Source organism: Mauremys reevesii, linkage group 1, assembly GCF_016161935.1.
Source record: "Mauremys reevesii isolate NIE-2019 linkage group 1, ASM1616193v1, whole genome shotgun sequence".
Classification (NCBI taxonomy): domain Eukaryota; kingdom Metazoa; phylum Chordata; order Testudines; family Geoemydidae; genus Mauremys; species Mauremys reevesii.
Window position 1 is genome coordinate 195,190,301 of NC_052623.1, and position 144,179 is coordinate 195,334,479.

Below are 144,179 nucleotides of genomic sequence, written 5' to 3' on the forward strand. Positions count from 1 at the left end.
CGCTTTTGTCTTTTGCTGTCTTTTGTTTTGTTATGGTATTTACAATAAATGTGGCATCTTTGCCTTATCCCTCTTAATAAGATCCTGCTGTTTTTTATTATATTGGTATAACACACTCTCATCTAGATTTTTTCCCACCAAACTGTGGAGCAGTGAGCGACGAGCACGGCGAGCGATTTCACCAGGACATTGCAACAATGGAGAAACGCTATCAGGGCAAATGGAGCCCATCAATGCTTGCAGACTATTGCTGGACAGTGACAAGAGATGCTCCATTTAATGAATACAAGAGACAAGCCAAGAAGCACCGAGTAGACACTGAATAGGACTAAACTATGTACATAATAGTTTTTTGCCTTTTGTTTCATAATAAATTTTATTTAGATAACCCTTTTGCTGATTTTTAAAGTGTTACATAAACAGGACAAGTGAAATATTATCATGTAAAGCAACCATAAACACATGAAAAGACCTAGGTTTACAATTTATGATTAAAACTCTACTATCTACACAATATACATAGACATAAAATGTAAAAACTTAAATACCTTAGAAACAGTAGCCAATCAGTTGTTTTAATTGTCATATTTGAATTCAGCACGTCAAAATACATAATAAATAACACATTTTATCTCTGAAGCAGACGACTTCTCAAAAATTGTAGACCAGTGTAACCCTCCCTCTTAGCACAGGGAAAATTCACAAGCTACAGCAAAAGATAATGAAACGTATTTCCTGCCTATTACTTACAATTTGTAATTTTAGAGGCCTTTAGTTCAGGTATGGCTTTGGGAAATGTATTTTCCCTGCCCTGATTCCTCACTGACCGGGAAAGAACACAAAGGAACACAAAACAAAAACCTTCCCCCACAGATTTGAAAGTATCTTCTCCCTTCATTGGTCCTTTTGGTCAGGTGCCAACCAAGTTATTTGAGCTTCTTAACCCTTTAAAGGTAAAGGAGGGATTTTATGCTACCCTTAGCTGTATGTTTATGACAGGAACCTAAATACTTTTGAGGATATGGGCCTTAGCCTCAGTTTTCTCATCTCGAAATGTGGATACTATTACTTGCTGTGCAGGACTTGCTTACTAGTGGGATAGTATTAGTTAATGCACACAGAGTACCTTGAAAATGCTAAGTCTTGTTGTTAGAACTCTCGTAATTTATACAGCATTTTGTCCACAAAGACAGCCCTATGGATATGTTTATTCTGATCCAGACCTGGGATTTTTTGTCATTGTATTTTACTAAATCTTTGTATGTTCAGTCACCATTCATTAAGGGCCAGATCCTCAGCTGATGTAAATGGGTGTAGCTCCACTGACGTCAATGGAGCTAGTCTATTTCACATTAGCCAATGACATGACTCTAGCTGTTTAAATTCTATTGACAAATATTGTTTTAATATCATTTCCCACAGATTGGTACAGATGAGTCTCATCTTACATGCATTTAACATGCGCTAATTCAGCTTTGTGTGGTCGGCAAAAAACAAACAAAAAACAAAAAAAAGAGAAAAATAACAATTTAAATACTGTACCTGTAGTGCGGGCAATTCCGCCCACCATTCCACTCAATGTAATTTTGACTATATGCGATTTTCACTTTACACATTGACAGTGGAATGTAATCCCAGCATAAGATGAGACTTGCCTGTATTTGTGGTCTCATAGTTCAAGTGGGCTCATTTTCTCCTTTTCTTGCAGGTCCCTTCTGGTGCTCTGGAACATTGTCTCTCTTGGTCTGATAAATCAAGTCTTCACTGCAGAGTTAGCTGGGGTGTTGCCCTAATCTGTCCTTTCCATCCACACAGAAAAACCTCTAATGCGGGTTTAGAAGTGCTTTGAGCCTGTGCTAGCAGTCATGGCTGAGCTCAGGCTTTGCTTCATCCCAGGCTGGCGACCCACCTACTTTGCCTTGAGAATGCAGGCTAATCAAGTCCAGGTGCTGTTAGCCCTACAAGACTATCCCACAATTCCATCTGAGTTGTACTTTCTTGTCTAGCTCCTCCCTTATCACGTACAGTGGCTCTCTATTTCTGCTGCACTTCCACAGCATTTCATCCAAGAAATCCTCCTCCCACGCTGCCAGTTGGCCAGACATTGACACCAGCCTTCTTGTAAAGCTGTGACGTGATATCAGTAAGACCCATAATTTGAGGAAATGGATCCACAATGTCATTTTTATGTTAAGTGGGCATAAAAAACAGAGTCCCAGCAGTCAGTCAGATGCACTACAAATCACGCTGTGGTTTGCAGATTGAATTCCTTAACAACATTCTAATTTAAAGTTCCTGCTGCCAAATGTTGTGCTTTTGCCTTTGGAACTGTCTGTGTTAATAAGGAGTAGCTCCACTTGGAAATTTATAGGATATCAGGGTTGGAAGGGACCTCAGGAGATCATCTAGTCCAACCCCCTGCTCAAAGCAGGACCAATCCCCAGACAGATTTTTACCCCCGTTCCCTAAATGCCCACCTCAAGGAGTGAACTCACTACCCTGGGTTTAGCAGGCCAATGCTCAAACCACTGAGCTATGCCTCCCCCACTTAGTCACATAAAGCATGGTTCTCCTGTCACTCTCACAGACAGCAGCTCTGTGCTAGGCGAGAGACAGTGAGAGTACCCTGCTACTGAATTCCTAGAGGAACCCAGCTTAATGCACCACTACAGACCATGGACATCCCACCAGAAATCCATGCCAGCACAGGTTAGGACAGAACCATTGTGGATGCAGTTACACAGGGCTGGCATGGCAAGGGCTTTTTAGTGGAGGTGTGCTGCCCAGGTTAACTCTGTAGTGAAGACATTAGAGATGGGATTTGTTGACCCTCAGAGTATGCTACAAGCCTTATCTATTTTCTAGGATTTTTAAAGGCTGGTTAAAGTAGCGTCATTTTTACTGTACTATTGCAATTTGCTTTTTTTCCAATCTGTTCATGAATAAGCCAAGTCATTTGTATTGGGATTTACCCTTAGTCTGCTCTAGACCCTAAAGTCATTTGCGATGTACTTTCAATATAGGCAAATGTATTTTTAGTGCCTGCCTTGGTCCAGGTGCTGGTCATTGCTGTCAGTGGTTGTTATCTGGAAGAAGTGGCTGACTACAGCAGAGCCATGAGTTTTCTTGAGGAAGCCAGACTTTTTAGGTTAACTGTAGTGACAACCTCGGTCATAAAAGGAAAGTAAAATGTGAAGTTGCCTTATGTAACTGTGGTTATGGTGATGATATCTAGCCTCAGCCCACGGCCTCATAAAGGGCATGCAATTGTTTGTTATCTAATGCATGTGGCTGTAAAATCCTTGGTGTCACCTAGCAATTTCCTCTTCTCCACAGCCAAGAAGGGTCAGACTTTTACTAATGAAGTGATGATAGTGGTTCTTTATGCCTCCCCATCGCCTCTAACCCCAGCTCATCACACTTCTCTACAAGGTTGGCTATGCCCACAGCTTCCCATTTTAACCATTAGCCTTTTATCAACATTAGAGATCATGACAAGAGAGAGAGCTGTGAGGCTGCAAATGGGGGAAGGAAGCAGTTGAGATGGGAGGTTTAATTTTAGAAAGCTACTGGCACCTGGTAGAATGAAGGCTGAGCAGAATGGTTTCCACCTCTCCCCTAGTCCCCCAGTCTCTCACCCACCAGCATGGTTTCCACTCTCTCCACACAGCTCTATCTTTTAAATCTGAGCATAAAGAAAAGCTGAGTCACAAATGTTAAAATACTGCAGCTCCCCCATTTATATGAGAGCGAGAGAGAGAGCCACACTCCACACCCTCAACCCCACAAACCCAGTGACACCAGGAGCCTGGTTGGCAAGACACTGACAACCACCTGCTGCTCTTTTTAATACCACATTGTGAGGAGCAGCAGCTATTGAGAGAAGCCTCTGCCAGAATGCAGAATACTACAAAACTGGATGACCTGATGAAGAGAGAGAGAGAGAAAATTTAAATTAATAAAATCATAGGATGGGACGGGACCTCAAGAGGTCATCTAGCCCCTGCTCCTTGTCCCCTGTCCACCCCCATCCAACCCCCACATCCCTGTCCCCTGACTGCCCTGACCACTATCCATGCCCCTGCCTCCCCCCCCAGGACTCACACCCCCTATCCAATCGCCCTCTGCTCCTCGTCCCCTGACCACCCCCTCCCAGGACCCCCTGCTCCTAACTGCCCCCTGGGATCCCACCCCCTTATCCAACCCCCCCTGCTCCCTGTCCCCTGACTGCCCTCCCAACCCCTATCCACATCCCCACCCCCTGACAAGCCCCCCAGAACTCCCACTCCCAGCCCTCCCTGTTCCCCCTCCCCAGAACCCCCCCCCAGAACCTCCACCCCACACCCTCCTCCCTGACCACCCCGCCAGAACCTCCACCCCATGCAACAACCCCTGCCTCTCTGACTGCCCCCCAGGACTCCTCGCTCCCTTACCCAACCCCCCTGGTCCCTGCCCCCTTACCAGCAGGAGGAGCTCACAGCGGCGACACCCAGCCAGATCCAGCTGCACATCCCATGCTGCCCAGTGGGAGTGGCGGGCTAGAGCTCAGCCTGCACAATGGCATGGCTGCAGGGAAGGGGGGATAGAGGGGGAGGGGCCGGGGACTAGGCTCCCCAGCTGGGAGCTCAGGGGCCAGGCAGGATGGTCCTGCGGGCACTGTAGTTTGCCCACATCTGATCTAGACCATCCCTGACAGGTGTTTGTCCAACTTGCTCTTAAAAATCTCCAATGATGGAGATTCCACAACCTCCCTAGGCAATTTATCCCAGTGCTTAACCACCCTGACAGTTAGGAAGTTTTTCCCAATGTCCAACCTAAACCTCCCTTGCTGCAATTTAAGCCCAGTGCTTCTTGTCCTATCCTCAGAGGTTAAGAACAATTCTTCTCCCTCCTCCTTGTATAACAACCTTCTATGTACTTTTAAACTGTTATCATGTCCCCTCTCAGTCGTCTCTTTTCCAGACTAAACAAACCCAATTTTTTCAATCTTTCCTCATAGGTCACGTTTTCTAAGCCTTTAATCATTTTTGTTGCTCTTCTTTGGACTTTCTCTAATTTGTCCACATCCTTCCTGAAATGTGGTGCCCTGGACTGGACACAATACTCCAGCTGAGGCCTAATCAGTGCAGAGTAGAGTGGAAGAATTACTCCTCAAGTCTTGCTTACAACACTCCTGCTAATACATCCCAGAATGATGTTCTTGCATCAGTGTTACACTGTTGACTCATGTTTAGCTTATGGTCCACAATGACCCCCAGATCCCTTTTCGCAGTACTCCTTCCTAGGCTGTCATTTCCCATTTTGTATGTGTGCAATGGATTGCTCCTTCCTAAATGGAGCACTTTGCATTTGTCCTTGTTGAATTTCATCCTATTTACTTCAGACCATTTCTCAAGTTTGTCCAGATCATTTTGAATTTTAATCCTATTCTCTAAAGCACTTGCAACCCCTCCCCGATTGGTATCATCCGCAAACTTTATAAGCAGCAAAGAGTCCTGTTGCACTTTATAGACTAACAGACATATTGGAGTTTGCCTCTAAACTAAAATTGAAGTCTAGGGTTCAAGTAGTGGGGACCAGGAAGTCCAGAATGTCCCAAAAGACACAGGTTTAGATCCCAATCAGGAACCAGGAAAGAACCGCAAATCCATGGAGTTCTTACCCTCCCTCAAGAACCCCCCCCCTCCCCTCCTTACACCCAGGAGAGGATCTAACTCTCCTTCTAGGACCTCCCTTCTCTCCCCCTTCTCTACACCCAAGGAAGGACCCAGAAAAAAGACTAATAGAAAAGAATTTAAGAAAAGAAAAAAAAGACAAGAATAAAATAAAAAAAGAAACAAAAATATCAATATAACACACTCCATCTCCCAAGAAAATCCCTCCCCCTTTCTCCAGTAAAAGCAATATCAGCAAACAGAAATAAAGCATTTCCTTTAGCAAACACACAAAGCAAACAAAGAATTGCAAATAAGCAAATAAATTAATAAATCTAACTAAATATAATTAAACTCTAAGACTAAAGAACTACTCCAGGAGAACTTGGAAACTTGGAGTCACTTCTTAGATTTCTAAAGAGTTCTAGAGTAAAGAGTTCCTTAGAGAAGAACAGACTTCTTATTCTCGTCTTGGACATTTGGTGTCTTCTATGGTGGTCTGGTCCAAAAACAGGTTTAGTACTTAATGTTAACCCTTAACAAGTAACCACATACTTAATGTTCCCCCCACCAGGCCAACAGTTGGAACTACTGTTCTAGAATTTAACAGTTAAGACCACTACAAAACAAATAAATTTACAAAACACAAACAATACACAAAACATATTGTACTACTAAAACAATGTGAACAACAACAACAAAACATTACATGACACACTTTTATGCATTTATGCATTTGACCGGGCAACGTCCTCCTCCCCTCCCCCCCCACCTCCCAGTTTTTGGTGTTTCCCACCTGTGCCACATCCCAGAATGACCCTTGGGAGAGCTTGTGCGGTACTTAGTAAGCTTTACCAACTGTTTTTGAAGTTTGCCTTTTTTGTGGTGTCCACCAGAAAGAATGTATATAACCACCCTTTAGAACAAACAACTGAAAGGAATTGGGTAGAGCAAAGAAACTGGAATTGGGTAGAAGAGCTGAGAGGCAAGCTGTCTTAAGGCTGTCATCAGCTTCCTGCTCGGCTCTGGAACTGTTTCCTTGAAGCTGGCTCTGGAGACACCAAGCTGAGACTGGACTGTGGTCCTGGGTCCAGACTGTGGATGTGGGTGATGTGATGAGGTTCGTTGATGAGTGGGTTTCGTGGCTGCTGAGGGTGGACCGGTGAGAGTCTGGCTGAGCCTCTTGGCTGAGTTGTCTGCTGCTTGCTTGGGTTGCTTGTGCTGGTTTAGGCCCGTTGGGGCCTGGGAGTAGTGTGTGCTGGGCGCCAGTTGCTGCTGCTGTTTTGCTGGGCGCTGTTCCAGTTCGGTCCTGGAACTGGATGGCTGCTGGCTCTGCTGCTGTAGTGGCTGGGATTGGGTTCATTGCCTCTGTCTGTCACCTGGGTGCTCTGGCCGGTTTGGGTGGGACCAGGGATGGGAGGCCTGGGATGGGAGTGCCTGGGCTTGTGGCCTGGCTGCGGCCGCTGACCGGGCCTCTTGGCCTTGGTTGGCGGCCAGCTGCTGGCTGGGGAGCATGGGGATGTCATAGCATGGGGATGGAGCTCAGCTGACCAGTAGCAACCAGTCTCTTTCTGGATGCTTCAGATATGGGTCCTACACCCATGACAGGTCCTTTCAAGCCTTTCTCAAAGGCCTCAGTGTTTTCTCAGTGTTCTCACCTGCCAATCTTGGGATTTAAAATGGGGCCTCTGAGGTGCCAGTGACAGTGCAGTGTGTGTGGCTTCATGGTGTTTTGTTTGTGTTGTTGGTGTGTTGCTTGCTATTTCTGGTCACACCCCTGCTGCTTCAGGCTCCTGTGCTTTGGCATTGATTGAATAGAAAGAAACAAAAGCTTTGATTTTTTGAAAAAAACTTTTTTTTGCTGGCTTACACACAACTAGAATTGGCTCTGGCTTAACAAAAACTAGAAAATTTGGTCTAATGCTCTCCCAGTATTTCTAATGCTAACAAAAAAAGAAAAGAAAAAAAAACAAAAAAAAAAAAAAAAAAAAGACAGAAAAAGAAAAAAAAAAAAGAAGAAAAAGAAAGAAAAAAAAACTAAGAAAACTGTCAAAAAACTTTACTTCTGAAAATCTAAAAAAAAAAAAAAAAAAATAAAAAAAAAAAAAAAAAAGAACCCTCTCCAAAAAAAAAACTTTTTTTTACTTTTTTTTGACCTCACTATATGGGGTCTGCTGTATGGGGTCTTTACAAAAAAAACTAAGAAAAAAAACTCAAACCAAAAACTAAACTCTGAAAACCAAACTGCTGAAACTGCTTGCTTCCCTGAAAACTGCCCAAAACCTGCAGCCACCCTGAACAAAAAAGAAAACTGCCTCAAAACAAAGCTGGCTGAAAAACAGCCAACTCCAGAAACTGCTGAAACTGCTTCCAGAAAGAAAAGTTAGAAAATGCTTCTTCTAAACTGCCTCTCTCTCTGCTTCTGCTCTCTGCTCTAGAAGAAGAGAATAGCTAGAAGAAGTAGCTAGCAACTGAAAAAACCTTCTAACAATGGGTTGAAACTCCGCTGCCACCATCCTCCTGGTCTGCACCCTCACTTGAAGGGGGGAACAGGGGGTTTCAAAGTGAGAGAATTGAGACCACCATGTGATGTGGGTGTCACCTCACTTTGAGCTTGTGGGAAGATGGGGACCCGAAGTTTAACTTTTCTCTTAAAAAACTAGTTTAGATCTTACATACCAAGATGCCACACCAATCAACAGAGAATGACAGGATCCTTCCAGTCCCCACCAATTCCCCCAAAATGTGGTTCCCCCAACCCCTCTTCATGGGAGAAGGAAAACCCAATAATTCCCCCTCCTCCCCCCTCCCCCCCCTCCCCCCTGAGAGGAGAACTGATCTAACTACAGAGATAGGGATCCTCTCCCTTTCCTTTCCTGAGAATACACCAAGGAAAGACCAAAACAGTCCTTAATAGAAATTAAAAATTAAAAGAAAAAACAGAATCTCTATAAGCCCCCAAGACACAGCTGGTATACATACCTTATAGGGTATAATCAATCCCCCCTCCCCCTTTCCCCTTAAAAAAAAATCAGCAAAAGCAAAATAAGCAATTTTAAATAACACACACACAACACACAAATGCAAAAAAAATCATAAGAATAATTATTTACGCCTAATTAATACTCACTATTAATTAATTAAAACTACTCAGGAGAAGGGAGAGGAAGAGAGACATCTCTGTTAGAAAAAAAGAGTTTTCTCTAAGAAACACAGACAAAGGCTTCCCTCCACAGAGATTTGAAATTATCTCGTCTCTGATTGGTCCTTTGGTCAGGTGGTCACCAGGTACTGCATGTTAACCCTTTACAGGTAAAACACACGTTAACCCTTAACTATCTGTTTATGACATGGAGCATGAGCTTTCGTGGGTGAATACCCACTTCGTCAGATGCATGTCATGAAACCCACGAAAGCTCATGCTCCAATACGCCTGTTAGTCTAGAAAGTGCCACAAGACTCTTTGCTGCTTTTACAGATCCAGACTAACACGGCTAACCCTCTGATACTTGAAACTTTATAAGTACTCTCTATGCCATTATATAAATCATTGATGAAGATATTGAACAGAACCAGACCCAGAACTGATCCCTGTGGGACCCCACTCATTATGCCCTTCCAGCATGACTGTGAACCACTGATAACTACTCTCTGGTTTTCCAACCAGTTTTGCACCCACCTTATAGTAGTTCCATCTAGGTTGCATTTCCCTAGTTTGTTTATGAGAAGGTCATGCAAGACATTATCAAAAGCTTTATTAAAGTCAAGATATACCACGTCTACCGCTTTCCCCATCCACAAAGTTTGTTACCCAGTCATAGAATCATAAAGCTATTAGGTTGGTTTGACATGATTTGTTCTTGACAAATCCATGCTGACTGTTACTTATCACCTTATTATCTTCTAGATGGAGCAAATAATTAAGCAATCAATTTGCAAACATTATCTTTCTGGGTACAGAAGTTAAGCTGACTCGTCTGTAATTCCCCGGGTTGTCCTTATTTCCCTTTATATAGATAGGCACTGTATTTGCACTTTTCCAGTCCTCTGGAATCTCTCCTATCTTCTATGACTTTTCAAAGATAATCGCTAACGACTCAGATATCTTCTCAATCAGCAACTTGAGTATTCTAGGATGCATTTCATCAGGCCCTGGTGACTTGAAGACATCTAACTTGTCTAAGTAATTTTTAACTTATTCTTTTCCTATTTTAGCCTCTGATCCTACCTCATTTTCATTGACATTCACTACATTAGATGTCCAATCACCACCAGCCTTTTTGGTGAAAACCAAAACATTAAGCACCTCTGCCATTTCCACATTTTCTGTTATTATTTCCCTCCCCTCATTGAGTAACAGGCCTACCCTGTCCTTGGTCTTCCTCTTGCTTCTAATGTATTTGTAGAATGTTTTCTTGTTACCCTTTATGTCTCTAGTTAGTTTGATCTCGTTTTGTGCCTCGGTCTTTCTAATTCCCACCCCCCCACACACCATACTTGTGTTATTTGTTTATGGGGGATGAGGGGCTTGATTTAGTACTCTCTCTCAGATGGGTATTTCTGCTGGGTCTGCATTCTGGAGGAGTATTCCTGTCACCAGGGCTATCAGTCCTCCACCTTTCAACAGCACAAAATTCCCTGAAAATTTTCCCCCAACACATTAACATTTTTTTATTAATAATAATATAAATATAGACATTATGAAATGTATCATTACTCCAGTGTTACAGATGAGGAACCTGAAGCACAAATTTGTTAAGACCTTCTTTGAGAGCAAGTTCATGGCAGGCCTACAACTCTCGTCTTCTGGCTCCCATTTCTGTTTGCTAATCACTAGACTGCATTGCCTTCTTAAAAGCTGTACATGTCAACTGTAAAGCCAAATGTATGTAGTTTGCAAGTGTTTTAGTTTGGCCCATCTGTGCAATAAAAAAACCCCATTTACTGTGGCATTACAAGGTGTTAAGGGCATTATATCAAGAGAGCAGTTATTCTATAAAACAGATGTTCACAGCTTGAAAATCTGTTCCTGAACTGAATACATTTATGCAAGCACCATATGCATCAGCCTTGGACCTGACTCAGCTGGTAATACCTGCTGTAAAGACTGTGGAAAGAAAAGAGGAATTGCTACCACCCCGCAAAATCCCCTATTGCCATGCAGTGAGATGTGAAAACACTCCGTCAGTTCAGGAACAAGCTGTAAGTATATCAGTCCGTTGCCTTACCACAGGGGATGTACTGACACAAATTACTGGTGTAACTTAATTCCTTGGTGTGTGATGGAGTGATGCAGAACTGTGCATTTCAGTTTTCAGGAATTCCTGCAAACCCCAAACCTGAGTTCAGATCATGCAGCAGCTCTTGTTTCTGAGTTGCGCTAATACTGTGTTTGAACAAACTCAGAAACTCCATGGACATCTCCAAGTGGAAACAAATAATCCCAGCACTACTGGAAACCTGCCTACGTTCACTGAAGCCTCTGAACCTTCTTGCAAACCTGACCCTATGTAACATGAGTTGCCCAACTCAAATGCATAGCTACTGTCAGGTTATTGCATCAACAAGTGGGCCTCTGAGCTACATGGACAGACAAGCCGCCATGCAGCTTGGGTTTCAGCTTTGTTTCCTTGATATACCAGAGAGCACATCTACTCTATACAACACACAGACATCTAGTGGCCGAATAATATACCTCAAGCACACTTATCATTGCAGACAAGTGCTCACTTACCCTTTCTCCCCACAACTGCTAAAGCTACCCACTGAACTGGTTGAAGGCATGATCAGAGGGAGATAGGCCCTGTTTTCTGCTGAGACCGCTAGAGAAAGAGGAACTCATCATCTTCACAAGAGGACTCATATGGGATGTTATCCTGCTTGAGCATCCCTGCAGAGAATGCGAGACAACAGGGAGGACAGCATCTAACCTATCAGAACAACTTGCTGCCAGCCAGCAAACCCCATTTCCAGTCACTACATACTACTTCCCATCTATGTATTGGATAGTAATAGACTTTCCTGTTATTTTAGTTAGAGGTAGTTAGGTTAGTAGTTAGTAGTAGTTAGATTCTTTGCTGCTTAGTTAGAGGTAGTTAGGTTGACAGCTGGTGGATATTACAGCAACATCTCCACTCTAAACAGAAAGACCCAGTGCAAGTCAGATTACTCATCATGTGCCGCATCAGCACAATGTAGAGACTAAGGCTCCCAAATGATGAATTATTACTATTTAAAAACTGCCCAAGTATCAAGGCTTTTGGACAGATAGAACAGAGGGCTAAGCGAATAAAAACCCAGTGTCTAACGGCTAGATTTCTTCAACAGTCTGAGAAAAACTCAGAGTTACTACAGACTTTTACAAGAGTGTGCTTCTTGTACAGCTAAAGAGACTTCTGCTTTTTCCCTTTCTGTGAATGACTTAAATTTTTAAAAAATATTTTAAATTGATATCAAGCATGGATATTATGTGATGTACCCCGTAAAACAGGAAAATTGATTGAATCTAATATTATAAATAAAATGTGTATAAAGGGAAGTCAACTATAAAGGATATAGCTTTGCGCAAAATATTGTAAACTTTAACGACAAGATTTATCTCATGGACAGTCCTGTTAGAAAAGAAAGAGGGTGCATTCATATTGATTTATTTCAGGTTAAATAAAGAAGTAAGGATAATGCGCTGTGTTGAAAGAGGCAGTAAACAGAAGGAACTGAAACCAAATAGTGTTTTTATAAGGACACTTGACCACTGAGTGGAATAAAAAGAAATGTAACTGTTTGGTTAATAAGGCAGAGACCCAGCTCAGCCATACATACTAAGGTCCCACCGTTATTGTTAAAGCAAGGGGAACAGAAATGGAAGATTTATACAGCTGCCTGGGTCTGCTAGAGAACAACAGTGCTTGAAGTGACTTTGCATTCTATAATGGACCGTTAAAAAGAAGTTTAAAGAGAATCAAAGAATATGGAGGGGCTTGGTGTAAATTATATGAACTTTAAATTGGACATTTCAGCAGCAAGCAGAGTTGATGGAGAAACTGCAACTTGAGCAAGCATAGCTGCAAGGATGGCCAAGAGATGCACTGCAAAGGGGCCCATGCAAAGTGACTTGAAGAGGTAATTTGCTAACCACAGCAAAGCAGCCTGTGTTAAAGGTATGTCTCAAGATGGTTGGGCCTAACTTGCCTAACACAAACTGGTGTGACAAGATGTGTTACACAAAGAGACTGGAAAATTCCAGTTCCAGCAACAAGAACTCCAAATCTGATGTCTCATTCCCCGATTGAATGGTGAGAGATCACAACTCGCATTTTGGTTGGACATTTAGCAACGCTGGAATAGATAACTAATTGGCACAAGTGAGGCCCTGTTCTGAGGGACTCAGTCAAAACTCTTAACAAAATCACCTTCCCAAGATAGAAACTGAGCACAAGTGTTATTTTCGATTGTGGTTATGTGATTTGATTCTGAAAACCTGAATGGCTAAATCATCCAGTTTTCTAATTTATGTTAGTCAAATCATACTCCAATGCTTTTCTGGGGTCTTTTAGATTAGTTGCTGCTGTTAAGGATATTTAATAAAACTAAATTCAGCTCCTCAGTCCATTTCTTTATTAAGTCATCAAAGTTAAAAGAACCCTAAGAAATGTGGTACAGGTAATCATTTAAGTAGTTGCTTAACTAAGGTGTGTTTTATACTCCATGTCTCTCACGGCAGTGTTAGATATCACTTGTCATTTTGCTCCAGGCATTGGTACCTTTTGACAGGCAGTTTGGGGAGTTCCCATTGCCGCGCATGTACTGTCACCTCTAATTACCTGCTGCTATTGCTGGTTACTTTGGTTCACATTAAACTTATTCAGAAAAGTCACATTCTCAGGTTTGATTACAAAGCACAGCTAATTCAGTGTCCGTCATGGCTAAGGTGAAAAGTGCCAGAATTGTAGACCAGGCTCTTTTTCATTTTCCTCAAGCTCAGAACTTTTGGGTAAGTGTCTAGCAGTGGGCTCTTAAGCCATTTTATTCATTTAGGAATGGTCCCCACAGTGTAAGGGGTAAACAATGATGTGTAACATTTCCAAGTGTTTCTCCAGTATAGACAAAGCCAAAATGAGTTGCCTGGAGGCTGACCGAGCTGAAGATGCCACAAGTGGAGCCATGAATCACTGTCTGATAAACCTAGGAGCTTGGTGACAGGAGGGAGGCAAGCAGACATTCAGGTGTAGGAGTTCTAACCTTACTCAGTTAAGAAACAGTAAGTTGCAGCATTTATCCTAACCAGTTTTTTTCATAGCATATTTCATTCTTGTTGAATTCTGTTTCCTGTGTCACATAATTCTTGCTTTATTTAAGTCCGGTGGTACTGGTGGTAGTTACTAGAGGACAATCACTTGGGGCATTCCTGAGAGAAAAACTAAAGCAACATTAGAAGGGGTTAAGTGGGGAGAAAAGTACCAGCTTGAGTACTCCAAGACACGAGCCAGTAAGGGGGAAGGGGTGTGTGTGTGTCACACATAGTAGACCTCAGGTAACAATAAGTGCAGGAATATTATTTTCTCACCTGACCCCAGCCTTTAAATATGACTGAGGCATGCAACAGAAGTTACATGTTTTGTGTGGTGGGTTTTGCCCAACTCTAGAATAAGTGAAAGGTTGGCTTTTCTGCTGCACCCACCAGGTGGCAGGAGAGAGCATACATTCAGAGCTCAGGGACAAGCTCTAGTTTCTTTCTACACTAAGGGCCCTGCTCCAGCAGAGGAATTCACGGTCAGACCCTTACACCTGAACAGAGGTTTGGTGAATTCAGTGGGACTGTGCAAAGGCACAGTGGGGCACCTGCCTGGACCTGTTTGAAGCAGTAGGGTCTAAAATTAAATCCAAGTCATAATAACCCCCAAAGCTTATTTACTGGAAACAAGTTCCCCTTTCTGTGATGACATTTTTTACTATTGTTATTTTAAAAAACATTGCACCTATTAATGTGTTACTGCACTGTAGGGCAATGCCTTTGAGTGCACAGATGCAAAATGCAACTGACAAATGGTTTCCTTTCTGAGAAAGATAGGTGTTTTTCAGCAGTTCTTTAGAAAAAGAAAAGGATGTGCTGCATTTGGCCATGTGATCAGCTGGAAGCCCCTTTAGTATGTGTTCCAGTTACAGGGAGTTGACTGTTTCTGAGTTGCGTCGGGAGGGAGGGGAACAAATAAGAGCTCAGATACTAGGAGCCTTTTTTTTTTTTAGGGCTGTCAAGCAATTAAAAAAAGTAATTGCAATTAATTGCATGATTAATCACACTGTTAAACAATAATAGAATACCAGATACATTTTTGTGGATGTTTTGTACATTTTCAAATATATTGATTTCAATGACAACACAGAATACAAAGTGAACAGTGCTCACTTTATATTTTTTTTATTACAAATATTTGCACTGTAAAAACAAAAGAAATAGTATTTTTAATTCCCCCATTAAAAGTACTGTAGTGCAATCTCTTTATCATGAATGTTGAACTTACAAATGTATAATTATGTACAAAAATAGCTGCATTCAAAAACAAAACAATGTAAAACTTTAGAACCTACATGTCCACTCAGTCCTACTTCTTGTTCAGCCAATCACTCAGACAAACAAGCATATTCACATTTGCAGGAGATAATGTTGCCCGCTTCTTGTTTACAATGTCACCTGAAAGTCAGAACAGGTGTTTGCATGGCATTGTTGTAGCCAGCATCGCAAGATATTTACGTGCCAGATGCGCTAAAGATTCATAGTCCCTTCATGCTTCAACTATCATTCCAGAGGCTATGCACACTGATGACAGGTTCTGCTCAATAACAATCCAAAGCAGTGCAGACCCGTCACATGTTCATTTTCATCATCTGAGTCAGATGACACCAGCAGATGGTTGATTTTCTTTTTTGGTGGTTTGGGTTCTGCAGTTTCCGCATCAGAGAGTTGGTCTTTTTAGACTTCTGAAAGCATGCTCCACACCTCGTCCCTCTCAGATTTTGGACGGCACTTCAGATTCTTAAACCTTGGGTCAAATGCTGTATCTTTAGAAATTTCACATTGGTAACTTCTTTGTGTTTTGTGAAATCTGCAGTGAAAAAGTGTTCTTAAAATGAACAACATGTGCTAGGTCATCATCCAACACTGTTATAACATAAAATAGATGTCAGAATGCAGGTAGAACAGAGCTGGGGACATACAATTCTCCCCCAAGGAGTTCAGTCACAAATTTAATTAACACATTTTTTTAACGAGTATCATCAGCATGGAAGCATGTCCTCTGGAATGGTGGCTGAAGCAGGAAGGGGCATATTAATGTTCAGCATATCTGGTATATAAATACCTTGCAATGCCAGCTACAACAGTGCCATGTGAACACCTGCTCTCATTTTCAGATGACATTGTAAATAAGAAGCAGGCAGCGTTATCTCCTGCAAATGTAAACAAACTTATTTGTCTTAGCAATTGGCTAAATGAGAAGTAGGACTGAGTGGACTCGTAGGCTCTAAAGATTTACATTTGTTTTGTTTTAGAGTGCAGTTATATAAGAAAAAAAAATCTACATTTGTAAGTTGCACTTTCATGATAAAGAGAATCACTACCGTACTTGTATGAGGTGAATTGAAAAATACTATTTCTTTTATCATTTTTATAGTGCAAACATTTGCAATTAAAAATATAAAATGAGCACTGTACACTTTGTATTCTGTGTTGTAATTGAAATCAATATATTTGAAAATGTAAAAAAAAATCCAAGAATATTTAATACATTTCAATTGGTATTCTATTGTTTAACAGTGCGATTAAATTTGTGATTAATTTTTTAATCATGATTAATTTTTTAGTTAACCGCACGAGTTAACTGCAATTAATCAACAGCCCTGTTTTTTAAAAAATGGTGCTTAAAGAACTGCTTTCCTTGAGTTATATGAAAAGTCACACTTGCTCACCTCCCTCACTGCTTTGTCCTTCAGGGCTGTGTTTCCATAGAGAAGCAAAAGTTATATAGATCCTTTTAACAAGCAGTTTTCAAACATTGCAAAGATAGCACCCTTTTTTTTTGAAGCCTGCAATTTTCACTTGGGGTTTTATTGGTTTACACAGGAATCCCCACACATAGCACACTTGGTTAATTCTGCCAAGTGCGTTCGGTTTAGAAATCTCTCATCTTCTGAATTTTGAAGTGATTTTAGGGTTGGTGGAAGGTGCCAGCCTAGCAGACTGAATAGCCTTCATTTTAGCCAAGGAAGAGATACAGCAAAGGCAGAAGCACTGCGAATCCCCTTACTCTGCTCCCCTCCCCACATGCCTCGTTCTTCACTTAGGGATTCCCCCTTCCAAAGCTCCATTCTACAGCCTGTTCTATCCTTTGCCCTTGCTGCTGAGAGCAAGTTATGCTGTGGACCCTGCATCTCTAAGAACCAATTACCAACCTGAGGTAATGGATATATTTTGGTTAGGTCATTCAATAGCTCTCAGACGATGACAGCTTTCAGTCACTACTGCCTACTGATATGGCCATATTCAAAACACATTATTTCTATACTCAGGATTTTACTTTCAGTTAACTGATTGCCAGTTAACTTGAGGTAGTTAATGTATTTGTAAAGGCTAGTCTGGACACTCCTGAAATGTTTGTGGTTTATCAGCTAGGGTAAACTGCAGATAGCTGTAGCCCTGCAAAAGCATTTAGGCTATTCCCTGACAAAAATCATGTCCCCCTCCCCCCCTTCACACACATAACTAATTCAGGTTAGTTATCTTACTGTAAAACCCTAGTGGAGACAAGGCATGGGTAATTTTAACTGCTGTAGCTAGGTGAAGTTGACGCTATAACCTCTATCCATGGTTGAGCTTGCCTAGCTGCACCATGAAGATGACTACAGTGACTTACATTCAGTAAGATTTTACAGCGAGATTGCCCATATGCATGAGTTATGTTGCTATAAACATCCCCTTTTTTTGGGCAGTGAAGGCGCAGCCTTAAGACTAGTCTACACTTGGAAAGTTTATTAGGATTAAGGTTTGGTATTGTAGCAACCTGCATGGAACCTGGAGAGAGGAGCACAGTTTGCAAGAGGGAAGAGTAAGGAGAAGGAATCAGGAAGCCAGACGGTGTGCACAGGGCTTGATAAAGTTGCAGAATCTCTGTAAATAGTTCTGTTAATAAAGAGCCAATTGAATTTTACAACCATGCAGTGGGCGCTCGAGTTCTCGTGCTTTCTGGCTGCAGAGCATCCACCAAGCTGGTGGGTAGGGCTGGGGAGTGGCACTTCAAGGTGGTTCAGCCTGGGAATGCTGAAGCTAGGACCAGGCAGGTGCCAGAGCCACCAGAAGCCCGAGCTGGGGAGAGGGGCAGTCCTGACAGCGGACCCCCCAGCAGGGAGGAGATGGAACAGCGCACACACAGTGGGCCAAACGGAAGACCCTCATGGGCCTGATCTGGCTTTCAGGGGACTCTTTTGCTGCCTCAGGGCCCCCTGCAATTGTTTGGGTTATAGGTGCCTAATGCTGCCACTGCAAGCATGGAGTCCTTGCATGTTATTACCCAGCATGCAGTACATGAAACAGATGGAATTATTCAAGCATAACTATTATGCTTTAAATGTATACAAGTTTGAACCCCTTTATGCTGGAATAGGAGTGCCTCATCCTGTTCAACTTGAACCAATGAACTAAACAGGAACCAGGCACTCACATTCCAGAATAAGAGTGTTCAGATTTGGAATTATTCAGGAATATCTGTTCCTCAACAGCTATTCCTAAATAGCTCCATATGTTAACAAGTCCTTAGAGAGTGTCCAGACTAGCCTATACAAATGTGTCAGCTACTTCAAATTAATTTGTCATTAATTATCTTGAGATTAAAAAAGAACTGTGAAGATGAAAGACCATTCACAATTCCTAGCTACTCCATCCCAACATGGTCAAGTTTCCAATGAAAAATACATGAAGACTTTTTAAAAGCAAATGTTTGTGATTTAAAAGAAAATGCAAATTCTGTCCCAAAGATCCTCTCAATAAGTCACCTGTTAGGGAAAGTCTATTGACTACTTTGTCTCTTTGCTGTCTGTGCCTCTCCTCCTCATCCTCTGTGGACACTTTATTTCTGATTCCTTTGTAAACTTGGACAGTTTTAACTGTAGATTTTCTCATGAGATAAGTAGAGCTGTGTGTCTTTCTCCTTCGGGATTCAGACTTTTCTGATCCAGAATAACTTGTCAGAAACAAAGCCAAGTATTTCAGCACTGAAGTCTCTTTCCTCCAAGTTTCTGTTTTGTTTAATTTATTTGTAACCTAAGGACAGAAGCGAGAAAATATCAAATTCTTAAAAAAAAAAAAAAAAAAAAAAAGTCAACCAGCCAGAACTCAATCCCTTGCATATGGGCATAACTAAAGAAGGTAAAGACATACAACATGGATACAGCAATAACATTCTTAATACCAGAAAAAGTCCAGATTGTTTAACCCTCATATTTATTGCATTTTACAAACTACCACTAAAGTGAACGTATAATAATGGGTGCCCTGATGATACCTGAGACCAACTCTAAGAGTCTTTCCCTGAGAGTAAGCTATGCTCTAGCTGCTGGGTTTCTCAGCCCCTTTTCCCAATGTGTCCCTCCTTGAGCATCTGTCTTAGTTCAATCTGGTCAACTTTTTAATAAAAGTGTAAAACACTTCTCTACATGTTTTTGAGCCTTGATGTTCTTTTTATGGTGTTCCATTCTCCTTCTAGTTCCAGGATTGTATTCTACCTGTTTGTGTAGTGCTCTAAAAATCTTAGAGATGGTGAGAAAGTGGTGGGGTTCTCTTGATCCCAAACCATCTTCTGAGCCCTTGGCTATAGCTGATATCTCACAGGCACATCCAACTCTTCTACTATCTCATTCCTGAAAGATCTACACCTCCATCTCTATTCTCCCTGGGAATCAATATTTTTCTCCCCGAAGGCCTGGGGAACAATACCCTAACAGCTGCAATCTGGAAGCCTCAAGCTTATTGTCCCCACATGACATTCCAGAAACTCCTTTTTCTAGGATCTCTCTTGCCCCTTCAAACACTCAGTTATGACCCATTCTCCCATTTTCCATATTACTACTGCAATTTCCACAGCTCTGACTGCCTTCCATGGCCTCAGTGCCCCTTTTGATTTAATAAGTGAAAGCCTTTCCTTTACAAATCTCTAGGAAAAGGTTTCCTCAAATAGCTTGAGTCCTGGTGCAGACCTGCCTCTGCCCTAGGAAGTGGCAGAGGCTGCAGCACCTTTCCTGTTCCTGAGGCTGCAGTATTCTTGCCACCCTGTCTTACTCCATAGTGGGAGCAGGAACAGAAAAGTTCTCTTCAGCAGAGCATAGAATAGCCTCCCATGGGAAAGCATGGAAAGTAAGAGTAAGCAGAAGAAAGGGAAGAGGAAAAAGGAGGCAGGAAAGAGTGAGTCTTTTTTTTTTTTAAGTGGGAGGAGAAAATGAAATGGTCGGGCCATTATAACTAACTTAAGTGGAGCCTTGCCAGTAAGAAATCCTGCCCTATTCCTATTACATCCAGACCTCCAGTGCTCAGATAGTTCATAGCAAGGTTACTAGTGGTTTAACCAAGAAGAAGCATGCTTTTGCCTCAGCTAGTATGCCTGCTTTTTAGGGACCACCAAAGTCCCAGTCCAGCTATAATAATATGTCAGGCGCACATACACCTGGCTAAATTCAGGCAGGCATCAGAGAGTGATGCAATGCTGACGTTTGTTGACCTGCACCTGCTTTACACAGGTCTGAATTTGGTCCAGCGAGTCCAGACTCAGACTGGAAGACCTCTCTAACTGGTTAAGCCATTCTAGTTTGTGGCCATCAGTTGGCAGATGCTCTGCAGTTAATTGGTTTACAGTAACACTACCCACGGTAGTCTAACAAGGGAATGGAAAAACTTGTATTATAAATCCCTCTTAAGAAGTCAGAGACATTCCCTATTGTGATTGACAAAAGAAGGGTTTTTTTGTAGGGGTGAAGGGACAGGCAATTATAATGTATGAGTAACATGGTCTTTATTTTCAAAGAGGCAGCAAAACTGGAGGAAGGGGGAGGATCAGGGCAAAATTTAAGATGCCTCATGCAAAACAATATTTCTTGATTCCAGCCCTTAGCCCCCACCCCCAGAACATTTTTAGGAAAGATTGTGCAACCTGGCTAGACGTGGGAAATTCCTTGGTAACACAACATTGGTAATTGTCTGATACAATAGCTTGCACAGCAGGTCAGAGCTTGCAAGGAAGCACAGTTGCAGAAAGATGTTAAATTGCAGCCTTATTTCTGACATTCAGAAAGATTAAAACAAAATATAAGTAATTAAATAAAACCATAACAGTACATCCTTTAAAAAGGGACTTTCCAAACATTTCTCTTTCTACTTCCCCAATATTTGAGATAACAACCTGCTGTAAAAACTGCCAGAATTACGGGGGCCAAGGAATTGGAGCTGGGGAGTCAAAAAGCCAAAATGAAATCATATTTTTTGTCAGTTTTAAAAAAGTTCCCCCCCCTCCCAAATCACAGAACACTCCAGGGAATTGCTGGCACTTGCTCTGTGCCTGAGAGCAGCAGCTGATGTTTGGAGCCTGCTAGGGCTCCAGTTAACTTAATTCTGATTGTAAGAAAGAAAAAGTTATCTTCTATTTGACTGGGTCACGAGGGAGTTTACACCCTAAGGGCCAAACTCTGCCACGATTTACAGTCAGTACAAGCCTATCACAGTCATTGGGGTTGCACATGAGAATCTCTGGCAGAATTTGGCCCAATTAGTGTAAGGAATAAAAGTGAGTGTAAGGAGTATGGTAACTAAGAGTCTTCTTCCCAGCTCTACATGCCTCTCCTAATTAAAGAAAGAGTCAGTGGAAGAACCCCTGCGAGGGAATAATACCAGTCAGCTCTTATATAGCACTTTTCATCAAGAGACTTTAAAGTGCTTTACAAAGGCAGTCAGTATCATTCTCCCCATTTTACATATGGGAAAACTGAGGTCTAGAGAACAGTCATACTGGGTCAGACCAAAGGTCATCTTGCCCAATATCCTGTGGCCAATACCAGGTGCTTCAGAGGGAATGAACAGTACAGGTAATCATCAAGTGATCCACCCTCCCCAGCTTCTGGCAAACAGAGGCTAGGGACACTTCAGAGCATGGTTTTGCATCCCTGCCCATCCTGGCTAATAGCTATTGATGACCCTGTCCTCCATGAATTTATCTAGTTCTTTATTGAACCCTGTTATAGTCTTGAAGTTTACAACATCCTCTGGCTAAGAATTCCACAGGTTGACTGTGCATTTTGTGAAGAAATACTGCCTTTTTTGTTTTAAAATGGCTGCCTATTAATTTCATTTGGTGACCCCTAATTATGTGAAGAAGTAAATAACACTTCCTTATTTACTTTCTCTACATCTGTCATGATTTTATAGACCTCTGTCAGATTCCCCCTCAAGTCATCTTTTTTCCAAGCTGAAAAGTCACAGTTCTATTAATCTGACACTGTTCCATTCCCCTAATCATTTTTGTTGATCTTTTCTGAACCTTTTCCAATTCCAACATTTTTTTTTGATGGGGTGACCAGATCTGCACACAGTATTCAAGATGTGGGCATACCATGATTTATATTGATAGCATATGATATTTTCTGTCTTATTATCTATCCCTATCTGAACAGCCTGGGGTTCATTAGGTGCATTAGATTAGGCCTGCTTATTTGAAAATGTTTTTCTAAGCCCACCTAGCCTTCTTTCTCCATGGATCCTCAGCAGCATGATCCATTTAAGCCAAGAGAGCCAGATCGCCTGAGCTGGCATAAATTCGTGCAGCTCCACTGAAGACAAAAGGAGCGATGCTAATTTACACCAGCTAGGGATCTTGGTTAAGAGTCTATGGTCTGTTAACCCAGAAACCCTGAAGGAAAGAAGAAACCAGATGGGATGGGGAAAGCTTGAATCAGAACCCATCAAAATGACAACTATTGCAATGAAAGCCTTTTCTTAGCCTAGTCTTTGAGGTGCCTCATTCTCAAGTTGTTTGGGTCTCTGATTTCTTCCTTCCTGTGGTGTTTTTTGTGTGTGCCAGTTTTCCAGCTGGCATGCCTTTATGAGTCAACACTACCATTTCTAGCATCAGATTTCTCATGTTTAGTAATCAGTCTTGGCCAGATGGAAGACATTCACCTACAAAACTAAAGGATGCTAGAAATAGTGGTGTTGACTCACAAAGGCAGGCTTTTGCCTCTCATTCAGTGTGAAACAATGGACTCTCATGGTATCAAGGCAGTGATTTTCATACTTGCTCATACCATGCAGCACATTTTAATGCCCTTAGGATTGAGGATGCCTTGACTGACTCAGAGTCCTTCCGTCTCATTCATGATCATGTAACATCCTCGTGGTAATTATAGCAACTGCTTACTTGGAAAGCATTTAATCTTTTAATACAGTTTAGCAGCTGTAGTCCCAGCTAGCACCATGTGAGTAAGCCTGCTCCCCGTGGACCAAGGATTAGAGTTTGGGAACACAGCTGGTCCAAAAATTTCTATTCCGCAAGAAATTCCGATTTTAACATTTCTATTTCATCTCAAATCATGATGAAAAGCTGAACTATTGACATTTTTTGCAGGATGGAGAATTAAAAAAAATGTTGATTTGGAAATGTTGAACAGTTTGGGTCAGTTCAACATTTATCTATGTTTGCTTGCAATGCTATGGGTGCCCGCCCCCATCTCCCATTTTCCTCTATTGGCACAAGGAAGCCAAATTAAGATTTCACAGGCATGTTTAATTCTGTCATTTCCTAACTTCAGAGTGCTTGACTTTGCAATCTTAATAATGTTCTTCTAATGTAGTTTTTGTATGTGTGATACATGCTAAACATAAATCACTGATTTATTTTTTAATACCTCCTTCTGTTTTCCCTCTCTGCAGCCATCACATGTTCTTGATGCTCTTGATCTTATGGCAAGAGCACAGAGAAAAGCACCACAGTCAAAATGAGGCATAGACTCCATACAGGATCAGGTGATTCAGAGGAACACTACAGTAGGCAGACATGGGATAATCCGACACCATGAAGGTCTCATCCTAAACTACAGTAGAGATTGGTTTCAATCCTGAAGCATGCTCTGGCTATTGTCATTATCTATATAAATGTCATATTCCTCTTTCAATCTTACTGCATTCTTGGTCTCAATATTATCATGTTGCAATGTGTTCCACAGTCTAATTATGTGTTGTCTGAAAAAGTCTCTCTCAATCAGTTTTGAATTTATCACACTTTATTTTCATGTAACATCCCTTGGCTAATAACACACAGAGAATAGAATCTATTATTTACCTTCATTAGACCATTTATTATTTTATATATTTTTATCATGTCCCCTCTTCGGTGAACAATCCCAATCTTTTCAATCTCTCTTCATACATACCTCTAATCATTTTCAACTCCCTTTAATTCTGCAATGTCCTTTTTGAGATGGGGTGACAAGTGCTGCACATGAGGTAACATCATTGACTCCCATTCCTTGCATCTCCTAACACCTTGGGTTTTTTTTGTTTGTTTGTCTGTTTTTTACTTCAGTTGCACATTGACCAGAGGCCTTATTGAGTTGAGTTGATTCAGTTAATTTAGTACACTGCAATATGTATGAGTAGTTTAAATTTTTTCGTCCAATCTGCATTATTTGACATTTATCAACATTGAACTTCATCTATCATATTGTCCATTCATGTGAGTCCCTCTGAAGTTCTTCAAAATTTTCTCTGCACTGAATCTAAATAATTTTGTGACTACATTATCTATTACAAACACTACCTTCAGATAGTATCAGAGGGGTAGCCGTGTTAGTCTGGATCTGTAAAAGCAGCAAAGAGTCCTGTGGCACCTTATAGACTAACAGATGTATTGGAGCATGAGCTTTCATGGGTGAATACCCACTTCGTCGGATGCATGTAGTGGAAATTTCCAGGGGCAGGTATATATATGCAAGCAAGAAGCTAGCCTAAGGTGCCATAGGACTCTTTGCTACCTTCAGATACAAGGTCTCCGACTTCCTGTTATATGGTTTGTTAAATATGCCAGCCCAGAAGTCTCAAAACCTGGATGTCTAAATTTAGGGTCCTGAATCTGTATTTAGACACCTACATGAAGGTGGCCTGATTGTCAAAGGTACTTAGCATCCGCAAATTCCACTGAAGTCAATGGGAACTCAAAATACTCTGTAACTCTGAAAACCTAAATTTAGATGCCTAAATACAGATTTGGATGCCTAAATTTAGGCACTCCAGTTTAGATATTTTGTGTAAAAATTTCAAAAGCATCTCAGTGACATGGGATCCTAAGTCCTATTTTCAAAAGCACCTCAGTTGCTTTTGAAAGTATTACCTTTTATCCTTAAGCTATAAGAAAGTTGGATCCTGGAATGCATAGAGAAGAAATAGTACAAAGGCTAGGGGGCTGTTAAAAACTGTGTACCAAAGTGCTGTGAAATGCATTTGTGTTACTACAATATTTAAGAAAGTCATAATATAAAGAAAACTATAATACCTCCTTTCTCCCACCTTTTGTTGGTTTGGTCTACTGAGGATGTAAGCTCTTCAGGGCAAGGATTTTCTCTTCCTATGTGATTGTACAGCACCTAGGTGCTACATGTTAGACAAATAAAATAGTAATCTGCATGGTACCAAACTGAATCTAAGATCTTGGCTATCAACATGACCATATGAGAACTGGAATTTTACTCTTTTCATAAAGACCTTATGCTAACATCACATGCAAGGTATTTCAATACAGTAAGTGTCCTTTTTATGGAGAGATTTATAGCGAACAAGTAGGAACATTATTATTCTTTGTTAAAGCAGCAAAGACTCCTGTGGTACCTTATAGACTAACAGACGTTTTGCAGCATGAGCTTTCGTGGGTGAATACCCACTTCGTCGGATGCAAGTAGTGGAAATTTCCAGGGGCAGGTATATATATGCAAGCAAGAAGCAAGCTAGAGATAACGAGGTTAGTTCAATCAGCGAGGATGAGGCCCTCTTCTAGCAGTTGAGGTGTGAAAACCAAGGGAGGAGAAACTGGTTTTGTAGTTGGCAAGCCATTCACAGTCTTTGTTTAATCCTGAGCTGATGGTGTCAAATTTGCAGATGAACTGAAGCTCAGCAGTTTCTTTTTGAAGTCTGGTCCTGAAGTTTTTTTGCTGCAGGATGGCCACCTTAAGATCTGCTATTGTGTGGCCAGGGAGGTTGAAGTGTTCTCCTACAGGTTTTTGTATATTGCCATTCCTAATATCTGAATTGTGTCCATTTATACTTTTCCGTAGAGACTGTCCAGTTTGGCTGATGTACATAGCAGAGGGGCATTGCTGGCATATGATGGCGTATATTACATTGGTGGACGTGCAGGTGAATGAACTAGTGATGGTGTGGCTGATCTGGTTAGGTCCTGTGATGGTGTCGCTGGTGTAGATATGTGGGCAGAGTTGGCATCGAGGTTTTTTGCATGGATTGGTTCCTGAGCTAGAGTTACTATGGTGAGGTGTGCAGTTACTGATGAGAATACGCTTCAGGTTGGCAGGTTGTCTGTGGGCGAGGACTGGCCTGCCACCCAAGGCCTGTGAAAGTGTGGGATCGTTGTCCAGGATGGGTTGTAGATCCCTGATGATGTGTTGGAGGGGTTTTAGCTGGGGACTGTATGTGATGGCCAGTGGAGTCCTGTTGGTTTCTTTCTTGGGTTTGTCTTGCAGTAGGAGGCTTCTGGGTACACGTCTGGCTCTGTTGATCTGTTTCCTTATTTCCTCGTGCGGGTACTGTAGTTTTGAGAATGCTTGGTGGAGATTTTGTAGGTGTTGGTCTCTGTCTGAGGGGTTAGAGCAGATGCGGTTGTATCTCTAGCTTGCTTCTTGCTTGCATATATATATACCTGCCCCTGGAAATTTCCACTACTTGCATCCGACGAAGTGGGTATTCACCCACGAAAGCTCATGCTGCAAAACGTCTGTTAGTCTATAAGGTGCCACAGGATTCTTTGCTGCTTTTACAGATCCAGACTAACATGGCTACCCCTCTGATACTTATTCTTTGTTATCACTTTAATTGAGCAAGACACACAATAGATACATCTTTTTTGCTTATGATTTTGCATTCATGCATACTCATCTGAATGTGGAAACATGCTTCATTTAACCTCTGTACCCTGATAAACAAATTTTTCCCTTGTAATTTGTAATATGTTTTTATTCTAAAATAATCTTTGCAGATTCCCATGACTGCTAGCCAAATCTTGCCTAACCCATTGGATGAGAAGCCTGTTTTATGGGAAAAAGTAACTTAGTTCAAATCTTTGAAGGGTTACTTTTTAAAATAAATTCTTTGTAACAGGCCCCATGTCTTCTATTCTTAGTGTCAAAATTAATCACTATTTTTGGTACTTAGTTACAGTTAGAGAGATAGTCCACATTTAGAAAAAAAACATTTAAATAACTCGCAGTTTGAGCAGCAAAACATAACATACAGTAAAGAAAAATTCAGTGCAATAATTTTTGCCTGGGTACTAAATGGAAAGGAGCCAAATAAGGACCACAGAGTCAAACCCTTTTGAACTTTGTGGGATGTTTAACCTTCAGTATCTGTATGCAAGCCTTCCCCCTACAGTTTTGATTGTGACTGTATCGATTTTTTGGTGACAACTCATCTGACAGAGATCTCAAACAGCTGTTCCACCAGGATTTCACATAAAACAATGAAAACCTATTCACCTGAATGTATCTCGGGGTTTTTTGCCATTCAGGATCAAAATTAAATTACAGCGCCTTCCAATCCAGATCAAACCTGAACCATAACCCACCCCACTACAGCCAAATTAAAATATTCCCCTGAGCAAAGCATTCCTCTGTCAACCGCTGAACCTGCTAGCGTGTGACACAAGCACTTTAAATGTGTGAAAATGAGATGTGGAACATCTGTGAGGGTTCTGCATGCCACTCTATTTACAGATTATATTTACCTATAAAACATGTTTTCGATTATATTTTCTTACTGTGTGAATTAAATAAACTAGTTCTATCATGTGCAACCATAAGCCCCACCCCAACATGAGTCGTCAACAAGGTCATAGACCTTAAACACAGGCCTGTACACTTGAGCTAAGGATTAATTTATCTTCTCTGTACACTGGGCATGAGAGGGGAATGTGACACATACTTTGCTTGTGGGTTACACAGCTATTTGTTAGGCAGCAATAGAACATTAGGGGTTAGGAGCCCACAAGCCTGAGTCAGCTAATGTGTGTAATGTCCTGCAAAATTTGAAAGCTCTGGATTCTGGCTATGAGAACAGGCTGATGAGCTCCTGCTGACAAAGTTCAATGAAGTATAGCGAGAAAAATTACTGTACCTTGAGTAAACCACAAGGACTTCTGTATGGGTCTGTGAAAACCAAGCAGCAACAGGAAGTCACAGGGGCTCCTCTGGAAATAAAATACAATAGCATAAGCAAAGTTAAGATTAAATATGCTAACAGCTATCCTACCGGGGGAGGAGGAGGGGAGCAAGGTGGCAGCTCTTGGGAGTGAGAAGACACACTCTAGTGAAGACATTTACCTCTCTCTACAATATAGTTCATTAGAAGCAGCCAGCACCCTGAATAGCCCCATGCCACTTGCTTCCCTTCTGGACTTGTGGCACCATAGCACCATGCTGTTTAGAGTACTCCTCACTCAGAAGATGCTCTGGCTCCCAGAGCTAGCTCCACAGAGAAGTGGTGTGTGTGTGTAGCAGGGAAGGAGTAGGACTTAAGGGATATGAGAAAACATCTGCCTTAAGAAGGGCTAGATTTCCAGTTAGGCACAGTAGGTGCTTAGGGGCACCAGCATTCTAAGGATGCCTAAAAGTTAAAAGTGGGTTATAAGTTTCATTTTTTACAGAACACATGAAGGTCAGCTGTAGGCGGGGTGGGGGGGCAGTAGGGTGTGTGGGATTTCTCAGACTCTAAGGACAGTTCGTGGCATCACAGCCGATGGTGCCCCAAGTGCCACAGGCATAAACAGCACAACTGTGGAAGTTATAATAAAGCAAACAGAGTAAGAACAGAAAGCTAGTTCCTGTCCAGTGTGGAGATAGGCTATGGATTTACTAAGACCCTCTGTTTCTCATAAAGCAGATCAGTTCTTATATTATGGAAGATTTATATGAATATATCTTCCCCAAAATGGCAGAAAGGAAGCTGAGGAAGAGGAGACATTCACCCCAAAGGAAAAGCTCAGGCTTTTCAGTCTCTCTTTTGAAGTAGATTTTTATGACAGCAAATGCCTCTTCGTTGCTACTGCTCTGAAGACTCCAGCCAGAGGGACTCTCAGAACAGTACTCAGAGCCTCTGCCCCAAAAGCAGGGAGTGGAGGCTGAAGATGGGATTTGTTTCATTTTTTTTTCTTAAAAAAAAAATGAAAATCTGCATTACTTTATTAAACAAGGATTTCACATGTAGGATTCCACAAATTCACCATTGCTTGTTTATTCTAGGTGAGTAGTGCAACAGCTAATTTATTTCTAGTGAGGCTCTTTGCTTAAGCAATCTCTTAGGTTTTCACAGCTCCTTTCCATCCAGGCACATCCTGAAATATCTTACAAACTATCACAGGACATGCTCGCTTTCTTTCTCTCTCTCCCTCCAATGGTACAATGAATCCAATCCTAAATAAGGCACCTAGTTGTCCTCCTTGCAAGATATAGAAGTCCAAACCAAAGTTTTCCCTTTTATGGGCAAATAGATCCCACAATAAAAACCAGCATGCTTTATGGTCCAAGCACAATGTGGTGACAAAGACCCGTCTTCCTTTGATTCTAATCTTTCCCAAGAACTAGCCACTTCCTTCCTCTCTCTCCTTTTATGCATATCACCTAGGCCTCAGAGGATAATGAGTCCCAGCTGCATTTGCCCCAAGCTACTTAACCTCACCTGGTTCCAGGCCTGATAGAATTAAAGGTGTTTTGGTCTTGCCTCCAGCTATGGGACCACTGTTCAAGACCAAGAGCAGTGGGTGCTGTCCAGGATTCTCTGCTCAGTGTCCCCTTCAGGCTCCCTTGTTTTGACCCTTTGACCTTCACACCTGCCTTTGTTATATTTCTGTTGTCCCCCATAATCATAGACTGGGGGAGGGTCCTTTAGCTATGGGCCAGCTTGTGCCTATCCACCTTCCCGGAACCCAGTAGGACCAAGAAGGGTGGTAAAACCTATCACACAAACTACAGGACAAATTCTCTGTCAATCCCATTGACTTCAATAGAGTTGTACTGTTGTAACTGAGAGGAGAATTTGGTAGCTGATATTCTGTCCTCAGGAAACATTTCACTATTACCGCATCTTTATGAGAATTAACGGATCTTTTTCTAACATGTTTTTTTTTAGAGAGAGAAAACACATGAAATGTTTTTGATTAGATCATGCTGAAAGTGAATTTTCTCACAGAACTTTCCTCTACTAATCTCACATCAGTTGGATCTCTCTCTCTACTAGGAAAAGATATATGTGTCTACATATATCATATCATGTCAAAAACACACTGGAAAAATGGAGCTGTCTCAGCAGGAAAAAAACAGCTATTAAGCTGAAAACTCATTTGTATATTTTATAACAAAAAAGAATTTCCCCGGTTCTTTTAATTACTCTTTCCACAGTTGTTATCTAGTAAGAGTTGCCCTGTTTTTCTTGGTGACAGAATATGAGTCACTCAGATAAGACTTACTAGTGAAATGTCACTGATGGCGCATTCTTCAACAATTTCCTTTGTAGCCATCTTTTGATCATGTTTAGGGCACGGCTCCCTGAAAAATGCTTTCACTGCTTTCTGTACATGTCCCTTCTGGTTTCACAAAAATCAGTATTTTTACCTAATTTATGTAAACCTCACCTGAAGGATCTGTTGGCCACCTAAACACATATGCACTTCAAGGTCCATCCCTTTGCACCAGGTTTGTCCTCTGCTGACCATGACCTGTATGATGACTCCCTGTGGGCATTCTCCCCACCCCTAGCAAGTGTTCCCATAGATAAATACACCCACATGGAGGTCAGATCCCAGACATTTCTGTGAATGGTGACGAGTCCCATGGTAGCTCTGTTGCAATGCCATTATATATGCAGTAAGCTGGTATAATCAACCTGGGCTAGCATCTGTGAGCACTGAATTGTGGTGGGATACAGGGGCTGAGGGAAGTGGAGAGACAAAGGACAGGCAGAATATGAGAGAAAAGAGTGACTAGCATGGGGAGAGTGAGCAGGGAGATAAGAATGGGAAGCCAAGGCGATAAGAAGATAGGCAGAGAAGACTAAAGTCTGGGGGAATTAAAGAAATGAACAAAAAAATAAAGTGAGATAAAGAGCTGTCTTCAGGAAATTAAATCACACCATAAAGGAAACCAGCTCACAGTGGTGCTCTAACACATACAGCATGGAGTATTTCCACCATTGTCTTCAACCTAGTTGGCTGGATCACATGATCAAAAAAAAATTGCTCACCGGGAGCAGCCGAGACTGTAGTTTAGTGTCTGACCCCTTCCTGTGTGATAATTTGGGAAGGAATGAGATAGAGCGTGGAGAGAGAATAGCATAGACTTTCTCATAGGCTTTATTGGGGTATGACTAAAAGGGCAGTGGTTGCTTGGAGTACTTCCTTCAGGGTTAAGGAACAGAAGGAAAACAGGATTCCTGACTTGAACACAATTGGAAATGTTTCACTAAGTTGTGTGTGTTGGCAATGGTTACGGAGGCTATTCTTTGCTTGTCCACCACACTAAACATAACATTCCATATATGCATGCCAAAGAGGGAGGCAAAGCAAGGTCTCCATGTTATCCACCCTTTCAGGATATCTGGCCAAGTTGAGGGAGTTTGCCCGCCATCTCATTGTTCTGTACAAGTACATCCTCCCCAACTTGTCTCCCTCTTCCTGGTCGGAGCCCCCTCTCCCTCTGTAATTAAGAGAGTGGCAGTACCTTTGGATTTTTACCATCTACAGGCTGAAATTCATACCACATCTGGGATGTGCTGCTGAGATATGGGGTAGTGGTGGGGAGTAGGGAGACTTTTTATGGCAGTGGCGCCAGTTCCTTTGTTCCTGGAAGACACTCCTGTGCCAGTGTTGTACACGTAGATCTTGAAGTGGCCTGTCAGTTAGACATCAGCATGTTTTTATATATATAATAAATGGGACATGTGCAGATGAGAAATAGTTTGCGTGTTCATTAAAAAAATGGTGATATGATGGAGTTCATCAAGATAATATTCAGATAATCAACAAATGTGCAAAACCACACTGGTTGTAGTACAGAACATTAGTGTACCTATTGATAACCTTTTGCCAGGCTGAAAACTTACCACTCATTCCTATTCTTAATTTTCCTATTTCTTAGCTAGTTTTTGATCCATTCCTGCACTCTCTTATCCTATTGCTACCAAATTTCTTTAATAGTCCCTTGTAGGGGACTTTGTCAATAGCTTTTTGAAAAGCCATATTGGTTGTCAGCCATGTTCTCTTTTTTCTCTGGTCTACTGAGATGTTTAAAGAATTCTAATAGGTTAGAGAAGTATGATTTTTCTTTATCCCTATCGGTTCCTGTTCATCTAAGTGTTTTGCAGTTCTATTTAATTATCATTTCTATCACATTACCTGGTATGAAATTAAAATTTACTTGTCAGTAATACTGAGGAAGATCACCACGAACTCATTTAGTAAAGATAGGAACAACTTCTGCCATTCTCTCGTGCAGTAATTGATTTTACTGATAAAAATGCATATTTTTGTCAGCAACTCACCTATTTCTGTCTTGAATTCTTTCAGAATTTTTGGATGTACATCATCTGGCTGAAGTAATATATTGCTCTTTAATGTGTCACTTTCTTCCAGCATCTTTTGACATAGAAGCATAGAGGTGTAGGACTGGAAGGGACCTCAAAAGGTTTTCTAAGCCAGTCCCTTGCACTCAAGGCGGGACTAAAAATTATCTAGACCATCCCTGACAGATGTTTGTCTAATGTGCTCTCAGTCTCTAACAGTATCTTAATCTGTATCACCCAAAAAGGAGTAGGTAATCAAAGAGCGATACAAAAATATCATTTAGCATCTCTGCAATAACCTTATTTTCCTTTATTGCTCCTTTATTTGCTTTAGGAGTCTCACCAACAAACTGATTCTCTCACAGGTTTTCTTCTTTTCATATACTGAAATAATTTCTTATTTGTGTTTATATTGCAACCAGCCAACATGCTATGGGTTGCATGTTAATTCCATCACTGTATAATAGAGAAAAAGAGACATTTTACATATTAGATGCAACTACATTAACCATGTGAGAATTATATGGAAACAATCCCCATAACATGATAACCAGTGGTGGGTGATCCTCAAGAGGTTGAGTTTGGGTATTCAGCAGCCAGAAACTTTTTTGGAAGTTAAGCACCCAGATGCTGATTTGAACCTGCCAGAGTCTGCAAAATTAGGCTAGAAATTTCACAACATGCAATATTACTGCTTCTAGTCAGGCTGGAACAACAAACAAACAAACTGAGCACCTCTGTCACGGTATTTCAGCATTTCCATTTCTGGAGAGAACCAAGAGACAGCAGGCATCCTTATGAGAGCAACAAAATCAATGATAGAAGCTTGAAAAACCAGCAAGAAAGTACTGTACTATTCTCAGGTTTGCAAAATAGCCACACCACAAAGTGGACAAACATTATATTTCTTCTTTATATGCACCACTGGCATAGTCCCTGGGTCACCTGGAAGAGCAGCATGGAGTTCTTATCCATATGCCAAGAAGAGAACCTAGAACACTTCAGTTAGGTCAGTATTAGCTCCCATAAACATTGCATACATTTCCCCCCTCAACCCCCCACCATACTTGGATACAGTGCTTGCTTCTCACTGGCTTATTTTATATCCACACACACATCTGCCTAAGCCACAGAATCTGGGTCTTGATGTAAACTTCTTCAAAGTTCAGGGGTGTTCAGACCAGGGGGCTAGCTCAGGCTCAGTTCTAGACAAAGTGATGCTATATCTTTTGTGAGCTAGAGATTTTAATTTACATTTTCATATAAAACCCCCTTCAGAATACCGGTAAGAAAGGGCCCATAGAACCTATGAGAAATACTAGCTGTTCTCTCAGGGTACAAGAGCTAGCCTGGCTCAGGGTCATGAAAAGAAACAGTATCTTTCATAGACCTGTAATAATACATGTTATTGAAGAAGAGCTCCACGTGAGCTCCAAAGTTTGTCTCTCTCACCAACAGAACTTGGTCCAATAAAAATTATTACTCTACCCACCTTGTCTCTTTAAAACTGACTGGCATTTATATGACCCCTTTAGTCCACAGATTCCAAAGTGCTCTGTAACCTGTTTGACCAGTTATACATAGAGGTGGGATTTGTTCCATCTTTATTAAAAATGCTAGTGTTCTACAGTAGAAGTGTTACTACGGGATTTTAGACTATCTTCAATCTGCATTGCGTGTTGTCCATAGAACAGATACCCTGTTCTTTCTGACAGGTTTCAGAGTGGTAGCCATGTTAGTCTGTATCAGCAAAACCAACAAGGAGTCCTTGTGGCACCTCAGACTAATACATTTATTTGGGCATTAAATAAATTTGTTAGTCTCTAAGGTGCCACAAGGACTCCTTGTTGTTTTCCCTCTTCTTTCTGCTGTTGAAAAGGAGAAAGAGTTCCTTGATCTCAGTACAGCCTTCAATACAATGGATGACTCAGTCCCGTAGGCCCATCTCCATAGACATGTAGGCATGTCTAGTTCCCTTCTATTTTCTGCTCCTATTTATGAAGCTGTATTTTCTTTCACTCTGGCCCTTGGATTCTGCCTCTCCTTCTCTGCATTTCTAACTCCCATAACTTCCCCGTCCTTGCTATTTCTCTCCTCTTTTCTTGAGGAAAACAAATACAAAAAGAGTGTGTGGGAGGGGAGAGGTAGGGACAGAGAGGGGGAGAAACCTTCTAATGAATAAGAATACAGTGTGCACACTGAACACGTCTGTGTCAGTTTAGCTTCTGACCTTTTTTGTTCTATTGTCAGAACACAGGACAGTCTTCTGCTTAGCTAGACAATTTTTTTTTTTAACAATCACTTATTTTCAGAGAAAATCATCAATGATTTCAGTGACAGGTTAAAAATTTGTGAACTCAAACCACCATGTAGTTTCAGGCTGGGTTGTTCCCATGCTTAATTTAATCTCTTCACTTCAGTTAACTGACAGAGTTGCCAAGTTGGAACCAAAATATGTCAAGATGTGTGTGTGTGTGTGTGTGTGTGTGTGTGTGTGTGTGTGTGTGTGTGTGTGTGTGTGTGTGTGTGTTTAAAGACACCCACTTTTTAACTGGTAACCCTTTGACCACAAAATAAAAGGTAAAATAAAACATTACAGAACAGTTTTAGGTGGTTTTATATCATAACCGGGTCTGATATTAGTGATTTAATGACAAATGATACAACAGGCAGCTCACAAAACAATCCAAACAATCTAGTTTTTCTTTTTCCAATTCAGTAAATGGGAGAAAGCTAGGTGGTTTAGCTATATGCCCAGTTTCAGCTATCCTGAAGCTACAGACAGCCAATAGATGGTGCCTCCTATGACATGAATGTTTAACATCTTTTGTGACCTACAGTGACTGCCTCTGTGACAAGATGGATAACCTGGTTTTCCTCATTTTTTAAAATAAAGAACTTTGTATCTATTTATGGACAATTAGCAACCCTGCTTACTGGCAGTGCATCAGAGAGACTTTCCACCATATGTTATCTAATCGCTGAATATCAGCCTTCTGGAAACTGGCAAGATCAACAATCCTGTTTTTGTCTAATGGCTGGCCTCCTCCCTATGAGATCGTCCAAAGCTAGATAACCTTCACAAAGCCTTTGAAAGCGGTGCTACAGCTGCAGCAGCACTTTGCTGAAAGCCAGGAACCATGCCTCCCAGTAAGGCTAACCTTTCCTGCTTACCTGATTCTCTACCTGTCATTCCATTTATCTGATGAGCTGTTTTAAACGTTAACATTTGCAAAGGTACCGAGGGGATTTGACACATCTTGCACTAATTTCAATGGAAGATATACAGCTAAATCTCCTAGACAGCTTTGCAAATCTCAACCAAATATTCTGGCAATGGAGGAACAGATGAAAATTTCAGACCTCATGCAGTTTAGCACATATAAACAATGGCTCGAGGGGAGTGGTCATACAGCAAAAAACCTGCTATGCCCTAAGTGAACTTTTATGTCCAAAATGGTTGTAACAATTGTGCATTTTATGACTATTATGCAAGCAAACAAAGGAAACCAAGACAGTAAAATCTGCCTCTCTCTACCATCACCTCAAGTAGAATAGGAAAATCTGAGGAGTCAGGGTTAGGTCAGCTTTAAGAAATCTACATCGCTTGTCAGTATCCATTGCCTCACTTTAAAACGATCAAAAGAGAACTAACAATATCCAGACCCAGAATTTGTGCAAATGTATCAGTTAGGCATGACCCCCCAAAAAAATCTCCATTTACATTTCCTAAACTAATCTACTGAGCTTTCAGCCAACAGACACAAGAAATTCCAGCCCACAAGAAGACAATAGCTAGTCCACATTAAACATAGTGACATATATATTTAGGGCCAAATCTTTGTATGGTATAAGTGGAGCACTGTTGAAGTCAATGAAGCTAAGGTGATTTGCGTGAGCTGAGACAGCCCATGCAGGACAGCAATCATGCAGTTTTATATTTATTAAGATACAAAACATTATTCAGGACAGTTAGGCCATCTCCTAAGCTAGTGTAAATATTGCCCTGCAGCTATAATTGAAGGCAGCATCACTGAACAATAATAGTTTCAATTCATTTCACTGTGACATGGGATTAAACATTTCTTAAATTCAAACATTTGTGTTTCAGTGGACCAGATATTGTAGCGTAGTCTAGCTGCTGGTAGGGCCAGAGTAACCCAGAGGCTTTAGAGGCTGCAGTCCAGGGCTCAGGCAGGGTGCCTGCATGCCGTGGCCCCACACTGCTCCTGGAAGCAGTCGGCTTCTGGTACATATCTACGGCCCTTGTTGGGGAGGAGGCGGTGGCTCTGCATGCTGGCCCCGCCCCCAGCACTGTCCCCACAGCTCCCATTGGCCAGGAACCGGGCGTGGGCAGCACATGGGGACATGCTGTCCCCTTCCCCCCAGGGGCGTGCAGAGATGTGCCAGCAGCCAGCTGTTTCCGGGCACAGTGGCCACGGCATGCAGCCTGCCCGAGCCCTGCTGCACCACCAACCAGGAGCCACCTGTGATAAGTGCCTCACAGCTGGAGTCTGCACCTCGCAGCCCCTCCTGCACCCCACCCCCTGCCCCAGGTCAAAATCCCATCCTGCACCAAACTCCCTCCCAGAGCACACATCCTCACCCACTCCTGCACCCCCAACACTCTGCTTCAGCCTGGCGCCCCCTCCTGCACCCAAACTTCCTCCCCGAGACAAACAAATATAAGAGCTGTTCTAAGGTAAGAAGGAGGCTATTTTGAATTAACTTAACTATAGTCTACATGTTTTAAGACTGAAATGTAACCACAGAATAGCTTTATGTTAATTAAAAGGCAAGTTTAGTATAGTGTTAACAGCTTCGATGCCATAATTGTGATCACTGTGTTTTAAATTACAGGGGCCCCACAAAATCTAATAACCCCGGGGCGCACAGGAGAGTTAATCTGGCCCTGGCTGCTGGGAGCAGCAGTCCTCATGCTCTTGCCATCTATAATCATTTTACCTCTAGATTCTTTACAGTTAATAGCATGGCAGAAGCAAAAGCTATAGTATTTGCACTAGAAAAAAAGCAATGGATGTACAGCCTGGTGCTAAACGACAAACATTTAAAATAATCCACATTGCAAACTCTTTTTGTTATTTTGACTGCATCAATTGCATTTTTAGTCAGTTTGTCACTAAGAGCCCCTTGGAGTTTTTCTTTAGTTTAAATTATTTTGCTGCAGGATAGCCAGCCATCTACAATTGTAATGAGACACACTATAGAATAAAATAATGTCTAATCCCCTGACAGTACACTGCACTTCACTGTCAGTGAGAAAAAAAATATCCCTTTTTTAGTTAGCAAAGACATGTTCATTCTTTTGCAACTGCGGAGAGAATTTTTCCAATGATATGACTAACATTCTAAAAATAGAGATTGTAATAAAAAAACAAAGAATCCCTTATATTGATTTTTAGGAGCCATTTTCTCCATTACAGACAGTTTAGCCCTTTTTTAGGTTTTAAAACCAGTTTAACATTTCTTACCTTAATTTCTTTTGCCAACATTAACAGAGATGTGTCTGAAGGAGATACCCTAGGAGGGTGCAACTCTCCAATAAGCTTTCACAGCTGAGGTCAGTTGAAACATTCAGACTTTGTGGCAAATAATATTGGGAGAGTGCTCCTGAAGCATGCATCCCAGCTTTTATACAAGACTGACTGCTTGCTGAAAATGTGTGGCCTGATTCTTTGTCCACCTTGTGTGATCATTACTACCTGTGCACAGTGAGTACAATGGCGATACAAACCCTCACCATGGCTGAATGGTATCATTTTACAGCTGCTTTGTGCAGGTGTAAACAGCAATACAAAATGCTACACCTCTAAGAGGCACAGCACATGATACACTACAGTGGCTTTGCACTCTCCTAATCCTAGTTTGCTGTGTCTGGGGCCTGTCTAAATTACAGTATCCTCCTCAGGCTGATTTATCACACCCTACTGAGCTGCATGCTGTCACCCTGCCTCCAATATGATCCTCACACCCCCAGAACACCCCCTGCACACTCCTACGCCAGCACTTGCAAAGAGGTCCTCAGAAGGCAACTTCCTGGCTGTCTTCCCTAATTCTGGTGCTAGGGGACTTCTCCCTCAGGTAGAACCAAGGCTTTTAGAGTCACTTTCTGCTGCTTTGGACCTCTTACATGGTGTACAGGGGCCAGAGTGGCGGGGGTGAAAAGCTCACCTTCAGAGTCTGTCATCCAGATAGCTAGATACTTAGTGCTATCTACTCTAAAAATTGGAACTATGCTAGTATGACTGCCTGCCCCCCTGTCTTCACATCCGGCGCTCTAATAATCTTTGTACAACATATATCTTGTGAAGTATCATTTGAAAAGTAATAACTTGCTGGTCAATAATATCATAGTGTACATCGCAACATAAAGTTATGAATTTCCCCTGTGTGAAGTTGGTAGCACATGTTCAAACCCACAGATCACCGATTAGGCAGGAGTGGTTAAGCAGGCCTGTCTTAAACAAAGGAATGTGTGTTCACATCAGTTTACATATAAGAAGTAAACAAGGTGTGACACTGGCAGACTAAATGCCAGCTCTTGCCAAGGCTTCATTTCTGGAAACCAGTGGTTTTCACCTGTGTGTTAGTAAGGTTAAGATGGGTATTGGCCTTATAAAAATGCATTTAGTTTTAGAAGCAGCAAAGAATCCTGTGGCACCTTATAGACTAACAGATGTTTTGCAGCATGAGCTTTCGTGGGTGAATACCCACTTCTTCGGATGCAAGCAGTGGAAATTTCCAGGGGCAGGTGTGTATATATAAGCAAGCAAGAAGCAAGCTAGAGATAACGAGGTTAGATCAATCAGGGAGGATGGGGCCCTGTTCCAGCAGCTGAGGTGTGAAAACCAAGGGAGGAGAAACTGGTTCTGTAATTGGCAAGCCATTCACAGTCTTTGTTTAGTCCTAAACTGATGGTGTTAAATTTGCAGATGAATTGGAGCTCAAATCAGACATTAGGAATGGCAATATACAAAAACCTGTAGGAGAACACTTCAACCTCCCTGGCCACACAATAGCAGATTTTAAGGTGGCCATCCTCCAGCAAAAAAACTTTAGGACCAGACTCCAGAGAGAAACTGCTGAGCTCCAATTCATCTGCAAATTTAACACCATCAGTTTAGGACTAAACAAAGACTGTGAATGGCTTGCCAATTACAGAACCAGTTTCTCCTCCCTTGGTTTTCACACCTCAGCTGCTGGATCAGGGCCCCATCCTCCCTGATTGATCTAACCTCGTTATCTCTAGCTTGCTTCTTGCTTGCTTATATATACACACCTGCCCCTGGAAATTTCCACTGCTTGCATCCGAAGAAGTGGGTATTCACCCACGAAAGCTCATGCTGCAAAACATCTGTTAGTCTATAAGGTGCCACAGGATTCTTTGCTGCTTCTACAGAACCAGACTAACATGGCTACCCCTCTGATACTTTAGTTTTAGACTTTATGAAATATTTGTAAGCTGCTGCATGTATTAATCTCACCTATAATACTTTATCACATGCGATAAGGTAATATTTAAGTTTTTGCTTTGTAACAGTAAAAAATGTTTGCTCTGAAACTGGGAACCCACTCAGGAGGGACTATCTCCTGCCCACTAAGCAGGCTTAACCGAACTAAATTGGTCTTTGTGGGACATTAAAATACAATGACTTTGTTAACAGCCCCCTCGCACCCACGAAGAGGCTATGTGCAAAAGGGCTTCTCCCATCAGCTTGAATTCTGGAAGAAGAAAATAAAAATAGCTGACAGGAAAATTGTTCATCTTTTGCTGTTTGGACTCACAGGGCTGGAGCTTTGAAATGGAAGCAGAGATCCCCGCAGTCTCCTGGGTTAGCCCTAAGAGACATTCAGAACTGACAGATTACTCCAACCACAGATGGTAACTTATTTGTGTGTGTATGTTTGCCTGCCTTTTCCTTGTAATAACTCTCTCATTTCTTTTCTTAGATAGTTTACTATAGGATTGACTACAAGTGTTGTCTTTGGGGTGAGATGGGTGGTACAAATTGACCTTGACTGGTCTCTTGGGACTGGGAGCGACATGAATATTTTGTGGCCTTTGGTGTATAGCAACCATCTATCACTAAGTCCAGCTTGTGTGGGTGGCAAGATAGACTGGAATGCCCAAAAGTACTGTCTGTGACTCCATGGTAAGACTGTTACAGTGCTTTAGGAGTTCACGCTTGTTACTGGGCTGGTGAAATCTAACTGGGGTCTCTGCTCTGTTTCTTGGCAGTCTGCCTGAGGTTGGCACTCACAGTCATGAGTCACCCCATGGACAGAGAATATATTATACACTCACCTAGTGCATATATAGCCACAATAAACATGCTTGTGTTGCTGAAATCAGCATTATGATGTTGAATTACTGTGTAAATTAAAATAATTTGCGGTCAGGGTTTTCCTGTATCCACCAGAGGTGGAAGGAAGTACTATGTGCAGATGCAGTCTGGCAGTGAGTGTTTTAATGTGAACTTTGGGTACTAAATGATAGGAAAGGCATTTCCCTCACCAGTCATTTCCATTATTAAAGCTTTTTGTGGATGGGTTTTACCCTTTAGCCACCTTAACTGGATTTTAACTAAGTTTTTCTTGGCGTGACTACAAACTGGAGTCACTTCATCTCCCACTAAAGGTAAGTGCAACTACCTACGGGCATGCACTGAAGACAAGCATATCATGGTGCACAGTAACACTTCAGGGCAAGCAGTAAAGGGGAATTCTTTTCCCATTGAAACGGCATGAAGAATGTAAGGAGGCAGAATGCAATTGCCCATTAAGAACCCTGAGCCCTTGAATGCTAAAGAAGAGAATGAAATACCAGACTTTTACAGTTGTGTGGGTGTGAATGCACAGCAGACATTCCTTTGGAGCAGGGCCAACTCTATGAGGGTGCAGGGTTCAGGGCTGAAATGATGAATATGTCATTTCTGAGACCGACCCATCACTTCGGGACCGACCGTGCCCAGCGATGGCCAATCACATCGGCACTTCTGAGACCAACCGTTCCCAGCACCGACCAATTGCACCAGTGGCCCTTGGGGCCACCCAAAGCATGGTCCCCGGAGCGGTCGCCCCGATTCACCATATCCAAGGAATGGCTTTGGAGCATTGCACAATACAGTCTCCTGGCCTGTACTCACTGAATTCAATGGGAATATTCATATACAAAAAGTTAAGCAAATATATGTCTTTATAGCATCAGGGATGTTATGAATAAAATATGCTTACCTTCCACTGTGATGCAGGCCCCATTTCTGTACCTTCTTCTCACTTAGAGAAAATATTTTAAACACTTTTCCTACCACTGTCTACAATTCCAGTGCTTGTTACATCCCTCACCAGCAGCATTGCCTTCCTCTGCAGCACCGCAGTGATAAGTCTGACATTACAAATTGTTTTATGAATGTGTAAGGTGTGAGGCCTTCTTCTTCAGTAAAAACAGCAGCCAGATTGAGAGTCAGCAGCCACGAGCCAAGTTGCAGAGAGTCACATCTTCACTTTCCAGCTAAATTGCACCAAAACAATATAATATTGGGCTGTTAAGAAGTACTGTCTAAGCTCCTGTCTTAATAGTACCCATCATCACCAGAGAAAGAAACAAATCTTAAAATGTTTAAAGAAAACTCTGTTTGACGGTATTCTATCTGGCATGAAATCACTTCGCAGCAGTTGTGATTGTGAAATCTATACTTTTCTATTGTTTTTGCCTTTATGGCTCCTAATTCTGTATGGTCTCAGTCTTATTCTTTGGTTGTTTCTGTGTGTTAAATAACTGATTTTGCAAGATTTAAATCAACTATGTGGTGGGGTATGATTGGTGAAAGAATTGTTTCATAATACTTTAGTAAAATGATTGGTTAAAATAGAGCTAATCAGGACTCAAGTTTCAGTATATAAACTTAGGTCCATGAAGAAGACTGGGGGGAAAAAGAAGAATAAGGAAAGACCTGAAAGAAGAACTCACCTGCAATCCACAGCCCAAGATCAGAGCTGCTAGAATCCTCTGCAGGACCATGACGTGCAGCAACCAGAACCCGGAGAAGACTGCCCTAGCCTGGCCAATGTCTGCCTGCGTGATCAGGCTTGGTGAGCAAAGCATTGTATGTTTAGTGGGTGTATTCTGCTTGGTAATTGTTAATAAATAGAGGTTAAGAATATTACCGTGTAAGACTCTCCCACTGGGAATAGGTCCTTCAAACCCATAGAAGATTATGCCCTGAGCTGTAGGAACCGAGTAAGGGTAGGTGCCTTTCACCCTGAGCCCTAGAGAAAATGGAAAGGGTATGTGTGGGTGCTAAATTAACCAAGTTATTCCTTGAGCCCATGGAAGGGTAAAGGTGAGGCACCCTAGAGTGTGTGGGTAGCAAAGGTGTTTCTGTCTTCTAGCTTCCCAACAAGCCTGGGCCACTTATGAGTAAGGCGGAACATCAAATATTTGTCAGTGTCAAAAGAAGGCCCCAGGTATTTGAAAACCCCAAGCAAATCCTTCAAGATATCTCATTTTTACTTGGGTCAAATGAGTTTGGTGACATCCTCCTACATTTCTTCCCTAGTGAACAACTGACCACAGCACAAAACCATTTTGACATGTAAGCATGATTGTCTCTCGTTTCTGAGAGATTCCAATAGGCCTTGTCTGAAGGGTCATATAGTTTAAGGGAAGGAGACAGGAGCAGCTGGTGGTAAGTAATGAGTCCCAGGGAAGGACAGGCTCCAGAACTTTGGATGCCAAACCATCCCCTACTCTGTGCTTACTGTAGTCTACAGTACACTCAGTGATGGTCAGCAGAGCAAGGAGGTGGCTCTGTCCTTTTCCCCAGTTCAGTCTGCTGCTGTCCAGGCAATTTGTTCTAAAGCAGAACCTTGTGCTCTGAAAAAGCATCTGGAAACAAGGAGGAGCTGCCAGCCTAGCTGCCCCTACTAGTGTCTGTTGCTACTGAGGAGAAAGAAGATGCCTTCAGAGAATGGAGCTACCATTAGGAATAGACTTCGCAGGCACACACAGAAAGGGAATGTGCCAGGGAAAAGTGGACAAAGCAGCAGGGCAGTATGCAAGGGTGCCAGGCATCAGGGAAAGTATGTGGAAGGGCAGAGGACCATGCAACAGGAAAACATGTGCATGAAAAGGAGAAGAAAGAGATGAGGTGATAGGGCAGAGTGAGCAGGGGAGAGAGGAACAGAACAGATGGAAAGGGAAGAGATGAAATGAGGACCACAAGGAGACAATGTGATTCTTTTTTCCCCCCAAAAGGGCAAACACCCTTCATACAGAGAGCTGAAACAAATGAACTACTTCTTTTGTATTACTTTCCAATGCAAGTCCCTGCCACGTTCACCCCAGAGATATGACGTGATCATGAATGGAAGGAGATGTGGTCCATGCTATCGAGACTGGTCAATGATTCACGTAATCCTAAATAGCAGAGTGAGGCGTCCAGGAGGTAATCCCTCAACTAAGATGTGGTCCAAACTCTGAAAAAGAGTGATAGAAGCCCAGTTCTACATGTTTTCCAACCCCTCTGCTAGGCACTAATGTAATATGAAACACTCTGTCCCCTCCTATCCCAGGGATAACCTGCCATCTCCTGCAGCACTCCTAGCACCTGCTGCCCCCCAACTACATAGTGCCTGCTAGGAAATCCGACCCTTGCTTTGGAAAGAAATTCTAATGATTGAGGCTATGACTGGACTCTACCCTGTTGTTGCCAACCCTGGAAACTGGATGTAGGCTTGTGAGCGGGGGCGGATTTCCTTCCCCGCCTCTTCCTTTTTCACTAATCCTGAATTTTTAAAAGGATCCTCAATGAATCACATGTGCCAGAGCTCTATTACCGTATCTCCTTTGAGACATTGCAATGGAATTATGAGATGCTAGACAGCAGATGAGTAGACTATGGAGTGACAGATAAAGAATGACGGACATGGGGCAGCTGCAGGGGCGGCTCCAGGCCCCAGCACGCCAAGCGCGTGCTTGGGGTGGCATGCTGTGGGGGGGCGCTCTGCCGGTCGCCGGGAGGGTGGCAGGCGGCTCCGGTGGACCTCCCGCAGGCATGTCTGTGGGAGGTCCACCGGAGTCGTGGGACCGGCGACCGGCACAGCGCCCCCCACGGCGTGCCGCCGTGCTTGGGGCGGCGAAATGGCTAGATCCGCCCCTGGGCAGCTGCAGGAGTTACCTCACTTTCCTTCTTTAATTGCAGCTCAACAACTGATCACAGGGACCATCCTCCTTGGCCTGCATGGAGAATTCAAGATCCTTATTACTTCAATTTAGGTTTCCCCACAAAGCAAACTGTCCAGTCATGACTCTGAACAGCCTGCTGAACACAGCTAAGACTTTTGTGAAGAGAACCTAGCAGGGGTGAGCATGCCAACAATCTAAACTTTAGTGCTATGGACTTGTCCTGGTGAAGCTTCAGAGGGTCCTTCAAAAAAATAAATATAGAACTAGATCTCCCTGTTCCCCCACAGAAAAAAGGTGACTGTGGTTTGATTAGAAATGTGTAGAGATGCAGTTAAGCAGGGATGCACCTATACAGGAGACTGGGGATGGTTTCCAGCTATAGGTCATTAGGTTAGGACTTTGGAAAGTGTACTTGACCCATGCCAAAATGGCCTTCTCTTGAGAATGAACTGGCATGTGGGTCTAGGTGTGAACACAGAAAGCGCTAATCTGCCTACAGGAAGTGAATGCTGATGGCTACTTGGGAGCAACAGTGATGCACCTTTCTATCTTTTGTCATTAGAAGCTCTCAATGGCCCTTTGGGGACTGATGTGGTTACATCAGCAGCGGACTATTTTTCTGCTGAACTGTAAAACCAAGCAACTGACCGCTCCCAGTCAGTAAAGATCTTGCGTGTTTTTGACAAGAATAGCCATGCTAACATTGCTGTCCTGGCTAAACGCCAACTTAGGTAATTAAGTTCTGCCTGTCTTTAAAAATACACACCCTGTTGTAGTTTTTAAAGTTAACTCCTCACTTACTCGCCTTCATTTCCTCACCCTCGTGTCCCACCCGAACACCAAGTGGCGGGACCTCCTGCCACCTCTGGAGGGTGAGGAGCCCCGGTGGGTCAGCCTCTACTCTACCCTGGTCCCGAGGCCCACCAGGGATATCAGTTGGCGGCTCCTTCATGGGGCCATGAGCACGGGCGTGTACTTGGCACAGTTTACCCCTTTCCCAGACACCTGCCCCTTCTGCGGCATGAGGGAGACCCTGGCGCACATTTACTTAGAGTGCGCCAGGTTGCAGCCCCTATACCGGCCCCTTACCAATATCCTGTTACATTTCTGGCTGCACTTTTCCCCTCACCTCCTTTCTCCATACACTCCCTATCCGTGACCCCACAAAGCCGCGGGACCTCCTGGTCAACCTCCTCCTCGCCCTGGCTAAAAAGGCCATCTACACGACCAGGGAGAGGCGGTTGGCCAATGGAGACTCCTGCGACTGTGGGGCTTGTTTCCGATCCTTAGTCCGTTCACGTCTCCGGGCGGAGTTCCTCTGGGTGGCGTCCCCTGGCTCCCTTGACGCCTTCGAGGAGCAGTGGGCGCTGTCCGGGGTTCTCTGCTCGGTGTCCCCGTCAGGCTCCCTTCTTATGACCCTTTGACCGCACTCCTGTCCCTGTTCTTTTATTAGTTGTCCCCCGAAATTAGTGGGTTTCTGAGGTCCTGTAGAACCTCCCCTTAGGCTGGTGGGGGGATCCTTTAGCATTGGGCGGGCTTCCGCCCACCCGGTTTCCCGGAAACCCAATAGATACTTGCCTTCATCTTATTGTGTAGTGAAGCTGCTGTGTCCCATTCTAACCCTGACTGGATTTCAGTGGATAGGTAAAGGGGGTGGGTCAATCAGGGGAGCAAATGGCAGTAACATGGAATGTCCAGACAAGGGCAGGTGAGGACAGGAGAGCAGAGAAAGTCAAGGAGATGGGGAAAAGATCACTTGGGAGCAGATGAAAAGGGTATTGTGCAGTTATGCAGGGGCCGAGAGGAGAGACAGCCCATGCTTGTTTTTTCTCTGAAGCTGAAAGAGATGCTGATTTGTGCCTCATGAAAGGGTGTGACAATGTGAAAGCAGCACATTTACAAAAAGAAAAATGGGTCTTTGTTTTGGGCTGGTGATATGGTTGTTTTTTTTCCCCTGCAAATTTAGCTTTGCCCTTGTCTGCTGGAGTTTCTCTGACAACCCTCTTTAATCACCAATGGCATATGTGGAAATGGAAATTGTTATCTCCAGCCTTGACCTCACCTTCCTGCCTTTATTGTGCCACTGAAACGGAAGTGAATTCTCAAACCTCAGAGTAAAAGCAACCCTGAATGGGTGTCAGTCATAAAGACTGAAGAACTGAGAGGGGAAATATTGTGGGCAGACACCAATGCCTCTGAACAGTAAATTTACTGTAATTAAAATAAGCCACTGAGGGGAAAACAGAAAAGGAACAGACTGATCTAATGCTTCTGAGCAGTAAACATATTGTCACCCACAAAGGAGGGGTGGAGCAGTTTCTTAAAGGAGACTGGGGAAGCACATGGAGGAGGGGGATGGTCTGATTGGTTATGTCCTTGTAAAGTATAAGGCAAGGAGAGGTGGTGAAGCAAACTTCCCCCAGGTCACTTGTGCTTGCTATTTATTGCACAGTGCACTTCAGTTACCAATCAGCAATACCTCTTGCTGTTTCATTCCTACCCTCCTCTGCCAGTGCAACTCATCATAGTATAGATGTTGTTCTGGATCTGACCCTTACGCAGCTCTGCCAGATACACTTCAACTTTAATCCGTATCACCCTCTGCTCTTCTAAACTAGAGAAGAAAAATTAAAAAAAAACACGCTGTAATAACAGAAGACAAGGGAAAGAAAAAATATACACTCATGACATACTGTATAGAGTCACAGGGCTAGAAGGGACCAGTAGGGTCATCTTGTCTAACACCCTGCCAAGACAGATGGCTCCAGCCTCTAGTGAAGGAGCTTCCACAACTTCCCTAGGCATCCGTTCCATTATCCTACTGTTCTTACAGTTAGCAAGTTTTCCTGAGATTTAATCTGGATTTGCTATGCTGTAGTTTGAACCCATTTCCTCTTGTTCCTCCCCGCAGTGGCAAGAGAGAATAACTTTTCTCCATCTTTTTTATGGCAGACTTTCAAGTATTTGAAGACCACTATCACGTCCTCCTTTAATATCTTATTTTCCAAGCTAAACATACTCTGGTCCTTCAGCCTTTGCTTGTATGGCTTGCATTCCATCCCTTTGATCATCTTTGTCATTTGCCTCTGGATCCTTTCCAGTTTTTTTACAGCTTTTCTATACATGGTGACCAAAATTGGACACCATACTCCAGCTGAGGTCTAACCAATGCCGAATAGAGCAGTTCTATCACCTCCTGTGACTTACATGTTATGCCTCTGTTAGTGCAACCTACATTTCCATTTGCTTTTTTTGCAACAGCATCACATTGCTGACTCAAGTTGTGGTTGTGATCCACCACTACTCCCAGATGCTCCTCAGCAGTGCTGCTGCCACGGCAGTTATCCCCCATTGTGTATTTGTGCATTGGGGTTTTCTTCCCTAAGTGTAGCACTTTACATTTGTCTTTGCTGAATTTCATTTTGTTGTCTATAATCAAGTTCTCCAATTTATCAAGATCCCACTGAATTTTAGCTCTATCCGCCAAAGTGTTGGTAACCCCCACTAGCTTTGTGTCATCTGCTAATTTGATCAGTATGCTCTTTACTCCTACATCCAGGTCATTAATAAAGATGTTAAATAACACTGGACCCAGAGCAGATCCCAGTGGAACTTCACGTCACCTTCCACCAATCTGACATCATTCCATTAATAGTTACTCCTTGTTTGTGGTTGTTTAACCAATCATGCATCCGCTTAATGGTAGTTCCACCAAGCCCACATTTCTCCAGCTTACTTATCAGTATGTCATGTGGGACTGTATCAAAAGGCTTGCTGAAGTCCAGGTATATTATGTCAACTTCATTCCCCCATCCACAAAACCAGCTACCCTGTCAAAGAAGGAAATCAAGCTGGTTTGGCAATATGATTTGTTCTTGGTAAATCCATGCTGGCTGCTAGTGATTACTTCCTCATCTGCCAGGTATTCACAAATTGAATGTTTTCTACATTGCTCTAGTAGCTTCCCAGGTAGCAAAGTCAGGCTGACTGATCTATAGTTCCAGGACTCCTCCTTTTTCCCCTTTTGAAAGATGGGCACTACATTAGCCCTCTGCCAGTGTTCCAGGACCACTCCTGTCATCCATTGAGGTTGCAAGTATTATTGCACACAAGGTAGATGTTGTGCCAGTCTACTACTTTCCTTTGAGCACATAAGTAAAACCTCACAGGCCTCAAAGTAATAAGTTACTCCAGCCTATTCATGTGGGGAAGAGGATTTTAGCTTTTCCGTACCACCTAATGGGACTCTCAGAGTGCCTGTAGTGACTTTCAACTGAGAATGCCAAACTCAGGACAGAAAATAGGGCAGATACTCCAAACTGGTGGTATGCTCTATCATTATATTTCATCAAACCAGCAATAAAAATGTACTTCTATACTATACTAGTTTTTCCCTGGAATATAGACAGTCCCTTTGGCATTCCAGCCTCTTATTACCATCCAGCCAAACTGAACTTTATGATAAAAGGTTATGAAAACCAAAACTCACCACACATTAGGTCTTTCCAGTCCCAAAGGACTAGTCGCTTACCCCAGGTCAAAATATGCTCCAGATCTCCCCAAATACAATGCTGGTAGCCAGTTTCTTTATTATCTAAAACTAAAATTTATTAGCTAAGAGAAGAAATTAGTTGTTAAAAGGTCAAAGGAGATAAAATACACTACTGTTGAATCAGAATACATGAGTCCAGTTGTTAGCAGAGATATAATGTCTGCTTCTTCTCCATAAGTCTCTTAGAATTTTTCAGGGTGTTGCAAAATGGTATTTTGGGGGATCTCAGTCCATTGGGTCAAACTTCCCCTGTTTAGAGTTCAGCAGATCAGAGGTGGCAGGATTGTGCCCAAGGTCCAATTTTATAGCTCTTTCACACAAAGAACAAGCTGATAGGTGTCCAGACAAAAAAACAGTCACAGCTTATGTGTTCCTCTGATGAATAATAGGTGACCAAGGCTGTGGCTGTCCCATTGTTAACCAATGGCCCTTGCTTTGAAGTCAACCACCCTTTCCTTTAAAGATTTAAGACTTCACTCTGGTTGCCAGGCCATTCAAAGATAATGCATTTAGTAACTGCCCTTCAACCTAATATGATGGTCTACAGCAGTGGTTCTCATGGCCCAATGTGACATTCTCAGGGCCATACAGGTAGTATTGGATGTGGCCCACAATGGTAAATAGGCTGAGAACCACTGGTCTGCAGGTAGTTTACATTATAAATTAACAAGTTTCAGATCAACTTAGGTCTTGTCTACATTAAGCAGTTTTGTTGGCAAAACAGTGGAGGTGTATACACTACTATGCTACTCTGGTGACAAAACTGTCCTGGTTTTGCCGACAAAATAAAACCACCTCGACGAGAGGCATGGAGCTTTTTGTGGAAAAATTAGAGCAACAAAGCATCAGTGTAAACACTGCATTCGTTACGTCACCATAACTGGCCTCCACTCACTGTTCTGCTCTGCTCACTATTTTGAACTCCGCTGCCCTGCACCCAGCTACACAGGCATGCACTCCTCCCCTTTCAAGCCCCCAGGAACTATGGAAATTCCTCAGGGTGCAGCGCTCACCTAGCTACTGCCCTGCTGAGCATGACAGCAGCAAATGCACTGCTGCCTGGACTACAGGGGAGGAGTGGATCATCTTGGTCTGCTCTGAGGGGAGGCTTTGGGAGAACTTGGAGGGAATCACAGAATCATTAATGTGGAATCCTGCTCTCCCCAGCACTAGGAACACGGCCGTAAGCAGGCTGGGTGGGTTGCTGTTGGGAGATGGTTGTGCAGCGCAGAGCCAGCGAGGGAGGCCAGGGCTGATGGCCTCTGAGGAGGGTGTTCCCCTCCCTCAGGATTGGTTGATTCAGACTCCTGTCTGAACTTAAAGAGACATAGGGTTGCCAACTGTCTAATCACACAAATCCAAACACCCTTGCTCTGCCCCTTCTCTGAGGCCCTGCCACTTCCACAAGGCCCCCACTTACTCCACCCCCTCCCTCCATCGTTCACTTTCCCCCCCCCACTCACTTTCATCGAGATGGGGAAAGGGATTGGAGTGTGGGAGGGGGTGTGGGGGTGCAGGCTCTGGGAGGAGTTTGGGTGTTGGAGGGGGATCTGGGCTGGGATGGGGGTTGGGGTATGGGAGGGGGTGTGGGCTGCAGGCTCCAGGAGGGGGCTCAGGGCTGAGCCTGGGACAGGTGTGCAGAAGAAGGGGCAGGCTCTGGAAGGGAGTTTGGGTGCAGGAGGGAGCTCAGGGATGGGTCAGAGAGTTTGGGGTGCGGGCTCCATCCAGGCAGTGCTTATCTTGGGTGGCTCCCGGTCAGCGGTACAGCAGGGCTAAGGCAGGCTGCCTGCCTGCCCCAGTCCTGCGCCACTCCTGGAAGCGGCCTTCGGGTCTCTGCAGTCCCTAGGCACCTGGGCAGCCAGGGAGGCTCGAACCCCGACTCCGCAGCTTCTATTGGCTAGGAACTGCAGCCAATGGGAGTTGCGGGGGTGGAGACTGCCTTAGCCATGCTGTGCTGCTCACCGGGAGCCAGCCGAGGTAAGCGGAGCCAGGGGGCTCTGTGACCCACTCCCAGAAGTGGCCAGCAGATTCCTGTGGCCCTGAAGGTGGGGCAGGAGGTGTTGCACAGTGCCCTTGCCTGCAGGGCTCACCCTGCAGCTCCCAGTGGCCACAGTTCCTGACCAATGGGTGCTGTGGAATTGGTGCTCGGGGTGCAGGCAGCGTGTGGAGACCGCTGCCACCCACCCACCCAGGGGCCGCAGGGACATGGCAGTTGCTTCTGGCAGGAGCACAGGGGCAGGCAGGGATCCTGCTTTAGCCCTGCTGCATGCCAGACTTTCAGTACCTAAAATCTCCTGGGTTGGCTTCAGTAGCCTCTGGGAGATAGAGCCTGATTCTGGGAGACTCGCAGCAAAACCAGGAGGGTTGGCAACTCTAAAGAGACAGCATGTTGACACACTCACTTTCTTCCAACGCACACTCTCTCACACATATACACTCCCCCCACACACACACACTATTCCCCTTACACCCCCACTCACTTCCATTAAAAAGTAGCTGGCAATCTGGTAGGATGCCCATGGAATGATGAGATTGAGAAACCTGCATCATGTGATGCTGTACCTGCCCCATGAGACATTGCAAATCCTTCCCAAAGCACCCTGCAGCCAGTTGGACGGTGTGATAGCTACCCACAGTGCACTGCTCTCTATGTTGATGCAAGAGCTGCTAGTGTGGATGCGCTCTGCTGATACAAGGAGCATAGTGTAGAAACGCAACAGCAGTTTAATTAAAACGGTGGCTCTATGTCAGCATAATTTGTGGTGACAAAACTCTGTAGTGTAGACAAGGCCTAAGACGATGCCATTATCCTTTTAAGTATCAGAGGGGTAGCCGTGTTAGTCAGTATCCACAAAAACAACAAGGAGTTCAGTGGCACCTTAAAGATGAACAGATTTTTTTGGGCATAAGCTTCCGTGGGTAAACCCCCCACTTCTTCAGATGCATCTGCAGAAGTGGGGGTTTTTTACCCACAAAAGCTTATGCTCAAATAAATCTGTCTTCAAGGTGCCACCAGACTCCTCATTGCCCTTCTAGTAAACGTCATCTAAATGTAGGTCTTTTGATGTAATGACAATTGAGTATAGTTGAATACATAACGCAAAAGAAATATGGAGTTACAAGACATGAAAAGGATTTAGCAACTACAGGTTAATTTGGTCACTCTCACATACAGTTAACAGAATGTAGGTAAATACAATTACAATCTATTCTTGATTTTTATCAACACAAGTGAATGGGCTTGTGTCTGATAATCTATTTGTGTACCTTTGTTACCCCCCACACAGTGAATTAGCATTTCTTTGAGGTCATGTCCTGAACTAACTAGCTGTCAGCACCACAGGGACATTTTGCAGAAGCCATTAAGAGCAGTGGGAGTTTTTTGAAAGGTCAGCACGTGGGTTGGGGTGCTGTAAGCTCAGAATTCTCCAGGAGTCATCAGCCATACCTCTCTACTAACTCTCCATACTCTTTCAGCACAGGGCTCAGATAAGGAAACAATTTCCCCCCTTTATTAATATTTTTGGATAGGGCCCAGGACAAAATCCCACCATCGCCACATAGTTTTTTAAATGGAAAAATGACAGTATTCTACCCCGTATCCGAATTTTCACCATCACAGAAACATCTTCTCAGAGTTGGATTTTTCCCTCTTCCCAAACTACCTTCTATCCTTTTGAACTAGGAGTTGAATGGGGGTCAGCTCACAGCAGGTTGGTGCATCGGCACATTTATGTGGCGGGTGCCAGAATCTAAACTTAATCTCTGTTTAAATGAAAGTCAGTAGCCATTATGGCTGTACAAATAACCATAGTTTTACAATTCATCCAAAAGACTGCACCTCCAGCAACACCTTAAAACCATGCTCGGGCTTTGGGTCATTTCTAACTTATGGAAAAGTACCACATACTGAGTTATTACCACAGCTCCCTGCAGCAGTTTTGTGTGTCTCTCGGCCAGGTACCGTTACCCAGGGTTCTTTCAACCCAAAGCTCTTGGTAATGTTACTCTGTGCGAGGAGGTGTCAGGAAATAAATCGGGGAGACACGGCTGTCCGACCAATAGATGGCTGGCACAAACAGGACAACACAAAAGTGCTTTCACTTAAAGCTAAACTTTATTTAGTCTCAAGCACTTACAGACGTCCACAACAAGTTAGTGAAACACCCCCAACCTTTGATAATTACCAAAGCTGAGTGTGGCTTTCGAGTGATACAGCGGCAGCCCGTCTGCTGCTGGGGAACACAAGATGCATCCAGAGGGAGAGGTCAGTCCCGAAACAAGTCCCACTTGTCTCAAGCTTTTTCCTCTTATTTATACATTAGTAATTAAAGTAACCTTGTTAAGTAAGCAGTTTTAATGAACAAGCAAGAGGTCCCTTCTGATTATTGATTAACCTGGTGTGGGTTTTTCCAGAGCTTGCAGCCTTGAGACCTCAATAGACATTCCTGGGACATATCCTACTCTTTGAAAATGCATGTATCAGCCATTTAAACATGATTCTTATCAGGAAGGATGCGGGGTCAAGCTGCCCTTTCAGTGGCACCCCAAAACACCCCTCCACTCCTGCCTTGGTCAAGCTGAGACTTGCTTTTAACAGCTTGCTGACTAAGCTGTCTTTAACAATAAGCCATAGTGGTTTCAGGCACTTTACTGGTTTGCCAAAGTCTCCCCGTACAGTACCAACTTGCTTGGCTTGATTCTGCTTTGCTCAGATGGAGGAAATGGGATCACAGTATAAAGTGATGTGCAGGCTACTCAGAGAACAAATGCATAGAGCCTTTAATTTTCAAAATAGCTTTATTTGGTTTTTTTTCAGCATAGCTAGAACACAATGATGAATAATAGAGTCAATACATTAGTAAGAGAGGTAGCTTCAGATAAGAGAATCATTAGGCAGCAATAACAAAGTCCCTAGCACAACAGCAACTGTCAGCAACTAACACATAGATGAATACACATTAATATACATACAAATGCTTGTATCACACTGGGGTATTGAAACAGCTGTAGTTCTGGGAAATTGAAGAGATCTGTCTTTCCTCACACAAATGGATTTGAACTTTGAATCTGAAACAGTTACTTTAGTCTCAAGAAACTCAGCTACTAAATGTTCCATGTTGACTTAATAAATATGCATATAGCATTTACATAAAACTGTAATCCAGCATTTCTTACAAAAAGTTAAATAACGTGGAACATGATGGATGCAAGAACAAAAGCTAATGGACTAGAATAGCCAAATGCCTCACAGGAAGGTATTAACAGTGCTCTAGATGGGATACAAGTCTTAAACCTTATATCCATTGGAGATTTAGACGTCTTAGGGTATGTCTACACTACAGGATTATTCCAATTTTACAGAAACTGATTTTTGGAAACAAATTGAATTAAGTCGAGTGCACGCGGCCACACTAAGCACATTAATTCGGTGGTGTGCGTCCATGTACCGAGGCTAGCATCGACTTCCGGAGTGTTGCACTGTGGGTAGCTATCCCGTAGCTATCCCATAGTTCCCGCAGTCTCCCCCGCCCATTGGAATTCTGGGTTGAGATCCCAATGCATGATGGGGCCAAAAATTTGTCACGGGTGGTTATGGGTAAATGTCGTCAGTCAATCCTCCCTCCGTGAAAGCAATGGCAGACAATCATTTCGTGCCCTTTTCCCTGGATTGCCTGGGCAGACGCCAGAGCACGGCAACCATGGAGCCCGTTCAGCCTTTTTTCACTGTCACCATATGTCTACTGGATGCTGCTGACAGACACGGTACTGCAGCGCTACACAGCAGCATCCCCTTGCCTTTTGCAAAGTAGCAAAGATGGTTACCAGTCATATTGTACTGTCTGCTGCTGTCATGGGTGCTCCTGGCTGGCCTCAGCCTGGACAAAAATGGGAATGACTCCCCAGGTCATTCTCTTCTTTTAAGTTTTGTCTAATGGAGAGTCAGTCCTGCCCAGAATATCAGGCAAGCCTACTAAAGAACCAGAGAAGCAAACGGCCAGTCTGGATCAGATCCCCAGACATCCTGCAGAAATGATGAGCTGCATGCCATTCTAGGGGGTTCCCATGCAACAACCCCACCCGTTGCTTCCCTCCTCCCACACCCCTTCTGGGCTACCGTGGCAGTTATCCCCCCATTTGTGTGATGAAGTAATAAAGAATGCATGAATTTGAAACAACATTGACTTTATTGCCTCTGCAAGCAGAGATCAAAGGGGGAAGAGGAGGGCAGTTGGCTTACAGTGAAGTAGAGTGAACCACCGTTCTGCACTTGCTCAGCCTATAGCTGAAAATGGGAATCTGTGACAAGCATTAGGGATAGAAGCACAGGCAGGACTGAATCTCCATTTGTGTGTGGGCCTTTGGTTGACACTGGTAAAATACAAAATGTCCCAGGATATGTATGTTGGGGGACAGTTCTAAATGGCAGCTTAATGTTTTTATTTGCAGCAAAATGCAGAGGTCTAAGTATCTGATTGTGAGCCGTGGTAGCAAGTAGGCTAGGGTAGGCGCGATCGCACGGTTCTGCTGACTGGGAGAGCAGCCTGAGGCAGAAGCCTCCAGCTGCCATGATATTCCAGGCAGGAGTGAATCTCCATTACACAAAACTTAAAGAAGAGAATGACCTGGAGTAATTTTTTTTTTTTGCCCAGGCGCCCCCGGCCGACCTCATCGAGGCCAGCCAGGAGCACCCACAGGATGACAATGATGGATACCAGCCATATTGTACCATCTGCTGTCCGCAAGGCAAGGGGATGCTGCTGTGTAGCGCTGCAGCACCGCGTCTGCCAGCAGCATCCAGTAGACATACGGTGACATTGAAAAAAGGCAAGAAACAAATTTTTTCCCTTTGCTTTCACAGAGGGGGATGGGGGAGGGCTGATGACATATACCCTGAACCACCTGCGACGATGTTTTTGACCCTTCAGGCTTTGGGAGCTCAGCCCAGAATTCAAATGGTTTTCAGAGATGCGGGAACTGTGGGATAGCTACAGTCATCAGTCGCCCCTCCCTCCGTGAGCGTCTATTTGATTCTTTGGCTTTCTGGTACGCTTGTCTCAGCTCCTTAAGTTTCATGCAGCACTGTGTTGCGTCCCTGTTGTGGCCTCTGTTCATCATGGTCTTGGAGATTTTTTCAAATGTTTTGGCATTTCGTCTTTTGGAACGGAGTTCTGATAGAACAGATTCATCTCCCCATACAGAGATCAGATTCAGCATCTCCCGTACGGTCCATGCTGGAGCTCTTTTTTGATTCTGGGACTGCATGGTCCTGTGCTGCTCAGTGCTCCATGCTGGGCAAACAGGAAATAAAATTCAAAAGTTCACGGGGCTTTTCCTGTCTACCTGGCCAGTGCATCAGAGTGCAGATTGCTGTCCAGAGCAGTCACAATGGTGCACTGTGGAATAGCTCCTGGAGGCCAATACCATTGAATTGCGGCCACACTAACCCTAATGCGAAATGGCAGTGTCGATTTCAGCGCTACTCCCCTCGTCAGGGAGGAGTACAGATATCGATATTAAGAGCCCTTTATATCGAAGTAAAGGGCTTTGTTGTGTGGATGGGTGCAGGGTTAATTCGATTTAACGCTGCTAAATTGGAGATAAACTCGTAGTGTAGACCAGGCCTTAGAAATGACAGAACAGAAGTAGCAGCTGCAATATTCATTCATAGTGAAACATGCATAGGAGTGACAGTAAACAGAGGGTCGGGTCAGCCACTTAATTCCCCCACTAATGCATGAGAACTGGCCATGGAGTCAGAGGAGCCCAGCTGAAGGGTAACAGATTAGAAAGTGTACACAGTGCTAGCAGATGCATTAGTGATACCTACTATGTTGTTATAATCATGTTGGGCCAGGATATTAGAGAGACAAGGTGAGTGAGGTAATACCTTTTATTGGACCAACTTCTGTGGGTCAGGTGAGAGAGAAGCTTTCAGGCATATACAAAGATCTTCAGGACTTGAAGAGCTCAAAAGCTTGTCTCTTTCACCAACAGAAGGCGGTTCAATAAAAGATATTACCTCACCCACCTTGTCTCTCTAACATCCTCTCAATAGACTACAAAGAGCTACTGTTTCTATAAGAACAGGAAGCCATGTCTGCCATGGGTGACAGCTGTTGTTGGCCTGTGATTATTGCTATAGGTCATGGAACAGCTGTTAAAAATAGATAAGAAAGAAAAATAGAAGTAGACTAGGGCTGGAGCATGGACAATGGGAAAATCATCAGTCTCAAAAAATAGGTCTGGATGCAGCAATGTACTTACCTTTAAGCACATAAGTAGTCCCAGTGAGTCCAGTGGGGTTATTTGCATGCTTAAAATTAAGTACACGCTTAAGAATTTTGATGGATTAGGGCCACCCTGTGCACGCACATGCACAAAACCCAAAGCAAGAACTACAAAAAAGCACCACAGATATCTTCAGATAAAACATTTTGAGCTGCTCAGTTTCTCCAGAACTTGGCCTATTCTTTAACTTGACCTCTTTAGAGAGAAAAGCTTAGGATGTGCTGGTTTTCTTTAACCAAGACCCTGCTTAACCCACCCATTCTTAACCAAATTAAAGTGATCAGTCTGGAATATGCTGAACCCGGATAACCTTAAAAAAATCCCAAAATGCATTAAAGTCAGAAAAATCCTAAGGTTGATGCTGCATGAGGTGGTCAACTTTAAACAGCCATAACTTTAGATGAAGTCAATTTTTCTTCCAGTGTGGCTTATATTTTTAATACTCAGGTAGGCTTACAAAACAAGCCACATTCATGGTTTCTAGCTTCAGCTTTGTGAGTAAGCCCCAGCACAAGATTTCTCATAAGAAATTATGAGCAGAAGTGTATTTTTCTCATTTGTACAACTCAAAAATGACCAAAGTGATTGTTTGAACTAAGAAGAAACAAAGATTGGGCTGAGACTACCACTAGAAACTTTAAGATCATATAGAATGTGTGAAAAAAGCTAAGACAATTGAAAAAAAGGGGATTGGAATGAATGCTTGATCTCAGCTTGTAGTGATGGTGTGTGTGCTGCCCTTATATAAGAACATGACATGGTGTCAAGGCTGATTCCCCACTCTGGCACTTCCAGTGTAGAAGGTGGGAGCCTGCAAGGATTCTAAAAATTAATACTGGCCACTCCAGGCTTGTATTAAACTCCCAAGGTCACAGCTTATCTCTGACCTTGGATTGGTAGATGCTGCCACCACCCAAGTGCAGAACTCTTTTGAGAGCCCCAGGTGCACTTGGGAATTCCTTCCTGTGGGGTACCCGCAAGCCCTTTCACACACATACCCCCCCACTCCGGGGAAGAGCTGAGAAAGAAAAATAAAAGGAAATCAGCTGTTGCCACCAGCTAATTAAACAATCTGCACTAACCTCTTAGGACACAAAAATTTTATTCTGTTCTTATAAAAGGTAGATTTTATTTAAAAAAAAATGGGCAGAAAATACATCTGGGAACTCAGGCTATTGCTAGAATTTAAAAGAGCAACTACAAGGATTAAGCACCAAGAATAGTTTTCTTGAGGTCCAGCTTAAGGGTTACAGGCAAAACAAAAGCACTTGGGGTTAGCACAGAGGAATCCACAAGCCATAAAGAAAGAAAATAGATAAACCTAATTGCATCTTCCTAGACATTTCCTGATCTACTTTCATATCTGGGGTTTTAAATGAGTAGTTTCTAGGTATGATACTGATGATTTTTTCATACCTAGCTCAAGCTTCTTACATCAGAGCTCTGCCCTGTCTGCCTCTCCCCGGGAGAACAACAGATAGACAAAAGGGGAGTCGTTTTTCAATTTTAAAAAGTTCTAGCCTTCCCATTGGCTCTTTTGGCCAGGTGCCCACTCACTTCTTTTTACCTATGCATAGCAGTGAGACTTTTTAACCCTTTACAGGTAAAGCAATTAGAGGACAGCTACTAAAAGGGATTTTATAGCTACTGGCTGGATGGGTGTCCATAAAAGGGAGCTCTTCCCTGCATTTATCACACAGGGGTAAATCTATTTTATGCAAACATTTACAAAAATGCTCTTGAAGTCACAGAAAGCACAGACATTAGGCAGGTCAGAGTGTGCCATCTGATGTAACATTGAGAAGTAGGCTGTTATCTCTAGGTGGAGGATAATTGCTGCCCTGTGCAAAAGCATTTGGTTATTCTGTATAAATAAGTTACCAAATGCAAAGCAGAGAGAGCTAGTCCAATAGCACGTAAAAGTCCAGGGAGGGCAGTGTGAGGACTAGTCCAAACATTCTGGCAACTGAACAGGGAGTAAGCTGGGGCACTAGCTGGACTTTGCTACTTCAGAAAACACAAGAGGTATGATGGGTGAAAATGGAATGGAAAAGGAGCAATGAGGAATGTCAGTAGTTCTGTTTTGGGATTTTATTTTAACTCTTTTCCTCTCCTCATTTTCAACCTTTGAAAATAACTTATTCTGGTTTTTTTAATCCTTAAACTATTAGCTTTTATTCATTAGCTTTGCCACTACTGCTCTGTCTGGTTAACAGCCTGTCTTGAAATTCTATAGCTCTTTCACCAGTAGTGCAGGGTAAATGCAGTGTGGCTGGAGCCATGTTGAAGATCAACAGCAAGAGGAGGAATGTAAGGAAGGGAAGCAACAAGTCTTGTGAATGAATTCCATGGACAGATGATCCAGATCCATCAGTCATTCACTGCCAAAGAAGAACCTGATCAGCTAGACAGGAGGAAAGAAGCAGGTGGATAGTTGCTGTCCAGTGGGACTGAGACAGATGACATTAGGTCTGTCCCTGATATGTCTGAATCTGGTGTCAGTGTTTTACTTCCTATCTTTCAGCTACAGAGTCTAGGTTGGATCACACTTCCCTTTTGTTGATGTTACTTTCAGGCCATGCCAGGTCACTGCTCCTAATGCTGAATCAGGTTTGCCAAGGAATGATCCAGTAGATGGGTTAAGATGCTTTAGATTCTAGAAGACAAAAAAAAGAAAATGGAAGAAAATCTTGTTGATTGTTGAAAGCAAGAAAAGGGGACTGACTGACTGCTTAAAATACAGCAGCAGCTGTAACTAAAGGTTCCCCTAGTCACGTTATATTGAGTGTTGGATTTCTTATACACAGACAGGCTACCATGTAGCTTGAGTTCCACCTTTATTTCCCTTGCTTACCAGGAAGCATACCTCCTCTGGAAATCTCTGTAGCACAGAGAGACATCTAGTGAATGAATAACACAACTGCCAGTAAATATATAATCATGTAACATGTGATCTTTAGGGTTTTAACCCAGGATCTATTGATCTAACAACAGGAGCTACGGACTGTTAGCTCAAAGACCGTACATACTCAAACCTCTATGAGGTCCAGCCACTAACGGCAGACAGAGCACCTTAAGGAGTTACAACTACATCTACTCACCCTGGGAAGCTAGGTCCCTATGCAGCAGTTGCTTATCTGTTATCAGGTTCCTCTGTTTGGGCTTCAGTATACTTCTGACATCAGTCTCCTCAATACCAGGTTTACTATTTCCCCCCAAGGAAGAGGATTCTTAAAGTGAAAGCCTTTTGGAGGCTTTGTTTTGTTTTTTTGTTTTCTAACTAGAGAAAATGTGCCTTGAGAATCTGTTTCTGAATGAAGCTCAAAAGAGATTATTCAAAAGTTAATGACTAGAGCATACTTTGTGCCAGTTATTTCTCTTTTGGCACAAGCTGTCCCGATGGAACACAGTCCTTTCCTGGAGATTCATAACGGTGGTGATGGTGGGATTGCTGGTTTAACTTGATGGAGCATTTCACTTGTACAATAGATCAGTGAATCAAATCCACCTCAGGTCAGTAGTGAGTAGTTACCAGTGGTAGGTACCAGCTGATGGCTCTCCAGGAGCATGAATAAAAATTAGAATAAAAATAAAAACAAAACAAAACAAAAAAACAGATTTTTTAAATTTAAATCAGAGTTTTCTTTTTGAAAACAAACATGTTTAAAATTAAATTTGAATTTATGACAGGCTATGTTAAGGCCTGTAACAAGGCCAGATGCCTCCTGAGTGCCCCCTCATGGCTGGAGGTCATTCTGCAGCACCCCACCACAGTTTCTCCTCTCTTTGAAGCCCCTTAAGAACAGAACATGGGCTTCTTTGAGTTACCACTAATCATGCCTGCTTTAATTGAAACAGTTCACAACAATCCTCAGAGTCCCGAAATGACATTCATCGCCACAACAGAAAAGTTTATACTTAGCTGTGGCATGTTCTATCACCACCAGAGCTCTTCTTCTGTCCCAATCTGTTCTCCCCTCCCCGCTTTCCGGTTCTGGCCTCCAAGCCCAGACCCAATCAGGGTTTCCCACAGAAGGCTCCAAACTCCCCTGATGCAGGCATTTCCTGCAGACCCTTTCACTTCCTGCAGTTTCCTGATCCCCCCCACCCCCAACAGCTTTTCATGGGGAAATCACATGATTTCTCAGCAGTAGCTCATTCAGTAATCAGAGTGTGCTCACCCCAGGCCTTCCAGCCCATAACAGGCAAGCCACACCTTAAAAGGCTGAAACATACTAGAATCTGCTAAAATAATTTTTTTTTAATTATGTGCTGAACCAATGAGTCCTCCTGATATACTGTGAGGACCAAGTCCAAGATTTTGTTTTATATACAGAATCAATTTAGGGGGCAAAACATCTTTAACAAACTTTTGAACTCCAGCTGTATAAATATGGCACAACATGCCATGTACTGCATTAAGTTTTTATATTATTTTCAGTCTTTAGAACGGAGTGAACTCTAGTAATTTACTTATTTCCAGTTGTTAGTAGTTTCAACCTGTTGTGCACAAAAGATCTGCAGAAACACTTTTAGTTTCACTTTTTTTCTTATGTAATCTACACATTTAAAGTAGTTTTATTTAACTAATTAAAACCATTTTTAAATGCTGACTGATTTGTGCATTTTTTAATTCAACTCCAATTTCCATCAAAAAGCAGCTTGATAGAAATCATGGGTAAAAAGTTAACTGATAAATAAGAAACACATTTTCTAACAATGAAAAAAATGGAATAAAATAAAATATAGAAAGAATATTCAGATTCTTAATTTCTGAAGGATGGCTACATAAATGGTTAAATCAACGTGCAGGCACCTTACAAAATTTTGCCCTGCCAGAATCCAGCAGATTCTCACAGGAGGGGAGAGGATGCAAAGAGCCGGTCAGCTCAGCAAGGCTCCACTCCCTCCTCCCCTCCTGTAAGCAACACAGACAGAACTGTGCCTCTGCTCCTTACTTTCCCCCTGCCGCCTCCAGCCTGGGAAGACGTAGAGGGGGGTGAAGAGCCACTGGAGCTGCAGCCCTCACTCTGGAAAGGGGAGAGGGAACCCCTCTGCTGTTGGCCTACATCTGGAAGAAGTAAGGTCAAGAAGCTTAGGTGGGACAGAAGTGAGGCTGGGCTGAACAGATGGGTAATGTGGGCTGGGTGCGGACTGAACTTTTGGAGGGGGATAGGGGAACAGGATTAATTGCTGGGCAGGTGAAGGGTTAAAATCCATGTGCTGCTTACATAACAATCTGGTATATGGATTGTGTCAGCTCTTTTACAGGCCCCAAAAGTCCAGAGTTTGGTCATGAGACCAGAGGCCTAGCAAATATCGATTAGCTAAGAGAAAGCAGAATAAACAAAAGATAACCTTACTTTTGCTAAGATAAGCCTGGTCAGCAAAATTGCCAGATGTTGGAGCAATAATTATGTCTTATTCAAAGTTGCAAACAGAACAAAGAAGCCCTGTTTCTGTTGTGTTCATTTCTTCTGTAGGGAGATGTTCTTCCCACACGCCAACCTTAAGTTTATGAAAGGTTCAAGCATGTCAGTATAAGATATGGCCTCCTCCCACCTCCCTTTCCCAGGGACCAATGCCTGCCTTAAAATGAGCAATTTGAAAACAATCTTTATTGCCATATACTTTCACTATTTCTTTGCTTTAACCCCTAGGTATGTACCTGTTGGACAATCAGAGGAGCCCACTTCATTCCTATGAATCCCAAATCAGAATTCAACATATATATATTTTATACTAATACATTTTATTAAAGTATTAATTAAATCTTAACTTGTTAACCTAAAACCATGGGCGGAGACATTATGTAACTTTTGACTACTGGCTACTGTGCTATCTTGTCTTGCTGCTAGACCTCTCCAGGGTTTTGGGACTACCAACGCCGTCACTTTCCCCCGCCCATGGAAAAGCCATAGAATCCACTGTAATCAATCGATTGACAGTGTGTCTCTGAGCCTAAAAAGCAAGGTGACACTCCATCAGCGCTGTACATAATAAACTCCTATGTTTGACTTCTACACGGTGTGGATTTATGTTCCACCAGCAGGGGACAGGCCAATGTGGGGGTGAGAGCTCCTGCAACAGGGGCCAAAATCACCTTACCCAATACATTCGGGAGAGTGAGCAACGGTAATTGTCACACACACACTGGAGATGGGCAGTAGGAGTTCAAAATCAAAAGACGGAAAAAATAATGTAATGTTTTAAAATCTCATTAGTTTGGGGAGGTCTAATTCATGGGTTTTGATCTCGACAGTGAAATACACACAACAAAAAGACACTTGACAAAAGTAACTATAGTGGGAACAGCTTACAACTACATCTGGTGTGTCATCCACAATTTATTCAGCGGGAGACCCGCCTTTCGATAAGAAACTACATAAATGATGATTTAGTTGGGTTTGGTCCTGCTTTGAGCAGGGGGTTGGACTAGATGACCTCCTGTGGTCCCTTCCAATCCTGAGATTCTATGATTCTATAAAACCTGACAGCCCAAGGCTGCCAAATAAGCTGATCTAGAAATCCTATTGTCTCATGAGTTTTCACAATTTATGTAGATAAAAGAGACCGAAATGGCATGGTTACCCTCCTTACATGACACAGCCAGCGTTAGCATTTCAAAGATCACGTGCAAATAATTTCTGTGAGGAATTAAATGGGGTTTGTAACAGTGAAACTGTTCATATGTTAAGGTCATGTTAATTTTTGCCTCCATAGCAGTAAAATAAAGCTTTCAATGGTCAGCGATTTTGAACATGGTAAATGATTTGAACGAACAGCAGAAAGGAGCTATCAGAAATCATTTTACACAGTGAAATGACACAAATGAGGTGTAGGAGGCAATTATGTGAAATTGCTCCCCTGTGAAGAGGGCCAACACAAGGCTCATTTTGAAGGCTGTGTACTGGCCCTTTGTGCATAGGAGAATTTCTCTCTTGGTTACTGAGTTACCATGTAGCTGGGAGTGCAACAGAGACTCTTTTCTGTAACAGATAAAATCTGAAAGGTTTCATTTGTCCACACCTAGGCCTGGTCTACACTGGGGGGGGGGTCGAACTAAGGTACGCAAGTTCAGCTACGCAAATAGCGTAGCTGAACTCGAACTACCTTAGTTCGAACTACTTACCCGTCCAGACGCTGCGGGATTGAAGTCCGCGGCTCCCCCGTCAACTCCGCCACCGCCGTTTGCGGTGGTGGAGTTCCGGAGTCGACGGGAGCGCGTTCGGAGATGAGACGCGATATATTGAACTCCGAGAAGTCGATCGCTACCCGCCGACCCGGGCGGGTAGTATGGACTTACCCCTAGATACACACAACTTCATATGCAGCCAACAGAAATAGTTTTAGTTGTACCTGGTACTCCTAGAAACAAATGCATTTGCACATGTTTTTGGTCACACAAGTATAAATCTGGAGAACCACAATGGACTGAAACTGAGGAGATCTACATTTAGAGAAGAATTGGACCCTTATGTTCCTAAATGCCTGCTTATAATATATGCTGAAAACCCAGTTTGCTTTAATTAACAGTTTATTAGCTCATTTCCATATCTAGAGCAGGCCTTCCTGGGCTTCTCAGCACATTATGGAAAAGAGAGAGAACCAGATCGCTACTTTCCTAGGCCAGTTGCTTCACCTAGTGAAAATGTGCTTTGGTCACCTGACCCTCTGGGATACCCCAACAAACCTGGATTTTCCACATTGCTGTTGCTCTCCTGGCTAGAGCTGGATGAATTTTTTTCCATGCAAAACCTTTTTTTAGACGGACTGAAACAATTAATCAATTTGGGTTGATTTTTGGCAAACCTTTCAATTTCTCTGTTTCAGAATTTCTCTTACTTTCAAACCATTTAAAAGTTTTTTTTAAAAAAACCCTTGAAACCTTGAAACATTTTGTTTCAGATTGACCTGAAACTAATTATTTTTTGAAGCTTTTGGACCTGCACCCAAACTGAATATTCAGTTCTTCACACAGCCCTGTCTCCTGCCTCCCACACTGCTTCTGCTACTTTCCTTCCCACCCCCACTTTCCAGAAGCCTCACAGCACAGCTAACACTACTCACATGCTCTCCCCTTTAAGGTATAACCTCAGCAGCTACTAGTTCTCTGGAGTACCTATCAGTGCTGAAAGGAAAAAGAAAATAGGAATGACGAGCTAGTGCTATGCAGGACAGAGGTTATACCATGAAAAACTGAGTGAACAGAGGGAACAATTCCATGGGAGAGAAGCCAGATAAGATTATGAATGAATGCACTGAAAGAGAACCTTTCCTTCTATGATGCAGTCAGACAAACAGAGGGCTACTAGCTGATACTGGCAGATGCATGAGTAATCCTGCATTCATAATTCTTCTTTTAAAAATAACTCTAAGTACAAGTAGAGAACAGCATGGTGTATTATTAAACCAAGAACAGTTCATAAATACTCTTGCTTTTGTGCTGTGTAATGTTTATCCTTGGATAGGGCGGTCAGGGATTTGACTAACTGAATTACCTCAAAATTACCCCTTAATTATACCATACGTCACTGTGAGGATTGTTGTCATGGCTTTCTTTGTTGTTTGTAAGATTATTTTCCACATGGAGCCAAAACAACTATGGCAAATATATTTTGATTGTGGCAAAATATATTTCTGGAATTGCAGAATATTCATCTGTCCACAACCAAAATACTCTCCCCTTTACAAGAAAGCCACACCAGACTAAACAACGGAAATTCTAAAACAAGACTCCAGAGTAAGGCTCTAGTGGCAATGAGACATTCTGACTGGGATATTCTTGGAAAATACAGTAGAACTTCAGCGTTGTGAATGCCTCGGGAATGGATGTTGTTTCTAACTCTGAAATATTCATAACTCCGAACAAAACATTATCATTGTATTTCAAAAGTTTACAACTGAACATTGACTTAAAACAGTGGGTTCTCCTTTCAGGTGAATTTTCAGTGTCAGATCAGACATGCTGGGTCATTCTCAAACCAGAAACCCAGGCTAAACCTTCCAGTCGGGGCAATTACTACGTACCAGCAGTAGTGTCACATCAGACAGTTCTGCATAGATTTCACAATCCATTTCTGCCAACACCACTAAATCCTCACCACTTTTAATCACAGTGCTGCAAAATAGCATTGAGACAACAAAGGAGTAATTCTGAAAATAAATACTAGATATTTACATGAGTAAGAAGTTAATCAAGAGAATGTGTTCCATTCAGTGAGGTTTAAAGGATTAACTAGACATGCAAAATAAAAGTAATCATGTCAATACCTGCTACTTTAGAACCACGCCTGGCTATACAATAATCTCAATAGGGTTGATGGAAAAATTTCCAGCAAACCTGTTCCATGATGGAAAATTGGGTTTTCAACTAAATGAATTTTTTTTGCAAAAAAGTGTCTGCTTTCTGCTGAAAATTTTGGGGATTTTTTTAGTAGAAAAATTGAATGTCCAAAATCTGAAAAAAAATCAGTGCTGAAATGCCAGTGTGATACAGTTGCAGTTTGGTCCCTCCTGCTTCTGTTCTCTTGGATGGACCAGGCTTCCCAACTGGCCTTCATCTCCCATGATGCATTGGAGCCATGAAACTGCATGACGCCCTGCCTCCCTTTACTAAGTGGAGAGACTGTGGTGCCAAATGGGAAATGTAGTCCAGTCAGGGAACCAGGCCTGTAGAGAGAACGGGAGCATGAAACACCTAAACTACCTTTTCTATGAGACTTGAGGTTGGCAAATTAAATATTTTGTTTTTTGGCCAGAACAATTTTTACTGAAAACTCTAAATTTTCCATTGAAAAAAACCCCTCCATTTTCTGGCCATCTGTATGTCTCAGTAACTTGCTCTTGATTTTTGTCTGTACATGAGAGAGAATATGTCTGAGCACTGAATACCGTTCAAAAGCTTGCAGTTCTCAAATTGTGGTGCCTTGGCTGGTGGACCACAGAATTCAACTTTTTGATAAATACACACCTGTGGTATTAGAAGAGGAATGATCTGCGGCATGAAAGAGCTGGAAAACCTTGGGCTATGTTACTTATGACAATTTGAAACATCTTGCTTAATTTCTCTCTCTGTGAGTAGCACAGATAGGATAAAAATTACAAGGGCTAGCTAGAAAGTCTCATGTCATTTCAGGACATAAACTGATCATCAGCTGAGGTCAAGAAGATATTTCCCCTCCTCCCCCATATTACAGTATGGATTTTTAACACCTTTCTCTGGAGAATCCAGCATTGACCACTCTCAGAGATAGGATAGTACAAAAGTTGGCTGAAAACTTGTCAACGGAACAGTTTTCTGACGGAAAAGGTCAAATCATATAGCTAGTAAATGCAGCTCAGAAATTTAGAGAGAAGATAATGGGAAGTGATCACTTCCGTACGCTTATTGAGTGCCAAGGCTGAGAAAATGCTGAAATCACCAAAGAGTACTAGCTTGAAATTTCTAAAAGCTGACCAGGACCTTTCCTAGATTAAATGTGATAAATATTTATGTAGCAACTGTATAAGTGACAACCTAGGATAATTCTATAACAATGTAATAAAAGGAATTACAGCAGCAGCTGATCCGGCCATCTATAAAACATCAAATTGCCCTAGACCTGGGGTAGTAAACAGGCAGACTGGGGGCCAAATCCGGACCAGACACTTTTGAATGGACCAAAAAATCTTTTTATTTCCTTTTTATTATCGTTGTTATTTCTATATTATTTTCTCTGGAGTCTGGACCAAGAAATTTGGATGTTGATAAAAAATAATTGATTATCCCTGCCCTAGACTTAGAAATCTGGTTCCCTGGTGGAATGAGGATTGCAAATTATCAATCAAGGAAAGACATAAGGCATGCAAGCAGGCAAAACACACAATGAATAGTGAAGACATAATGAATACAAAAGATGTAAAATGGTGGCACAGAGGCGAAATTTCTGTGGGAAATGGAGTAAAGATTCAAAGTTTTCAGAAATTCTATGAATGAATGGGATTTGACGTAAAAGTAAATGTATACTTGGTCTTATTGTAAACAAGGAAACTGAGGTCTCCATCCTAGGAAAGGCAGACATTTTAGCAAAAGAATTCCAAAAGGTCAGCAGTGATATGAATCAAAGCAATAAATCTCATAAGAAAAAAAAGAAGGAAAACTGTGAACAATTAAATGGCTGTAGAGAATATACTGATGATGTGTTAAACAAAAATTTTAGTATGCAGTACTGCAGCAATTAGAAAAAGGAAAAAATACAGCTCCCGGTAGAGATAATATGAATTAATGAAATGCTCCAACACTTGTCAGAAGGGAGTCTAAAGAGTCTATTGCATTCTATAATAATATATGGAAAAAGAATTGCTGCCAATAGAATGGAAACAAGCATTGGTAATACCAATTAGGAAACCAGGCAAGGTACATACAAGACCTGAGGCTTATAAGGCATATTGCCCTCACATCGTGTGTGGGGGAAATCATGGGGAAAAAAATTATACATGTAAGATGAGTGGTATACTTTGAGAAAAACGATATTATAACTGAGGTACAAAGAGGTTTCAGTCAAGGAAGATGTGCAGTTGACCATATGGTAAGATTAGAAATGAAGGACAAAAATAAGCATAAGGACTAAGAACTTTAGGATAACAGTCTTCTTGGACACTGAAAAGGCATATGACATGCTATGGCTCCTATAAACTAGCCAACATTGAAATAAAAAGAGAAAAATGTGGGTGGATACAGGCCTTTTTAAGCAACAGAACTATACAAGTCAAAGTGGGGACAGCTTTATAAAAAATCTACAAGCTTCCAAATGGAACTCTACAAGAGACTATTATTAGCTCTACTTTGTTTTCGATTATGATAAACAACCTCCCAGAAAGTGTGCAGACAGAAACAGGTATTTCCCTTTTTGCAGATGTCTATGTTTTATGCTTAGTTCCTATAAGACAAAGTAACCAAGGAAAGGAGGAACTTCAGGAAAATGATTGGGGATGTAAATTCACTTGCAAAAACTAAGGACATGCCTTTAACCAGGAAGAAAATTAGTGGAGACTGGAACTTATTTCTTTATGGTGAAAAAATTCAGATAGTTCAAAAGTTTGTTTCTAGGAACAGAGTTTAATAATAAATTTAAGTTGGAAAGCTCACATAGATAATATCATACAAAAGTGTAAAAGTAGGATGAACTTACTTAAAAGTGTAGCTGGAAACAAATGGGGTACAGATAAGATGGTATTGATGATGATGTATAGAGCAAGACTAGTTTTAGACTGCAAATGCCAACCTTTTGGTTCAGCCTCAAAAACAACTCTTAGAAACTTGGAACAGCTCCGGGCCCAAGCTCTGCAATTGTCATGTTATGCAATGAGACCACCACCAGTGCAGATACCCACTGGAGACACACCTATAAATCTAAGGATGGAACTATTAGCTCTAAGCTTTTGGGCAAAGGTAAAAGGGAACCATGAAAACAGAAGTGCACAACAGATTTATGAGAATTGCTGGGAGCTTAGTAGACAAAATTATATGGATTGCCACTGATTTCCTCAGACTATCAGGGGATATGTAAAAAAGAAAAAAATTTAGTCATGGGAAATCAAATTACAGCTGGAAAGTTATCGCCCCCTCCCCCCATTAGTGGTTTTGGAATTGTATGAAAAAACTGAGGGAAGAAAAACCCTCACACATTATGGACAATGGAATTTCTGAATTTATTTATGAAACATGCGGCCAGCTTTGCCAAGTCCATACAGATGGATCAAAAGATGACAGAGTGGGAGCAGCCTTCTATGTTCCCAGTATTGGAATCCAGAAATCTAAAAGGTTATCAAATTATGTGACCGTTCTGATGGCTGAACTAATGGGAATAATGTTGGCACTAATCTGCATAAGAGACGTGCAACCAGCTGCAGGTTTAATTTTATCTTATTCCTTGTCAGGCATTATGATGATCAGAACAGAGACTTCGGAAAGCAGACTTGACATAATAAGTGAAATAATGTTCCTAACATCAGAAATAATGCAATGAGGTATCAGTGTAACAGTTGCACGGATTCTGGCACATATTGGAATATCTGGATTTGAAAGGGCTGACAGAGCAGCAAAACAAGCTCGAAAAATGAGGAGGTGGATATTAAGATACCATTAAGTAGACAAGAATGTACAAGAACAGTTATGAAGGAGCTTGCAAAGAATGGCAAGAACTATGGACTAAGGAAACAAAAGGATGAAGAATGATGTATGCTCAAAAATCAAAGATAATACTATACTCCACATTCATCATAGAAAGAGCAAAGTAGTCATGTTTAGAGTGTTAGCAGGTCTTTGTGCCTTAAATGATACATTAAACTTATTAAAAAGACATAAAGATGGGTTAGGTAAAGCATGCAAAACCAGTGAAACTGTTGATCATCTTCTATGGCATTGTGGACAATATTCTATGGAAAGAAAGGTTCTTTATAATAAAAGAACTGGCTTGGAATCAAATCTTTTTCTCTAAAGAGACAGCATGTCAGGGAAATGGAACAATAAACACAAAGCAGCCTTGCTGTGTTTCCTTAAGGATATTGGACTGAGTGAAAGGCTATTTTAAAAAAATGGCTAAAAATGAATAAAGAAAAGTGGCGGTCATAGCCTCACATGATGAGGCTGCTGCACCAAAACACAAGACAAAGTTAGCGGGAGGAGAGCAGTTGAGCTGGGTTGTGGCTGGAGAGCTGATCCCCAGGAGTGGCATTAACTCCCGTGTGGAGCCTCTGGAACGAGGGCGGCAGTCCTGGGACTGGTGCTCTATAATAGAAACTGGGAGCTGAAGAGGAGCCCAAAGGGGATGGAAAGCCTGGAGAGATATGAAAGATACTACTGTAGTGTTTAATTTTGTTTGTAGTTCTGAGCTCCACTGAAAGGCCCAGGGATAAGTTCTGGGATCTGCTGTTCTGCAGAAAAAGAGTGCGATTATGTTAAGTTAAGTTCTGTTTGATTTTAGAAGGACTTCGCTGAGGACCCAAGGGAAGCCAGGTAAAGGGACTTTGAAGAGGTCAGCCAGCTTACAGCACGACTTAGATATCCTGAAAGGGGACTGAACTTTAAGTGTGGCCTGTGTGGATGGTCTGCAGAACCAGGTTGTCTGACAAACAGAACACTAAAGCAGGAAGAGTCCCTACAATGCTGCCTGCATCTTGACCCAAGGGGGAGCTCTGGTGGAGAGCATGCCTCACGACAATGCTGTTTCAATGAAGCTGAAACATTTTGCAGAGATACATCTGGTTCAATGAAGTTTTGTTGGGAAGACATTTTGGGAGAGATGCACACAACCTCTTTGACACTCTGCAGCCTGGAAGCTAGGGTACTGGCCTGGGATGTGGTAGACCCCACTTTAAGTCCCGGCTCTGCCTGGTTCAGGGTGAACTGCAATGAAAAATTCTCATCTGAATGAGACAGAGTAACTTGAACGTGGTTCTTCTGCATCCCAGGCCAGTGCCCTGTCCTCTAGGACAAATGGAAAGACACTTAGGGAGCTCAGGTTTCAATCCTAGAAAGGTAAATAGGTAGGTAGGTAGAGAGAGAGAAAATTCAGTTTTCACAAAAACATTTGAAATGATTTGTCCATGTGAAACAAAAACAGGGGTAGGAGGGTGCGGGGAGGGCCGCCCGCAGCAAGTAAGGGTGTGTGTGCGGGGGAACCACTCTCCGCCCCAGCTCACCTCTGCTCTGCCTTCTCCCCTGAACACGCCACCCCCGCTCTAATTCTCCTCCCCTCCCAGGCTTGCCGCGCCAAACAGCTGATTGGCGCGGCAAGCCTGGGAGGCGGGAGAAGTGGAGCGGTGCCGGCATGCCCAGGGGAGAAGGCAGAGCGGAGGTGAGCTGGGGTGGGGAGCTGCCACAGGGGGTGCTGCCTGGGCGGAGGGGGGGGCAGAGAGCTGCTGCGGGGGGGGGGGGGAGCACTGCAGGGCAGGGAGCTGCGGAAGGGAGGGCTCCCTGGCTCTTCCCCATGGCTCCCCTGCTCTGCTCCAACCCCGCCTCTTCACGCCCCTGCTCTGCCCCAGCCCCGCCCCACTCCCCTGAAGACTGCAGCCAGGCCCGACCCTGCACTCACCACATGGTAAATGGAGCAACCCAGCCCCAGCCTGGTCCACTCCCCTGGCTCCCAGCCGCGCTGCCGGCAAGTGCTAAGGGGCGGTTCCCCCTCCCTCCAAGCCTGGGAGCCAGGGGAGTAGAACAGGCTGGGGTCCCAGGCCTCCGTGTGTGTGTGTGTGGGGGGGAGGCCCTAGGCCTCCATGGGGGCCAGGGGAGGGGGCTGGCTACTTCCTGCGGTATGTGGTGTCACCCGGCCCCCGCCTGCTCGCCTCCCCGGGCTCCCAGGCTTGGGGGGAGGGGGGAGCCACCCCCACACACTCACCGACAGAACGGCCGGGAGCCAGGGGAGCAGAGCAGGCTGGGGCCGAGTCACTCCACTTCCCACAGGAAGTGGCCAGCCCCCCCTCCCCCATGGAGGCCTGGGGCCAGCCCCCCCTCCCATGGAGGCCTCGGGCGGGACCCCGCACAGCACCCCCGTGGAGGCCTGGGGCTCCATACAACCCCCCTCCCCCGCAGGGGGGCTGCATAGGGCACCAAAATAGCTAGGGACAGCCCTGGCTCCCCGGGCCAGAGTGGGGGGCGTAAGGTGGAAGTTTTGCCTAGGGCGTGAAATATCCTTGCACTGGCCCTGTATAGTCTGAACATAAAAGATCACTGTGGGTGGTTCCATAGTTCTTCCTGACATTATATGAGCTCAAACTTGCTCTATTAACTAAACAGAGCAATGATTCCCCCACCACCCACCCTCCCAAATGGCCTATGCTGCAAACAGCCTGAGATTTCAAAAAAATCTACCAGTGTCATTTCTGCCTGTCCCACCATCAGCAGCAATACAGATTCTGCAATCAGGACTTAGCTGACCCGTCTCTTGATGACAGAAGAGGCTAAAGAGAATCCTGCTCATGCTTTCTCTACAGTATTGGCTCTGCAGGGCTCATGGCAGTGCAAACTGCTTTGCGCCAATTGAGTTAGTAGATGTGACTTCATGACACTCGGGGAGCTGGCCTGGTGAGTGACAATGTGCTGTTATTAACTATTTTTCTGATTACATCTGCATTTTTATCAATTTGGGGTAAGCAAAAAAGCAACCAATACAATGCAGACCTATGGTACACCATCTTGTATGACTGACCCTCCAATTCAAATGGGAATTAATTTAAGAAAATTGTCTACCAAATATCTCTAGGGGGAAAAATCATACACAAGACAGAGTCTCTCAGCAGTTATCAGTAAATAGATAAAAACAAGTAGAAAACCAGATGCTGGAAAATGAAAAAGAGTGATTAGAGTGAGCGAGTTTTGGAGAGTATTTAACAGCATAAACTAAACAATGAGGCCTTCAACGAATCTGATGTTTATTAAAAGGATGGGAAACACATGTTTCCTCAGTTTGTCCCTCACAGCAAGGAATAGTACAGGATGATTACAATGACTTTAGACAAAGTACTGCTGTGCAGTGGACTTTACTCTAAGTTTTCGGGACTAACAAAAGTACAACTGAAGGTGTTCTATAAAATTATTTGTATGTAAAGAAAAGTGGGAAATTAATAGACTGGTCCAGACTGGACTGAGTAAGTTAAAAGAACTGAGGTAAAGGGTCCTTCCAGACTTCTGGTAAGGTCACATACTGGCATAACAATGAGCTGACAGATTTTAGAAATGGGAGGAAATATGTACATTTGAAACCATCAAAATGTACTTTGGTTAATGTTATTGGGATTAAGTTGCCGACAAATACTGGAGTATGGGACTCTATGCCTCTCTGTTTTCCACTCTTTCACCCCAAACTCCAACAGTGAACTTCTGGCACACACAAGCCTCTTCTGGACTAGTAGCATAAAAAGTATTCTGTTATTTCTGTCAGGACGCAACATCACAACACAGCAGTGCGAACATGGTGAGTGTGTAAAGGGAGGTCTGTCAAACCAAATTGTCACTGAGTTGAGCAAATATTTGTGTGAAGAGAGTGATATTCACCTCAGGAGAGCACTAAGCTCCAGCTGATAACTATTTCAGAAGCCATATGTGCAAAACTCACTTGCAGGCCTTTGCATCTCAAGCAATGTCTCCAGAGTGTAGCGGGGTGACCACCCGCTCCATCCTGGAAGGGGTTGGAAAAGCCCTGCAGAGGGCAAGGTAAAACCCTGGCCGACTGGGGGAAGTGGCTGCAGCTGGGGCCATGCCCCAAACTAAGCAACAGGGCCTTACAAGAAGGCCAGGAGCAAACACTCCCTCTGCCTGTAGCGGGAGAAAGGCCTGGCTGTTTAGACGCTCGAGACAAGGTACCTAGAGTGGAGCAGGGCTGGTGAAAGGCAGAGGAGCTGGGGAGCTCCATCCTGGAAAGCCCCAGGCTGTGGCCTTGATAAAGGCCAGGACAGGTACTGGGGCTATGGAGGAGTAGCCAAGGATAGGCAAAGGCAGCAGGTCCAAACCCCTCTTTGCCAGTGATGAGTGGCGTGTACACTGCAGTCTGCCCCAGGGAGCAGGGGCTAGATGGAGACTGGGCAGTAGCCAAAACGGAGATGAAGTGGGGGTAGTGGGTTGGGGGTTTCCCAGGGAGGGGAGACCCAGATTGGTAGGGTACTGCCCATGTTAAAGAGGCACAGGGGTCCAGGGAGGGACACAGGGGCCAGAAGACAGGCGGATCACAGGCCTGCAGAGGGTGGTCCTGGCTGGCAGTGAGCTAATTCCCGAGGACAACCAGCAGGAGGCGCTGCAGGGGTGAGTCCTGCACCCCTACAAGAGACAAGTGCAAGTTGTCCATATACCCAAATCTCGGACTATTCAAAGGCAATTGCATTCTGCTCTGAGCCTCTCTCTGGGTGCGTTTTTCACCATCCACTTCACCACTATTGTAAGAGGACACAGCTCTGCTAGTTTCACTGGAGTTGCACTAATTTATGCAACTGGGATATTTTGACCTAAAGATTCATTCTGATATATTTTTATTGGAAAAAATATAATCTTGTTTGTTGCATCAAATCTTTTTTCAAGAAGGAAAAATATTTTGGCTGCTGAGTGTTGTTTGTGTGGAGGAGGAGATTTCTCTCTCCTTGCCAGGCAGATTCTTTTTTTTTCCCCTGCGGAAAAAGTCAACTTCCCAATTCTACAGCTTGTGCTCATCAAATCTTTTCAGAAACGACATCTTCTCTTTCATGTGTTTATAAATTAATTTATATTTATTATCTATACACTTTTGCACTGATTCAGATGTTGTTAGAATTAGCTACATTACAAGCTGGGGCTGGGCTCTTACATTTTAAGGCAACATAAGGAATGCATATCTTTCTGTAATTTTAAATATTCATGAGTTAATAAAAATGCATAAATATAAGGTATGGGTTGAGAGGAGCAAGTGTGTGTAGGGTGGGATGGAAACAAGGAAACCATGAAACCAGGCAGCTTGACTAAGTATTAGGCCTGGGAAATTAGGCCAGGCAGTGGGGTTGCACACAGCTGTTCAGTGGGGAGGCCTGGTCTCCCAGTGCTGGAGCCTACCTCTTCTCCTGCTAACCACAGCCCCTCCTGCACACTTGAAAAGGGGAGAAAAGCAGGACTAAATAGAATCTGTGCGCTGACAAAAACTGTACGCTCTGTCTTAGTTTAAGGTTTCAGAGTAGCAGCCGTGTTAGTCTGTATCCACAAAAAGAACAGGAGTACTTGTGGTACCTTAGAGACTAACAAATTTATTTGAGCATAAGCTTTCGTGGGCTACAGCCCACTTCATCAGATGTATAGAATGGAACATGTAGTAAGAAGATATATATACATACAGAGAACATGAAAAGGTGGAAGTTGCCATACCAACTCTAAGAGGCTAATTAATTAAGATGAGCTATTATCAGTCTGAGGGAAAAAACGTTTGTAGTGATAGTCAAGATGGCCCATTTTGGACAGTTGACAAGAAGGTGTGAGGATACTGAATGTGGGGAAATAGATTCAGTTTGTGTAATGACCCATCCACTCCCAGTCTCTATTCAAGCCCAAATTAATGGTATCTAGTTTGCAAATTAATTCCAGTTCAGCAGTTTCTCGTTGGAGTCTGTTTTTGAGGCTTTTCTGTTGCAAAATTGCCACCTTTAAGTCTGTTACTGAGTGACCAGAGAGGTTGAAGTGTTTTCCTACTGGTTTTTGAATGTTATGATTTCTGATATCAGATTTGTGTCCATTTATTCTTTTGTGTAGAGACTGTTTAGTTTGGCCACTGGACATGGCAGAGGGGCATTGCTGGCACATGATGGCATATATCACATTGGTAGATATGCAGGTGAATGAGCCCCTGATGGCGTGGCTGATGTGATTAGGTCCTATGATGGTGTCCCCTGAATAGATATGTGGACAGAGTTGGCAACGGGCTTTGTTGCAAGGATAGGTTCCTGGGTTAGTGTTTTTGTTGTATGGTGAGTGAGTATCTGCTTCAGGCTGGGGGAGCTGTCTGTAAGCGAGGACTGGCCTGTCTCCCAAGATCTGTGAGAGTGGGGGATTGCCTTTCAGGATAGGTTGTAGATCTTTGATGATGCACTGGAAAGGTTTTAGTTGGGGGCTGAAGGTGACAGCTAGTGGCGTTCTGTTATTTTCTTTGTTGGGCCTGTCCTGTAGTAGGTGACTTCTGGGTACTCTTCTGGCTCTGTCAATCTGTTTTTTCACTTCAGCAGGTGAGTATTGTAGTTTTAAAAATGCTTGATAGAGATCTTGTAAAGTGTGTCTCTGTCTGAGGGATTGGAGCAAATGTGGTTGTATCTTAAAGCTTGGCTGTAGACAATGGATCATGTGGTGTGTCCTGGATGGAAGCTGGAGGCATGTAGGTAAGTATAGCGGTCAGTAGGTTTCCGGTATAGGGTGGTGTTTATGTGACCCATCACTTATTAGCACAGTAGTGTCCAGGAAATGGACCGCTTGTGTGGACTGGTCCAGGCTGAGGTTGATGGTAGGATGGAAATAGTTGAAATCATAGTGGAATTCCTCGAGGGCTTCTTTTCCATGGGTCCAGATGATGAAGATGTCATCAATGTAGTGCAAGTAGAGTAGGGGCATTAGGGGATGAGACCTAAGGAAGCGTTGTTCTAAGTCAGCCATAAAAATGTTGGCATACTATGGAGATATGTGGGTACCCATAGCAGTGCCGCTGACTTTTAGGTATATATTGTTCCTAAATGTGAAATAGTTGTGGGTGAGTTACAAAAGTTCAGCCACCAGATTTCCCATGACATTATCGGGGATACTGTTTTTGATAGCTTGTAGTCCATCTTTGTGTGGAAAGTTGGTGGAGAGGGCTTTTGCATCCATAGTGGCCAGGATGGTGTTTTCTGGAAGATCACTGACGGATTGTAGTTTCCTCAGGAAGTCAGTGGTGTCTCGAAGATAGCTGGGAGTGCTGGTAGCGTAGGGCCTGAGGAGAGAGTCCACATAGCCAGATAATCCTGCTGTTAGGGTGCCAGTGCCTGGGATGATGGGGCATCCAGGATATCCAGGTTTATGGATCTTGGGTAGCAAATAGAATACCCCTGGTCAGGTTTCTAGGCATGTGACTGTACAGATCGGTTCCTGTGCTTTTTCAAGGAGTTTCTCGAGCAGGTGTAGTTTCTTTTGGTAATTCTCAGTGGGATCAGAGGATAATGGCCTGTAGAATATGGAGTTAGAGAGCTGCCTAGCAGCCTCCTGTTCATATTCCAACTTCATCATGATGATGACAGCACCTCCTTTGTCAGCCTTTTTGATTATGATGTCAGAGTTTTTCCTGAGGCTGTTAATGGTGTTGTGTTCAGCACGGCTCAGGTTATTGGGCAAGTGATACTGGTTTTCCACAATTTCAGCCCGTGCATGTCGACGGAAGCAATCTATGTAGAAATCCAGTCTGTTGTTTCAACCTTCAGGAGGAGTCAACGCAGAATCCTTCTTTTTATAGTGCTGGTAGGAAGGATTCTGTGGGTTACTATGTTGTTCAGAGATGTATTGGAAATATTCTTTGAGTCGGAGACGTCGAAAGTAGTTTAAGTCCTCTCTGATGAGCCATGGGATTCATCGGAGCACAGGTCCTCTCTGGCCCTCCTTCTCCACATCACAATCTTCCTAACTTCTTGTCTGCCACACACAGCATCACATCCCCAGCTCCATTCTCTGTAACACCCAGAAGTGGTAAAGCTTCTGTGTTACTCAAGGAAGATGGGAATGGTCTGTCTCGCCCTTGTCTGGAGTGGGAGAGTAACGTGAGCAGAGCAGCCAGAAACTTGGCAGTTCTCCTGGCTTTTCTTTGCAGATTTAAATTAGGTTATGACTAACAGTGGAATAACTCCTGTGTTTAATCTGAAAAATGTCATATTTACGACATGTTATGATAACGTCTGGCATGAGAAGTTGTGGTGACTACGGGTCTTTAGCCAGTGACATTCCAAGAAAGTGAGATTTTCAACAAAAGTTTTACAAAAGCAGCATTTAAAAATGTTTCCCCTGGCAAAGTCTGTCCATGTTTTACTGGCAGAGGGGGAGAAGAAAAATTGAAGTTTCCTTTGAAGAATTATTGTGTTTATTTGGGAGATTAAATTCATTTATTAGAGTGTGAAGCAGAGGAAATTTAACCTTAGGAGGGAATGCCCATCACCACCACAACATAGCACTTGCCTGCACTTATCAAACAGAAATAGATTTTGCTTGTGAATTCTTTGCACAAGAGCTAATGTACAAAACCTGTACAGAACAATGGAGCCAGAATCAGCTCTCATCAAGACTCTCACTTGTCCATCTTGTTGCAAAGTGCTGGGAGTTAGAGAACGATAGTTAAAATTGGGTAGAGGGGGTTGTTTATTTTTCATTCTTTATGGGACCATAACAAGATTGTGTGTGCTCTGCATCAGTTAAAAGATGCCAAGGATTATGTTAGGGAATCTGATCAGTAGTTAAAATCCAACTGGTTTCATTTTTGGAAACTTTCTCCTCAGTGAAGTACTCACCCAGATGGTTGTTGTTTATGCAGCCAATGTACCGGCAGCAATTATAGAATCACTCAAAGTAAATATTATAGAGTCTTGGCTCTGGACAGAAAATAGAAAAGTTCTAGGAAAGTTCTTCATGATGGCAAGTCAAAATATCAGTGCAAAACAAGCCTCTGAATATTCAGCATGTGTGTTTGGTTTGAAGGCATGCAAAAGTTTGGAAGTGCATTAACAGATTAAGGTCAGAAACATAATTATCATCAACTAGTCTGACATCTTCTACAACACACTCCTAAGACTGTCTCCCCATGATTCCTAGAGCTCAGTGTGATGATCCCTCCATGCACAGTTCTCTCCCTTAACAGGTTCTACCTCTCCCCTTCCCACCCTCCCTGCCTTTTCTGTGCTATTTGCTTACCTGGACTAGAGTTAATTAAGGCCTGTTGACCTGCTAACAATCCTTTGTCAGGTTGTCACATGCATGAGGTGACTGGGATGGTCCATTTCTCTCTGTATCATCTTTAGGGAGCAGCCTTGCAGGCCAGCTCCTCCTTAATCCACCTACAAAGACACTCAGTAACTCTTCCATCCTATCCTACTGCTGTCTCTTTAAAATGCAAAAGAGCACTGTGATCAGGTGAGATCCCTTCTTCTAACGGGATCTGTGAGTGGGGTCATTGTTTACAAATGGGTGAAGAAGTCAGCTGTTTCCTTCCTGAAAATCCTCTCTGAGGAGACTTCGATTGGACTCCTGTGTGAAACCCTGTAAAGCCAATAGAGACGGGAAGGGTACCCGACCTGCACAGTCATAACTCTGAAAGTGAGATTCAGACATTATGCTTTGCTGTGACTTTAACCTAACTCTGCTAATCTGTAGTTAACTGAAATGATATGCAGTAGTATATTATCCTCTCCAAAAGAATCTCAGGCAAATAGCATTCAAAATTATAAGAAGTAACCTCTAATAAACTTGGAAATAACACTAGCAAATGTACCTGTCTCACATGGTACTACACATACACCTCAGCATGCAGAATTTCTCCTATGCAACTGCCATTTTACAAGTGCTTAATACCACCTGTATGGTCAATCAGCTATTGGCTTCCATTTGAAAGAGTGACTCACCGCTTTGCTTTTTCCTGTGCCTTCTCCAGCACACCACAGTCAGAACCAACACGACGAACACTACGAGTAGGGCCACTATGGCCAGCAACCAAGGAACTGAAAACCACCGCCCTGTGGGAAATAAAACCAAACAAAGGAACTTCAGATACATGGGAGAGTGTAGAGGGCATAATGGGGAACTGGGCGAAGGTGGGCTCTTTCCAAGTTCTATTTAGGTCATCACTAGAGTTGTTCAGAGCAGAAATTGGCTGAGTAAATTTATCTTTGACAACACATATGTCAAAATACCTGTGGTGCTCATCTTCACCACTTATTTTCCCCCTATTCTGTTTCCAGATCCTCTGGGAAATCAGAAAACATTTCGTCAAACTACCAAGGTGTAACCAGAATCATTCTCAGCAAAGAAAACTTACTGTCTCTCCATCTCTGTCATGATGATTGGTAGATAAATAAGCAGGGCCTTGTGTATTCAGAAGCCACAATATTTTTTTGAAGAATCCTACCCAACAAGTCCCCCATACCACAAACTGTATTCCAGATTCCAAGTTTTCATTTATAAAAGAAACATGCATTTCTTCTTATTTAACATTTTTATTGTAGTTGCGAAGGTTAAATTAACCTTCAAAATATGAATTGAGTGCATGTAATGATCCCTGCAAGCAGGCTTAAACAATAGTTCAAAGACATGTAAACTTTCCTTCATCTCAAGGTGGAATTAGCACCAGAACCCCAATGACGACAATTTAAGGGCTTGATCCAATTCTCATCTAAGTTAATGGAAAGACTCTCATTGACTTCAATGAGAAGTGGATCAAGCCAAAAATGACCATAGTGTCAATAAGAGCTGGTTGAATTTTTTTCATCTGAAATTGTTTTTCTTTGAAAAATTGCAGGTTTGTCCAAATTGACACATTTTGCGAAAACAGTTTGATTTCAAGTACCTTTTTGATTTTTCAGCAAAAACAATTAAAAATCAAACTAACATTGTTTTCTTGTCAAAACTAAAATTTTCACCTCTTTTCAAAAACCTAAACCAACGGTTCAATTCCAAATGAAATTAAAACTTTCATTTTGAATTTTTTCAATAAAAATATTAAAAATCCTATTTTTGGTGGAAAATTTTGACCAGTCCTGGTTGTTAAACATTTGTGCTAAAAAGATCATTAAAAAAATCATACAGCCTAATGGATTCAATCCACAGTCCCAAACTGCCTTGCACGCCTTCCCAGGTGCTATAAAACAGGAAGAATTGTCTTACAGTCAAGGCACCAAATATACTGTAATTCAGGCCAGGTGGGTTTCAATACCATTTCTGTCACAGGATTGTTGTGTGACCTTGGACAAGTAACTGAAGACTGAATGCTCAAAAGGAATCAGGCTCCTAATTTCTATTTAAATCAGTGGAAATTAATCAATGGAAGGAGCTTAACTCCTTTTGAGTATTCAGCCCTTAATTTTTCAATGCTTCAGTTTCCACTCTATAACAATAATACTTCTAATACTTCACCAGGATGCTGGCAGGACAAATTAATTAGCACTGTGATGTGCTCAAATACTATAGTGATGAATCTAAAAATACCTATAAGAATTGAGCCTCAAATGTCTCCCTCCCAGCTACCCAAAACACCACTCTCTACTGACAACTTTTACATTGTTGTATTGGCAGTAAAAAAAAAAAGTTGGTGTCACACTGAAAGTTTAGGGGCAGAGAGCATTAACTGAATTAATTATTAAAATAAACAAGTGATACTGTACTGACTGAATTATTCATTCTCATATTTAAGTCAATAAAAACCCTATATAGAATTTTCAGCCTCAGGCATGAGTTTGCCACAGGAACCATGGGGCCTTGTCCCAGAAAGCATACAGAGCTCTCTAATTTCCCCCCGCCTCCAGAGCACATAGTGATAGACTACCGTCCCCTGCACCAAACCCCAATGCAGTGCTGAACTCAGAGTAGGATCCTCTCTCTTTCTCCCTCCCCACCACACAAACACTTGCCTCAACTCTTTCCTGGAAGTCTGTTTCCCGTTATTTCCCCCATCCAAAAATGGGGCTGAAGATCTGTAGTACAAAATCTTGCAGCCAAGAGGATATTAATACTGGTCATGTATATCACTCACTGACCCTCTTTCACTTTCACACTGTAATCTCTGTCCATCTCCATGTGCCGTACTCTGCAGATCAGCAATTGCCCAGCCAGGCTTGTAGAACTGTTGACATAGAGTTTGCTGATGACGGACACTGTTCCATTGGGGTGCGGGACCATCTCTTCGGTCCGTTCACTCTCCGCTTTTGGCACAATCCAGGAGATCTCAGGACGAGGCCAGGCGGTAGCAGAACAAGTGGCTGTCAAGTTACCTTCAGAGATGACATAATGGAGAGATCCTTTCAGCTGCTCTGAAACACACAAACACAAGGAGCTTTTGACCAAATGGAATAGCATCAAAACCAATGTACCTCACTGCATTCTGAGGCAGCCCCATAGGGAAGGAATACAAACAAGTCCCCCACCCCAGACCCTTGCTATGATTCATTCCCTATTCCCTTGTTCCCCTATATTGAAGGGAACTATCATGGAGGCGTTAACTTCTTTTGAGACCCCAGAATTGAGGGTTTCTACCAAGAGATAAATCATGTGGCCACTTGACAGTGTTCTCCTAGCTGCTACCAATAGTGCTGTGCAGTAAGGAGGCTCACGCGGCCTGAGTCCTCGCAGGGAGGAAGTTCCCCCTTCATGAGTTTTAGCCTGCACTCAGAGGACATTAAAGTAAGGACGCTCACAGTGAGAGTCTCCACATACAGTAACATGGGTCTGCAGTGAGGCAGCTCACATTGCTGGAGTCCCTCTAGCAGCGACAGATAGGGGATTCTTCTAATGCAGTTCCAGCTAATACAGACATGGTACTGCTGTGGGGAAGCTCCCAGTGCTGGAGTCCTTGATGCAACTGACCAGTGAATGCTGTGAGCAAATGCTGCCGACAGAAAACACCTCCCCTTCCCTTTAGAGATTTTTCCCCCACAGAGAACCTCACCATAGACAGTCAAGCAGGTGTGTTGTGGGATGGCTCCGTTGGGAAAGGTATTAAAGAGGCATGTGTAACATCCGTCGTCCTGAATTCTAGCTCTCCAGAGGGTAATGGCCGTATCATTTAGTGACAGGCGTGTGAAATTTAATCGACCTCGATATGTTTCAACAATATTTACTCCTTTAGATAAACTGTATGTGGCCAAATTTTCATTCACTTCAGTCTTTTTCTTCTGCCATGTAACTTGCAGAATTTCATATGATCCTGTCAGGAGGCAGCTCAAGGTCACGTTGCCACCCACCTCCACCATTTTTTTCTGTGTCACTATCTCCGCTGTAGTGATATAAAACAATACATGAAGTAGACAAATATCACCTTTGCTCATGCATAGAAATCTCTTGCTGACTTTCTGGGCCAGATAACTAGAAGGTGTAAAATGAGGCTGTTCCATTGACCTCACTGGAGCATTGTTGATTTACACCAGCTGAGGTCCTTGGCCTCCATCTCTATTAGACCATCAAAAAGGGAAAGCCACTTACTGCACCTCCTTACTGACCCCTCTATACATCTACCTCCACTTGATTAAATCCACATACGGCTTCCGGTTCTCCCAACAGATTTTTTTTTCTAATAAGAGGTTAGAGGAAGACTGGAGAACAAGAGAGACCCAAAGTCATTTCCACAGAGTCAGATGGAGAAAGAATCCATTAAATTATCTATGCACACAGGGAAAGAGGGAGACCGAGATTAACTGGTTTCTGATAGCCGTGGTTCACAAAGTTATTTGCTCGTGTCCCCCTTCTTTGTGTCTCTAGTAGTTTACGCCCAACCCCCGCCACACAAGTACACATATCAATAAAAAAAATCAACATGCAACTCTCACTAAATAGTAAAAACATTAAGGCATTGATTCAAACAGAGCCATTTATGTATATAGTAATGTAAATTTTAAGTGAGATACTGCTTACTGGCATCACACTGTTGTTAGTGGTGTGATGGATGCACCTATTGTTTCTTTTGGAGAAGAGTAATTCCATCTCGGGTTGGTAATACCATGCCATGGCATACTTACTTCTGTGCTGCTAGCAGTGGCGTTGCTGCCTTCAGAGCTGGGTGCCTGGCCAGCAGCCACTGTTCTACGGCAGCCCAGCTCTGAAGGCAGCCAGCTCCCAGAATACATTCCGTGTCCCCCAGTTTCAGAATCTCTGTCTTAGAGAACCTAGTGAGCTGTCACTTCAGTTCACTGATGGAGACTCAGGAATCAGAGACCAGCCCCCACACTCCTTGTAGAAATCTGAGAGGAAATTTCATTGGCCTCACCTTCTGTCCTGCAGAGCATGATAAAGACCATGCTCAAAATCAGACATTGGTAAGTCATCTGAGAACTGATCTGTTCCTTCACCTGGAGAAGCAAGAGAGATTTAATACATGAGGTTATGGGCTTAACAGTAGATCCATTTCCAATGATAATGCTCCCATTTATGGAGCCATGACAAGACCGCTTTTGGGTGTGTCAGGAACACATCTGCAAACTGCAGAGAAAGTCCATTCTAAAGGCTCCATTACACTACCAAATGTGATTGAGGTGTAGGAGCAGGAAAGTTACCTGAAGTTAAATCTCTTTCCTCCGGCCCACCCTCAAAGTTCCACATTTAGCGCTAGAATTTCAAACAGCCTCCAAGGATGTGTAACCCACACACCTTCTGGGTGTGATGTTCTGTTCCACCTAGTGACACTGAGACCACTTAAAGATAGCACAATTAATAAGTCTGCTTAACAGCTCATGCGGTAGAGGCTCATGCACTAAGCTCCAGAAATCCCTGGTTCAATCCTACCTGCCAGTTGCACCCCAAAAGCCTTTGCATATGCATTGTACATGTAAAATAGGCATTTTCTCATGTAAATCATGTTTGTGCACCTAGCACCTATATGCATGGAAAATCAGTGTGCCCAGTTTTAATATTGGCATTTGGAGGCTTAGAAACCTGAATAGAAATACCAGGGATGGAGACAAACGGATTCAGGAGATTTAGGACGTTGCTGGCATGTTTAGTTGTTTTATGATGATAATTTTATCTACTAGGATACAATTATTGCCCATGAGTTACTCACTCTGCTGCTCAGAGCCTAAACTGACCACCAGCTGTGGATGCTGGGTACAGAAAGAAATGTCTCCTCTACGTATAGCACAATTAGATGAGTGGTCTCTGTCAGAAATATTTCTAAGACATTTGTACCTTAATGCTATAAAATCTAAGAGCTATAGAGGTATTTATACTAGAGCTGGTTGATGACCAGGACACATTTTTTCATTAAATTTTCACAAAAAAGTTCATGCTTTTTTGTGAAAATTTTCAAAATTGGTAAATTTTCATTCAGCTCTGGTTTATACCCTATGTCTGACATTGGCCACACTGGAGACAAGATACCAGACATGATGGATGAGTCTTCCTTATGCTTTCCCCTTTCAAAGACAAGGAGAAAGTAAGAGGCATACAAACATTTTCAACAGCATTTATAGCAAAACATCCATATATAGTATTGTAATCCCCCTTTCTTCCCTGGGTTACTTGGGAGCAGGCAACACTCACCTGTGTGCCTGATGTTGTTGACATTAAAGGAGATCCTGAGTATCCCAGTGGTGATGTTGGATAAGTGGGAATCCTCTATCCACCCCTCTGCTGCAGTCCCTTTGCTCCTAAAGGAAGTTAAAATTGGTGGTGCCTCCACTTGGTTGGCCGCTGAACACACCTCCAGGAGTAAACCCCTTCAAATAGTAGTAATAATAACAATAACCACCTGTGGCATGGGTCTAACTCAGAAACCAATTATAAATAGTATACATCCAATATAGTTAAATTAGAGCTAATGTAATGCTGACAGACCTCAGTTGTTGGGATTGAACTGGGACCTCTGGAGCTCTCTTTCTCTCTCCATGAAAAACACTTGAACTCATCCTTAGAGGACACGTATTTGGGTTTGGACTCCACAGATGTTTTAAAATCTTTCAGCACAACCACCTTACGATGTACCATACGGATGGACACCTCACTGCTGACTCCAACCACATCATATGTTAACCACTGAGGGGGCCTGACTTGTCGCTGGGACCTCCTTAAGGGCTGTACCATCCCTTCTTTGTCCTTTACAGGACGTGTTAATAAAGCTCCATCAGATTTGGCATCTACCACAGAATTACCTATTGTAGAAGGAGCAACATCTGTAGCAACCTCGTTCCCTACACTTGAAGACCCAGGGGGATCGTTGCATACATCTACGCCCTCCCTAAGGACTTCTCCCACAGGAAAGAATGGAAGAGCTTCAGGATTTAAAGGGGGTGTGCTAATTGCGCTTTCAGGTTGATCTGGCTCAAGTAACAGTACAACAGGTCCAGCAGACATATCTGAGGGTTCATGATACATAGATATATAGTCAGGGTAAACCTCCTCAGAATCATTCTCTGATGGGGGACCAATTATGTCCATCATGGTAGCAAGGATTGGCACAGGATTAGCACGACCTATGGAGTTGGAGGAGGAACTCTCGGATGTCAGAGCTCTCCTCTAGATGATCTGGGTAGATCTGGGTAGGCTCGATATCTGATGGAGCATCCATTCTGATGTCTTGCCCCAGAGGAAGTAGGTGGTTTTGATGTTGAGTCTTTCATGGGCCACCATTCTTTTCAGGCTTTAGTTGATATACAGGTAGCCCAGGCATTTGATTCTCCACAATGTAAGGCTGTAAATTCCAGCAGTTTACAAGTTTATGTTTTCCAGGGAGCCCAAGACTTTTTATAAGAACACGATCACTGGATTGCAGATCACAGTATTGCGCCTTCCAATCATAACATTCTTTATTGCCCCAGTTCATTTTAGCAGATGCTATAGCGGGGTGGTCCCCCCGCTCCTGCCCAGAAGAGCTTAAAACAGCCCTGGCAGAGGGCTGGGGCAGGGGAAAAGCTGGACTGATTGGCAGAGCAGCCACAGCTGGGCCACACCCCAATCAGGCCACAGCTGGCGTGTATAAAAGGCTGTGAGCAAGAGGCCCAGGGGGAGTCTCTCTCCAGGGTGGGAGAGAGCAGGGCCTGGCTGCCTTCAGTAAGGGTACTGGAAGTGAAGCAGGGCTGGGGAGAGCCAGAGGAGCAGGGGAGCTCCAGGATGGCAACTCCCCAGGCTGCAGGGCCTGGTCCAAGGCCCATACAGGTACCGGGAGGCAGAGGAAGGCAGCAGGTCCAAACCCCCTTGTCTATGATGAGTGGCTCTTACACTGCAGTCTGCCCCAGAGAGCAGGGACTTGGTGATGATTAGCAGTAGCCCAGACTGAGGCAAGATGGGGATTAGAGGGTTGGGGGTTTCCCAGAGAGGAGAGAGACACACAGATTGGTGGGGGTATTGCCAGGGGGCAGGCCCAGGGTAAAGGGGCACTGGGGTCTGGGAGGGACACGGGGCCAGCTACAAGTGAGACACCGGCCTGCAGAGGGCACTCCGGAGGCTGGATGAGCTAATTCTCAGAAGTGACCAGCAGGAGGCGCTGCAAGGGGTGAGTCCTGCACCCTCACAGTCACATATTGGAGGTAAGACTGGTGGGAAGACCCATCCACTGAGATCCCAAAATAGAGGTCTACTGGTAATTGTACTTCACATCCAAACATTGGGATATACAGAGAATACCCAGTGGCCTCATTTTGGGTACAGTTGTAAGCATGCACAAGATGGCTAACATGCTGGCTCCATCTAGATTTCTGTTTGGTATTTAAGGTCCCAACATATTAATCAGGGTCCAATTGAATCGTTCAGGCTGTGCGTCTCCTGTGGATGATAAGGTGTTGTTCTAGATTTTTTTATACGTAGCATAGTCAGAAGCTCTTGATTTAATCGACTCTCAAAGTTGCATCCTTAATCAGAATGCACCTGCTTGGGCAGCCCATAATGCACAATGTACTTTTCCTAAAAAGAGTTTGAGCAACAGTAGAAGCTTTTTGATCATCAGTGGGAAAGGCCTGTCCATACCTTGTGAAATGATCAGTTACGACTAGCACATTACAAGTATTTCTGCTATTGGGTTCAATAGGGCCTTCACTGTGAAGATCAAACAGTGGAGCAGCTCTCGTGAGTAGAGTCTTCCATTGTATACATGGGGCACACGTCTTACAATATTGCTCAACATCAGTCTTTATCCATGGCCAATAGAGTCGGTTTTGTACAAGCCCATAGGTCTTATCAAACCCAAGATGCCCCTAGTCATCATGTAAAGGTTGTTGTACAGCTTTGTGAAACTGTTGAGGTAAAATCAGTTGTTTTTCTGTGTGTTGCCTGGGATGGATAGCAATTCTAAACAAAAGTCCATTCTCCAGGGAAAGTTGATCCTATTCTTTCATTAGGAGAGGAATATCAATGTGCCTGCACTTATCCACAGCATCCAGGCATCCTGATGTGCGGCTTGAAGCTCAGAACAATTCAGATGGGGAAGGTGAGAGGTGCCTAAAGAAGCAAGGTTGCAGTAAGCTTGAGGAATAGCGTGGACTGTTACTCCTAAAAGATCAATAAGGGGGACAGGTAGCATTTTAATCAGTTTCCCACTAACAGTAGAAACTTGAGACAAAGCTCCACCCCAGGGGCAGATACCTCTTTCCATTCATCCTCAGGTGCTGAGACACTATGAGGTGATCTAGACAATGCATCAGCATCCAAGTTCTTGCTACCCAGGCGTACTTTAGGCTGAAGTTGCTAACCACCAGTGACCAATGGCATCCAGTTTGGCTGATGTTAAAATATAAGTCAAAGGATTATTATCCATGCAAACCTCAAACCTCGCCCCATACAGATAATCATGCAGCTTGTCTACTTTAGCCCATTTTAAAGCCAGAAATTCAAGTTTGTGAGCAGCGTAGTTTTTTTCAGTGGGTGACAAGCTTCGGCTGATGAAGGCAACCGGCCTCAACCCTTCAGGGTGTTCTTGATCTAATATTCCTCCTAAGGCATCCATGCTGGCATCCATATGCAAAACATAAGGCTTTGAGGATCAGCAAATGCCAAGACGGGAGCTTTGGCAAGTCGTTTGTTAATTTTCTGAAAGGCCTCTACGCACTGATCATTCCATCGCTTCTCAAATGGCTCAGAGGGATGGAAATAGGTCTTATCAGTTGGTACAGGCTTAGGTCTTGATCCATTCCTGTAAGGTGGTAGTGGGTAGCCCTGCAATAGCTGATTCAGTGGTCTTATCAAACAGGAGTATCCCCTCACAAAGCGCCTACAGTAACAGCAGAATCCCAAAAATGAACGCAGGGCAGATAAATTCTGAGGCCTGGGCCAAGTGGATACAGCCTCAACTTTTAATGGATCTGTGGCAATACCTTGCTCTGACACTGTTTCCCACATAGGAGACTGAAGGATGGCAAAACGTACACTTGTCAAAAGACAGTTTCAAGCCTTCCTCTCTCAAATGATCAAGGACTTTAAGCAACGGCTCTTCATGCTCTTCAAGTGTCTACCCAAAAACAATTAGGTCATCCAAGTAGACAAGGAGATTCATGTCTCCAACTGTTCACTCCATTAATCTTTGAAAGGTAGCAGAAGCCCCACAAATGCCATGGGGGATCCTCTCAAATTGGTAAAATCCAAGTGGACACATAAAAGCAGTTCTCTCTTTATCCACCTTATTCACAGGTATTTAATATTATCCACTGAGAAGATCTAATACAGTAAACCATTTACTTCCATGTAAGTAGTTAAGGACATCCTCAATCCTTGGCATTGTATATTGGTCTTGTACAGTGCGCTTATTTAGAGTTCTATAATCTACACACATTCTGACAGATCCATTCTTCTTCTTCACTACAACAATTGGGGAGGCATACGGGCTTCATGACTCAGAAATTATTCCAGTGGCCATCAAATCATGTAAGTGTCTCTGAACATCTTCCATGTCAGCTGGGGCCAGGCGACAGGATCATTCTCGAAAAGGTTGAGAGTCAGTTAGACAGATCTCATGCTGAGTACTTTTTGCACATCCCACTCATTTCAGGAGAAGACATCAGCATGTTCTAACAGAGGTGCTGTTTCCATTCCTCAGGGATAGGGGAATCTCCAAAATCAAAACAATCGGGCGTCAAGTCATTAGTGTTGCTCTTGACCATTGCAGTATGCATCTGAGGTAGTACATCAACTGGGAACAACTGGGCAATCACTGTCCCACGCTGAATGATCACTTTGTGAACACATAAATTTCTAACAGTAACTGTGATCCTTCTAGCAGACACTACCATAACTGCTTACACCTCAGGTCTGACCACAAATCCTCCAGGTAGAGACATTTCCTCCGGTGTTTCCAATAACAACTGACCAGTAGGCTGAACAGGAAACTTAGGGATACCAGTGGGTGGTATGTGGACAGTTGTTTTCTGTGAGTACCACACACTGCCACACCTATTGGCATCCTCATCAGAAACAAAGAGATCCTCCTTGGAAGCATTTATAGGCTTAACATATGTTAGGGTGATAGGCAAGGTATTGATGTATTGTTCCATGGTTTCCTTTAATACTTTGAAAAATTGCCGGACCAGACTGGTGTTAATTCCAACCAAGACTGCAACATTACTCTTGACACAGGGATCATGGCACACTAGGACTAAAGTGTCCAGCTTCTTGGGAACTCCCATAATGGACTGTGGGAACTCAATTTGAATGGACAAGTACCCCTCATATGGGTATTTTGATTACTCAACCCCCAGATTTCCAAATTATCTAAGGGTTGGATGAGTAAGTGATGAAGGTGGGTGTTGTAAAAGTCTTATATGGAATGGTGACCTGCGAACCAGTTTTCCAGAAGGGTGTGAGCATAAATGTTTCCCGAATTATTTCTGGCTTCGATAAGCTTGCAGGCGATGTTCCGTAAATCCTCTTCCACTTCACAGTCTCGTTTCATGTGACAATTCTCCCCAAACTTGTAGCAGAAGATGCCACTTCTACGAGTAGTTTCCACAGAGCCTCTTGAATGACAGGTGGTAATATCAGCCACTGCATCATTGGTCCTCAGAAGGGCATCCCTCCTTTGTAACTGAGGATATCTGTCAGGTTTTTCCACTAGCGTATTCAGCTGGAGTAGCTGATTAACTTGCTCAGTTAGACAGAGCAGGCCCTTCTTTAGGTCAGCTATTTCATCATTAGGAATCACAGAGGTAAGAGTGCATACAGAAGCTCAGTGATGAGCTGCTAAAATCTTAACAACCGGTTCCCTATAAAAAGTTCTGATTTAAGGGATGTGCCACAGTATGTATTTTTTGTACCAATAGGGTTTCCATATGTCCGTATTTTCCCGGGAGGAATTTTTAAATTTTAAACTGAAGCGATTTAAGAACCTAAAAGCCTGACAAATCTGGGAAAATACAGATGTATGTTAACCCTACCTAAAGTTCTTTTTTAAAAAGATGGGCCTGAACTAGAAATGAGCTCCATTTCACATGTGTGGGTCCCCGCCACTCCCTGGGGGTGTGCTAGGGTGACCAGATATCCCAATTTTATAGGGACAGTTTCAATTTTTGGGTCTTTTTCTTATATAGGCTCCTATTACCCCCCACCCCCTGTCCCAATTTTTCACACTTGCTGTCTGGTCACCCCAGAGTGTGCACATGTGTGGGTCCCAGCTGCTCCCTGCCCCACCTCATTGAAGCAGGTGTGCAGGGTTACTGCCCTGAGAACTGCAGGGCACCAGTGGACACGGGGCTGGCTGCAGACAGGGGCGTGGCTGGAGGCAGAGAGTGCGACACGGGCTGGCTGCAACAGGAGCTGGCTATGGGCAGGGGCTGTGGCAGGAGGCAGCTGTGTGCAGCTGTGGGCAGGGGGGCAGACACTCACGGGGGGGAGCGGCTGGGAGCAGCCCGAGCAGCAGGACGCAGCCGGGAACCCGCCAGGCAGCAGCGGGAGCCCCACGACCAGAGGCCCAAGGAGCAGCAGCAGCAGCAACAGGGCCAGGACACATAGCGCAGCGCCCCCGGCGGCCGGGAGGAGGAATTACACGTTTCCTGGCTGGAGCCCATCAAAGCTTCCCTCGCAGGGAAGCCAGTTAACAAGCGGTTCTAAAACCGCTTCTAAATTTAACAACCTGTTCGTGCGAACCGGTGCAAACCGGCTCCAGCTCACCCCTGCAGACGCTGCAGGTATGCGACCAGCTTCCCGAGCATCCAATCGATCCTCCTCTTCCCTGATATCCTGTACCAGTCTGGAGAAGGAGGGGGGATTCCAAAGTGAATCCGAAAGCTGCAGCTTCAGGATTATTAGATTGCCAGGACAAGCACCCTTCTGTACTTTCTCCATCGTCACCTGACCATTCCCTTCTTTACCAGTACCTTATGTAGTAGTTTCTCCAGACGGCATATGTACTGTGAAAGTTTTCCACCTTCTTCTTGATATGTGGACCTGCTATGCCACCACCAAGCTCCCAAGAAAAGGAATTCAACATAAACAGGAGACATTTTATACAGCATTCCATCTCTGAATCCCAACAAAATACTACTGTGTCCTGGGCCTTTCATCTTGTGCGCAAAGCTTCAAATTCATTTACCGTCACTGTGACAGCTACCCCCTCTCAGCCTCCTTGGCTCACAAAGGGACATTAAATTAATGTAGGGTGTGGAACACTTGAAAACGATAAAGATATACACTTATCTGGAGAGTTACCTCGCCCAAGGCAAGGGTCTGCGTTTCAGGAGCAGAGAAGGAAACAGATGTGACAAGAACGATAAGAAGTGGAGCCTTACTAAAAAAAAAAATTCTTGCATTGGAAACACAAGAAACAGTAAAAATAAAAAGTGCCCTCCAGTGAGATAGTAGGAAAAAGATAAAGACTGACAGACAGAGAATGAGAGGAAAGGTACCTCAGAAAGTAGCTATTTCCCAGGACACCTGATCACTGAAAAAATCTCTCCTTGAACCCAATCAGCCCTTAAGGCTTAACAAAAAAACTCATAAGCCACTATTTATTATTGTTAATAATTAATAATAATACCTGTCCATCAGGGTACTCTCCGTACACATGCATTCTATTTAAAAAATCATTTAATGCATATAGTCAATGATGCATTTGTAAGGAGACAATGTAAAACATCTAGTTCCTGATTAAATTCACTTGCCTTGCTGCACTGCCAAGTCACTTAGTAATAACATTCCTCACTATGGTGGCATTTGATCCAGTTGTTCTCAGTAACTTCAATCTGCATGTAGATTTTAAATCTTCTAAGGCAGTTTAGGATTTCCTGGGTGCCAAGAGGACCATGGCCCTATGTCAGGCATTTATTGGTTCAACTGAGACAGCTGATCACACTTTGGACCTGGTTTTTGGATCGGGATTGGAGGCTAGGTAACATCACGTAAACCCATGTCACAGATCAACCATTACCCCCTGCACTTTGAGGTTGGGGATCATCTTTCCTTTTGGGGCAAAGGACCTGTTTTGATGGTCTGCCCTCAGAAATTAATGTAGCCAGAAATATTCCAGAACACACTGAGTGAGAATTTTATTCCACAGGCAGACCACTGCTTGGATGGTTTAGTAGAACATTAAGGGTATGTCTACACTGCAATAAAACACCCATGGCTGGCTTGCGTCAGCTGACTCAGACTCACAGGGCTAGGGTTGTGGGGCTATAAAATTGCAGTGTAGAGGTCTGGGCTTGGGCTGGAGTTCAGGCTCCAGGACTCCTTATTAGAGTATTGACATACCCTATAATACTTCTTATCCTCCATCCCTAGGCACACTCTTCACTGTCTTGTTTCTCACAGATCACCTTTGGTTGACAGATGATCTGCCACATTCAGAAGAGAAAGAAAACAAAATCCTGTGTATTTTCCTCCACCATAACATCTTCAAAATCTCAGACAGCACATTTGTCTTGGACGACTGAGTGTCTGATAAATCCTAATGGTCTTAGCCTAGGAGCTACTCGGTTCCTCTTACTGTGAGAAAACTATTTGTTATTGTATGGACAAAACTGATCAACCTAGACATGGGCTCTCTGTTTCCATGGTGACCAAGCAAGGTCTTGAGGGAACAAGGTCCTAGTCTTGTTTGCTAGATCTTCAGCTGGTAATACTCACTGAGTGTGACACTCTGTATCTCGGGGAAACACCTTTCACCCCCATGTTCCTGTTTATAATATGATTGTGTGGTATCCAATGCAAAGTTTGTCATGTCGAGTGTCTTTGGAAGTCTCATGATGCACCGAGTATTGTTATTATAGTAATGTTATAGGTTGTAATTTCATGCATATAGTTATGAGGCTGAAAATGTGTCCTCATGGCTTAAAACAAGCCCAGGCAAAACTCTCCAGGAACAGAGGGGCAGTTCACACCTCATCAGGGCATGTATGGGACAAACCCAGCCCCGTCTCACAGGAACAAAGGACACCGGTCTAGGCAGCAACAAAGGATCTGTTGGACTCTCAAATGAGTAGCCCCCCTTCCCTTGGTCAGTCAGGTACTCCGATGAGGTAATGCTCACCTGACCTGGAAGGATGGGGGCAAAGCCCAGGGGGAAGAAAGGACATGATAAAAGGGAGAGACATTTGCAATGCTCTTCCTCTCTCTTCCACCTCCATCTACAGATACCACCACCAAGGAACTTAAACACTGATCAAAGGGGAGAGCCTGGCTGAAGGGCAACTAGCCAGTCTGGTGAGAAGCATCTAAGTTTGTAAGGGCACTGAAAGTGTTAAGATCAGTTTAGAATGCGTTTTGCTTTTATTTTGTTTAAGCAAATCTGACTTGTGGTGCTTTGGCTTATAATCACTTAAAATCTATCTTTTGTAGTTAATAAATTTGTTTGTCCTTCTTGAAGCAGTGAGTTTGGTTTGAAGCGTGTCAGAGACTCCCCTTGGGATAACAAGCCTGGTACATATCAATTTCTTTGTTAAACTGATAAACTCATATAAGCTTGCATCATCCAGCAGGCATAACGGGACACTGCAAGATGGAGGTTCCTAGGGTTGTGTCTGGCACCGGAGATATTGGCTAGTGTCATTCAGTTGCACAATCCAAGCTGCTTACATGCCAGACACTCTGCGTGAACAGCCCAGGAGTGAGGGTTCTCACAGCAGAGTAGGGTAAGGCTGGCTCCCAGAGTCGAGGATTGGTGTGACCTACCAGATGACCGGTCCAGATAACACCAGGGGAAAGTAACACTGAGGTACTGACTGAAATGTTGAAAGAGCTTTATCCCACAACCTGTGTTTTAGATCCATGTGCTTCCTGGCTTGTGAAGACCAATGGAGAAACACTGAATCTGTTGCTTGTGGAGATTGTCAATGCCTCTCAGAGAGAGGGGACAGGGTGTTGATTTCTTTGAAGGAAACATAAGTACAACCTTTGCTCAAGAAGTCATAATTTGATGTTGACTATCTTGCCAATCATCTATCAGTATCATATTACCTCTTTTTGGGTAGATTGGGGAGAAGGTTGTGGAAAAATAACACACAGTATCTAGATGTCCTAGATCTCTCTGACTCTTGTCCATCTGGTGTGGACCTGGCTTTGGCACAGAGACTGTGCTGGTGGATGATCTCTTCCTAGCAATGGATGAAGATCAGGTGTCCACACTAGTATTGTTAGATACATCAGCTGCCTGATTGATCACAAGGGGTGACAACTCACCTAGTGACCCCAACAGGCGTGGAAGGGGTTGCTCTTCAGTGTCTTTGCTCCTTTCTCTCAGAGTTCACAATGGATAGTCATGGGCAATCATTTCTCTTCTCAGAGTCCTCAAACACGGGGTGTCGCATGGTGCCATTCCCTCATCCCCCCTGTTCAAAATGTATAGGGGGTGTTTAGGAGGTCGGCAAGAAGGCATGGGGTGCAATGTTTTCAGTAAACTGAAATCACCCAGCTCTATGACTCCATCTTGTCAGACCCAGATGATGCAACTCGGCACTTCAACCAGTATCTAAATGAGACTGGGGTATATATGAGAGTGAACTGGCTGAAGCTCAACCCAGACAAGACTGAAGTGAGGATGGTCGGTTAGGGGAATCAGAGGAGATGGTGGAGGTAATAGCAGTTCAGTTAGCTGCTAGGAATAACTAGTATTAGTTACTAGAAGAGCTGGTGAGAAAATAGCTTTCCCTCCCATCACCCCTTGGGAAAAATTTCAACATTTGGCAATACTAAAAAATGAAGTATTTCAGCTGAAACGAAAACATTTCTATTGAAAAAATGGCATTGCAGTTCCTCATAGGAATTGTAGTTTGGGTGACTTATGCTCTTGTTCTCTTCTAGGGGCTGGCCTCTGTGGTTTGACAACATTTTCCATGATGTACCACTTGCTACCTCTTGGTGAAGGGAGAGGGTACAACATAGTTGATCAAGGTGCATCATGATAGCCCTGGCAATAGAAAAGAGAGAAGCATAAAGCACCCAAATTAGCACTCCCATAAAGCATGGTGGTGCCACTTTAAATTGGAACATTTCTGTTTTCACGTGTTCAGGTTTTTTTGATGAAAAATTGAAGTTTTCAACAGAAAACAACAATTCTTTGTGAAACAATTTTATTTAGTGAAAATCCCAATTTTCCAGTGAAAATCACTGTTGCTATAACATTTTTTTTACCAGCCCAAGCTAGTCGGATTCACAACTTGGGGTTGATTTTAGACGCTTCCAACTTCTGTGTTATGATTATATTACAGTAATAATTCAGTCAGATTTTTATCATCTGCATCTGGCTAGGCAGTTGCAACCTTTCCCAATGGATGTGGGCCGTACCACTGTTTCCCATGCTTCTGTTACCTCAAGATTAGACTGGTGCTGAGCACTTTGTGGGGCTACACCTTAAAACCATTCAGATGCTGACGCTGGTGCAGAATGTTGCTGCTTTTTTATTAAGGCAGGTATTTCACTGCAAACATATGTCACCAGGTCTCTGGGATCTGCACTGGCTGCATTTTGGTTTCTGGGTGGAATTTAAGGTGTTAGTTATGACCACTAAAGACCTAAATGGCCTGGACCTGGACTAACTGAAGGATCACCTCTTGCACTCTGAATCATACTGCCACATCCATTGTCTCGCAGGGCGTAGGTGCCAACACCATGGGTGCTCTGGGGCTGAAGCAACCATGGAAAAAAAATAGTGGGTGCTCAGCACCCACCTACCACAGATGTTCAGCAGCACTGCACCAGCACCACAGATCAGCTGTTTGGTGCCTGTGGGAGGGCCTTGAGGGAGCGCAGAGAGCAGCAAGTGGGGGGCAGAAGGGGGGCAGGAAAAGATGGAGTGAGGGTGGGGGCAGAGTGGGGATGGGGCCTCAGGGAAGTGGAGAAAAAAAAGAAGTCAGCTCCTATGCCGCAGCGGCACTCAAACTGGATTCTCTTCACTAAAAAATGGAGGTGCCAGCTAGCAGGACATTCTCTGTGAGGGTGCTAGGACTCTGGAACTTGCTTCATCCCTCTGTCCAAAATAGATTGAAATTTGGTAACCTTCCAAGCATGCTACAAAAGATATTTGTTTCCCCAGACTTGAAGAGGGCTTCCTAGAATGATGAAGGGGCAGAAAAGAAGTTTTTGTGTGTGTGGCTAGTAGGCTGGCTGGCTTCCTGTACAACTAATTATTTTAGTGCTGCTGAGATTTAATTGTATGAAATGGTATGTTATGGTGCCTAGAGCCCTGGTTAGGTATCTTTTAGTTATTTAAACTGAAATCAAGAGTAATCAACCTGCCTTTTCAATATTCCTAATGTGCAACAAGGATTACCAACATCAGCCAAACTGACTGACTGTTTCTGAGAACAATTTCTGTGAAGAAAGTAAATACTCAGAGTTATGAGCTTTCAGCAAGATTCAAGGAAAGCACTGGAAAACAGAGTTAATTGCAAGTTATTTCCTGTGTCCTGTTATCACTTCTGTTCTTAGGGGAGAGACTGCAATTTAAAAACAAAACTTCTTTCCATTTCCCAAATGAATCTTTAGAGGAAATGGTAGCACACAGCCACACACAGTAATGAACAATCTATCAGTAACTAGTTTATTAATATAGCCTTTTAGCCATAGCTCACAATATAAAATAAATACAAGTTTTAAAATAAATACAGCTAAGTCAGATGGATACAGATTTGAACAATCTGTCTTTATGCTTCAAATGGGCTAAATTCATGCCTGATGTAACTCTATGGAGAAGAACACTTATACCAGGGTTGAACTTAGACCAAGGTTTTCCATCACTTGGAATAAAACCGTAAAACTAGAATCTACCACCAATGACACAACTGAATAAGGAATTTGCCAAACAGCAAATACCAGCCACATTCAGCTGGTAGATCGTAGGCCATAATCAACAGATGGATATTTGAAAGAGCGCACATTCAACCGTGTTGAGGGTAAAGGCTAGAGGAAGAACTGCACATTGTGTGAGTATTTCTGTACCACAGAGATAAGTGCCTTAGATATATGATGTCACATAGACACGTAAGCATGCCAATAAAGTTGTGGACAGAATAAAGTACTAGTGATTCTGTTTTAATGTCATGCCCTGTCTTTTCTGTGGCTGGTAATGTTACTAATGGTGTTAATCATGGGGATTGCAGGGGTTGCAGTTGTGACAGGCCTCTGCTCCTCTGCAAGAGGAGTGGGGGAAGTGAGCGGTAAAGAAATTTCTAGCGTTTTCTCCCGCTTGTGTATTTTCATAGGAACTAATCACTATGTGCCATTTGATACAGAGAGGAAATTCACAGGGTTAGTGATGGTTACTACAGTTCACTCAGGAACCAAAGGTTCTGCTGATGTCAGCAGGCAGCTAAGATGAGTGAAGCACAATTCCTGATCCTCCCAACCGATTGGAAGTGGGGGTGCTTTTGGAGGACACCCTGGGAAGAAGTGGTCCTAGTACTCCAATCTCTAAATCTTACTGCTGCTCCCTGCTGTGTCCCAGTGCCTGGTACGTCCTGTCTTTGACCCACCCTGGGACTCCTGCTAATAGTTTATGAACTCTCTACTTCAGTGGTTTTCAACCTGTGGTCGGTCCAGGGACCCTCGCAGGTCCACAGACTGTTTCTAATGGGTCTGTGAAAGAATGTCCTTACCATAGAACAGTGGTTTTCAACCTGGGGGGCCGTGGACCCCTGGCGCTCTGCAGACTATGTTTAAGATTTCCAAAGGAGTCTGCACCTCCATTCAAAAGTGTTTGGGGATCTGCAAATGAAAAAAGGTAGCAAACCACTGCTCTACATAGTTTGGGTCGTTGTTTAATAGAGGACTTGAAAAGTGTAAAAATTTGATTTATCCTTGTTTGATATATAAAATTGACGGTGGTGGTTTCCTATTCTTCTCAAAAACAAGTTTGGGTGGCTTTTTTCCCTGCTGTATGGCTTTCTATATTAGAAACTTCAGGTCTTGTTTCCTAGAAGACACTGTGGCAACTGAGGAATTGGCATAATTATGACTTCACATGTACAGAGAGGGAGAAATCTGATCATAAACATTTCTATTAAATCATTCAGTAGGTTTAAAATTCTTGTTTGTTTTTTCTTGAAAACATCGATTTAACTTGAAGAACTGAGAAACATGTCTCTGAAAAGACTTATTTGTTCTAAACTGATTACCTCACACAGAAATTATTCTGAGACCTCGGACAAGTCTTGCAGCAAAGCCAGACTATATTCCTTATACTTCCAAAGTTAAAAAATAAAGGAAACAGAAGCTCAGCTTCCCCTATCCCACATCCACGCTCTCATTCGCTCTCTCTTTCTCCATGTCTTCTTTACATCAAAAAGCAGCAAATGCTTTTCCCTTCCCCCTTTAGGTCACCATTAAATAAAAGGTCATTATACGAATATATACTTGCTAGATGTAGATACATATATTGGCTTACAACAGCTTCTTCCCATCCCCCTACCTCTTCTATTAACAAATTCTGATGGACAGATGGAATTATCACAACATGTACAAATTACAATTGTAACTGATTTCAATCCCACCGATTTTTCAGAAGCGTGCAAATTGGTGTGTCATTAACTGAAGTTAAAATAACATCTATTGTTCTTTGAAAGATCACTATTAAAAAACCGCACAGCCAGTTGTTATTTGTGGGGGGTTTTATTTGTTTTGGTTTTTTTAATAATCAATTATAGATTTAAAGCATTTAAGGCAGAAGGGATCATCACATCATTCTAGTCCAGGGGTCGGCAACCTTTCAGAAGTGGTGGGCCGAGTCTTCATTTATACACTCTAATTTAAGGTTTGCGTGCCAGTAATACATTTTAATGTTTTTAGATGGTCTCTTTCTAGAAGTCTGTAATATATAACTAAACTATTGTTGTATGTAAAGTAAAGAAGGTTACTTTAAATGTTTAAGAAGCTTCATTTAAAATTAAATTAAAATGCAGAGCCCCCCAGACCGGTGGCTAGGACCCGGCAGTGTGAGTGCCACTGAAAAAATTAGCTTGCGTGCTGCCTTCGGCATGCATGCCATAGGTTGCCTACCCGTTCTAGTATGACCGCCCGTATATCACAGGCTATTAAATTTCTGCCAGTTACCCCTGTATTGAAACCAATAACTTATGTTTGGCTCAAACTTATTTTTAGTAAAGCATCCGGTCTTGATTTGAAGACAAAAGAATCCACCACTGCCCTTGGTTCCAGTGGTTAAAAACCTGGTTTAAAACCTGTGCTTTATTTGAATGTGTCTGGCTTCAGCATCCAGCCTTTGATTCTTGTTATTGCTTTCTCCCTTAGGCTAAGTACCGTATTTTTTCTTTGTGAACTAAATAAGATGCAATCAAATGGACCACCTCTAACCAATCCCCGAGGGAAAAAAAAATGGGACAGACCTGCAGCTGGTATAAGTGGGTGCAACACCCTTGACTTCAGTAGAGTAAATGTCAAAATATATCCAATGAGAAGCTGGCCTTCTGTTAATTAAGAAAAAAATCTATACTAGTATTACCACACTGTTCTCATAATTGTATATGCATAATTGTTTTATACACTGTGTTACATTTACAACAAAGCAAGAGCAAAGAGAGCTGTTTTAAAGGACTATCTAGGTTGTTGTTCTAAGAGTGCCAGGTAGATTGCTCAAATGAATAATTTGAAGGATGCTAACAACTCACCAGACCTTACCCTGCAAGAATCAGATGCTTCCATTTAATCTCTGATGCAAATAAAGTTACACAGATGCTTTATATTATCTCTAAAAACCATATGAGTTGCTCCATTTCATATCTATATCCTGCTAGCTAGACTGGTTTTCACCCAGGATGCTAAGACTACCTTAGGCTGTTTTTAAACAGTTGTCAAACACCTTTTTAACCTTATGTTTTTCATGCACATCAGTCACTGGCTTCCCCTCCCCTCTCCACCCAAGCCACAGATGCAAAAGGACATGTGCAGACTATAGTATTATTAGTGCTCTTTGAGGAGATTCCAGGCACAGATTAGCCCTTCTCCCAGGAGAATCTATGCCTGTTATTTCAGCCTCCCTACCCTCAGTGAGATCGGATTACTGCTCCTTGGTTTTCCTCCTCGACTTCTCCTTGGGAAGAACAGGGCTTTGGAAACAGAACTTCCAGGCGCCGCGTAACCAAGTCCACAGCGTGCGTCTCTGCCAGCCGAGAGTGAACACAGGAAAATGAACTGCTGCTCCACGGTCTCACAGGAGAAACCCGAAGGCTGACAGGGCTGTCCCTACTGAGCTAGATCAACAGATCTCCCCCTCACTCCTCCCTCTTCCTCTGGGCTCCAGGCTGTGGAAAATGTAAGTTTTCCAGCAGTGTGGGAGGCTGCTCTGTGGCTGGGAGAGGGAGAGGGAGAGCTGTCTGCAGAGCGAGTCTATTGAGGGTCCCAGATGCCCCCACCAGCTGGGCAGCTGAGAGCCTGTGCCCCATTAGAAACCCCCCTGCCAGCCTTCCCAGCCAGTAGCAGTGCAAGCAGCCTGGGGAACCAGTGGCAGATTTAGAGTTAGTGGGGCCCTGTGCTCAGCTTCATTTTGGGGGCCCCTCCTTGGGACCCAGCCAAGAAAAAGAATGTTCTCTCATCTACCCCCAGCCCTGTTTTTCTTTCTTTTTTTCCTTCATCCTCCTCCTATAATAAGAGGAAGTAAATGAAAATAAAGTGAGATACCTTGATTGTTTTTGTAGTCTAACTTATTTTTCCACAGACTACTTGAAAATCGCAGAGAGTCTCGGCGGACCACTTGATGATCTTTCCAAATATTGTTTGTACCATTAGCTAACTATTGGATAAGAGCGTTTTATAAAAACACAAAACTTTGGGGTGCGGGGTCTGGCCAGGACTTAGGGTGCAGGAGGGGCTCAGGATTGGGGCAGAAGGTTGGGGTGTGGAGCACTTACCTGGAGCAGCTCCCATTTCGTGCGAGGGGTGCGGGTGGGAATGTGGGAGGGGGATTGCAGGAGCTCTCATTTGGTGCTCCGGGTAGGGATGTGGGCTGTGTGCGCAGGAGTCAGGGCGTGGGGTATGGGGACCTGGGTATGTGGGGGTGCTCCCTGCCCCACCCCAGCCCCCTGCCCTAAGAGGCTCACAGCAGGGGGCTATGTGTAGGGGGAGTGTGGGGGCCCTGCCTTTGCTCCGCCCTACCTCGATTCCACCCCCTTTCTCAAGGCCCTGCCCCTACCTTTTCTCCACCTCCTCCCCTTAGCATGCTGTGGCCCCGCTCCTCCCCCCGTCCTGGAGCAACTTAAGTGCCAGCAAACAGCTGTTCGGCAGCAGGGGCAGCACTGCGAGGAGCGGGAGGGGCAGGAATGCGGCATGCTCGGGGGAGGAGGCGGGGGAGAGGGGAGCTTGGATATCGATGGGGGTGGAGCCTGCAGCAGGAGCCTCAGGAGTCGGCAAGACCAAGCTTCTTCCCCTGCAGCTGCCCAGCCCTGGGCTCCCCTGTCGTTGGGGGGCCCCCATGCCAGGGCACCCTGTGTTTTATTGTAAATCCGCCTCCGCAGGGAACAGAGGTGCACTCAAAGCACTCCATGTGAGTAAATAACTCCTCCATACCCAGCTGACAGGATGAGAGCAGTTTCTGGCTAGCCTTCATGGAGAGAAGAAATCTGAGGACTGCTGATCTCCTTAAGTCTCTCTCGCAAAGCTGATCAGTTTTATTTTCAGTGTAACAGTCAGTGCTTCCTTTATATATTTCAGTTGCTGCTGATGGAAATCAGAGGAAGTTACTGTACATATCTTTGCTTCTAAATCAGAAAATAAACGTTTTCTTTTTTGATCTAGTCTACGTACCCCTGGCCTGGGCCTTTTTAAAAAAAACAAGCACGTAATTCCTGGAGTACTCTTCATCCTACCAGGTTGTTACAGCCTTAGAACAGGTCTCTTTACTAACTTCCTTAATATTTGAGATTAACAAATTTATTTGGGCATAAGCTTTTGTGAGCAAAAAACCTACTTCATCAGCGGCATGGAGTGGAAAATACAGTAGTTAGGTGTATATATACACAGTACATGAAAAGATGGGAGTTGCCTTACCAAGCTGGGGGTCAGTGCTAATGAGACAATTCAATTAATGTGGAAGTGGGCTATTCTCAACAGTAGAATATCAAGGGAGGAAAAAAATCACTTCTGTAGTGGTAATGAGGCCAATGTAATCAGGGTGGCCCATTTCAAACAGTTGACAAGAAGGTGTGAGTAACAGTAGGGGGAAATTAGTATTTGTAGCAAAGAATCCTGTGGCACCTTATAGACTAACAGATGTTTTGCAGCATGAGCTTTCGTTCACCCACTAAAGCTCATGCTGCAAAACATCTGTTTGTCTATAAGGTGCCACAGGATTCTTTGCTGCTTCTACAGAACCAGACTAACACGGCTACCCCTCTGATACTTAGTATTTGTAGTGACCCAACACATTTTTCCTCCCTTGGTATTCTACTGTTGAGAATAGCCCACTTCCACTTTAATTGAATTGAAGAGGAGGGGAACTCAGATGAGGAGATCAACAAGAAGTGGGACAAAGTAACAGCAATTTATAAACAGAGCAGTGAAGCCTGTTTAAGCTAGAGGCAGAAGAAAAGGAAGGAGTGGATTACACCCAGCACATGGAACGCCATAGAAACCAGACAAGTCCAGAAGAAAAACGGTTTAGACACAAAATCCCAGAAGCTAAAGGACAAATACCACAAGAAGTTACACCAGAAGGTCAAACACATTGTGAGAGTGGACAAACAGCATTATATTGATAATCCGGCAACATAAGCAGAGGATGCAGCTTCTCGTGGTGAACAAGGAATGGTCTACAAAATGACGTGGCTTATCAGTGGTAAACGGCAGACACCAACAAACAAGAACACTAGGACCAAAGAAGGCCACCTACTAACAACCAAAAAAGAACAAGAAATGTGCTGGACAGAGCATTTCAAAGAATTGCTGAACAGGGAGCCACCTAAAGAGGAAGCAAATATCCAGGAGGCAGAAGATGATCTTGATATCAACACAGACACCCCAACTAAGGAAGAGATTATTCAAACCATCAAATCAGTAAAAAATGGGCAAGCTCCTGGCAAGGATAACTTGAATGCAGAATTGTTCAAGGTAAATCCCAAATTAGCAGCATCTATTTATATCAGTCTGGGAAAGGGAAAAAGTGACAGATGAGTGGAACAATGGGGTCATAAGCACCAACTCTGTGAGTGCTCTGGGGCTGTAGCACCCACAGGGAAAAATTAGTGGGTGCTCTGCACCCTCTGGCAGCCAAGCTCCCTGCCCCACCCACCTCATCTCCTCCCCTGAGCACACCGCGTCCCAGCTCCTCTATCTACCTCGCAGCACTTGCCGCCACCAAACAAGCTCTGGGAGAGTGGAGAGGAGCAGGAACATGGCATGCTCAGGGGAGGAGGCGGGGAAGAGGCGGGGCCAGGGCGGGGATTTGGGAAAGGAGTCAAATAGGGTCAGGGAGGGAGGTGAATAGGGTTAGGGAGGGAGCGGAGACTTTGGGGAAGGGGTTGGAATGGGGGCTGGAGGAGGTGGGGCAGGGAGGGACAGGCAGTAAAAACAAAAATGAAACCGTTCGAGCAGCATTTTCCAGAAGTCTTGAGATCTTTCTGAGTGTAGCCTTCATTGATTTGAGATCTATCTCAGCATTCTCTCACTGGAAGGGAAAACCTATAATGGCAGCAGGCTGTAAAAGAGACCCAGTTTGGGAATAAGAACCACTCAAGAAATATATGTTTGCTGATGATGTTTTAAAGAAAGTCACATCAGTGAACTGATGGAAGTCACTTAAGCACTTGGATTAGAGACTATTGAAGAGAAGCTGCATCCTCTGCTTATGTTGCCAGATTATCAATATAATGCTGTTTGTCCACTCTCAGGCAACGTAAGCAGAGGATGCAGCTTCTCTTCAACAGTCTCTAATCCAAGTGCTTAAGTGACTTCCATCAGTTCACTGATGTGACTTTCTTTAAAACATCATCAGCAAACATATATTTCTTGAGTGGTTCTTATTCCCAAACTGGGTCTCTTTTACAGCATGCTGCCATTAGATTATCAATATAATGCTGTTTGTCCACTCTCACAATGTGTTTGACCTCTTGGTGTAACTTCTTGTGGTATTTATCCTTTAGCTTCTGGGATTTTGTGTCTAAACCATTTTTCTTCTGGACTTGTCTGGTTTAGCTTGTTTTTCTTTTCCAGATTATGTACAAACAGGAAAATGAAGGTGAAGATGACTGAGTTAGCTGCAGAAGCCAATATTTTAAATTTCTCATGTTGACCTGGCTGACATAGTCAATTTTTTTTTAATTAATTTAACTATTTTAGTTTAAAAAGGTTAACAAAAACAAACCTGATTTTAAAGAACTTGAATGTTTAATTAAATTAAAAGATTCATATGCTTGTTTTGTTAAAATATTTTCATTTGCTGTTGAAGAAAAAAGTCCAGAATACATAACATTGTTGTTTTAGTTAAATAAAACAATTTAAATGTCTGCCTTGTGATGTTATCCTCCTAATACAGCATGGCAAGAAAATCCTCCAAATATTAACAATTAACCTGGTGAATTGGAGATAGTTCACCTTCCACTGACTTCATAAATATCTGCTTCAATTACCTTTGGTAAATGAAATAACCAAACAATCATTCATTTTCTGATATAGCTGTAAAACTAATCTGAAAAGTTTTCAGAATAAATCACTTTACAAATGTGTAGTGTGCACCTTCTAAAATGAAACCTATATCTAGCTCTGAGTTGTGAAGAATATGTATTAAGGTTATAACAACCAACAAGAATGCACTTTAATGTAGAAATCCATGATTAAATCGAGTATTCCTGACTAGTGATTTAAATCAAATCCATTCTTCCAGAAAACTCCAGGAGCAGTTTTTTGGCAAAGGAGACCCTGTCAGCAAGGCTGCACTAGAACCATTTCAACAAGCAGCAGAGGGCCTGAAGACAGCAGGAAGGCACAGGGTCTCCATGGGTGGGCAAACCTTGTTTCCCCAGAAAATTAATTTGTGGGAACTCCAATAAGGGAAACGGCACCAACCTTTGTTCCCCATCATGGTCTCTTACATGAGAGGGTAGATTATGTCATTAACATCAGCATAGCTAAATTTTGTACCTAGCATAATTGTAAGTCACACCTACTTTAAGAACCTTGTCAAGTGAAGGTTGATTGGATTGGGTGGAGGAAAGGAAAGATGCAACAAGCAGACATGTATCTTGATCAAATTTTTATTTTATTTCCTTGCTGGGCCCAGATATATTCTTCATACATACTCAATATTTTCAAATTTATTTACATATTCTCAATGTTCTATATTTTGACTAAATGGGATGGGTTTCTTAATAGGCACCGTTGTCAACTATTTCGGTGACAGCCCACATCTAAAGGGAGTATTTGTCTAAAAGATTGTTTCAAATATTTATTTCTTAGCTTACAAGCTCTTTGGGCCATCTATACAATGCGTAGCACAACACGGATCTAGGCCTCATTGGGACCTCTGAGGCATTACCACAATGTGAATTAATAGCAGTAATTTCCCATATAAGCTATTCACAGTAATGAAACTCTCAAGTGTCTGGTTTCTTCTACCAGAAGACACTGTACCATATGTTTGGTATACTCCTTGGGGCACAATGAGGTCCTGGTCCATGCCTAGGGTTTCTAGGCACTTCAGTAATACAAATAAATAAAATAAAATAAAATAATAATAATAATAATACAAGGAAGGTTTAAAACTTACTTTGTACAGAAACGCATATTTCTTTTTCCAACGTATCATGAAGAAAGGAATGGATGAGGCCCTGTTATAATGCTTCATTTTCCCATATCATCCCACGGAGAGCAATGGATGATGCATTCAACCTTGTGTCACTGAAATGCATTTTCTCCTGAGGGGTTCCAGGATTTTGATTCCATATAACTTGCTGTAGGTGGCTATGCTGTGTATTAAAAGATCCTTTGACCTTCTGACAGGTTACCTGTAAAACTTCAAAAGGAAGCATATAGTTACATTTCAGGGTCACATCTTCACCTAGGTGTGACATTACACCCCATATTCTTCATAGAAATATGGCTATGATATCAATATGGCCTAAGATACATTTTATGCAGGATGGGTCTTGTAAGGTATCATTGGAAAGGTTATGATTTACTGAATGACATTATCCAATTTGTATGCATGTATCATTGCTGTATCTAAAGTTAGGAATACTGACAATTGCAACTGTGTGTGTATTTGGGAGACACACACCAGACACCTGGCCATCACAGCCTTGATGGGCCAGTAGGAAGAAACAATAAGACTGTGAAGATACTAATCTCTCTCCTTCCTCAGGTAGCTGTGACACTACTAAGTCAGGTGATAAGATCATCTGATACAAAATACCACTTTGGACACTGATGGTACTTTTCCTCTGTAGGGGGATGGGGAATCAAATAAATGTTTCCCACCTTAGGTAAATTCTTTTTAAGGCTGGGGAGGGGATTAATCTGGGCTCTCCTCCATTGCCTACCCAAGAAGAAAGACTGCTGAAAGTACCTGAAGGGACAAAGGAACCAACCTGAGTGGAAAGGCAGGGGTGAGTCCAGACTGAGACAGAGATCCAGTCTGTAAGAAGAAATAACTGGAACTCTAAGCTACAGAAACTCTGCAACTTGTCTGAAATAACATTTAGGGTGAGAAATTACTTCTTGAAACCAGTCTCTTAAAGATCTTAAGCTTTGTATGAGTGTTTTGTTTTATTTGGTCAGCAATCTGCTTTGTTCTGTTTGCTATCCTTTATGATCACTTAAAATCTGCCTTTTTTAGTCAATAAAATTTATTTTGTTTATTATTAAACCCAGTTTGTGCAATTTTTAACTTGGTGGGGGGGCAAGAAGTTGTGCATATCTCTCTTCACATTGAGGGAGAAGGCAAATTTTTATGAGCTTGCGCTGGGCAAATCTTTCTATATAGTGAAAGACAATATAATTTTGGGTTTATTCCCAAAGGGGGTGTGCACGCCAGTGCTGGGTGAATCCTGTCACACACAGCTGACTTCAATCTGTGTCTGCAGCTGGGTGTGGCCCTACCTGTTTGTGTGTGCTTCAAGAGGCCGGAGAGCCTAATTCAGCAAAACAGAGAGAGGGAATTCAGGCTTATGGAACAGGAGGGGCTCAGTGAAACCCCAGTAAATCAGGTGGCATCCGAAAAGGGGGGTCCAACCCATAACACTAGGAGCGCTGGAACCTGGAACCAAACCCAGGAGAAGGATCACATTGAAAGAGAATGGAATGTCCAGGCAGGAAACCTCTACAACAGCTCTGGAATGCAAGGCCATAATTGTGTGTTTTTTACACAATCCCAGGACCAAGAACTCCATGGTGTGAATGTGATGCACAGCATGGACATCTCTAGGTGCCTAGGCCATGTGTGTGTTACACCATGAACTGTGTTACACAGTTCCTGGTGGTGTGGTGAATGGGTAATGGGGGGAGGAGGGGAAGAGAAATATGAATACAGCCCAAGGTCATAAGGTTGCACTCATAGGCTCCTGACAGTGCTATGTCTGATCCTTGATTTATGCAAGTAATAGATGGAGAAGAAGCTGGTAAATAGTCTTCTAGCACATACAGCTTTTAAGCATATCCGTAGTCTTTTTTTCTGTCAGTGCTCCAGACATCTCCATTTGCCAATATGAAAGGAGTAAGCTGCAAAGACTCTACACAGCCACTGGGTGGTAACAGATATCACAGAGAAGTTCACAGAGGAGCACTCTAGCTAGAAATAAGCCCAGTGGCATATGAAATGAAAATTCTTAACTGAAATCCCCTCTTGCACGAAATAATTAAATAAAGGCAAGATCAGGCCAACTTCTTTGCCAAATGGAAGCAGCCTCATGAACTTTTGCCTCTGAATTAAAGTTATTGGGGGCCCTAAGTGCACCCATGACATAGGGTCAATGGTGGTTCTACTATAGCCTTGCCCCACGCGTGTACCCACAGTGTGAGGGTCCCCTCTCCTCCCACAGAGGTAGCGACAGCAGCATGGGGCCCCAAGTTCCACCTCAAGAAGCAGCAGCAGAGACCCCCCCCTCTCCACAGAGAGAATCAGGGGTGGCAGCAGGGGAGTCCCAGTCTTTACCCCAGCGTCTGGGGTGCATCTGCTTGGCTGAGCCAGGCCTGCTGTACACAGAGACCGTGACTGGCATGGTGTTAGGAAGTGTCCCAGTGCAGTGTGTCTTGGGCCTGGTCTACACTAGGAGTTTATGTCGAATTTAGCAGCGTTAATTCGACTTAACCGTGCACCCGTCCACACCAGGAAGCTAATTAGTTCGACCTAGAGGGCTCTTTAGTTCGAATTCTGTACTCCTCCCCGACGAGGGGAGTAGCGCTAAATTCGACATGGCTATTTCGAATTAGGCTATGTGTGGACGAAAATCGACCTTAGTAGCTCCGGGAGCTATCCCACAGTGCACCACTCTGTTGACGCTCTGGACAGCAGTCAGAGCTTGGATGTTCTGACCAGCCACACAGGACATGCCCAGGGAAAATTTGACACGCTCCGGCACCTTGTGGATGTTCTGCAGGACTGCAGGCAGGAGGACAGAGTGCACAAATACAAGAAGGCTCTCATTCCCTAAATGTTGAGAAGTCCTTCCCTTCCTGGCTCACCGAAGCCCCAATCCCAGTTTCATCCCCTAACTGTGTAGTTGATTATTAAAAGTAGTTTGCTGTTAATTACTATTTCCGTCAAGTTTTTCTACAGAAGACTGTCTGTGAAGGGGCGGGGGAAGGGGGTTGTTAATTGCATAGGACAGTCACCTTTACCAGGGTACAGACATGGGGGCAGGATCAACAGCAGGTCACACACACAGTGCGGTCAGTAGGCACCCTGGTCGGTCTGGGAGGTGTTTTCCATGTTCTGTGTGGGTGGGGGGTACGTGACTTTGTGGCATGGGAGGGCGGTTACAGAACTTATGCAGCGGTCCTTGTCCCGGACCACAGAGCCACACAGCAGGGGAATCTGTAACCGTCCTCCCCCGTCACAAGGTCACATAGCCCCCGCACACAGAGTCCCGAAAAGGAGGGATGGCAGGCTCAGTTGAAACAACCAGTCTGGCACTGCGGACCGCTCTAGGAGCAAGAGCCTATCATTCCTCAAGTGTAGAAGCGGTGTTAACATCACTGCACATCCTACCCACCACAGTCTGCGTCCCTGTTTCAACCCTTTAACGCGAATTCATTAATAAAGAAAACGTTGTTAATTAACAATGTTCCATTAACTTTATTTTTAAACGTGTGTTGGAAGGGGGGAAACATGGTGAACGGGGTATGTAACCGCAGAAGAAAGTCAACAGTAACTGAAGCAGGGGCAGGTTCAGCTTCTCTGTAAAGAAACTGAACAGTCACAGGTTACCCTGCTCCCTGAGGAACCTAGCTTTCAAAGCCTCCTGGATGCACAGCGCTTCCCGCTGGACTCTTCTAATTGCACGGCTGTCTGGCTGAGCATAATCAGCAGCCAGGCGATTTGCCTCAACCTCCCATCCCGCCATAAAGGTTTCCCCCTTGCTCTCACAGAGATTGTGGAGCACACAGCAAGCTGCAATAACAATGGGGATATTGGTTTCGCTGAGATCCGAGCGAGTCAGTAAGCTCCTCCATCTCCCCTTGAGACGCCCGAAAGCACGTTGAATGATGACAGTTACCCAAGACCACCCTCGACACATTATTCCCCCCAGCATGCATTGTGGAGAAATCCCAGAATTCAAATGGGCAGCGGGGACTGCGGGAACTGTGGGATAGCTTCCCACAGTGCACCGCTTCCAATGTCGACGCTTGCCCCGTTAGCGTGGACTCACAAAGTCGAATTAGTGTCCTTAGTGTGGACACATAAATTCGACCTCATAAGGTCGATTCCACAAATTCGAATTAAGTTAAATTGAACTAATCGGGTAGTGTAGACATACCCTTGGAGTTGACACCTCCTAGGGAATTATGGGTCAGTTCACAGGTCTCGGAGTTCTCATTTCCGGTTTTCTGTAAACTCAGATTTATATCCCTGATTCTTCTTTGGCTAAACAGGAGTGATCCATGTGACACTTTGGGGAATATGGCCATGGCCAGTTATGAAATCCACTTGGTTTTATGAACACTATTTGTACTTGTAACCATCAGCATGGATTAGAACCCCATTTTGTAGTAGAAATGACTGTGTCTGGGCAGCTGAAACAGGGCCATCAAAAGTGCACTGTTTTACCCCCATTGCTACTGACAGACCCATTGACTTTTAATGACTCTTTTCCCACTAATCCCACAGGGGGTTGGAGCATGGAAGCAGAGACACAGAAAAAGTATCAGAGGGAGCCTGCTTTTAAAATTAAACTCCATGAGCAAGCAAGACAGCTAGTCCACCATAAGAAACAGAAGACACAGCTGGAGGAATGGAGGGGCTCTGCTTCCCCCCCCAAAGACACTGACCAACCCTCCCAATGACTCTCGGGAATGTCAAGAGGGCAGGGAAGGTGTAAAACCACGTTCAGGAATTTATTGTTTTGTCTTGATCGGCAACTCTGTGCTGTTGACGAGTATAGTTCCTTTGCAGAGCTTATGTTCCTTATTTTACCTGCCATGTATTCCAGTCACTACTTCTTGGTTGGTCTCTGGAGGGGCCTCAGCTGCTCCTGACTGACCCTCTTTAGTTCTCAGTCAGCCCAGTTCCTGAACTTTCCCCTACAATTAAGCCTGTTAGTCCTTTACTTTATGGGCTTGCAATCTCCAGTCTGGTTTCCTGGAGGCAGCCTGGTGCAGGGCTGACACACCCCTTTGCTATCTCAGGCTTTTCTGCCTCCCTTTCCTTCTCTGTACTCTCCCCTTTCTAGCAGGCCTTGTTTCCTCTATTGGCTGCAGCTGTGGGTGCCTGCCTCCATAACTGGCAGCTGCATGGGGCTGAGATCAAGCTGCTTGCTTGTAAACAGGAGAGACTCTCCTCTCCAGTGGTGAGCTGGAGACCGTGAGCACCGTTTGCAGGAACTGGTTGCTAAATTTAGAAGCCAGTTTAGAACCAGTTGTTAGGGTTACCATACAGCCAGCAGCCACAGCTGCTGCTGGGAGACAAAACACTCGCTCTGTGCAGCTAGAGCATCCTTCCCCCGGTTTGCCCCACAGCCCCCCGCTTTCTCCCCCCGAGCCTCCTCACCCCGGATTCCTCCCCTCCGAGTCTCCTCTTACCTTGAGCTCTGGCAGGCTGATTGAATCAAACTGCAGCTCTCCTGCCGGAGCTGATTCAATCACTCTGCGGGAGCCCAAGGTAAGACGAGACTCGGAGGGGAGGAATCCGGGGGTGACGGGGGGGGGAAGAGGAATTGGGGGTGACGAGGCTCGGGGTGCTGCGGGGCAGACCGGGGGAAGGTAGCACTTGGGCAAAGGATGCTCTAGCTGCACAGAGCCGAGGTGTCTTGTCTCCAGACTGCAGCTGGCAGCCTGCGGAGCCCAAGGTAAGACGGGGAGGGGAGGAATAAGAGAGTGCCTGGGCTGTGTGGGGGGAGGAATCGGGGGATGACGAGGCTCGTGGGGGGAGGAATTGTGGGGTGACGAGGCTGGGGGTGGGTGGAGAGGGATGGGATGGGGGAGGGCAGTGAGTTGCCTGTCTGTATGTTCTAAATTATATCAGCTGTTCCCCTAGCAAAATCCTCTTCTCTACATTTCCTTTCTATTTTTGCCTCATTTTCTCCAGTCTATAGTTCTGTTTTTAAAGCCTATATTATCTATTCATGTTAATCTGTCTCTCTATTTCAGACAGGGTTAAATATGTAACTTGTTTTACATAGAAAAATAGCTGGAGAGATAACGGTAAGACACGATCACCCAGCATTCTAAAAAGGCTCTGTCCTTTACACTTTGTGACTAGGAAAAACAAAACTTGTCTTTGAATTTTATTAACCAATGTAATTGCTTTTAACACATCAGGAAGAAAGGCAATGACTTTAAGACCTGTTTGTATAAAAATGGAAATACTATAGTTTCTCACTGGCTAACTGTTAAAACATCATTTCTTTTGTTTACAGCCACTGGCAGTAGCTATATAATACCCTACTCCATGATGGTGTTCTGGTTACTGTCTACATTCTTGCCAAGCTTTTCATCATATCCACAGAACAGAGATTAAATTAATGTAACTGCTAGCTTCAATTCATACTAGTGCTTGTAAAAACTGCTTCATCAAAGCACTTAGTTCAATTTTGCAATAAATATCAGAATCCAATAAAGACTATTAAATCTGACTTATTGACTACGTATGTATTATATTTGGAGATGCAGTCAGCTATTATTCAACAGTGAGTTTCGGGGGGCGGCTGTCAGGGGGCAGGGGTGTGGAGGGGGTCGGGGCAGTCAGGGGACAGGGAGCGGGGCAAGTTGGGTAGGGGGTGGGGACCTGGGGGGGGGTAGTTAGGGTGGGGTGGTCTTGGGAGTCGGTGGTCAGGGGACAAGGACCAGGAGTGGGGTTGATGGATTGCAGGTTCTGAGGGGGGCAGTCGCGGGCAGGACGTGGGGGGGTGTTGGATGGGGAGGACAGCTGTTTTGGGAGGCACAGCCTTCCCTACCTGGCCCCTGATACAATTTTGCAACCCCGATGTGCAGGGCCAGCTTTAGGAAGTGTGGAGCCCAATTTGAACAGTTTTGACAGAGCCTCGGCAGGGATGACTTAAAAAAAAACACGTAAAAAAACATATGGGGCTTACTCACTGGGCAGCGCTCCAAGTCTTCAGCGGCACTTTGGTGGCGGGTCCTTCACTCGCTCCGAGTCTTCGGTGGCACTGAAGGACCCACCGTCCAAGTGCTGCTGAAGACCCGGAGCGAATGAAGGACCTGCCGCCGAAGACCCGGTAGGGAACCGGTTGTTAAGTTTTTGGCAGCTCATCACTGCTCCTCTCCCTCTGTCTATGCTCAGTATAGCATTTGTAAGCCCCATTACTGTCCCCAAAGATTTAAACTGTAAATCAGAGCACCCACAGGGGTGGAGTGTGGGAGAGTGAACAAAATGACTAAGGAGATTTGGGAGGATCATCACTGGTTTCAGGGACTAAGGCCACATCCCAAGGAAGGGGGCCAGGTAGCGAGTTCTGCACCCAGGAGCAGGCCTTGGAGATGCAAAGGTAGAACCACTGACTGGATGCTGCCCAGAGTCAGCTGGCTTGATAGCACATGGGATCCAAAGGATGGTGACAACTAACGCAGTCTAGTGGCCACCCAGCAGTAGACTCAGTCAGGGCTGTGAAAATACCTAATGGAGAAACTATGCTGACTGTTCCTTGTTTCCTTTTGCTTGCATGTGGCCAAGATTGCCTTCTCTCTTTAAAAGAACAACAACAAATGACCCTAGTTACTTTTAAAAACAGATGAAACAAGAAAGAGACAGCAGCACGTTACAACACCAACGGCCAGGGTTGCGTGGATCAGAGAGTGAGAACCGCTGGGTTAGAATGTTCAGACTGTGACACAACAGAGACGGGTCTGCAGCCAAACAAGCTGTAGGGAGACTGATGTGTGGCTGTTCCCAGTGCAGAATTGATGTCTGCAGCTCCCTGAAGCTCTCTCCTCCTGTCAATCTCTCTTGCACTTCCCCTTCTCCAAAGGGAGGAATGCTGCTAATGAAAGAAGCTGAGGCCTTGGCTACACTGGCGCTTTACAGTGCTGCAACTTTCTCACTCAGGGGTGTGAAAAACACCCCCCTGAGCACAGCAAGTTACAGCGCTGTAAAGCACCAGTGTAAACAGTGCCCCAGCACTGGTAGCACGGCTCCCAGCGCTGTAAGCTAATCCCCATGGGGAGGTGGAGTACCTGCAGCGCTGGGAGAGCTCTCTCCCAGCGCTGGAGCCGTGATCACACTCGCACTTTAAAGCTCTCCCGCGGCAGAGCTTTGAAGTTGCAAGTGTAGCCATAGCCTGAGAGAGAGGCACAGAGCAGTGAGGGAAGCAGAGAGAGGAACTGAATGATCAAGTGTGTCCATTCACTCAGACCACAGTTATGAAAGAAATCTCAAATGTCAACTTTCTTTCTTACCCTCCCTTAGCTAATGTTATTTTAAACAAAACCTCAAAGAAGTCACAGACCCAAAGAACAATTCAAGTAAGTTCAGTTTCCCAAAAGAGCACTTAGACCAGGGGTCAGCAACCTATGGCACACGAGCCAATTTAATGGCATGCTGCTGCCTGCCGGAGCAGCGTACCATTAAAAATCCTGCCCAGCCCGGCCCAGCCCACTCTTGCCCCCCACCCCCGCGGGGCCAGAAGCATAGGCGTGCGCACGGGGTGTGCCCAGGCACACCCTGCCAAATGGCCCCATTCTTCCAGCACGGCAAGCCGCGGGGTCTGCGCTCCTGGAGCGTCTGGCCAAGCACAGCAAGCCGCCAGCCCCTCCCCTGCCTTCCCCCCTTCCCTGGAGCCATGCCGCCGTGTGCGCAGCCCTCTGGAGGCCGGGGCTGTGCGCTCCCGCGGGGCAGTGTTTGGCTCCGCGGGGAGGCAGACATGCTCCCCCCTCCCCTGGAGCCCTGCTGCCACATGCGCAGCACTCTGAGGGGCAGGGCTGCCCACTCCTGCCGGGCAGTGTGTCTGGCTCTGCACAGATCAGAACATGCTGCTAGGAGCCTCATGATAAGAGGTCCAGGGCCAGGGGGGTTGGATAAGGGTTAGGGGCAGTCAGGGGACAGGGAGCAGGGTGGGTTGGATAGGAGGTGGGATCCCGGGCGGGGTGGTTAGGGGTGGGGGTCTCTGGAGGGGGCAGTCAGGGAGCAGGGGGGGTTGGATGGGGCATGGGAGTGTGCAGAGAAGAAGCGGCGGCAGGGCCTTGGGGAAAATGGGATAGGGGCACACACACCCAGCCCCTTGCCCTGACCCCCCCTCACACACCGCCCAGCCCCCTGCCCTGACCCTCCTCCACATCCAGCTCTCTGCCCTGAGCCCCACACCCCTCCAGGCCCTTGCCCTGAGACCTGTGCCCCGCAGACCCCCAAGCCCCTGCCCTGAGCCCTGTATCCCCCTCATACACACCGAACCATCTGCTTGACTCCTTCCCCCCACCCCCACGACCCCAGCCCTGACTCTGGCAGTCCCACACTACCCAGCCCCCCCCCCCCACCCTGACACCTGCACCCCTTCACATGCCCCCAGCCCTCTGCCCTGACTCTTGCACCCTCCCCACATGCCCAGCCTCCACCCCCCACATGCCCAGCTCCCCAAATGGGAGCTCCTGCACCCCCCCACCACATTCCCACCTGCATGCCTTGCACCAAATGGGAGTTACCCAGGTAAGTGCCCCCACCCAAACCTTCTGCCCCAACCCTGAGAGCCCCGTGTCACGGAGTCCCCAGGCGATGCTCTGAACCTGCTCCCCAAAAAGCCAGTCAGGACTTTGGGGAGCCTCCTCTCCCTTGGAGCAGACTATCTTCAGGGCAAGAAGCTCACACATCTTCACCTCCTGGGTCTCCCCTTGGAGCATTCAGCATCCTCTGCCCCTCTGTGCGCTTCCCACAGTGAGCCCACCCCAATAGGGTCCTGGGGAAGCCACTGGGTCCTGCACCCCCACTTTGCAGTCAGACGTGACTCTCAGCCAGCCAGTAAAACAGAGGTTTATTCAATGGCAGGAACACCGTCTAAAACAGAGCTTGTAGGTACAGCGAGCCAGACCCCTCGGCTGGGTCAATTCTGAGGGGCAGTGAGCCAGACCCCACATCTGCACTTCACTCCTCATTCCCAGCCAGCTCCAGACTGAAACCAAAAATCCCTGCAGCCGCTTTCTTTCTCCCTCCCCTCTGCTCCTCCTCCCTTTGTTCAGTCTCCTTAGGCAGACAGTGTGAACTCTCCCAACCCCCCTCCTGGCTCAGGTTACAGTGCAGGTAGATTTCTTCTCATCCCGAATGTAACTCCCCTGCTCCCTGCTCCATCACAGCCCCCTCCCTCATTCTAGCTCCTGGCCAGACCCTTCACCTCCAGCCTTGTGCTCAGTGCACTCCCACCCTCAGCTCCACTGCAGGTCTGGGATTCCATCCGCCAGCTCCTGCCAGCTGGGATCCTGGCTGCCAGACACGCTCAGCCTGCTGCCAGTCTGGGGTCCCGGCCCTGCTCACATAGAGTGGGTACCCTACCTTCTCCTTGGTTCTGGCCAATTCTCTTCCTCTCTCTCTTCACTGAGCTGAGGGTGCAGGACTCCAGGGGAGGGTGGAAGGCAGGGGTGGGTCCAGCAGCTTTGAAAAAGATTAAATGTCATATTTTGGCTCAAGTAATCATTCAATCTCAGAATCTGCTGAGGAAGAGGAAGAGAATGAGCCAGAACCAGGGAGAAGATAGGTACCCACTGTATGTGGGCAGGGCCGGGACCCCAGACCAGCAGCAGGCTGAGCATGTCCAGCAGCTGGGATCCTGGTTGGCAGGAGCCGGCGGATGGAACCCCCGAGTGGCAGTGGGCTGAGCCGCTCAGCCCACTGCCAGTCTGGGGTTCTGGCTGCCGGACCCTTGCCAGCTGGGGTCCCAGCCACAGGCCCTGCTCAGCCTGCTACCGGCCTAGGTGAACAGAACCCCAGACCAGCAGTGGGCTGACCGGGTCGGCGGCGTAAGTTCAACATTTTAATTTAATTTTAAATGAAGCTTCTTAAACATTTTGAAAATCTTGTTTATTTTACAGTACAACACTAGTTTAGTTATATAATATATAGACTTAGAGAGAGAGACCTTCTAAAAAACATTAAAATGTATTACCGGCACGTGAAACCTTAAATTAAAGTGAATAAATGAAGACTCAGCACACCACTTCTGAAAGGTTGCTGACCCCTGACTTAGATCCAGCTGGGTCTGAATCACTCAGCAAAATGGATTCTGCATCTGGGCTACCGCATAGGAGGAAAGGGCGTCTTCAATCTCCTATCAATGGAGCCAGGAAACTGAGTGGAGAGGAGAAGCCAGCAAAGTCCAGAGCAGACCTGCTTTAGGCTCCAAAATTAACTCAACAAGTGTCTTGGAGGAGATCTCTTTGGATTGAGCCCTTATGAACCCAATACTGATCCCTTGATGCCTATTTTCCCAGAGAACTAGCCACTAACCAGGGAGGAGAGCAGGGCCACCCAGAAGATTCAGGGGGTCTGGGGTCTTCGGCAGCGGGAGGCCCACGCTGCCGAATTGCTGCCGAAGACCCGGCACTTTGCGGGTCCCGGGGCGGAAGGACCCCCCGCCGCGGGTCTTTGGGGCACTTCGGCGGTGGGTCCTGGAGCAGAATTGCAGCTGAAGACCCGGAGCGGAAGAAGCTCCGGGAGTCGGGGCCCCGCGAGAGCTTTCCGGGGCCCCCAGAGCGAGTGAAGGACCCCACTCCAGGGGCCCTGAAAAACTCTCATGGGGGCCCCTTTGGGGTCCGGGGCAAATTGCCCCACTTGCCCCCCACCTCTGGGCAGCCCTGGAGGAGAGGAGATTTTGTTTTTTCACTGTTACCAGCCCTCTGCTCTCTATGCCAATCTCACTGCATCTACCCTAGAGCTACAGTACATGGCCCTGTCATCCCCAATGAGGGACTGGAATGAGATCCAGAGTCATTAGTTAAAGATTTAAAAAAACAAAACAAAACACTATAAAGTGGAGCAGTTTTCAATAATCAAGATCATTTTCCTTATTTTTTGCCATTTGTTTTTTCCATTTCACTCAGCTTGGACATGAGAATAGCCTGGTCTGTTTCACATTGAATTATTTTGACTTTCTGGAGCTCATCCCCTAACCAAAGGCTACAATATTTGAGTTAATATGGTGGGGCTGCAAACACAACAGGGAACTGTTCATGTACTGAAAAAACATATAATTAGGTACGTAGACATTTCCAGATTGGATCAGACCTGAGGGTCCATGTATATACCGTCTCTGACAGTGACTAGTACTGGATGCTGCAGAGGAAAGTGCAAGAAACCAACTACAGAACAACCTGCCCATAGTGGAAGTTTCTTTGTAACCTCAGTTAGAGTTGGCTTATGCCTGGAAGCAGGAGAGTTTATATCCATTTCACACTTTACAAAGGTACCAAACTAAAGTGTCTAACGATTTTCTCATTATCCATATAAATGTCCTGCTCTTCTGTAACCCCACCAAGCGCTCGGCCTTAGTGACATTTTGTGGCACTGCATCCCACAAGTTAATTGTGCACTGTGAAAAGGGGTTTCCTTTTATCAGTGTTCAAACTGCAGCTTTTCATTTTTATTGACTGTCTCTTTGTTTTTGCATTAGGAGGGGACAAAAAAAAACAAAGGCACTGGATTGCTGTACTATTCACTATTCGCTACACCACTGACCATCTCTTATATTTGTCTCATCTCCAAGTGAAACAGTCCCAGTCTTTTCACTCTCCATATATGGAAGGTTTTCCCATTTTCCCATTAATCATTGTCTTTGTATCTAAACCTCCTCTCTCTTTCTGCAGTAAATATTTAAAAAATAATCATAGAAATATTTATATTACTCCTCAACTGTGCAAAAGCCCCCGCCTCTTTTTAAAGTGAGTGAGTAATGGCACAGCTATTTTCTTACAGTTACTCACTAAGCATGCAGAGAGCAAAGACACAAATGTTTGGGAAGGAGTTAACTATTGACCCCAGTTGTATTTGTATCTCAGAGGACACATATTTCCTGCCAGAACTCTCTAGTGTCATCTCATTAGCTAAACACAGACAGCAGGAAATCTGATCTGTAAGTGCTGGGAAATTTAAAATGCATTTGCTTATTCTTATTAAAAGTGAGAATGTAGACAATTAGCAGCAGCTAAGATGAAAAACCAAGAATTCTGAACTGTGAGCCCTCTATCTTCACCTCATTACCCCTTCCTCTCTTCTTGTCTGACAGGACTCTCCATGTCCATTCTCTCCTCCCCACTGCCCTTGTTTTATGCCCCTTATTCTCACCTCTCTCTGGGGCTGAATCACCTAGTCATCCCCCTCGTGCATCTGGTAATGAGTGTGAGGATACAGTGAAAATCCTACTCACCTGTGATTGGAGCTCCAAGGAAGCAGAATCCCCAGAGCTGACATAGTCAGAATTCAGGCCACCAAACTCTGCAGACACATCACGGAGAAGGTTTATTCCTGCTTAATACTTTTCTTTCCTTAACCTGTAGGCAAAGTTTCTCTTTCCATGAGAAAAAATTGAGCTTTAGCACCTTTTTCACATTCCTTAGTGACCAATCAGAAGACATTTAACACTAACACTGACCTCCAGTTCCACTCCTACAAGATTACCAGTGTTTATCCTGTCAGGGACATACTCCCAACCCCCCTCATCATCTCCTACTTTGATCTGCTGTAATTGTAGCCAATAGTTGTTAGCAGGCTCTGTCACTAAAGAAGGAATGGAATGGAATTATCAATCATTAATCAGCTGCACCAGCCTGGGACCTTCACCAGAGAAAACTATCTACAAAATGTCACTCACCCCACTCACCACCACCTGTTTCCAAACACCTGTATAGAAACTTGTTCTGCCAACACCCCTCTGGCCCTCCCATGAGTAGACTCATCCCTTCCCTACACTTCTTTGAGGTGATTTAATCCCCAGATGGCCCAGTGCAATGCAATCTATTATTTACTGGGATTTCACACTGATTTATTGTGTGGATCACTCAATGAAATGATTGTCTTTTGGATACCTTCTCCCCACCAACATGAACGCCTTCACCATTGCAGACATTCCTGTGGCAACTGTGCCTAATGGCCAAATTTTGTACTCTTTCAGGTGTGGCATTTAGTGCAAAATGGTTCAAGGTGGCCAGGAATTTTCCAGCAAAATGACTTTAATGGAAAATGCAGTTTCTGTAAAATCAGAATTTTTTCCATGGGAAAATGTAAGTGTTCTCATAAATACTGATTTTCCATCAGGAAAAACAAAATATTTCAGTTTCATGCACTTACCTGAAACATTTTCTTTCAAATCAGTTCAGTATTAAACAGTCTCCTGCTGTTTCTCCTCTGCTCAGCTGCTCCTTCCCCACTGTGATCTAACAGTGAGGAAGTAAGAAGGGCAACAGAGAAGAAACATAATTGCTTAGCTAAGCATAGAGCTGTCTCCACAGAGACCTCTTGCAGTCAGTCAGAAGCAGCAGCAGCAGCAGCTCATTCCTGCAGTCCAGATTGAGTGCATGAGCGTTGCAGGACTGTGTGAGCAGGTGTGTGCCATTTGGCAGCCCTAAATGCACGAACCCTTTTTCTACAAATCCAACTGTCCGCTTTCTCCGCTCTAGCTCAGAAAACATGCAGTGCTGGAAATGCAGCCCTTCCATGAGGTTCCTGGAGCCTCCCTTCCCTGCTTCCCCACCAGCCCATCTCTTAGGCCTTGTCTACACACTAAGGGTAGGTTTACACTTACCTTCCCGGTCGACGCGGTGAGTTCGACTTCTCGGAGTTCGAACTATCGCGTCTGATCTAGACGCGATAGTTCAAACTCCGGAAGCGCTGCGGTTGACTCCGGTACTCCACCACTGCAAACGGCGGTGGCGGAGTCGATGGGGGAGCCGCGGAGTTCGACCCCGCCGTGTCTGGACGGGTGAGTAGGTCGAACTAGGGTACTTCGAATCCAGCTACGCTATTCGCGTAGCTGAATTTGCGTACCCTAGTTCGACCACCCTTCTTAATGTAGACCAGGCCTTAGTTACGCAACTCCAGATATGTGAATAATGTAGCTGGAGTTGAAGTAGCTTAGGTCGACTTACTGCGGTGTCTACACAACGCTGTGTCGCCCATAGATTTACCTTACGCTTCTCGATCCGGTGGAGTACCAGAGTTGATGGGAGAGCGATCTGCGGTCGATTTAGCGAGTATTCACTAGACCTGCTAAAATCAACCTCCGGTGCATCGATTGCTGCAGTGTCGAGCCCTGGTAAGTGTAGACATGGCCTTAGTATGAGCCTTACCTGGTGTTAGCTAACACTTGGTAACTTAGGACATGTCTACACTGGCAAAGTTACAGTGCCGGCAGTTATAGTGCTACTCAGAAAGCGCTGAAGGGAAACTGGTGTTGTGTGTTTATACTGTCAGCTGCCTGCGCAATAGCGTGTTCACACTTGCGGCACTTGCAGCTGTATTTGGAGCGGTGCATTCTGAGCAGCTGTTCCATAGAGCATCTCTTTCTCTTCTGCTGCTAAGACTTGTGGGAAGGCAGAGTGGATGATGGGGCATCCTGGGGCCTGTCCCAATGACCCATGATGCATTGCTTTGCACCCCAGCAATCCCTGTGCTTCTGTCTGCATTTGGTGCCATCTTTCAATGGTTTATGTACTGAGCGCCTTACGTCTTCGGGCTGCAGGAATGGATCCCAAACTGTAGACCAGTATGCTGCTCGTTCTGACCAACACATCATGAGTGGCAGCGGAGATATTCCTTCAACTCCAAAGGCAAGAGGGCTGTGATATTGATCTTGCCATGTGTAGTAGCTGCGACACGAGATTGCTTGTAGCATTCATGGAGGTGTTGACCACAGTGGAACACTACTTTTGGGCTCAGGAAACAAAGCATTGAGTGGTGGGATCACATCGTCATGCCTGTCTGAGATGACGAGCCGCAGGGCTGCCCGCGGGGGTGGGGGGGGAAGCCGGTACAAATTACCGGGGCCCAGCAGTCCAGAAGGGGGCCCGGGGCCTGGCTTCCCTGGCTTTCCCTCCCCCCTCGTCAGCCCTCTTTAACCTTGCTGGGGGGCCAGACAAAATTTTTTCACTGGGGCCCGAACCCGCTCTTGGTGGCCCTGACGAGCCACGGCTACAGAACTTTCAAATGAGGAAAGCAACATTCATGGGACTGTGTGATGAGCTTGCCCCAGCCCTGGGCATGAAAATGTGAGCTGTCCTTTCATAGGAGAAGCGCGTGGTGATTGCACTGTGGAAGCTGACTACTCCAGACTGCTACCGATCGGTCGCTAACCAGTTCGGAGTGGGAAAGTTGACCACTGGACTCATGTTGATGGAAGTGTGCAGGGCTATTAATCACATCCTGCTCTGAAAGACCATGACTCTGGGCAATGTGACACATTGTGGATGGCTTTGCACAAATGGGCTTCTCTAACTATTGAGGGGCGATAGATGGCACACACATTCCAATTCTGGCACCAGACCACCTAGCCACCGCGTACAGAAATCGCAAGGGGTATTTCTCAATGGATCATCATGAACATTTCACAGACATTAACGCAGGCTGGTTCAGAAAGGTGCATGACACACGCATCTTTTGGAACACTGGCCTGTTCAAGAAGCTGCGAGCAGGGACTTTCTTCCCAGACCAGAAGATCACTGTAGGGGAAGTTGAAATGCCCATTGTGCTCCTGGGAGACCCTCACCTACCTCTTAATGCCGTGTCTATGAAGCCATACACAAGGCAACTTGACAGCAGCAAGGAGCGGTTCAACAACAGGCTTAGCTAGTGCAGAATGACTGTTTGTGCTTTTGACCCTTTAAAAGCCTGCTAGCGATGCCTCTGTGGGAAGCTGGACCTGGCTGATGACAATATTCCTATGCTTATAGCCGTGTGTTGTACGCTCCATAATATTTGTGAAGGAAAGAGTGAAAGCTTCACTCAGGGCTGGACCACAGAGGCTCAGCACCTGGAGGCTGAGTTTGAACAGCCAGAGACCAGGGATATTAGAGGGGCACAATGTGGGGCCATAAGGGTCAGGGATGCCTTGAGGCAGCAATTTGAAGCTGAAAGCCACTAATATTTGTTGCTATGCTCAGAATTGCAGTGCTTGTAATGCTAGGAGGTGATTGGTGCAAATAATGTAATAAGGGAATTTAATATAACTGTATGTTGCTTTGCAGTGCTGAATAAAGATTGCTTTCAAACCAGCACAATTCTCTTATTAAAAGACAACAAATGGAGGAGAGAGTCAAATGAAAAAATACATCGCAGGGAGGGGGTTGGGGGAAGGAAAGGTCCCAGGAGGAGGAGAGGTCCCGGGATGGTTAAAGATTTGTGTATGTCCTGGGATCATATCCAACCTTCTCCTTTGGAGTACAATGCAGCAGGTGCTGTACTTCAGCAGGGCCAAACTGCAGCGGGATGGTGTTGAGTGCAGTGGGAGTCCACAGTGCTGGACTATGAGGAGGGAGGAGTGGAATGCTGCGGGTAGAGAGTGGAGCCAGGAGGTTGATGAGAGTGGAGGGGAGGGCAGGAGTGGAGCTGCTCTGTTTGAAGAGCTAGTATCACCTGGACCGTGTCTGCTTGGTGCTTCATAACGTTTAAGAGCTGCTCCATGGCTTCATTCTGGTGTGCCATGTTCTCCTTTCAGTCCCTCTTCTTGCTGTCCTGCCACTCCTTCAGTTCCTGTTTCTTGGTGACGGAGTGCATCATAACCTCACGTAGCAAGTCCCCCTTAGTTCTTCTTGGCCACTTTCTAATTCTGTGCAGCCGTTAGGTTGCCGATAACAAAAGGGGAGGCTGGGCTCCCAGGGTCATCTCTGTGAAGTTTAAATACAACATTTTACAGAAGCAGTATTGTTTGCAACACAGAGACCACTGATTTAGTGATTTAACACACAGCCAGTACTCTCACACCTGTCACTAACTGGCTGACCCCAGGCAAGCACACATGAGCTGAAAGACCCCCAAAATTGTGAGTAGCCACAGGGGCAGGGTAAATCACTCTTCCCAGACCCTGCTGCACATGGCTCTTGGGGAGTGCCAGCACTGTAGGAAGGGGACCTGATAATCATTCCTGTCCTAACACTTTCCACAGGATGAGATCATTATGGAAGATATCTCACTGCTGAGGGTGAGCAGGGAATCAAGGGAGTGTCTTCTCCAAGCCTGCAGCTTCTGCCCTGGCCACTAAGCGGCTCACCTGTGTGCAGCAATGGTCTCCCCTGTGTTGGCACAGTGGCGTGGGTAAGTTACCGTTAATGGGGCAAGAAACAAAGCAGCTCTGCTGAAGAACCTGTGGCAGTGGATTGCCCAGTATCGCCACAAGAGTTTCCTGGAGATCTTGGAGGGAGATTCCCATGAAGTGAGGGAGTCAATCAACAGCCTGTTCCGCTGCTCAGAGTAGGCATGCAGTGGGAGATGAGCCTGCTTTCTGCAACCCTCCTGCCCCCAACAACTCACTTCAGCAATTCCAAAAATCAGATCCACTTACCAGGGGCCTCCTCTCCTGTTTGCGTTTCGCCAATCTCCAACAGCTGTGACTGCCTAGGCTCCTCCGGGGTAGGGAAGAGCAGCTGGCTGCATGCATCTCTGGCCTCTGAGTCATCCTCTGCCTCTGGGTCTCGGTCCCCCTCCCTCTCCACATCCTCGTCCAAGATTTCCTCCTCCTGGCTCGCTCCACTCTCGACTGGCACGTGAGCCAACAAAGGAGCCACAGGGGCCTTCGCAGTGGAGGTGGGGTAGCCGCCAATTATTGTGTCCAGCTCTTTGCAGAACTGGCAGCACGTGGGCGCAGCACTAGAGCGGCAGTTTGCCTCCCACGCCTTGTGGTAGGTGTTCCACAGCTCCTTCACTTTGACCCTGCACTGCAACGTGTCCCAGCCATGGCCCCTTTCTGTCATGCATCATGAAATCTGTTTGTAGGTTTCATAATTCCTACGTTGGAGCGCAGCTGGGACTGCACAGCCTCCTCTCCCCGAATGCTGATGAGATTCAGCAGCTCAGCATTGCTCCAAGCACGGGATCACCCGGTGCGTGGAGCAGGCATGGCCACCTGGAAAGATGCACGGATACCACTGCACGCATCACTGAGCAAACAGGAAGGGGGCTTTCAAATTTCCAAAGTAATTTACAGGATGGGGATAATGGTTGGTCACCTGAGGGCAGGGCAGTAGAGTTCAAATCGATGATCAGAGAGGCAAGAACTGGCATTGTGGGACACCTCCTGGAGGCCAATCGCAGCGCTGTAATTGCCATGTCTGTGCTGGCACCGCAGCGCTGTAGCCCTGACACAGAAAGCACTACACCTCTCGTCAGGGTGGTTTTTTTACAGTGCTACAACTGCACAGTTTCTGCGCACTAAGTGGCTAGTCAGTGTGTACACCTCGGGAGTTACCCTCTGAAAAGCTGCTTTATCGCACAGAAACTTGCCAGTGTAGACAGTGCCTAACATGAGGTAAAATTCTAGCGAAGATAAGGCAGTGTGTAGTTTTCACATGCATTAGCAAGTTGCATGTGGGAACTTAGTGTTTATGTTGATCTGTTGATATGCAAAAACTACAAACTGCCTTGTCCTTGCTAGGAGATCACAGGTGTTAGCTCACACTAGGTAAGAACACACCTTTTCTCCTCAGAAAGACAAGGCCTTATAGAATGCCCCCTCCCACACACAGACATCCTGAGCCCAAAATCTTAATATGCCCCCTCCCACAACTCAGAAACTTGACACCACTACACCATAGACCTCACTCCCCCTTTTTTGTGTTAGAAATCTCCATGCCCACGAGCCCCAATTCCATTGCCCAGAGCCTCCAGAAACACATTCCTTCAGCCTCGGCTCCTCAAACTGCCCTTGCATTTCCACAGTGGCCTGACCCTTTGTTCCTATGTTGGAAGAATGTACCACCTTGGTACTTACAGATAGATGGCTAAAATAGGAAAAGCCTCATGCTCCTTTCAGAGTTGTGTTAGGTCATCACAAACAGGCTAAGCCTGGTTGGTAAAGCTTAAAGCCCTTGTGCAGGAGTGCACTGATTCTGTGTTATATGTTTGTTTTGTATGTGACCTGTTGATCCTATTATCCTTATTGAGTATCTCTGAAATTTTAGCCTTTGATAATACATTTAGGCTTGTTTTCACTTATAACTAACCTCAGTGCTATGTAATACCAATATTTAAAAAGGGTTCTAGAGGTGATCCTGGCAATTACAGACCAGTAAGTCTAACGTCAATACCAGGCAAATTAGCTGAAACAATAGTAAAGAATAAAATTGTTAGACACATAGAACATCATAAATTGTTGGGCAAAAGTTAACATGGTTTCTGTAAAGGGAAATCATGTCTTACTTTAGAGTTATCTGAAGGGGTCAACAAACATGTGGACAAGGGGGATCCAGTGGATATAGTGTACTTAGATTTCCAGAAAGCCTTTGACAAGGTCCCTCACCAAAGGCTCTTACGTAAATTAAGTTGTCATGGGATAAGAGGGAAGATCCTTTCATGGATTGAGAACTGGTTAAAAGACAAGGAATAAAGGGTAGGAATAAATGGTAAATTTTCAGAATGGAGAGGGGTAACTAGTGGTGTTCCCCAAGGGTCAGTCCTGGGACCAATCCTATTCAATTTATTCATAAATGATCTGGAGAAAGGGGTAAACAGTGAGATGGCAAAATTTGCAAACCATACTAAACTGCTCAAGATAGTTAAGACCAAAGCAGATTGAAGAACTTCAAAAAGATCTCACAAAACTAAGTGATTAGGCAACCAAATGGCAAATGAAATTTAATGTGGATAAATGTAAAGTAATGCACGTTGGAAAAAATAACCCCCAACTATACATACAATATGATGGGGGCTAATTTAGCTACAACGAGTCAGGAAAGGGATTTTGGAGTCATCGTGGATAGTTCTCTGAAGAGGTCCATGCAGTGTGCAGCGGCAGTCAAAAAAGCAAACGGGATGTTAGGAATCATTAAAAAAGGGATAGAGAATAAGATAGAGAATATCTTATTGCCCTTATATAAATCCATAGTAGCCCACATCTTGAACACTGTGTACAGATATGGTCTACAGATGTGGTCTCCTCATCTCAAAAAAGATAACTGGCATTAGAAAAGGTTCAGAGAAGGGCAACTAAAATGATTAGGGGTTTGGAATGGGTCCCATATGAGGAGAGATTAAAGAGGCTAGGACTTTTCAGCTTGGAAAAGAGGAGACTAAGGGGGGATATGATAGAGGTATATAAAATCATGAGTGTTGTGGAGAAAGTGAATAAGGAAAAGTTATTTACTTGTCCCCATAATATCAGAACTAGGGGCCACCAAATGAAATTAATGAGCAGCAGGTTTAAAATAAATAAAAGGAAGTTCTTCTTCACGCAGCGCACAGTCAACTTGTGGAACTCCTTACCTGAGGAGGTTGTGAAGGCTAGGACTATAACAGCATTTAAAAGAACTAGATAAATTCATGGAGGTTAAGTCCATGAATGGCTGTTAGGCAGGATGGGTAAGGAATGGTGTCCCTAGCCTTTGTTCGTCAGAGGATGGAGACGGATGGCAGGAGAGAGATCACTTGACCATTGCCTGTTAGGTTCACTCCCTCTGGGGCACCTGGCATTGGTCACTGTTGGCAGACAGGATACTGGGCTGGATGGACCTTTGGTCTGACCCAGTATGGCCGTTCTTATGTTCTTACTATGTTATCAAGGACCTGATCCTGAGTTGCCCCAGTCATGCTGTGTGTACCCTGTTCTCTTGGGCACAGCAAACCTGGTGCTTTCTGTGAGTTCCGAACAGGATACCACACAGGGATGATTTCAGAGGTACTGACTGTGGGCGTTCCAGGACTGGAGCAGCCAAGGAAAAAAAAAAGGTAGGTGCTGAGCACCCATCAGCAGCCCCCCGCATCAGCCTCTGCTCCCCCCAACTCCTCCCGCCTGATGCAATCAGCTGCTCCGTGGCATGCAGGAGGCGCTGGGGGGGAGAGAAGGGAGGAGTGAGGGCATGGTACTCTGGGAGGGGATGGAATGGGGCGGGAAGAGGGGAGGCAGGGGCAGGGCCTTGGTGGAAGGGGTGGAGTGAGGGTAGGGATGGGGTACAGCCAGGGGTCAAGCATCCCCCAGCGCATTAGAAAGTTGATGCCTATGGGCTGGGGTATACCTAGCATACCTGTAAGGCAAGCACCTGGGCTGGCAAAGCACTGAGGAGATTGTTTGAGTGGCTAACCGACTGGTGTCAGGGAGCCGACATCCCATTAAGCACAACCAAGAAGGGTTAACAACCTGATGCTCAGTACTGGGCACCCCAAGAAACAAGACCGAATTCCTCCCCATATGGCTTAGAGTCAGCCAGCATGCCTCAGCCCTAGGGACAGGACTTTCTTTCTTCCTTACACCCTAGTCATTTATAAATATTTTAAACAGAAACCAAATGGGGTCACAGACCCAAAACAGCAACTCATGGGAACTTATTTTCCCAAACGAGCAGCTGAATGTGGCCATTACCTGCTAGGCCTCTGTTACCCATGAAACCGATCCTGCAGCTGAGTCAAACATGGGATGAAAGGAAACGCCTGTCACTTCTCACTGGAGCCTGGAAGAGGGCGTAGCTGGGGTGAACAGCACAGAGCAGAGTCTCCTCAGCCTCCAGTATCACTTTACAGACAGCTTGTAGGAGGTTTCTTTGGCTTAATTTTTCATCTGTCTCCCTCCTGAATCTTTAAAGAACATTAGCAACAAAATGAGCCCTCATAATGGTATTGGGTCAATTGGAAATGTTAGAATTGCCACTAATCATTCAGACGAGACAGATGTGATCAATAAATATTTCTATCCTGTTTCGGGTGGGATGTTTTCCCTTCAGCTAGTAAGTGCTTTTGCATGTTTTCTTTTTAAGACAGATATTACCATACATTTCTTACATTACCTCTGCCTTCCTGAGGAGTGATTTGGAGTGTCTTCTTACTGGGTATGGAGGATGTTAAGCAACAGAGTGCTCTCAGCCTCTGAGAAGATATGCTTTTGATTTTTAACTACAGATAGTTCATCTCCAGTTTATTTTTATACTGATTATATTCCATTTCTGGTTAAATATTATATTGGTGGCATTTGTGAAATTGTCCTGTTTTTTCTATATAAACTTGACTTTGTTCCAAACAAGACCAATCTAGATAGTGAAATATATAATTGGACTGTTCCATACTTAAGACGGAAGCAGATTTTTCTCTTTTTTCTTTTTTCCTATTTTTTCCCCATGTACACCCTGAATCAGTTACTTTTAAATGATATATGAATGAATACTTTTACATGGATACGTTGAGTGAATACTTTTACATGATGTCTTTGCTCAAAATGGCAGAATGTAAGTGGTATTAACAATCATATGAACAGACAAAATAATTTCTTATTTGCCAAGCAAGAGTGTTGCTCCGACATGGTTACAAGAGACATCTCTCTGGTCAAAGGCACAGGGAACTGAAATGCAGTTGGATCAGAGAAATTGGTACTTCCTTTTCCCACTGACAGAACAATAGCAGTGAGGGGATGGGCAAGGACGTTGCCAAGTATGTCCGGTCTTGTGGGGTATGCCAAAAGGTAGGAAAGCCTCAAGACCAGGTCAAGGCCCCTCTCCAGCCACTTACCATAATTGAGGTCCCATTTCAGCAAGTAGCTGTGGATATTATGGGTCCTTTCCCAAAGAAGACCCCCAGAGGAAAGCAGTACATACTGACTTTTGTGGACTTTGCTACCAGATGGCCGGAAGCAGTAGCTCTAGGCAACACCAGGGCTAAAACTGTGTGCCAGGCCTTAACTGACATTTTTTCCAGGGTAGGTTGGCCCTCCGACATTCTTACAGATTTGGGAGCAAATTTCCTGTCAGGGACCATGAAAGACCTGTGGGAAGCTCATGGGGTGCATCACTTGGTTGCCACCCCGTACCACTACCAAACTAATGGCCTGGTGGAGAGGTTTAATGGAACTTTGGGGGCCATGATCCGTAAATTCGTGAATGAACATTCCAATAATTGGGATCTAGTGTTGCAGCAGTTGCTGTTTGCCAACAGGGCTGTGCCACATCCCAGTTTAGGATTCTCACCATTCGAGCTTGTGTATGGTCATGAAGTTAAGGGGCCATTACAGTTGGTGAAGCAACAATGGGAGGGGTTTACGCCTTCTCCAGGAACTAACATTCTGGACTTTGTAAGCAACCTACAAAACACCCTCCGACACTCTTTGGCCCTTGCTAAAGAGAACCTAAAGGATGCTCAAGCGGAGCAAAAGGTCTGGTATGATAGACATACCAGGGAGCATTCCTTCAAGGTAGGAGACCAGGTCATGGTCTTGAAGGCGCTACAGGCCCATAAGATGGAAGCATCATGGGAAGGACCATTCACGGTCCAGGAGCGCCTGGGAGCTGTTAACTACCTCATAGCATTTCCTAATTCCTCCTTAAAGCCTAAAGTGTACCATGTTAACTCTCTCAAGCCCTTTTATCCCACACAATTTCAGGTCTGTCAGTTTACAGCAAGTGGAGGACATGACGCTGAGTGGCCTGAAGGTGTCTACTATGAAGGACAAAGAAATGGTGGTGTGGAAGAGGTGACCCTCTCCACAACCCTGTAACGTCTACAGCGGCAACAGATCAAGGAGCTGTGCACTCACTTCGGCCCCTTGTTCTCAGCCAACCCAGGACAGACTGAGCAAACGTACCACACCATTGACACAGGTAATGCTCACCCGATTAGAACTCCACCTTACCGGGTGTCACCTCATGCCCAAGTTGCTATTAAACAGGAGATTGAAAACATGCTGGAGATGGGTATCATCCGCCCCTCTACCAGTGCATGGGCATCTCCAGTGGTTCTAGTTCCCAAACCAGATGGGGAAATACGCTTTTGCATGGACTACCGAAAGCTAAATGCTCTAACTCGCCCCGACAACTACCCAATGCTGCGCACTGATGAGCTATTGGAGAAACTTGGACGTGCCCAGTTCATCTCCACAATAGAATTAACCAAGAGGTACTGGCAAGTACCACTAGATGAACCCGCTAAACAAAAGTCAGCTTTCATCAGCCATGCAGGGGTGTATGAATTTAATGTGCTTCCGTTCGGACTGCGGAATGCACCCGCCACCTTCCAAAGGCTGGTAGATGGTCTACTAGCGGGATTGGGAGAATGTGCTGTTGCCTACCTCGATGATGTGGCCATTTTTTCTGATTCATGGCCCGAACACCTAGAACATCTGGAAACGGTCTTTGAGCGCATCAGGCAGGCAGGACTAACTGTTAAGGCCAAAAAGTGTCAAATAGGCCAAAACAGAGTGACCTACCTAGGGCACCAGGTGGGTCGAGGAATCATTAACCCACTACAGGCCAAGGTGGAGGCTATCCAAAAGTGGCCTGTCCCAAGGTCAAAGAAACAGGTCCAATCCTTCTTAGGCTTGGCCGGTTATTACAGGCGATTTGTACCACACTACAGCCAAATCGCTGCCCCACTAACTGATCTAACCAGAAAAACACAGCCAAATGCAGTTAAGTGGACTGATGAGTGTCAGAAAGCCTTTACCCAGCTTAAGGCGACGCTCATGTCTGACCCTGTGTTAAGGGCCCCGGACTTTGACAAACCCTTCCTAGTGACCACAGATGCATCTGAACGTGGGGTAGGAGCAGTTCTCATGCAGGAAGGATCAGATCACAACTTCCATCCTGTCGTGTTTATCAGCAAGAAACTGTCTGAGAGGGAAAGCCACTGGTCCATCTGTGAAAAAGAATGTTATGCCATTGTGTATGCCCTGGAAAAGTTACACCCATACGTTTGGGGACGGCGGTTCCAGCTACAAACCGACCATGCTGCACTAAAGTGGCTTCATACTAACAAGGGAAACAACAAGAAACTTCTCCGATGGAGTTTAGCTCTCCAAGATTTTGATTTCAAAATTCAACACATTTCAGGAGCTTCCAACAAAGTTGCTGATGCACTCTCTCGTGAAAGTTTCCCAGAATCAAATGGTTAACAACTGTTCTTGAAATGTGAAAAATCTCGTTGGTTACATACTTAGTAGTATCTGTAACAGTGCATGTGTTTTTTAATGTTTACTTTAAAGTTCTAGAAGGAAATCACCGCCAGTGTGGGTTCCCCACTGTCTGCGATTTGGGGGGCGTGTCATAAACAGTTAGTAAAGGGTTAAGGTCTCTTTTACCTGTACTGGGTTAACAAGCAGTACCTGATGACCACCTGACCAGAGGACCAATCAGAGACAAGATAAGTTCAAATCTCTGTGGAGGGAGGTTTTTTTCTGTGTTTTTTGTTTTGAGAGAGTCTCTCTTGGGAGTTAAGGGAGTCCAGACATCTTAATCAAGTCCTCCCAGGTTTCTGCAATACTTTTCATCTATTCAGTCTAGTGAGTATTAGAAAGGCGAATTAGTATTTTTTTACTTTTATTTCTGCATTGGCAATTGTGTGTTTTGCTAAAGGAATCTCTTTATTTCTATTGCTGTAATTTGCTTTTACTGAGAAAGAAAGGGGGAGGGGGGGTTCTCTCCAGGTTTATAATTTAGACTCTGTGTATTGTTCCATCCTGGTATTACAGAGATAGTGTACTTCTTTTTGTTCTTTCTAATAAATTCTTTCTTTTCTTTGGACTTGGTTAATTCCTTCTCTTGTGGAAATTCAAGGGAAGGGGAGGGGGGAAGAGTGAGTTCCTCTTGGCTTTGATTCACAGAGTTGAATCGGTGGGTATCTCTCCGGAGTAGGCTAGGAGAGAGGGAGGGGGGGAAGTGGGCTGCTTCCCTCTGTGTTGAGATTCAAGGTGGTTGGGTCTGTGTTCCCCAGGGAAAGTTCAGGGGAACAGGGAGTGTGCTAGACACTTAAAAACCTAGCTGGTGGCAGCGTAGTAGATCTAAAGTAGGATTTTAGTTTAGAGGAGTCCATGCAGGTCCCCATCTTGGAACCCAACAGCTCCAAGTGGGGGAGAAGACCTATGACAACAATCATATGAACAGACAAAATAATTTCTTATTTGCCAAGCAAGAGTGTTGCTCCGACATGGTTACAAGAGAGATATCTCTGGTCAAAGGCACAGGGAACTGAAATGCAGTTGGATCAGAGAAATTGGTATTTCCTTTTCCCACTGACAGAACAATACCAGTAACAAATTTTAGTGCACAAATTATTATCTGTAAATTGTAAAAGGAACCACAAGATAAGGAGGAGAAGTACATAATTCCAGAGGGGTGAACTCACAGCACCCACATAATACTGAACGTGTTGCCCCCAAATAAGGGAGCATCTCCTTTTGCAGAAATAAATATTTGTTTTCTGCACCTATTTTGTGTTTTCATGTATGGTTGGAAAGGTTAATGCCACTAGACAGAATCTGCTAAAGAATATCCTTTGACAAGGAGAATGAGGAAATCCCAATGCTTAGGATGCTAGCTTGGGACTTTGGACACCTAGGTTCAATAACCCACCCCTCCACAGACTTCCTGTGTGGCCTCAGTCAAGGCCCTCTGTGCCTCAGTTCCCCATCAGTAAAATGAGGATAACAGCACTTCCTTACCTCCCAGGGAGGATAAATATACTGAAAACAGTGAGCTGAACAGTTACAACTGTAATGGGGTTCTATCAGGGGCCAAGGCACCCCCTCTTTTGGCCCAAGTATAGACCCACTGCCCCCATCTGGGGTTATGCTTGTTTCTTAATAATTACTTCACAGACTGCTTTCACCATTCAACCAATTCTGTGGTTGGGTATTTATTTATTTTATCAACCCCATTCCACTGCACCACGGTCTTCAGGCCTTTGATCATCTTTTCCTGGGTGCACATCTCAGTCCCTCCCACTCACCTCTCAATCTGCCCAAATTAATGTTCTCCCCTTCTGGGATAATTATGGTAATTTAAAGTTCAGATAACTGCTCTGCCTGGGCCCACCTTCTTTTCTGAAGGGATTTTAGGTAATCATCAAATGTTCTTTACCCAGCCATTTCTTGGGGCTCACAACTAGTTTGAGTTCCTGTCTCTGCCCAGGCCGCCTTTTCCCATAAAGGTTTTGCACAGCAATGCTGCATGGAAGCCCTTATCCAACCTCCCTTCCCATGCTACTCTGAGCTGCGTTGCTGTCATATCTCCCTCTTCTCTCTACAAGTCCCTCCTTAGTTTCAAAGCCAAGTGCTGCCCAGCCTCTCACCAGGCCCCCAGCTGGGTGCCCCTGCTTGTTCATTAAGAAGGCTGGACCCCCTTTTTTTGACAGGGCCATATAAGTACCTAAGATATATAGATGCTACTGGAGTGTCATATTATGGATTAGGGGCTACTTGATGTCTAGAGAGAAAACAATATTACTAGCAATGGGTTCCCTTTTTCTCAGCAAAGCACTCAATATTCTAGGCTGGATTATTCCTTGATGCCTTTAGAGAGGCACCTATGTTAACTAGTGTTTCTCCATTAAATCTCGCCCTGATAGATGTTGATATCCAGCTGCAATACCTTCAGAACGCCACAGATTAATTCTCTTAGTGTGTTAATGATTTGCTTATTCAGCAATTGTTGTAACAACAAACCATTCTGGATTCTTAGGAAGAAAGACTTTCTACTGAATAACAATACTGGTGAAATGAAACATCAGACCAATTTTTATGGGGTGCTGCTAAAGCCCTATTGCATGGGAAGTTATTTTAAATTGCCTCTTAAGAGAAAAAATGCGTAGATTGTAGAACTGGAAAGGAGACTGAAAACTTCACAGTTAAACCATATGAGCTCCGGTGTTAGTGTTCTTTCATTTTGGATCATATTGAGTGTCTTGATTAGATTAGTCAATATCAATAATGTTTTACTATCACTTCAAACTCTGAAAGAGCAATTTTTTTATTCTCTGGCAGTAAAATGGATGCTGTTGGCTAAATAGCCCTGTACACGTGTACAAAGAAAAATCACTGAAATTAAAGCAGAGGACAAAGTTTACAAGGATTTGGAGAGAATTAAAAAACTGCATATTACAATTTCTCTACATTGTATTCATCTGACATAATAACTACTAAAATGGTATCTCTGCTTTTCTATCCAATGTGAGTCTAATCTATCTAGAACTCCCGCTATTTGCTCCAAATGAAATCTTCTCTGCATTCCTCTCCACTCATCTAACAAGGGCTATCTCCCTTTCTTTTCTCTTAATCTGGCCACAGCTTCTCCACCTTGAGAAAGAGAGAGGACAGGCTGGGAGAGGTGTTCCAGTTGTGTCTGAACTCTTTGAGACAGGATTTTTTTTTAAATGACGTCAATATAGCAATAATAAAACCCCATTAAATTTTTCATTCCGCCCGAGGTAGCAGGAACCAAGTAAACTGAAGATTAAAGAGTGTAAAAGAGAAGATCATTACTTTTAAATGTAAATTTCCATGAGATGTGCATCACAGCTAGAGATGGGTGAAAATTTTCAACTGAAACTTTATTTTTGGCAAAAAAAAAAAAAAGATTCAGTGACACCAAAACGTTTGGTGAATTTGCGTCAATTTTGCTGAATTGTTTTCATTGGAGAAAAAAAAGTAAAAAAATGGTTTCCGAAAACTGAAATATTCTGATGTCTCCAATTGAAAAAACTTTTTGTTCCAAAATTTACTTCAAATGTCATTAAAAAAATTATATGTTGAAGTGCTCAGCCAAAACATTTCGTTAGAACCAAAAACGAAACATAACTTAGATTTGCTGAAAAATTTTCAGTTCAACCCAAATAATTGTTTTTTCAATTTTTTGGAATTGCCAGCAAACCGAGAAATCCATTATTCACACAGCTCTAGCTGCAGCTATTCCTTGGGGGGAATGGTGAGAAGGAACGGCATGTGACCTTGTATTGTTCACCTGCATATTTTCCGTCTCCAAGTCTCAGGTCAAACGGATTCTCTGAAAGAGACACATATGTTTTACATACCATAAATGGAGGGGAGGGGGAAATGAAGCCACCACCTTTTCCCCTCCCACCTTTTTTAGCTCTTTTTGTGTCAAACTCATATTATAAATAGCTCCTCTCTCCAAGCTACTGCACAATGCTTTGAAAAAATTCTTTGGGGCTGGTTTGAATGTTGAGTTAGTGACGTTGGTTTCTCTGCTTTTTTCATTTGCAGCAGTAAAAGTTTACCTTCTCTCTAATTTTTAAAAACTGAGTCTTCAATCTCTTCAATCCCTTCCACAAATGGATGATTCAGACTGCCTTCCTCGTTCTCTTCTTTTTTTTCTTGAAACATTGCTCTGGGTACCAGTGTCTCTCTTTGACTGTCCTTTGATTTTGAAAATGGGGTTCTCTTGCGCTGAGAACTTCCTGGGGTTTGCCGCTGTAAGAGCAAGTGATACAGTTATGTGGCGCTAAAGGTAAAGGTTTAAATTATCAGAGAGGGAAAAGCAATGGGGGGAAACACTAGCAAAAGGATCAACTGAATAAAACTCCTAGAAGCCAGTACCAGAAATTAGAACTAACAAAAAGGCAATGGGTATAAACAAATCAGATTAATGAATAAATCAGTAGGCTGGTGGCGCTTAAAAGACGTGAAAGTTTTGTAACTGCATGACTGGATGCCACTAATGAGATTATTCTCCTTCACATCCATGTGACCAAAAGGGCAGAACAGACAGTTTTGGGGGAAAGCATCTGTTGATGCTGCATTTTGAAGAATCTAAACTCTGCACTTATTCAATACATCCCTTCCCTCTTTCCCGGTTCCTTTCCCAAGCTCAGTCCATTTTTAAAGTTAAATATTGGAGAGGATCTTACTTCAAGTGTCAGAAACTTCTATCAGGAATCACTACTTCTCAAATAACTGATTTCCTGGCTACTGATTCATGGATTCCAAGGCCAGAAGGAACCACTATGATCAGCTAATCTCATCTCCTGTATAACACAGGTCATAGAATTCCCCCAAAGTAATTCCTAGATCAAATCTTTTAGAAAAAACATCTCACCTTGATATGAAAATTGCCAGTGAAGGAGTTTCCATCACATCCCTTAGTAAATTGTTCCATTGGTTATTTATCCTCTCTATTAAAAATGCACGTTATTTCCAGCCAGAATTTGTCTAGCTTCAACTTTCAGCAATTGGAACTTGTTACAACTTTCTCTGCTACACTGAAAAGTGCATTATCAAATATTTGTTCCCCATGTAGGGACTTGGATTGTGATCAAGTCATCCTTTACCTTTCTCTTTGTTAAGCTAAATAGATTTAATTCCTTGAATTTATCACTGTAGCCCATGTTTTCCAATCCTTTAATCATTCTTGTGGCTCTTCTCTGAATCCTCACTAATTTATCAACATCCTTCTTCAACTGTGGACACCCAGAACTGGACATACTATTCCAGCAGGGGTCGCACCAGTGCTAAATACAGAGGTAATATAACCTTCCTCCTCCTACTCAACATAGGAGCAACATGGGCCAATGAACTAGGAGTTGTGAGACCGGGCCTCCATCACCTGCACTGCCACTGACTCACTCTGAGACCATGAGCAAGTCAATTCAATGTACTCTACCTCAATTTTCCATACTTTCAAAGAGGGATAATAATGTGTCCCCCCTGGCAGCATACAGGGAGCAGAAATGGCCTCCTGAGAAGACTCGCAGCAGATTTCCATGAGAGGACAGGCCAGGGTGGGAGGAAAGGTAACCAGAGCTCATTGTACTACATCTAGTCACTGACTTCCAGGACAGACTCCATGTTTCCCGAAATGTAGGAAATGAAAAAGTGACTTGAAGCCACTTCTCCCACTCTCTATTTCTGAGAGAAATACAGAAGTGGAGTAACTGAGAATAGGGTTTCATCCTGTCTCTGCCACTCTCTCTCCCTCCATCTCTGCCCCTTCCTTGCACACATTTTCCTGAAAAAAACCCTCAATTATTCTCCTTTTATAGTAAATTGAGACAGACTCATGATTCTGGGGTTGCAGGAACGGAATTCCCAGCATATGATGTACTAGATACTGCTATGGGAGGCAACAAGACTCACTGGCCACTGCACTAGGAGTCAGCAGATCAGGCTTCTACTGCCAGCAAGGCCAACACCTTGCCAGCTGACTCTGAGCAAGGCATTTAACATCCCTCTGCCTCAGTAGTCCCAAGTGTAAAATGGAGGCAATGTTTACTCACCTATATATATCACTTTGAGGGCTATGGGTGAGAAGCACTATGTAAGTGATAAATGATTATTAAGGTGATAATAGGCAGGTGATAAAAGCAGTGCTTCATTTTTGCCAGGGCTGAAACCCGGCATGTCACGGCTTGTGACTTCAGAGCCTCGGCACCTGTGGGTTTGCCACATCAGTTTTGAAAGAAATTTGCTTGAGCTTTGCCACCTCTTTCATTAAAAATTAAGCACTGGATAAAAGTGAAGAGCAAAGCCAAACCAGAAGCACTTTATGGTTTTGTGCTGTACAACCCCTTTATGACCTGGTCCAGGGATCGGCAACCTTTGGCACGCAGCTCGCCAGGATAAGCCCCCTGGCAGGCCGGGCTGGTTTGTTTACCTACCTGCGGTATCCACAGGTTTAGCCGATCGCGGCTCCCACTGGCCGCAGTTCGCCGCTCCAAAGCCTAAGCTGATTGGTGCCTCAAGCCTGGGAGGCAGGAGAAGTGAAGCAGTGATGGTGTGCTCAGGGTGGAGGCGGAGCAGGGGTGAGCTGGGGCCAGAGGGGGGTGCCTCAGGGCGGAGGGTGGGGGTTGCGGAGCTGCCGCAGTGGGGTGTCTCAGGACGGAGCTGCCGCGGGGAGGGGCGCCTCAGGGCGGGGGCTTAGGGACGGGCTCAAGGTGGAAGTTTCACCTAGAGCACGAAACATCCTTGCACCTGCCCTGGGCACGCTGCTGCCTGCCGGGGTCCCAGCAGGCAGCAGCGTGCCATTAAAAATCCTGCCCTGTCTGGCCTGGCCCGTTCTTCTCCACCCTCTGCCCCCCCCCGCCACCTCCTGCGGGGGCAGGGGGAAGGGGCAGGGAGCAGAAGCTTGGTCCTGCCGGCTCCCCTGCCTCTTCCCGCAGTGTGCTGGGTTCCTGCCCCTCCTCCTCCTCTCCGTCCCTCCCTCCCTGCTGGCCCATCAGATGATGGCCCTTGGGAGGAAGGAGGTGGAGCGGAGTCAGCGTGCTCACTGCTCCTGGTGGAAGCAGAGAAGAAGCCGGGGCAGGGCTTTGGGGAAGTGGGGAGGGAATCAGGGCACATTCCTTCCAGCCCGTGAGCACCCCATGACCCCAGCCCACACCCCCAGCGCTCTGCCCTGACCCCCCCTCACATACACCCATTCCTCTGCCCTGAGCCCTGCAGCTCCACACACACCCCAGGCCCCTGCCCTGAGCCCTGTACTCTCCCCACACATACCCAGCCCTCTGCTTGACTCCACCCCCCCACACAACCCCAGCCCTGACTCTAGCACCCCCACACATACCCAGGCTCCCCACACCCCATGCCCTGACACCCGCATACCCCTCACATGCCCCCAGCCCTCTGCCCTGACTCTTGCACCCCCCCACATGCCCAGCCCCCCACACCCCATGCACCCCCCACATCCTGACTCTTGCACCCCCACATCCCCATCCCCACCCCTCGCACCAAATGGAAGCTGCCCAGGTAAGCGCACCACACCCAAACCTCCTGCCCCAACCCTGAGCCCCCTCCCTCATTCTAGCTCCTGGCCAGACCCTACACCCCAACCCTCAGCCTGCTCCTTTACCCCCAGCCCTGTGCTCGGTTCACTCCCACCCTCAGCTCAGTGCAGAGAGAGAGGAAGAGAATGGGCCAGAACCAGGGAGAAGGTAGGTACCCAGTCTATGTGGGCAGGGCCGGGCAGCGGGCTGAGTGGGTCTGGTAGCTGGGATCCCAGCTGGCAGGAGCCGGCGGATGGAATCCCTGAGCGGCAGCGGGCTGAGCCACTCAGCCCACTGCCGGTGTGGGGTCCCGGCCGCTGGTCTCGCTCAACCCACTGCAGGGCTGGGGTCCCGGCCGCCGGTCTCGCTCAGCACACTGCTGGGCTGGGGTCCCGGCTGCAGGCTCTGCTGAGCCCGCTGCCGGCCTAGGTGAATGGAACCCCAGGCAGGCAGCAGGCTGAGGAGGCTGGCGGCATAAGATCAACATTTTAATTTATTTTTAAATTAAGCTTCTTAAACATTTTGAAAATCTTGTTTATTTTACATACAACACTAGTTTAGTTCTATAATATATAGACTTATAGAGAGAGACCTTCTAAAAAAGATTAAGATGTATGAAATGTTTTTAAGTACATCAGAAGCAGGAAGCCTGCTAAACAACCAGTGGGGCCCCTTGATGATGAAAATACAAAAGGAGCGCTTAAAGATGATAAAGTCATTGCGGAGAAACTAAATGGATTCTTTGCCTCAGTCTTCACGGCTGAGGATGTTAGGGAGATTCCCAAACCTGAGCTGGCTTTTGTAGGTGACAAATCTGAGGAACTGTCACAGATTGAAGTATCAGTAGAGGAGGTTTTGGAATTAATTGATAAACTCAACATTAAGAAGTCACCGGGACCAGATGGCATTCACCCAAGAGTTGTGAAAGAACTCAAATGTGAAGTTGCGGAACTATTAACTAAGGTTTGTAACCTGTCCTTTAAATCGGCTTCGGTACCCAATGACTGGAAGTTAGCTAATGTAACGCCAATATTTAAAAAGGGCTCTAGGGGTGATCCCGGCAATTACAGACCGGTAAGTCTAACGTCGGTACCGGGCAAATTAGTTGAAACAATAGTAAAGAAGAAAATTGTCAGACACATAGAAAAACATAAACTCTTGAGCAATAGTCAACATGGTTTCTGTAAAGGGAAATCGTGTCTTACTAATCTATTAGAGTTCTTTGAAGGGGTCAACAAACATGGGGACAAGGGGATCCGTGGACATAGTGTACTTAGATTTCCAGAAAGCCTTTTACAAGGTCACTCACCAAAGGCTCTTACGTTAATTATGCTGTCATGGGATAAAAGGAAAGGTCCTTTCATGGATTGAGAACTGTTTAAAGGACAGGGAACAAAGGGTAGGAATTAATTGTAAATTCTCAGAATGGAGAGGGGTAACAAGTGGTGTTCCCCAAGGGTCAGTCCTAGGACCAATCCTATTCAATTTATTCATAAATGATCTGGAGAAAGTGTAAACAGTGAGGTGGCAAAGTTTGCAGATGATACTAAACTACTCAAGATAGTTAAGACCAAAGCAGATTGTGAAGAACTTCAAAAAGATCTCACAAAACTAAGTGATTGGGCAACAAAATGGCAAATGAAATTTAATGTGGATAAATGTAAAGTAATGCACATTGGAAAAAATAACCCCAACTATACATACAACATGCTGGGGGCTAATTTAGCTACAACGAGTCAGGAAAAAGATCTTGGAGTTATCGTGGATAGTTCTCTGAAGATGTCCACGCAGTGTGCAGAGGCGGTCAAAAATGCAAACAGGATGTTAGGAATCATTAAAAAGGGGATAGAGAATAAGACTGAGAATATATTATTGCCCTTATATAAATCCATGGTACGCCCACATCTCGAATACTGTGTACAGATGTGGTCTCCTCACCTCAAAAAATATATTCTAGCACTAGAAAAGGTTCAGAAAAGAGCAACTAAAATGATTAGGGGTTTAGAGAAGGTCCCATATGAGGATAGATTAAAGAGGCTAGGACTCTTCAGTTTGGAAAAGAGAAGACTAAGGGGGGATATGATAGAGGTATATAAAATCATGAGTGATGTTGAGAAAGTGGATAAGGAAAAGTTATTTACTTATTCACATAATACAAGAACTAGGGGTCACCAAATGAAATTAATAGGCAGCAGGTTTAAAACAAATAAAAGGAAGTTCTTCTTCACGCAGCGCACAGTCAACTTGTGGAACTCCTTACCTGAGGAGGTTGTGAAGGCTAGGACTATAACAATGTTTAAAAGGGGACTGGATAAATTCATGGTGGCTAAGTCCATAAATGGCTATTAGCCAGGATGGGTAAGAATGGTGTCCCTAGCCTCTGTTCGTCAGAGGATGGAGATGGATGGCAGGAGAGAGATCATTTGATCATTGCCTGTTAGGTTCACTCCCTCAGGGGCACCTGGCATTGGCCACTGTCGGTAGACAGATACTGGGCTAGATGGACCTTTGGTCTGACCCGGTACGGCCTTTCTTATGTTCTTATGTTCTTATGACCGGCACACGAAACCTTAAATTAAAGTGAATAAATGAAGACTCGGCACACCACCTCCGAAAGGTTGCCGTCCCCTGCTCTAAAGTGAAGAACCCATGGAACATGTTTTTAAACACTCTGAGGCTATCTTTATATTTCATAAAGGAGCAGTACTTTATTTTTCTTTTGTCTTTCTTTTCACTTTCAAAGTCTTTAGTATCTATAAGACAATTAGCCTGCAAAAGAAAGTCAATGTAATGTTTAAGTGTCTCTTTTAAGGAGGACATCCAA

The 144,179-nt window shown here is 44.4% G+C and overlaps 1 protein-coding gene and 2 long non-coding RNA genes across 6 annotated transcripts; 2 read left to right on the plus strand and 1 right to left on the minus strand.

The window, feature by feature from the left end:
• The first annotated feature begins 3,339 nt into the window (after positions 1-3,339).
• On the plus strand, positions 3,340-23,829 carry LOC120397717. The gene is made up of 3 exons (XR_005593956.1): positions 3,340-3,432; positions 13,751-13,911; positions 23,611-23,829. It is a non-coding gene; the product is annotated as an uncharacterized LOC120397717 (long non-coding RNA).
• A 13,287-nt stretch (positions 23,830-37,116) lies between these two features.
• Positions 37,117-45,033, plus strand: LOC120397707. Of its 2 annotated transcripts, none has more exons than XR_005593946.1 (4): positions 37,117-37,213; positions 40,320-40,414; positions 42,442-42,624; positions 44,736-45,033. It is a non-coding gene; the product is annotated as an uncharacterized LOC120397707 (long non-coding RNA). The 2 variants fall into 2 exon arrangements; XR_005593947.1 differs by lacking the exon at positions 37,117-37,213 and adding an exon at positions 38,117-38,243.
• A 13,821-nt stretch (positions 45,034-58,854) lies between these two features.
• On the minus strand, positions 58,855-102,355 carry LOC120374538 (OX-2 membrane glycoprotein-like). Of its 3 annotated transcripts, XM_039494331.1 has the most exons (7): positions 102,160-102,354; positions 86,296-86,471; positions 85,025-85,106; positions 83,711-84,037; positions 82,803-83,075; positions 80,676-80,786; positions 58,855-60,219 (listed from the first exon to the last, which is right to left on the minus strand). In XM_039494331.1, the coding sequence occupies exons 2-7, from the start codon at positions 86,317-86,319 to the stop codon at positions 60,203-60,205; spliced, it is 834 nt and encodes a 277-aa protein (XP_039350265.1). In that variant the 5' UTR covers positions 86,320-86,471; positions 102,160-102,354; the 3' UTR covers positions 58,855-60,202. The 3 variants fall into 3 exon arrangements, with proteins under 3 accessions (XP_039350265.1, XP_039350282.1, XP_039350272.1); XM_039494348.1 differs by lacking the exon at positions 86,296-86,471 and having other exon boundaries at positions 102,160-102,355; XM_039494338.1 differs by lacking the exons at positions 58,855-60,219; positions 80,676-80,786; positions 82,803-83,075; ... (1 more) ...; positions 85,025-85,106; positions 102,160-102,354 and adding an exon at positions 86,590-87,581 and having other exon boundaries at positions 86,336-86,471.
• Positions 102,356-144,179: the final 41,824 nt, after the last annotated feature.

What these genes read in the sequence shown, in the direction of transcription:
- LOC120374538 (XM_039494331.1), bottom strand. Translation starts at nt 86,319, where the DNA reads ATGTCAACAACATCAGGCACACAG. An exon ending in CATGCTCTGCAGGACAGAAG is followed by an intron (nt 84,038 to 85,024) that starts GTGAGGCCAATG and finishes ATATCACTACAG; the next exon opens with CGGAGATAGTGACACAGAAA. An exon ending in CAGTGTGAAAGTGAAAGAGG is followed by an intron (nt 80,787 to 82,802) that starts GTCAGTGAGTGA and finishes TATTTCCCACAG; the next exon opens with GGCGGTGGTTTTCAGTTCCT.